At 38.2% G+C, this 144,179-nt stretch overlaps 2 protein-coding genes and 1 pseudogene across 2 annotated transcripts; 2 read left to right on the top strand and 1 right to left on the bottom strand.

Moving 5' to 3' along the window:
• Positions 1-14,642: 14,642 nt before the first annotated feature.
• Positions 14,643-16,270, top strand: LOC100358894 (RNA-binding motif protein, X chromosome). Its single transcript, XM_002717299.6, has one exon. It carries the CDS (start codon positions 14,796-14,798, stop codon positions 15,969-15,971), a length of 1,176 nt encoding a protein of 391 aa, XP_002717345.2. The 5' UTR covers positions 14,643-14,795; the 3' UTR covers positions 15,972-16,270.
• Positions 16,271-33,893: 17,623 nt separating this feature from the next.
• Positions 33,894-91,587, bottom strand: SAMSN1 (SAM domain, SH3 domain and nuclear localization signals 1). Its single transcript, XM_051859453.3, has 8 exons — positions 91,459-91,587; positions 71,807-71,878; positions 67,356-67,505; positions 62,621-62,750; positions 60,182-60,333; positions 57,929-58,135; positions 55,069-55,219; positions 33,894-34,769 (listed from the first exon to the last, which is right to left on the bottom strand). The coding sequence occupies exons 1-8, from the start codon at positions 91,513-91,515 to the stop codon at positions 34,567-34,569; spliced, it is 1,122 nt and encodes a 373-aa protein (XP_051715413.3). The 5' UTR covers positions 91,516-91,587; the 3' UTR covers positions 33,894-34,566.
• A 15,473-nt stretch (positions 91,588-107,060) lies between these two features.
• On the top strand, positions 107,061-107,420 carry LOC149126947 (NADH dehydrogenase [ubiquinone] 1 alpha subcomplex subunit 5 pseudogene; annotated as a pseudogene).
• The last annotated feature ends 36,759 nt before the right edge of the window (positions 107,421-144,179 follow it).

Here is a 144,179-nt window from a genome sequence, read left to right as displayed (position 1 = left end):
ATAAAATAGATCTTTATAGTTTATTTTTTTAATGAAACTATACTACTTCTTCCATTTTTTATAGTATTGTTGTATATAGAATTCTTGATTGTCAGTATTTTTTAGCACACTGAACAATTCATATCACTGTTATCCAGAATACATGCTTTCTAAAGAGAAGTTCCCATCACTCTGAGGAAATTTTGCACATGATGGGTGTTTCCTTTGCTGATTACAGGGTTCTCTGTTCTTTGATTTTGACAATTACCGTTAATTGTACCTTTGCATGTATCTCATTGAGTTTATTATATGTTGAGTTTATGAAGTTTCGGGAGTGTACAGATTAATATTTTTCATAACATTTTGGAAAATCTGATCCCTATCTCTTCAAATAGTCTTTCTACTCAGTCTCTCCTCTCCTCCTTGAGCTCCCCCGGCTGTGTAAATGATGAGGGTGTGTTGCAGGTCTCTGCGGCACTGCTTATTTTTTTGAAGATTTATTTTATTTGGGGTTGACATTGTGACCCAGCAGGTAAAGCTGCCACCTGCAATGCCAGCATCCATATGGACACCAGCTGGTGTCCTGACTTCTCCACTTCTGATCCAGCTCTCTGCTAATGGCCTGGGGAAGGCAGTAGAAGATGGATCCAAGTGCTTGGGCTCCTGCCACCCACACAAGAGACCCGGATGAAGCTCTTGGCTTCAGCCTGGCCCATTGCTGGCTGTTTGGCTATCTAGGGCAGTGAGCCAGCAGTTGGAAGATCTCTCTCTGTCTCTCTCTGTCTCCCTCCCTCCTTCCCTCCCTCCTCCTCTGTGTCTCTCTTTTTTCCTGTAAGTCTGACTTTCAAAATAAATAAATAAATAAATCTTTTAAAAATTCCAAATTCATTTTATTTACTTGAAAGTCGGAGTTACAGAGACAGGAGAGATTTAGATCATTTTTTTGTTTTTTGTTTTTTTCTTTTAGGGACTCACCCTTAATAATTTAAGTAGATTCAGATTCAATGATTATGCAATTTTAAAATCAGCTATTGGATCATTCTAGTATTTTTTTATTTTAGGTTTTACACACCTTTCAAATCACAATTTTCTATTTGTATAATAGTTTTTCTTTACTAATAGTCATTACTTAGTGAGACATAATACTTTTTTTAAAGATTCACTTATTTATTATTTGAAAGGTAGAGTTACAGAGAGGCAGAGGCAGAGAGAGAGAGAGAGAGGAAGAGAAAGAGAGAGAGAGGTTTTCCATCTGCTGGTTCACTCTCCAAATGGCCACAATGGCCAGAGCTGGGCTGTTCTGAAGCCACGCATCAGGAGCTTCCTCTAGGTCTCCCACACAGGTGCAGGGGCCCCAGCATTCGGGCCATCCTCTACTGCCTTCCAAGGCTATAGCAGAGAGCTGGCTTGTAAGTGGAGCAGCCAGGACCCGAACCAGTGCCTGGATGGAATGCCGATACTGCATGTGGGGGCCTCACCCACTACACCACAGCAGCAGCTCGGGGATATAATACTTTTGACCTCTTCAAAGACAATTTCTAATGATAGTATAGGGCATAATTTCCTCTTTATTTTCATGTCAAAGCTTCTTGTATCTTGAAAACTAGATTTTTTTTTAAACCAGACATATCCGGCTCTGGAAGTCAGCTCCCTCCTAGGTTTTTATTGCTGCTGCTTTGTGTTATTATTTTGTTGCTATGGATAATTGTTACTGAGTTTCCTGGACAAAGTCGGTAGAGTCTGAACTTTTTGTCATAAATATCTCAACATCTCTGTCAGTGAACTTAAGAATTCAGCTAATGATTTCATGGAAATTTGCTTTGTTTTAATTTGAGAGGCAGTCAGGCAGAGAAACAGAGGGATGGACAGGAAGGTCCTGTTTGCTAATTCATTCCCCAGTGCCCAAAATGGTTACGGGTGGGCCTTACTGAAACCAGGAACTGGAAACTCAAACCACATCTCCCAATTTAGTGGCAGGGACTAAACTACTTGAGCCATTTACCTTCCATAGTCTGCATTAGCAGGAGCTGGGATCAGCAGCCAGAGCTGGGATTCCAACAGATGTACTCTAGTTTGGGACATGGGCAGCTTGACCACTAGGCCAAATGCCCACCCTACATATACACCTTGTTCCATTTTTAGTTGATTTTTTATTGGGTGAGGAGTGTGTGTTTGTAAGTGGCTTTAAAGCTCCAGTATTCTACAGATGGATGTTTAGTTTCCCCAGCTCATTTATTAAAGAGACTCCTTTCTCTAATATTTGTTTTTGGTACTTTATCAAAGATCAGTTGGCTGTAGATATATAGATCAATTTCTGGGATCTATATTCCGTTCCATTGATCTGTGTTTCTGTTTTTTATGTCAGTACCATGCTGTTTTGCTTACAATACTTCTGTAGTATTGCTTCAGGTCTGGGATTTTGATGCTTCCTGCTTTGTTCATTTTGTTCAAGATGGCCTTGGCTATTCAAGATCTTTTGTACTTACATATACATTTTATGATTATTTTGTTTAGTTCAGTTTAGAATGATATTTTGATGAGGATTGTATTAAGTCTGTAAATTACTTTGGGTAATCTGAACATTTTAATTATATTAATTATTCCAATCCATGAACTGGGAAGCCATTCCATTTTTGTGTGTGTCTTCTTCAATTTATTTCATCAGTGTTTTTCATTTTCATTGTTGAGATCTTTCACATGTGTGGTTAAATTTACTCCAAGTTATTTCTGTTTTTTGAGGTTACTGTGAATGGGATTATTCTAATCATTTCTCTCTCAATGAGATTATTGGTGTAAGAAAATGCTATTGTTATTTTATGTTGATTTTATATCTGAGAATTGTGAATTTATTTATTAGTTCTAGTAATCTCTTAATGGAGTCTACATTTCTCCATATAGAGAATCATGTCATCCATAAACAGGAATAATGCGACATCCTCTTTTCCTTCATATATATGCCTTTTATTTCTTTCTCTGGCTAAAACTTCTTGCACTATGCTGAATAAAAGTGGTGAGAATGGACATCTTATCTGATTTTCTAGATCTCAGAGTAAATTCTTTCAACTTTTCACCATTTAATATGATGTTGATTCAATATGATGTTCATATGATGTTTAATATGATGATGGCGTTTCTTAAGCTGAGGTTTGTTCTTTCTATACCTAATTTTGTCAAGTTTTTCTTTTATTGTGAATGGATGGGAACATTTCAAAATATTGGAATGGGCAATTATTTTTTTAGATAAGCACAGGGGAAAAAAGCATAGGAAAAAAAACAAATGATATTATATTGAAGTAAAAAGTAGGTACATAGCAAAGCAAACAATCCATACAGCAGAGTGACAACTGACAGAGTGGGGGAAATATTTGCAAATTGTTCATCTGACAAATGGCTAATATGTAGAATATGTGAGAAGCAAAAAAAAAAAAAAACTCAACAACAACAATTGGAAGCAAACAATTCAATTAATGAATGGGCAAAGGATCTGAATTGTCATTTCTCAGAAGAAGAAATACAAATGATGAACAAATACATGAAAAATGCCCAGCACTACTAAGCAACCAGGAAATACAAATCAAAATCTCACTGAGGTATCATCTCCCTCTAGTTAGAATGTTTACTATCAAAAAACAAAAAAAAAAAAATGACAAATACTGGAGAAGATGTAGAGAAAAGGATCCTTTTATACATTCTTGGTATGAATGAAAATTAGTACATCCACTATGATGAACAGTATGGAAGGAGCTCAAAAAACTCAAAATAGGTGTACCATAAACCTAGCTGTGCAAGTTGGGGGTATATATTCAAAGATAATGAATCAGCATATGAAAAAGATACCTGCATTCTCATATTCATTAAGCATTATTCACAATAACCAAGATACAAAGTCTACCCAGAAAGCCATCAATTGATGAGTGGATAAAGGAAACATGGGGTATATATCACATTGAAATATTATTCAGTCATAAAAAATAAAATCCTGACATTTGTAACAAAATGAATGTAACTGGAGGTCATTAAGTTAAGTATATTAAACCAGACACAAAAAGACAAAAATTATGTTTTCACTCATATATGGAAGTTTGGAAAAATTTGGTTGATCTGAACTAGATTAAGGATTATTAGAGGTTGAAAAGAGGTGGGAGCAGATAGAGGGAGATAGGATAGCAGATACCAAAACACAATCAGAGAGAAGACACAGGTTTTAGTATTCCATAGCACAGAGGAAACACTACAGTTCACAGAAGTATATTTTGTACTGTGTAAAGAGCCAAGAGAGGAGCTGGTAATCTTCAACTATAAGGAAAACATAAAGAAATGGAAAAGCTACTTAGCTGGTTTGATTGATTGGTGTAGTGTATTTGTGTTGAAATATTGCACTGTACCAAAACAATTTGCAAGTATTCAGGCTAATTTTCTAAATTAAATAAGACTAGAAGAAAATACATAGTAAAATTGTATCATTCCATAATTTTTTTAAATAAAGAGGAGTGCATTTTTAAAATGTTGTATTCTCCCAGTGTTATTTAGATGTCTATTTTGGCCTCTATGCTTGACCCTTAATGGCTTGGATTTAGGATGAGAAAAGTGACCCTCCTCCCATGGTATAGGAAAGGGATATGATCTTAGATTAAGAAATTGTATCACTAAATCAATTCTCAATGAAACTGATAAATAATGACTGTGGTCAAGTTGAGATCTATATGAATCTGAGAAAACACATATTAAACCCACGTGCCACCATTCTGTTACTAGCTGTTAACACTGCAACCAAATTATTGGACCTATCGGAGCCTCATTTCTTCACTGAATGCTAATACTAATGATCCGAGTTTGTGGGTGGGTTGATTGGGATCTTGTCAGCTTGGCAGTAAGCAGGAGTCCCAGTCGGGCTCTTTCTTGCTGTATAGGGATTAGGAAAATAGCTATTTAATATCTCCATTTATCACCTATGAAGTAAAATGTTGGGTTATATAATCTCCATGTTCCCTTCCAGCTATAACCAAATGAGACACCAATCTGTTGGTTCAGTAAAATTCTGCAAGTTCTTTGTGATCTGGATACATACTTGGAGTAGGTCTGTGACTTAAACCATTCTGTAAAAGATAGCTTCCATTAAAACAGACATTCCAAAGTATTTACTTATAAATACATTTTAGAAGCTGCTCTGCCAAACTGACGAGCACTTTTAAATAGATAGGCTCATCCCAGGACATAGAACAGAGGGCTCATCAATGCATATTCTAGATCCTTTAGAAATGAGCTTTGTGGAGAGGCACAGCTTTGTGGAGAGGCACATCTGGCCTAAACCCAGATCCCAAAGAATGGGCTGTATGGTGGGAGCCCCTGAGTTGAGGGTTAAAAGAATTCTAAGTATTTACTACTGTCCCAGCTGCTAGTTTCAGGCGGTTGGGGAAACTTTGCAGCAGATAGGCACACAAAGCAGGGAGGCACGCTTGAGTTCCTAGCATGATCAGGTGAGAGGTAAAGAGGCAAAGCAAGAGTGAGTCATGGGAAAGGAGCCACAGAGCATAGAGAGACTGTGATTACATCAGGGACTCAGAGACACGGGAAAAGCGGCTGAGCTGGGCCACAGTGGCAAGAACAAGACAAACTGGATTTGTCTTCTCACAGACTGATTGCTTTTCCCCACTGGTGCTATCTTCTTGTTTCGTTAAATTCACTTGATGTATGTTGGTGAAATTTTATTTGGATAGATACAGTCAGTATATAGTTTCCTCTCCCATTCAGAACAAAAATTAAAGACTTAATCATTTTCTAATAGCAGGCTGATGCTTCAAAGATTAAGGCAGATACTCTTTCCATAGCACAGTGCTGTGACTGTAGGTCACAATAACATATATATATATATATATATATGAAAAGATTGATTTTATTTATTTGAAAGGCAGAATTACATGAGCCACAGAGCATATGTGTGTGTATGTGTGTGTGTGTGTGTGTGTGAGAGAGAGAGAGAGAGAGAGAATCTTCCATCCGCTGATTCACTCCCCAAATGTCCTCAGTGAAACACCATCCAGATCTGCCGTGTGGGTGGTAGGAGCCCAAGTACTTGGGCCATCTTCCACTGCTTTCCCAGCTGCATTAGCAGGGAACTGGATCAGAAGTGGAGCAACTGGGACAAAAACTGGTGTCCATAGGGGATACTAGTATTGCAGGCAGCAGCTTAACCTGCTATGCCACAATGCCAGCCCCAAACTATTATATATTTTATGAATTACTAGAAGAGAGAAATTCAGAGGCTCCAGAGATAAAGAAATGATCAGAGATAGAAATGCTAATTACCATGATTTGATCAGCACATACTGTATGTGTCTTGAAATATCATACTGCATTACATACATATATACTATTAAATGTTTATCAAAAATGAATGAAACTCTTAGAATGTGAAAAACATTCAAAATGTTATGGAAATATAACAGTAATTTAAAAATAGACAAAATGACTAGGAAATAAAACACTGAAAACCTGTATTGCATTCATTTCAATTGTGTTAAAAATCACTTTACACACATCTTCTAATACATCATGTCCTAAGGTTTAATTCTGTTTTCATTGTGAAAGAATTTCTATGTTGATTCTCTTTACTTTTCCAATTTATTCTCCCCAGGTGGCTGGCAACATAGATCTCAATTAAAATTTTTTTTTTTTGGACAGGAAGAGTTAGACAATGAGAGAGAGAGAGAGAGACAGAGACAGAGACAGAGACAGAGAGAAAGGTCTTCCTTTTCCATTGGTTCACCCCCCCAAATGGCCGCATTGCGGCCGGAGTACCGCGCTGATCCCAAGCCAGGAGCAAAGTGCTTCTCCTGGTCTCCCATGGGGTGCAGGGCCCAAGCACTTGGGCCATCCTCCACTGCACTCCTGGGCCACAGCAGAGATCTGAACTGGAAGAGGAGCAACTGGGACAGAATCCGGTGCCCAGACTGGGACTAGAACCCTGGGTGCCGGTGCCACAGGCAGAGGATTAGCCTATTGAGCTGCGGCGCTGGCCTCAATTTAAAATTAAAAACAAAAAAGGTGTTTGGGCAATTCTCCTTTTAAGGCTGTTACAATTCCACACTACTTCGTGAGATAACTGGCACTGTCCAGGGTGGGCTGGGAATCTCCCGTCTACACTGCTTTCCTGGAGGCTTTGCATGCTCTCAAAAACACTTTGCTTGTGTGCGCTGTTTGGCAATCAAGCATGGCTGACATGTTACTGGATGGCCTCTTGTCTAAGTGGCCTCTTTAGATGGGAGTGTGATCACTGGGGACATTTTAGGCAGCCAGACAGCACTGTTGCCTTGGAGATCTTCCTCAGCAACCTACAAATGACACTAACATGATGAAAGATTTCTCCAAAGACAGACATTTTCAATTAGCCAAATTACTCTAGCAGGGCATAGCTCAGGAAGATTGAAGGCAGAGTTAGTTCTGTGCCAGCCGAGAAGTCTGCTTTGCCAGTTGAAAGGCAAGCACATCCTGCCCCACCAGCTTGCAACGAATGCTTCTTGCAGTGCAGCAGATCTACCATGTATGTTTGATTTAAGGCCTTTGATTACCACACCTTTGTAATTATCATCAGGCAATGATAAGTCCTGGGGGGCTGGCGCCACGGCTCAGTTGGCTAATCCTCCGCCTACGGCGCCGGCACCCTGGGTTCTAGTCCCGGTCTGGGCACCAGATTCTGTCCTGGTTGCTCCTCTTTCAGTCCAGCTCTCTGCTGTGGCCCGGGAAGGCAGTGGAGGATGGCCCAAGTGCTTAGGTCCTGCACCCGCATGGGAGACCAGGAGGAAGCACCTGGCTCCTTGCTTCGGATCAGTGCAGCACCAGCCGCAGCGGCCATTTGGGGGGTGAACCAACGGCAAAGGAAGACCTTTCTCTCTGTCTCTCTCTGTATCTCTCTCTCACTGTGTAACTCTGCCTGTCAAAAAAAAAAAAAAAAAAAGATAAGTCCTGGGGAAAAAAATGAATCCTAAATTTGAGGATCCAGAATCCTAATCAAAGTATAGAGAATGGAATGAATCTTTCTTACTGGTATTTTACTTCTTATCACCCAGTTGGTCTTGATTTGGTTAAAACCATAGCATATAGTGTTGCCAATTTTGACTTATTTTTACTTTGCTAATCAAAATGTTGTTTTACAAAGCTCTGATGGTATTCAACACACCTTATAGGAAGAATGATTTTTCTTTAAGTTGGCTGGCAGGAATCCTGTATTTCATATGAAGCTGCAAGAAATATTTCTAAAACTTTCTCTCAGAAGCGTAGTGCTGTCACAATGATTCTAAATCACAGATGTTACATTATAGATATTTTTAATTTTTGTTGCTACTTAAGATCAATGGGAGATAAAGTATTGTGACTTTACTTTTTTTTTCCTGCGTAGAAGTCATAATGATATTTAGGAAACACACATTGAGAAGATTTGTAATGGTGAACGAAGTTGCTTTTTCTTGCCAAACCCTAACTTCAATCATTAACATTTTGGAAAATACCAAAGTTTTTCCAATGTCATGTGTTCCACCTATAGCAAAAAAGCATGGAATGAAGAAAAAAATGCTAGGGTTAATTCTAAGGATCTCAGTGAAATGTGAATTGCTCTTACTTGGAAACATGGCTGACAATGGATAAAAAGATGTCTTCCCCTCTCTAGGTCTCAGCTATCCCTACAATACGATGGCACTGGAAAAAGAGCCTCTCTTGGTCCCCTCTAATTTTGACATCTGATTCTATGAAGATGAGAGTACCACTCCCTTGAGGAATTAGAGGCATCCAAGTATCCAGTATATAATTTGGTAAGAACAGTTATTTATGAAACTTCTGTAACTAATGTTTAGGAACCCTCTTTCCTCCAAAATATCTTCCCTACCTATTTGGTATTATTGCAAATAATACAGATTTTGAAAATTTGAAATTAATAAGAGGATACATCAGTATCATTCCCAGGTTCATAAATCAGCATTAGGATGGGAATGGTTCCTTTTGGTTTGGGAATAGTGTAATTACTTACACATCTGTGTCTAATTAGCTCATTTAGCCTTTAATTCATGCCTACTTTTTATTATTGTATTACATATTCAGTTCTGACTTCCCAGCTAGATGGCAATGCTTTTCAGGTCTAAGGTCATATTTTGGAATTCTAACTTAGTATCTAACAGGTAGTCCCCAAATCAATCATTCCATAAGTTATCCATGAAGATTTCTCCTTTATTGGACAAAAAAGCCTTATAAAAATGTACAGGCTAGATGTTTCCTATTAATCACTGAAATGTAAATAATTTGTCGCAAAACTCAATGAGGGCCAGCGCCACGGCTCACTAGGCTAATCCTCTGCCTGCAGCGCCGGCACCCCGGGTTCTAGTCCTGGTTGGGGCGCTGGTTCTGTCCCGGTTGCTCCTCTTCCAGGCCAGCTCTCTGCTGTGACCCGAGAGTGCAGTGGAGGATGGCCCAGGTCCTTGGGCCCTGCACCTGCATGGGAGACTTGGAGGAAGCACCTGGCTTCTGGCTCCGGATTGGCGCAGTGCACCGGCCACAACGCGCCGGCCGTAGCGGTCACTTGGGGGGTGAACCAATGGAAAAAGGAAGACCTTTCTCTCTCTCTCTCTCTCTCTGTCTAACTCTGCCTGTCAAAAATAAATAAATAAATAAAATAAAATACAAAAAAACCTCAATGAAAATAGAATGTATAACTGAGTCATTTAGGTTAATATAGTGAAAGGAAATCCATTCTGATAGTGCGTCTGAATTTCTCTTTTGCTGACAATACTTCTACTAAGTTACATTGCATACAGTTAAATAGCTGCTTCTTCACGACTAGCTTATTCCATATATAATTTTCTACTAAGTATCTGTGTAGTGTCTTTCACTCTTTTAAAATTAGATCATGGAGAAAAACCATACAAAAATTGCACATTGGAAGCAAGAATATGTCATTTTAGAAGGCAAATATCCAAATCTCATAGCCTTTAAGGATGTGTTCCTCCCCTAACTCTGCAATTGCTTTACTCTACTGGTTTAGAACCATGACACTTCTTTTGCTAAAAGGTTAGGTTGCTATTCGCTGGTGTTTGTCCTGTCTTTCCAACTAGATTAAAGAAAGGATGAGAGAAAACACTATGTGTCTTATGTTTCTTTATTCCACACATCCGATGGAGTTTTATGTATCTAGAAAGCGTTCCATTAGTATTTTCTGGAAGGGGCAGTGCTGAATCACAACATGTTAACCTGCGGCCTGCTGTACTACTGAGCACCAGTTGGAGTCCTGGCTGCTATACTTCCAATCCAGATCCTTGCTAATGTGCCTGGGGAAGCAGGGGGAGATGGCCTAAGTACTTGAGCCCCTGCACCCATGTGGGAGACCTGGAAGAAATTACAGGCTTCTGGCTTTGCCTGGCACAGGCCTGGCTGTTGTGGCCATCTGAGGAGTGAACTAGTGGGTAGATGATCTCTGTCTCTCCTCTCTCTCTCTAATTCTACCTTTCAAAATAAATAAATAAATCTTTAAAAACTATTTTCTAGGGCAATAGATACCTTGTCTGTTGGAAGCTCACAATAAAATTAACAAATGTTATCTATTTCTGAAACTTTCTAATCCATGGAACAACCTTAATGCAGAAATAGGTATTTTGCTAGTATATTAAACTACACTAAATTGTGTTATCCAGTTTTTCAGTTATTGTCGGAAAGTTCAACCCAGGATATTAGGTAGGTGTTAGGACATTTCAAAATTTAAAATGAATGTAACGCATCTCAAATAACAAATTTATTAGATGACTAAATTTTTTCCTTTATAAAAATCGCAGTACATATTAACACATTAGGTACATTTAAAATTATTGAGCAAAGAAATTTTTATAAATAATAATGAATGTGATGTCTGATTCATACCAAGAAAACATAAGTTTTAAAAAGCCATTAAAGGGGCCAGCACTGTGGCGCAGTGGGTTAAAGTCCTGACCTGAAGCGCCGGCATCCCATATGGGTGCCAGTTCTAGTCCTGGCTGCTCCTCTTCCAATCCAACTCTCTGGTGTGGCCTGGGAAAGCAGTGGGAGATGGCCCAAGTCCTTGGTCCCTTCACCCACATAGGAGACCCCGAAGAAGCTCCTGGCTCCTGGCTTTGGATCGGTGCAACTCTGCCCTGTTGCAGCCATCTGGGGAGTGAACCAGCGGATGGAAGACCTCTCTCTCTGTCTCTGCCTCTCTCTCTAACTCTGTCTTTCAAATAAATAAAATAAATCTTACAAAAAACACCAGTAAAATTATATCCCCTTACATTGAAGGATTTTGGGGCTTTCTTGTAAGGAAAACCATCCTGGACCTCTCAAAGTACAGTAAATAAAACATTTATAGAGGTAATATAAATAGAAAAGGGCTATCCTAGATGAATCTATATAACTAAGGATCCCTGAAGTCCTTTTAAAGATTCAAAATGAAGAAGTAATTTCTCTCATTAAACTCCCTGGGTGTGAATATGATAGTTCAATATTTCATAAATATTTAATGAATTATCATTTCCTGCAGCTTATCCATGTTTGGACAATTGAAGCGTTGTTTGGAAGACGAGCCTATGTCTGGCTGTGAGGGAAGATGGCTGATGATGAATGCTTGACAATCTTCATCTTCAAGACATCTGAGTAAAAGAATTTCCTTGTTTTTCGGGATTCTTTATGACATAAACTTGAGAAAACCTGATGTAAGTGTTTTTTTTTTTATTTTTTAATTCCTCTATGTAATGTAGGCATTAGCATCCTTTTATATTCAGATAATCTGGATCTTAGATGCTTAATAACCTGAAGCACCTATGTGCTAAGACTAGGTCTCATCCCAGATCTCACATTCCGAAGTTCATGGGCTGTCCCAACATCATGCTGATTGCCTGGGCTGCAGAAAAAGTTATTTTTCATTTTACTATCTACTGTGTAGGTAGTTCTTTGCATACTGGTTCTGGCATTGTCTCACACAGGAGCTTCCAATAACTGCCAGTCACATGATGACAATTATGCTTGATTACACAGATCCAGTAAGTACTCAATTGGTTTTTCCCATAAATGCTAACATTCCACAGCCAAAGAGAAAAGAACACTTGCCATTTTCTAAGCACACTGGCCATCTCATCTTGTCCCTACAGAAAAAAAGGCAGGCTCAGGGATTCCTAGGACCAGTGTTGCCAGATTCTTAGTCTGAGTCCAGATTCTAAGATTTTCATTAAATACTGCCTTGAGTAATTTGAATTTCTGAAGTCTGCAAATCCTACTAGTAGATATATGAGGATTGGTGAAATTTGAGGGGATGCTTGGGAAAGGATCGTTGTTGCTATTGATCACTGTATGTATGATAATTCATTGCCATGGGTTTTGAAATCTTCAGATAATTCTGGAATCCTCCAATAGTATGTATGAAAAAGTGCATTAAAGTTTATAAATGTACACTATGATGAGAGTGTAAACTTTCCTACTGGTTAATGCAAAGCTGTTGACTGGCACATTGTTTGATAGTCCACTGTAAAGTGGGGCTCAGCACTTTCTCAAAAGGTTGTCCAATGTCCATATGTGTCAGAATGATCCAACAAGCTTGATAACTCCTCTCAGGCCAAATCCCTGCCTCAGATTATTATACTCTCTAAGACAATAAGATATAATCTGTGTGGCACTTCACTATAGGTGAAACAGCAACCCTGAATGGTTCTGTTCCATATTCAGGGTCTTCCCCTGGAAGCTCCAATTTCAGAGTACCTTACTTCCAGCCATGTAAGTAGAGAAGTGAGGGGAGCCCACGAAAGAATAAGGAAAACGCGGTGAGGTGAGATTGTGGATCTCAAAGGACATCTTATGGGACAGGTGTTATCTTTGGGCAGAACTGGTCACATGGACTCAATCAAATGCACAAAGACTGGGAATATGCCCAGGAGGCTAATACACACAGTTTGATGAACACATAGCATTTTCTCTGCCTCATAAGCTGTGTGATTAAGGCTGAGTAGAACAGGGAAAAGCAAAATCAAGTAAGCATGACAAACTTTGATTATAAAAGAATTTTAATTGGGACCCAAGAATGCTTTTATACTTGATACAGGCCTATGAAAGGAATATATTATTATAATTTAACTTTTAGGCAGATTGTTGTCATTTTGCTATATATACAGTGTAGTCTTTGGGAAAATTCATACACAATGTATTGATAAGGAATATCTGAAGCCAGGGCTGGCTTTATGGCCACAGAAAAACCATGGTTGTGCTCTCACAAAGATCACATAAGGTTTTGTGTTATGCTATTGCTGCCTTAAAATCCTTGATAATTCTGAACAGAAGATTCAGCAATGTATTGTGCATTAGACCTTTCTAAGCATTCTGACTACTTGCCATCAAGTAGCTGGTCCTAACTGAAACTCATGGCTTATCAGTGGCTAAAACTGGGGCTTCAAGGTTAAAATGAAAATAAAATCTTTATGATTCAATCCATGCTAATTGACCTTTTAAAGAGGTTACGACAGCAGAGCTTTCTTTGTGTGTGTGTGTGTGTGTGTGTGTGAAAGGGTGTGTGCATATGTGTGCCTGTGAGTATATGCCTATGTGGAAATGTGTATATTTTAGGGCAAAGTGTATTAGGAGCAATTTGCTTTAATTTATATTCATTGGGCACCATTCCATTGTTTATTGTTAGCTACTCATGTGAAGAGTTGTTGATGTGGATAGCATAAACATTTGTTTCAGATAAATGGGTGTTTCAGTTGGGTAAGTTTTAATTAAGTAACCTTTATTGTAGAAGTAGTTGCTTTTGAAACTGTAAGAAAACTTCCATAATTTACAAATTCTGTTCTCCAGAATATAAAGATGTTGAATATTGTCTGCACTATCCTTGAATACAATTCTCCCTATCAGTGTCTCAAATGTTTGACCACAAGAACAAAGAATACAAACCTTTACCGTGAAGCAGCTTAAATTCTGCTTCTACTACAAAATTTAGCTCCTGAATCTCACATATATGGACTCTGATTGCTGAAACTGGAAAGAAGGGAAACCAGTGTTTTTAACGTCCAGAATCATGTAGTTCTGAAATAATGTATTTGAAAATGCTGCTTCCACATGAGTTTCCTGTATCATCACTACAACATATTCCATGGGGATTTGTTTACATGCACGCCAAAGAAGAACCGTGAACTCTAGCTCCTTGAGACCAGCTGCTACGTCTCACTCTTGGAAGATCTACCAGGCGCTTGGAAGATGCTGAAGAAATATTTGATGAAGAAATGAAGGAATACATGTCACTTATCCTCTGAAACCCACAGTTACAGTTCTTATTTGTACATGTGTTGTATGAGTATGTTCAATCACCTCAATTTTTATTTCAACAGGACAGAACGCCCCTTCAATAAAATAGTGACATTATGATGACAGGAGTTAAGTGCACACTGTTTATAATCCTTCCCATACTTTTCATGTCCACGTAAGAGCATGCTTTTTTTCTACCCCTATCTAGACCATAGTTGCTATAGGATTAAATAACATAATGGAAATTTGAAATCTTCTTGCAGAACAAAAACACCCTGATTTTGGCTTTATTAAGAGTGAAAGCTTTCTTAAAGGCCTAAAGTATATATTTTGTCACCCATTTTTTGTCTTTTTCTAGTTTTGCCGACATTTTTAAAATTTACATTATAGGCTCGTTGCGCAGTAGTGCAGTCAGCTTCCCGGTTGTGGGCTCAGGCGTGCGGCTTTCACTCGTGTTGAGCTGCTGGGAATTCCTTGCCGGCGAGCTCGAAGGAGCTTACGACCGTCGTCACCCCTGCGATTCACTGGGGTAAAAAAAAATGGTTGAAGCAGATCGCCCAGGAAAGCTCTTCATTGGTGGGCTTAATACAGAAACAAATGAGAAAGCCCTTGAAGCAGTATTTGGCAAATATGGACGAATAGTGGAGGTACTCTTGATGAAAGACCGTGAAACCAACAAATCAAGAGGTTTTGCTTTTGTCACCTTTGAAAGCCCAGCAGATGCTAAGGATGCTGCCAGAGACATGAATGGAAAGTCCTTGGATGGGAAAGCCATCAAGGTGGAACAGGCTACCAAGCCATCATTTGAAAGTGGTAGGCGTGGACCACCTCCACCTCCACGAAGCAGAGGCCCACCAAGAGGTCTTCGGGGAGGAAGAGGAGGAAGTGGAGGAACTCGAGGACCTCCCTCACGTGGAGGGCACAGGGATGATGGTGGCTATTCCATGAATTTTAACATGAGTTCTTCCAGGGGACCGCTTCCAGTAAAAAGAGGACCACCACCACGAAGTGGGGGTCCTCCTCCTAAAAGATCAGCCCCTTCAGGACCAGTTCGCAGCAGCAGTGGAATGGGAGGAAGAGCCCCTGTATCACGTGGAAGAGACAGTTACGGAGGCCCACCTCGGAGGGAGCCCCTGCCTTCTCACAGAGATGTTTATTTGTCCCCAAGAGATGATGGATACTCTACTAAAGACAGCTATTCAAGCAGAGATTACCCGAGTTCTCGTGATACAAGAGATTATGCACCACCACCAAGAGACTATACCTACCGTGATTATGGTCATTCCAGTTCACGTGATGACTATCCATCAAGAGGCTATAGTGATAGAGATGGATATGGTCGTGATCGGGACTATTCAGATCATCCAAGTGGAGGTTCCTACCGAGATTCCTATGAGAGTTATGGTAACTCACGTAGTGCTCCACCTACACGAGGGCCCCCGCCATCTTATGGTGGAAGCAGTCGCTATGATGATTACAGCAGCTCACGTGACGGATATGGTGGAAGTCGAGACAGTTACTCAAGCAGCCGAAGTGATCTCTACTCAAGTGGTCGCGATCGGGTTGGCAGACAAGAAAGAGGGCTTCCTCCTTCTATGGAAAGGGGGTACCCTCCTCCACGTGATTCCTACAGCAGTTCAAGCCGCGGAGCACCAAGAGGTGGTGGCCGTGGAGGAAACCGATCTGATAGAGGGGGAGGCAGAAGCAGATACTAGAAACAAACAAAACTTTGGACCAAAATCCCTGTTCAAAGAAACAAACAAAGTGGAAACTATTCTGTCATAACTACCCAAGGACTACTAAAAGGAAAAATTGTGTTACTTTTTTTTTTAAGTTTCCTGTTAAGTTCCCCCTCCATAATTTTTATGTTCTTGTGAGGAAAAAAGTAAACCATGTTTAATTTTATTTGATTTTATGACATTGCTTTCAACAAGCAAATGTTAAATGTGTAAGACTTGACTTGTTGTATTAGTGTTGTAATTTTCCAAGTAAAAGTTTCCCTGAAAGGCCACAACCTATCTGATTTTTTTTTTCCCAGTAAATGAGGCAAGCAATTCTAAGACCTTCCACAAACATCTAGCCACCTAGTTATCCATTGATGTCCATTGAGAAATGACTCATTCTACCCATACCAACAAGCTAGCTATTAGAGGGTGGTTGGGGTATGCTACTCTTAGGATTTCAGGATTTCTTCAAACTGAAATCTCAAATGTTCTCAGTATGAAAAACCTGAGATCAGATGCCTATGTAAAGAAAGTGCTATTCACCCAGTAAACCCAAAGAAAGCAAATGGATAATGCTGGCCATATTTTGCCTTTCTGACATTTCCTTGGGAATCTGCAAGAACCTCCCCTTTCCCCTCCCCCAATAAGACCATTTAAGTGTGTGTTAAACAACTACAGAATACTAAATAAAAAGTTTGGCCAAAACCAACAACAAAAAAAAAAATTTACATTATAGTAAAAAGGCTTAACACTTCACCAAATAAAAAGTTTAACAAGTAAAAAAGCAAAAAAAAATAGTTTATTGGGAATGTAGACAATGGTTATAAATAAGAATCGAATGGAAAAAATGACCATTTCATCACATACAGTATATTTTAAAGTAACCATAGATCACTAAAACTCTAATATTATAGCATTCTTAACAATTGGTTTGACAGTAGAATATATATATATATATATATACACACAGCAATACTGCAGAAATACCCAGGCCTTCCCTTCCGGTCCCTCCCCTCCCCTCCCCTTTTCTTTTCTTTTTAAAAATTTTATCTCCCAAATATAAGGGAGAACATGTGCTATTTGTTGTTCTGGGCCCAGGTTATTTCATTCAACACAATGTCCTCCAATTATATCTGTTTTGCTGCAAATGGTAGAATTTTATTTATATATATATTTATATATTATATATAATTTTTATTTTAAAAAAATCAGTTGGCTGTATGTATATATGGTTTAATCTCTAGTGTCTTTATTCTCTTCCATTGATCTATGTATCAGTTTTAATGTCAGTACCAAACTGTTTTAAGTGTTAATTTTTCGAAGTTTTCTTTTAAATCAGGTATTGTGATGCTTCCAGCTTGATTTTTGTTGATCAGGATCACTTTGGCTATTTTGGGTCTTTTGTGTTTTTTAATGAATTTTAGGAATTTTTTCCTAATTATGTAAAGAATGTCACTATTATTTTGATGAGGTTTCATTGTAGATTGCTTTAGGTGGTGTAGACATTTTAATGATATTGCTGCAATATATGAACAAGGAATAGCTTTCCATTTTTTTGTGTGTGCTTGATTCTTTCTTTCATCAAAGATTGGTAATTTTCATTGTAGAGAACTTTCACTTCTTAGGTTAGATTTATTGTTGAATATTTGATTTTCTTTGTGTGTGATGTTGTGAATGGGATTTCTTTCTTGGTTTCTCTTTCAGTGAGTTCATCATTAGCATATAAAAAGCTACTGTTTTGCCTATGTTTATTTTGTAACCTGCAACTGAGCTGAACTAGTTCATCAATTCTTACAGCTTTTTGATGGAGTGTTTAGGTTTTTCCATGTGCAACATCATGTTAACTGCAAACATGGATAATAAGACTTCCTGTTTCCTATTTTGATGCCCTTTATTTCTTTCTCATCATTTATATTGCTCTTGCTAAATGTTCCAGTACTATATTGAATAAGAATGGAGAAAGTAGACAGTTCCAGATCTCAGGGGAAGTGCTTTGAGCTTTTCCCCATTATGATACTAGCTGTTGGTTTGTCATATATAGCCTCTATAATTTTGAGGAATTCTTATTCTATTCCTAATTTGTCCATAATTTTTATCATGAAGTGGTGTTCAACCTTATCAAATGCTCTCTCTGAATCTGTTGAGTTGACCATAAGTTTTTGTTCTTCATTCTATTGATGTTATTTATGATAATTAATGATTTGTGAATGCTAAACCACTCTTCAACTTCTGGGATAAATCCCATTTAATTGTCATATATGATCTTTTATGATGTAGTTTCAGATTGGATTTGCTGGTATTTTGTTTAAAATCTTTGCATCCATGTTCATTAAGGATACAGGTCAGTAGTTTTCTTTCCATGTCATGTCTTTGGGTTTGGTATCACAGTAACGCTGGCTTCATACAAAGAGTGTGGCAGAGAACCATCCTGTTCAATAGTTTGAATATTTTGAAAAATATTGGAGTTACTTCATTTTTTATTGTTTTTTAGAATTCAGTACTAAAATCATCAGGTCCTGTGTGGGGAGCAACTGGGACTAGACTAAGTTACTGGAATTAAGACTTATTCTATGCATCTGCTCTCCCACAATATGGCGCTGGGAGAGGAGTAAACAACTTTTACACAGCTGCCTCCAGTTCGACCAGTAACCTGCAGGAGCTGATCCTGCTCCTGATTGGAGGAGAGCAGCGTACTCGGCATGTGGGTAGCAGAGTTGGGATTGGTGGAAGAGGACTATAAAGGAGGAGAGAGAGACAACATACACCAGGAACATCTAAGGGGAACATCCGGATAACATCTGAGCAGCCCCCGAGAGAGCCGGCTGGCGGTGTGCCGCTCCCCCACGGAAGTGGGGAAAGTGGCAGGGGGAGCCGCCCTTCCACGGAGGTGGAAGGATCGGCAGCCAACCTGGGAAGGGCTGAGCAGACGAAAGAACAACGCAGGGTCCTGTGTCGTTCCTCCGTGAAGAGGGGGAGCGACAGTCCTGGACTTTTCCTTGATGGGAGACTTTTGATTATTGCTTCAATCCCATTGTTTTTCATGGATCTGTTTAGGCTGTCTATATCTTTGTGACTTAATCTTGGTAGGTTATACGTATCCAGGAGTTTATCCATTTCTTTGAGGTTTTCCAATATATTAACTTTCAATCTTTTTAAATTTGCTGATACTTGATTTGTGGCCTCATATGTTTTCTATCCTAGAGAAATGTTCCTTGTGCTGATGAGAAAAATGTGTATTCTGTAGCAAATGAATGAAATGTCCTATACATGTCTATTAGGTCCATTTGCCCAACAGTATGTTTCAACCTGAAAAATCTGTGCATTGATGAGATTGGTGTTGAAGTCATCAACTGTTTAGGTTTAACAGTATTTGCTGTATATATCTGAGAAGTATTGTGTTGGGTACATATATATACTTAGGATTATTATGTCTTCTTGCTGAATTGATCTTTTATAAAAATATCATGTCCTTCTTTTTCTCTTTTCATAGTTTTTTGATTTAAAGTCTGTTTTATGTTACATCAGTGTAGCTACTTCTGCTAGTTTTTGGTTTCTATTTGCCTGGTATATCTTTTTCTATCCCTTCACTTTAAGTCTATATATATATATATCTTGTTTGTGAAGTTGACTTTCTTGTAGGCAACATATAGTGGGGCTTCAGTTTTTTAATCCATTCAGCCAAACTAAGTCTTCTTGTTGGAGAGTTTAATCCATTTACATTCAAGGTTAGTATTGATAGTTAAGAAATAAGATCTGCCATTTGTTAATTGGACAATGATTCTACCAGCTCAGTTAGTGAATTCAGTGATTTCTGGTTTTTCTTGTTAAGTTGGTCTGATGGCAATAAATTCTTTGTTTTTATCTGGAAAATACTTTAGTTCTCCTTTGTTTTTAAATGATAGCTTCACTAGATACAATATTCTTGGTTGGAAGTGTATTTTTCCATTTAAGACCTGGAATATATCATCTCCCTCTCTTCTGAAGGCCACATTTTCTAATCTGTCTTTATTTGTCTTCGAATTGCCTTCGTTTCTCTGTATTTCAAGTATGCTTGGATGGCTGCATAGGGAGAAGCCACACTGATCTCAGTCACAGAGTGATACCAGAAAAACAAAGGAAGAAGCTCTTTTCCTGGGGTTCTGAAGGACAGAAAATGTCAGTGGAGAATGGACAAAACAGACCAGAGAGGCTGGCGCCGTGGCTCACTTGGTTAAGTGGCCATTTGGGGGGTGAACCAACAGAGGGAAGACCTTTCTCTCTGTCTCTCTCTCTCACTGTCTAACTCTGTCAAATAAAAAAAAATTATATATAAAAAAAGACCACAGACTCTGTGGAACAGTGAAAAGAGAGGACAGATATGCATCTGCAGGCCTCATGGTGCCAGCTACTGCTGTGTATACACAGCTGGTGCCTGGCTGGGAAGCACCATCTTCCCAGTCAAATTGAGAGGAGGCTGCCATACCCCACCACTAGCAGCTTTGACAGAAGGAGAATTCCTTAGTCCTAACCGGCTTTGAATATGCACCCAATTCTAGGGCATCTCACTATTTAAAAGAAATGTTAATGGAGACAAAGACTCCAGAATCATAGTAATTTGGGACTTCAACACCGTACTTTCATCAATGGACAGATCAACTAGATAGAAATTTAACAAGGAAACAACAGAGCTAATTGACACAATGGACCAAATGGATGTCACTGATATCTACAGCACTTTTCATCCCACAGTTGAAGAATGCACATTCTTCTCATCAGTGCATGACACTTTCTCTAAGATACACCTTATGCTAGGCCATAAAACAAGTCTCAGCAAATTAAAAAAAAAAAAGTCATAATCATACCTTGTGTCTTCTCTGACCACAAAGAAATGAAGCTGAAAAATAACAATTTAAGAAACCTGAGAACATAAGCAAACACTTGGTTACTGAATAACATGCTCCTGAATGAACATTGGGTCATAAAAGAAATAAAAAATTAGGGACTGGCACCGTGGCACAGTAGGTTAATCCTCCGCCTGTGGTGCCGGCATCCCATATGGGAGCCGGTTCTAGTCCTGGCTGTGCCTCTTCCAATCCAGCTCTCTGATATGGCCAGGGAAAGCAGTGGAGGATGGCCCTAGTCCTTGGGCCCCTGTACCCATGTGGGAGACCAGGAAGAAGCACCTGGCTTCTGGCTTTGGATTGGCTCAGCTCCAGCTGTTGCAGCCATTAGAGGAGTGAACCGACAGAAGGAAGATCTTTCTCTCTGTCTCTTCCTCTCACTGTCTGTAACTCTACCTCTCAAATAAAATAAACAAAATCTTAATAAATAATTCCTAGAAATGAATGAAGGTGACAACACAATATATTCAGAACTTATGGGATAGAGCCAACGCAGTATTTAGAGGCATGTTTATAGTAATTAGAGCTTACATGAAGAAATTGGAACAGCATCATATGAATGATCTAATAATGCATCTCAAGGACTTAGGAAAACAAGAACAAACCAAAGCCAAAATTAGTAGGAGGAAAGAAATACTGAATATTATAGAATAAAGAAAATTAAAACCAAAAAATGATTTAAAAAATCAGTGAAATTAAGAGCTATTTTTTGAAAAAGGAAAAACTGATAGGCTCTTTGCCAAATTAACCAAAAAAAAAAAAAGGAAGAATACCCAAATCAATTAACCCAGAGATGAAAAAAGAGATGTTGCAACAGATACCACTGAAGTAAAAAGAATCATCAGAAATTACTACAAATAGCTATATGCCAATAAATTGGAAAATCTAGAAGAAATGGATAGTTTTCTGAACAAATACAGTCTACCAAATTTGAATCATGAAGACAGAAAACCTAAGATGGAGATTGAATCAGCAATAAAGACTGCCCCCCCCGCCCCAAAAAGAAAAGTCTAGGACAGAATGAGTTCACTGATGAATTCTACCAAAGTTTTAAAGAACTAATTCCAAGCCTTTTCAAACTATTCTAAACACCTGAAAGAGAGGGAATCCTCCCAAACTCCTTTTATGAGGCCAAGCATCACCTTACTCCCCAAACCAGAAAAACATATAATAAGGAAGAGAACTATTAACAAATATCTCTTATGACCATAGATGCAAAAATCCTCAATAAAATGCTAGCTAGCTAATCAAACCCAACAATACTTCAGAAAGATCATTCACCTGGACCAAGTGAGATTTATCCCTGTGTTCAAGGATAGTTCAGCATTCACAAATCAATAAATGTGATACATGATATTAACAAATTGAATAATAAAATCCATATGTTATATCAATAGATGCAGAGAAAACATTTGATAAAATAGAAGATTCTTTCATGATGGAAACCATAAGCAAATTGGACATAAAATACATTTCTCAACACATTCAAGGCAATTTTGTATGACAAACTCACAACCAGCAACATATTGAATGGGGAACAGTTGGAAGCATTTCCACTAAGATCTAGACCCAGGCAAGGAGATTCACATTCACATTGCTATTCAGTATACTTCTGAAAGTTTTAGCCAGAGAAACTAAGCAAGAAGGAGAGAAACTATTTGCCAATAAAGGATTAATATCCAGAATATATATGGAACTCAAGAAACTCAACAATAACAAAACAAACAACCCAGCTAAAAAATGGACAAAGGACATGAACACGAGATTTTCAAAAGAGGAAATACAAATGGCCAACAAACACATAAAAAATGCTCAGGATCACTAGCCATCAGGGAAATGCAAATGAAAAGCACAATGAGATATCACCTCAGTGAATAGTTAGATGGTTACCTTTCAAAAATCAAAAAATAACAAATAATAGTTACGATGTGGAGAAAAAGTCCTGTAATACACTGTTGGTGGTCACATAATCTTGTATAATAATTACATAATACAGTATGGAATTTTTCAGAAACTAAAAATATATCTACCATAGGACCCAGTTATTCCACTCCTGGGACTATAGCCAAAGGAAATTAAAGCAGTGTGTTAAAGAATTACCTGCACTTCCATGTTTATAGATGCTCAATTCACACAAGCTAAAATATAGAATCAACCTAGATGCCCATCAACTTACTACTGGATAAAGAAAATGCCATACACACACACACACACACACACAAATATATATATATATATATACACACATGATAGGATACTCAGACAAAAAAAGAATGAAACCCAACATTTGTGACAACATGGATGCAACTGAAGATCATTAGGGTAAGTGCAATAAACCAGACACACACAAAAAAACATATTTTTTCTTATTTGTGGCAGTAACATGTATATAGAGAAAACAAAAAATTGTATGGATGTCAGATCATTTGGTATATAGTTATAAATAGGGTTTCACTGAATCGTACTATGCAGGTGAGAATATACTTTTACTTCACATATTATTAAAAAAGAAATGGAGTTGGTGAAATAGTGAGGACTCTTGGGGTTCCAGTAATGGTTTGTTCTTAATTTAAGTGTTGGTTTTGAGAGTGATCAGATGACAAAAAACACATTGATCTATACACTTAAGTGCATTTATTGGGGTGTATACTGTTTTAATAAGATTTTAAAAAAAAAACCACTACTTCTCTCTTTTTATGATTTCATTTAGGGTCCAATCACATAATCTGGGTAATTCCCTATCTTAAGATTCCAAACTCAATCACATCAGCAAAGACCCTTTACCCAAATCAAGTAAAATTTATGAGATTCCCTGATTTAGCGATTTTTGTCACTGGGGGCAATTATTCAGCCAAATAGTCGCTCTGTCCACTATTTGCATTATTGACTAAGTAGTGGGGTTTTAAGTGATGTATAATACTACAATTTTCTCCATGCTCACTGATGCAGGATTAAAGATTCTGTGTGATATGTGAGTGTTGGAGAACTATAAACTGAATAACACTCTACAGGAAAAGGTGCCAAAGAAGCAGGTCTTGGCAAGTAGGGCGCAGAGCAGGAGCTAGCTCATAACTTGGCGATAATACTTCACATAAATTAAAGTAATGTTAATTGTCTCCCTCAAAGCAAGGCCATTACGCAGCTTATTGCTCCTACCTTAAGAATTTATTTTGGTCTTTCTTGTGGTCCTACCTTTACAATGGTATTTTACTTTTTTACCCAGCGGGGATATAAACACCTCCCTGACAGATTTTTCTGATATATTTCATCTCTAAGTGTAACACGAGGAGGAAGTAACAGACCAAATGGGTCCCGACAAGCTCTGTTGCAGTCAAAGGCAAAGGGGCTTTAGCATGGCTTCAGCAGGTGGAGCTTCATTCTGAAACACAATGCCTCACAAATGCTGAAAAGGTGTGTGTGTCTACATCTCCTGGCCATGAACAACTTAGCTGTCCATGACCTTGCCACTGACCAGGGAGGGATTTTTTTATTTCACTTTCTTTCTTCATTGTACGGACATTTGACCATCATAACTTTGAAAGAGGTGTTTCCCTCCTTAAACACATCTTTATTAATCGCTGACTGTGTGTCAGATACTGTGTGCAAAGCCCTGGCTAATACAGTTCCTTTCTTTCATTCTCTGTTAATACCGTTCCAGGAAATTTGTAAGTTTCTCAAAATGTTGCAAAGTCCTGTGCTTAGCCATTTAAAACTGAGCCAAGGTCACAGAAGGACAGCTTAGTTGGAGGGGGGTGGAAAGGAAAAAATAAGAATGCTAAGAAGTTACATAAATGTCCTCTAGCTCATTCCTGGTTCTGAGGCCTAATGTACTGTAGCAATTCATCAGTCATTCTAATAGTCTTTTAACTTCTGTCAGAAAGCCTACTAAATGCTAACATCTTAAATGTTTAATATTCTAAAACATATTTTCATTAATCATGCAAATTATCTGGGCATCCATATTTTACAATAACCTCTTTTTAGATTAAGAGGCCTAAAGCTTTGTGTGTGAAAGACCCATGTTATTGAGTGATATTGTAGGTGAAATATAACTTAGAATTCATGAATTTTGGAAGAGAAAAGTTACTAGTATGATTTCAGTATTGATGAGCTATTTCATATATATTAACACTCTCCAAAAATACTATTTATTTATTTATTTTTTAATTTTTTGACAGGCAGAGTGGACAGTGAGAGAGAGAGACAGAGAGAAAGGTCTTCCTTTGCCGTTGGTTCACCCTCCAATGGCCACCGCGGCCGGCGCACCGCGCTGATCCGATGGCAGGAGCCAGGTGCTTCTCCTGGTCTCCCATGGGGTGCAGGGCCCAAGCACTTGGGCCATCCTCCACGGCACTCCTGGGTCACAGCAGAGAGCTGGCCTGGAAGAGGGGCAACCGGGACAGAATCCGGTGTGCCGGCGCCACAAGGCGGAGGATTAGCCTAGTGGAGCCGCGGCGCCGGCCCAAAAATACTATTAATATCAAATATTCCTGATTAAGTAGTAAGCAGCTAAAATGTGCACTTGCTCTGTTCTATTTTGTTACATAGTTGGTAGATGACTATTAAATGTGGGTATTTGTGCGTTGTCCTGGTAGAAACGACCTGATATTTCCAAGCAAAGTAATTATGGGTTTTGTTACTGGTAAGGAAGAGAATATGTGTTCCTTGCAGTTAGGTTGGTCTGAATTATTCCATGGAAATCTCCATGTGGGCACTGGCAGTCATCCCAATTCCAGGAATTCGTAGTCACTTGGAAGGAAAACAAACACACTGTGGATGTGGACCCTGTGGAACAAATGAAGAAGGAACTGAAAGGTAGAGGAGGGACAAGGGTGCATTTTGGTGTTGGTGCACATGCTTCACTCTTTTCTCTTTTGTTCTTGAAGCTCCACGATTGTCAGCAGGGATGGAGGCTGGTCATGAAAGAGAAATACCATACTGTAGAGGTTTACAGAAACCGTGTAAATAACTATCCTGGAGTCGCGCAGCAGTGCTCACCACACCTGAAAAGTCACCTAAGTAACTGGACTCTAAGAGATGGCGATCAGTGTAGCAGCCTGGTTCTCTACGAGAAACAGGTGAGACAATCGGGTTAGCACAATTCAAGGAAGACTTATTGACAAAGGGTGGGAGTGGGTGGGGTAGAAAGCACTGAGTTAGCGAGGCATTAATGAATGCTGGCTCGAAAGGGGGGCTGTAGCTCCAGCGTGGTGAGTGAAGGGTGGGCCTTGGGAAAGCAGTGATAACCAGATTCTGAAGGAAAGTGTCGTGCAAGACATCCCCTTCAGAGGACTTTGACTAAGGGGGACAGGCAGCAGAGAGTGGCCTCCCAGAGAACACGTGCCCAACCCTCCCCGCCCCCCCCCCCCCCCCCCCCGCCCCGCCAGGGTTCTGATAGGACTTCCCGCTCACAGAGCCCACACAAACCCTAAGGGCACGGATCCTCCATGGAGGCCACACAGCAAACCTCCCTGAGTGGATGGAGGGTGTCCCACGTGGACAGTGGGTTAGAGGGAGACACGGGGAGTGAGAAACCTGTCATTTTGGGGTGCATCCTTCTCCTTTGGTTATGCTACCAAAATCCACAACTGTCTTTTGAATGATGTTGTACTTTCTTGGAATTTAAAACTTTTTTAGCATTTAATATCTTTTATTTTTTGGTGGTATTTTTCAATATTTCTGGCAGCACTGCTGTTTCATCAGTACACTGACATAAACCTCCTTAGCCTCTGTGTAATCATGTATTTTTTAAAAAAAATTGATAGCCACAGTTCAATCTGTTCACTCTTTCCCCCATACAATCTCTCAGTACAGCAGTGTGCATTTCAGTGTTTGAAAGGAACACTCAAGACCTCACTGTTTCACATGGTTTGCCTTCTGATTATATTTCTCTAGTAAAATATTTAACCATTGCTTCCTGAGTGGTGGATTCTAAGGTGCAATAAAAACCTAAAGGGAAATATATTTGTTTTTACAGGGAGAGACAGCTTTTCTCCCAGAGCGTCTTCAGTGATTGCTGCGAGAAAGAATGAGAAAAGGTTTGAAGAATAAAGAGTTGCAGAAAACCAACTTACTGTCATACATAAGCCATGCAGCCCCCAGGCATAGTACTTATGTATCTCCTTTTGTTGAGTTCTCTATTTTTTATGAATATGAATATTGAGGAAAAAACTCCCATCTGCTCTCTTTTAGCTGATTCTATCACATTTCTGAGTTGTGCATCATTATGGAGCTTCAGAGAAAGATGATCATTTACATTGCATATGGATATAAAGAAGAGAAAGAGTTGATGAATTGCAAACAAGTATCATTTATATGGACAAAATGTGCCAGAAGTGCTTTTCACCCCATTTTACTCAGCAAATGGAATGATTCCTGCCCATTCCCTTGGCCTGGTGCCCGAGAACTCTGCGAAAAACAATCCTGTTAGCTTTATGGATCAGGTTCACACTCCTACCCTGTGGGGCAGTGGTGTTCTGCCATGTACCCCGAAGGTCAAAAGAGACCACTGAAAATACTAATGCCATTTTTTTTTACATTCTTGTCTCATGGCTTCTTAATTTATAATATACATCACACAGACCTACTGATATTCTGTTAGTCATTCAAATGTTGGAAGTTTGCAATGATGAAGAGGGAAGAATGAAAGCTCCAATGATAAGTTCAGCCTCTTTTTACACTCTGATTTTCCAGAACAGATCATTTGCCTGAATGCCTACAGGCTTGATAAATATACAAATGTCTATCTACATTTAGGGAGCCTTTCAAGGGGCTTCTCTATTTCTTATATCTTAATCAGCTTCTACCCCAAAAACACATAAGTGATTAGGGTCTAATATGTGTAGTAATAGCAATAGTAGCCCCCATTCTCTTATTTATTCCTTCATTAATGTAGATCCACGGATATACTCAATCATTCATTCTTCAAAAATGATTACTCCTATCAGGTGTCAAGCACAAAGAATCCAAGCTAAATACTGCAGAGCCCCCTGGCTAAATGGACCAGGAGTAAACAAAGAAATATTCTGTCACCACAGTAAGGTTTTCTCTCTGAGAATTCTGTTAAAGTGGCTGACTCTCTGTCGTTGCTTCTGCCAACACAATGGTCCTGACCTTTAGACAATTTACGTCCTAAGAAATAATTACTGTAAGTTCATGCCTTCATTATGGTAGTGCATGCACTGCTTTCTTTTTATGTTCAGAGATCAGTGGGTGAAAATGAAGGCGCAGACAGAATAAAGGGAGTGGTTTTTATGTACATACTATATGCTCTGCATTGAGTGCTTTATGCACATCTGTCGCTCCCCCTCTTTATGGAGGAACGACACCAAACCCTGCCTGGGCTTCATATCCGAGTCACGGCACCATTATGTCGCTCCCCGTCTTCGTGGAGGAACGACACAGGACCCTGCGTTGTTCTTTCGTCTGCTCGGCCCTTCCCGGGTTTGCTGCTGGTTCTTCCCGGGTTGGCTACTGTCCCTTCCACCTCCGTGGAAGGGCGGTTCCCCCTGCCACCTTCCCCACTTCCGCGGGGGAGCGGCACACCGCCGGCCGGCTCTCTCGGGGGCTGCACAGGTGTTCCTTCAGATAGATGTTCCCGGTGCATGTTGTCTCTCTCCTCCTTTATAGTCCTCTTCCACCAATCCCAACTCTGCTACCCACATGCCGAGTACGCTGCTCTCCTCCAATCAGGAGCAGGTCCTGCTGTTTATTGGTTGAACTGGAGGCAGCTGTGTAGAAGCTGTTACTCCCTTCTCAGCGCCATATTGTGGGAGAGCAGATGCATAGAATAAGTCTTAATTCCAGTAACTTAGTCTAGTCCGAGTTGCTCCCAGTTGCTCCCCACACACATCATCTCCTTAATTGACACCATTTTGTAGATTAAACTTAAGAAGGGAAGCAGTGGTTAACATGCCACTTGAGATGCCTGCATACCCTATCCGAGTGCCAAGATTCACGGCCTGACTCCACTTCCAATTCCAGCTTCCTGCTAATGTGTACACCCGGAGGCAGTGGATGATGGCTCAGGTGCTTGGCTTTCTACCACCCACATGGGAGACCTGGACTGAGTTTCAGGTTCCTGGAGTGAGTCTGGCCCAGGCTTGGCTGGTGTGGGCATTTGGAGAAGTAAGCCAGTAGATGAGAGCTCTTTCTTTCTCTCCTCTCTCTGTCTCACTCTCCCTTTCAAATAGATCAAAATAAATAAATAAAATTTAAAAATAATAAACCTTGAAGATAAATACCTACCCAGTGTTAAACAGTTCTCAAACCAGATGGTCAACTCCATGACCTCAGTGTAGGTATTCAGTTAAACAGTGAAGAAGATCAGAGCAATTCAGCAGTCAATTAGGAGGTAGCATAGAATTAGGCTAACTTCTTTCTTATTTCTGTAGCCAAAAAGCCCTAACCAAAATCAGAAGCTACTGTTCTTTCACCTGTAGTTAGTCCCTATTCATTCTCTGAACCTTCACATACTTTTAGCACAACTTCCCACTTTATGAAGAAGCACTTGAAATCGGCATGTAAATTACTCACACAATCTTTTTTGGTGGTGAAGATTTGGAAATGTGTGCGTGCGGACTGATGGACTACCTAAAATTTCTTCACCTTATTTTTCTCAGAACTCAGACTTGCAACGGAAGTTTCTCAACATGAAATGTCATCAATTTGGTCTCACTCAGGAAGTGACAAGGCAGCTGACTGAAACCTCACTGAGGTGGCTGTTGTCGAAAACCTGAGTGTCTTTAGCTGCCTATCATATTAGAAGTTTTTAAACCTATCTAATTTCTTTACTATGCTCTTGACAATTTAGTTCCTCAAAAAGGAAAAAAAAATACATCATGGTGAAATATAATCATGTTTATGTTAAAAAAATGGGAGAAAGCACAATTTAAAAGATATGATCTTTATTTTATAAGAAATATTTTATGAAGATTTTATTTATTTACCTAGAATAAAATTTCTCTAACCATGCCTAAGGTCACAACACATTTGAATTGGCAAATCTAGCAAATCTCTGGGATCAGATCATTTTTGCATACCAGGAAGGGTTCACAACTGTGTACAAACTAAAAGACTGACTTGGCTGTTTGCAGTGGGAAACTGGTGAAAATTATCTGGATCAAAGGACCTTACTGGCACAAGTGGTGGGTACCATGTATTGTTGAGTAAGTAAACAATCTCACTAGGTTTCAACCCAGAAACACAAAGTCAATATGATCATCAAGATGTCAATTCTCTAACTCACTCCCAGTCTTAAAGAGCTGAGAATCATGCCTGACTGGCAAGAAAAAGCAGCAAAATGCCCATTCCTTCAGCTTACTCCCAATCTTGGATGAGCTATATTTTTACCTTTCTATTCCACTTTACTCAGCTTTATATGGCCAAGAGAAATACCTATCTTCCGTCTGTGGATGCCCCTCTCCTGCACTGAGTAAGCTGAAGCTACAGCTGCAGATATCCAGCAGGTAAAGAGAAGACAGCAGCACTCAGGTAGCCTTGCACACAGAGTGTGTCCAGCGATGGGGCCTCTTCCTGGCAACTTGAACTTCCTGGTGTATCCACTTCCCTCCTATCTCCCCTCATTGCGGGAATCCGCACTCCACTTCTGCTTCAGTCTCCTCAAGGACTCTGAAGCACATCTACTCAAAAGCGATTCCTAAGTCCTGAGTGTGTACCCCAATTCTACATTTTTAAGACTACAATTCTGGCTTAGTTTGCTTGCAGGGGATTTCCATCACTGTATAATCAACTAGTTCATTAGTGGCGTCCCTACCCAAAAGTCCCTGGAACCTCCACAAACAAACAGCACTCTTTTGAGTATCCGGAGGCAACAAGTTGATTAAATTTTCCTCTTTTTTTTTTTTTAAGATTTTTATTTCTTTACTTGAAAGTCAGAGTTACACATAAAAAGAAGGAGAGGCAGAGAGAGAGAGAGAGAGGTCTTCCATCTGCTGGTTCACTCCCCAGATAGCCGCAACGGCTGGAGCTGCGCTGATCTGAAGCCAAGAGCCAGGAGCTCCCTCCAGGCCTCTCACAGGGGTGCAGGGGCCCAAGGACTTGAGCCATCCTCTACTGCTTTCCCAGGCCATAGCAGAGAGCTGGATCGGAAGTGGAGCAGCCGGGACTTGAACCCATGCCCATATGGGATGCCGGCACTGCACGTGCCGGCTTTATCCGCTATGCCACAGTGCTGACCCCTAAATTTTTCTTATTCTTAAATAATTCTGGTCCCTGGAAGTGTTCTGTGCAAGGAATTCCTAGAATACTCTCTCATGAGTTGTCGCCATAGCAACAGTGGGGCTGTAATGGAGGTCGTATCTTGGATGTTTGAAATTGAAACACATAGAATGGCAGATGTCCTAAACAGCACTCTGGCCTCAGAATCAGCCCTTAATGCATGTGGATCCGGCTGAAAAGCCCATGAGAGTATTTCTGGCATGGAAAGCCAAGTCACTCTGGAAAAAAAAAAAAAAAAAAAAAAAAAACAAATGAAAGATCTCCACGAGTGAGATCCCAGTGGAAAGAATGGGTCATCAAAGAAGGAGGTACCTTTCTCTGAAGGGAGGAGAGAACTTCCACTTTGACCATGGCCTTGTCTAAATATGATCAGAGTCGGTGAACTCAGGGGGCTTCCATAGCCTTGGCAGCTCATGAAAAGAGCCTAGGGTATTACTGATGCCATAAACAAGAGTGTCAATTTGTTAAGTCAACACCAGGAGTCACTGTGCACTTACTCCTCATGTAGGATCTCGTCCCTTAATGTGCTGTACATTGTGATTTAATGCTAAAACTAGTACTCAAATAGTATTTTTCACTTTGTGTTTCTATGTGGTTGCAAACTGTTGAAATCTTTACTTAATATATACTAAACTGATCTTCTGTATATAAGGAGAATTGAAAATCAATCTTGATGTGAATGGAAGGGGAGAGGGAGCGGGAAAGGGGAGGATTGCAGGTGGGAGGGAAGTTATAGAGGGGGAAAAGCCACTGTAATCCAAAAGCTGTACTTTGGAAATGTATATTCATTAAATAAAAGTTAAAAAAAATAAATTGGAACACCAGCGGCTGGCGCCGTGGCTCACTTGGTTAATCCTCTGCCTGTGGCACCGGCATCCCATATTGGTGCTGGGTTCTAGTCTTGGTTGCCTCTCTTCCAGTCCAGCTCTCTGCTGTGCCCGGGAGTGCAGTGGAGGATGGTCCAAGTGCTTGGGTGCCTGCACCCGCATGGGAGACCAGGAGGAAGCATCTGGCTCCTGGCTTCGGATCAGTGCAGCGCCAGCCGTAGCGGCCATTTGGGGAGTGAACTTCTGGAAGGAAGACCTTTCTCTCTGTCTCTCTCTCTCACTGTCTATTTCTCTACCTGTCAAATAAAAAAAATAAATTGAAACACCATTTCCTGCTGTGAAAGGGGAAGAACAGAGGTAGGCATGTGTGTTTGCCTGACCTGAGTATAGCAAATGGGATTAAATCTCATGGATCTGGAAAAATATACTAGAGATTAGTATATTTTTGGAAGGTATTTACCTATAGGCTGAGTATATTTTTGGAAGGTATTTACCTAGAGGCTGAGTAGATGGTTTAAATATGAAGATGAAATCTGTTATATGGGAAGTAATCATCACATTCAATACACTCCAGCAAACATTTCCTCTGTGGCAGGCACTATGTTAGGTATTAGTGATTAACAAGGATAAACAAAATAATCTCTATCATGTAGGTCACAGTCTTGTGCAAGGGCACTTGTCACACAAATAGATAAAGTATAACATGACAAGCACTATAATCAATGACTTGCATGTAACCATGAAAGAAGAAACAGAGCACCAATGGGAATCATGAAAGGCTTCCCGGTGTCTTTGGTGGTGAGTTTAGAGACAGAGAAGAGAGAGGATTACAATGCAGAAAATAGCAGCAGCTACTCCAGGAAAATAAATAACATACGAAAGGTTACAAAGGAAATTGTGAATTTGGGGAGCTGCAAGCAAACTGTAATGGCAAGAGTGTAGACTTGGATGTAGATGAGAGTGATACCATGCACCTGGTAGGCAAAAAATAACTGAGAAAGACCTTATACATCTTGGAAGAAAGTTTAGATGTTATATTAAAGACAATATCCATTAAAAAAAAAAAACTTGAGCACGGGGTGGGTATTGTGTTATAGCATGCAAAATCACCACTTGCAATGCCTGCATCCCATAGCACACCCCATATTGGATTGCCTGGATTTGAGACCTGCCTATGTTTCCAAACTAGCTTCCTGTTAATGTGCAGCCTGGGAAACAACAAATGATTGTTCAACTAGTGGGCCCTGAGTTCCTGGTTCCTGACTTTGGATTTGTCCAACTCTTCTTGTTGAGGGCATTTGGAAAGTGAACCAGCAGATGGAATCTCTCTCTCTCTCTCTCTCTCTCTCTCTCTCTGTGTGTGTGTGTGTGTGTGTCACTCTGCCTTTCAAATAAATCAATAAACATTAAAATTCTTCAAGTAGGGAAGTACTCGGTTTGATCTGAGGACTAGAAATATTTTTCTAGAGGCTGAGTAGAGGATGGATAGAAGGTAGAAGGTCAGGTGAAAGGCATTACAAATTGCACCCATGAGATCATGGCATCCCAAAGCAAGATGGCAACTGGGGAAGTGGGGAGAATACCATGAATATGAAAATACTGCTAGTGGTAGGATTATAGGACTCAATTACTTATTGGACCTGTATGAGGATATAAATGAGATGAAGCAAGAAATGATTTTCTGCTTTGATGACAGCTGATTAGAGCCTACTGGTAGAGAAGTTGGGAATTTTTAAAAAAGAGAGGTAAATTTGTAGAGAAAAGTAAGAACTTGGGTGTGTTAACTTGAAGTTTCTTAGGGGTATTTAAGAAATTATATTATGTAGATCTGGGGAGATGAGTAGAAGTTGAAGTCATTTTTGAAATCTCTAACACTAAAAAACATGAAAACTGACAATAAAAATTTGTATGAAAAATTTTCTCTAAAAATTTAAATATTTAAAGAACAGTAGCCTAGATAAACAATATACACAGAGTTCTTTTTATTATTTATGGTAAGGTATATTAAAATTAAAAATATTTACACTTCAAGACAATATATGCAACTGGAAAAACTGGAAACCAGTTTTTCTAAATAAAGAGTGACAATTAGCTATACTTTTATATTGGACAACAAAGTGAAAATTATCAACAAAAATATTTACTAAAACTCCATTATGGATAAGGATAAAATATCTCCAATATTAACCCACACTTTCCTGTAAGTACAAAAATGAGTACAGACATTATTTTGGACAGCTTAGTTCAACAGAAACACCTTCTACTACTATTCATTCAATAATAGATATCAATTCAAAACTGACAAGTATAAGAAAGTATGGGAGTTTTTTTTGCTTATTTTTATCATTTTGTACTTGTAAAATAAAACCAAATAAAGTATATGTCACATAATCAAAAGTTTGTACTATATTTTTCTAATACAGGTAAGTAAAATATTAACACATAGCATTAAACATAAATATACATTTTATTTACAGTAATTTGGAATGTTAGAGATGTAAACTCTTACTTACTTTCATTCATATAAAACAATTTGGTTTTAGATCGTAATTACCAATATTTCTCTTTCTCTCCTACTTGATCTTTTAGCAGAAGAGTTAAAATGGGATGCATCTGTAGACAAATTGCGAGAATGTATGTTCAGACACTTGGCTCTGAGATGCTAATCTTCTGGACCATGTCAGGCAGGTTTTCAGACTCCAGATCTTCCTTGCCATTATCTGAATTTCCTGATGAGATATAGCAACCAGAGTCCCTCGGGCAATTGTCTAACTGTGACTTATTTAAGGAAATGTCTGGGCTTGAGGATAGTGGCACGGAGTCATTTTCTTGCTCTTGAATAGCTGTAAATGGAAAAGAGGGCAGGAGTTAAGGCAAAGCCAAAAATAGTTTCATGCATTTACTCTTCACTTTTAAGCATTCTTCTATTTCAGCTGTCTACTCTTGACTTCATTAAATAGAAATTTCGTCAAGTGAAATATATAATTATTTATGATAAAAGAGATATTTTCCCCCTCAAATATCCAAGCCACTATTTTCTTAGAAGAAAAAAATTGCCATTCGTTATTCACTTGAAGTTTCATGGAATACATGTGAATTCCTATGACCAATATTAATTCTCATTTTATATTAATAATAAGTTGCTAGAGAAAGGAGATTGCGCCCACAGTGTGACTGATGTCTTGTCCAAATACTCCTTAAAATGTCATTTTTAAGCAACATGCTACTGAATGATTGAGTCACTGAAGAAATTAAAAATGAAATTAAAACTTTCTAGAAATAAATGGAAATGAAAGCACAACATAGTGAAACCTATGGGATACAGCAAAAGCAGTATTAAGAGAGAAGTTTGTACCATTAAATGCTTACATTAAAAAAATTTTCTCAAATAAAAGATTTAATGATACACCTTAAAGACTTAGAAAAATAAGAACAAACAAAACCCCACATCAGCAGTAGGCAAAAAATAATAAAGATCAGAGCATAATAAATGGAATTAAAACCAAAAATTGCAAAAAAAAATCAACAAAACAAAAGTTATATTTTGAGAAGATAAATACGATATATAAACCTCCGGCCAGATTAAGAAAAAAGAGAGAAACCTCAAATAAATAGAATTAGAGATGAAAAAGGAGATAGAACAACCTACACCACTGAAATACAAAGGATCATTGGACACTACTATGAAAAACTAGAAAATATGGAAGAAATGGATAAATTCCTGGATACATATAACCTATCAAGATTAGGTCAATAAGATATAGAAAACCTAATAGACCCAAAGCAATGAAATTGAAGCAGTAATCAAAAGTCTTCCATCAAGAAAAATTCTGGAACTTGATGGCTTTACTTCTAAATACTACAAAATATTTAAAGAGGAAAATAGTTCCTATACTCTTCAAACTTTAGCAAATATTGAACAAGATTGAACTCTTGCAAACCCTTTTTAAAAATTTTATTTACATTATAAAAGTTTCATGTATGTCATCTGTACAGATTTAGGAGCATAGTGATACTTCCCACCCTACCCTCCTCTGCCCATGCTCCAATCTTTCTTCTTCCTTCTTCTCCCATTCCCACTCTTAATTTTTACAAAGGCCAACTTTAAGTTTACTTAATCATCATAAGGTTAACCGTACACTAAATAAAAGAGTTCAACAAATAGTATGAAAAAAAAAAAAAACACTTTCTATGAGGCCAAAATCAGTCTGATTTTAAAACTAAACAAAGGGTCTTTATTACTGATTCAATTTCCATCTTGGTAATGGGTTTGTTTAGGTTTTCTATGTCTTCATGGCTCAGTTTAGGTAGACCGTAAGTTTTATCCAGAGCCATTAGGCAAGAAAAATAAATCAAAGGGATACAAAATGGGAAGGAAGAAGTCAAACTATCCCTCTTTGCAGACGATATGATTCTTTATTTAGGGGATCCAAAGAACTCCACCAAGAAACTATAGGAACTCACAGAAGAGTTTGGTAAAGTAGCAGGATATAAAATCAATACACATAAAATAATAGGCTTTGTATATACAGATAATGCCACAGCTGAGGAAGAATTTCTAAGATCAAACCCATTTACAATAGCAAGAAAAAAATAAAATATTTTGGAATAAGTTTAACCAAGGATGTCAATCTCAATGATGAGAATTACAAAATATTAAAGAAAGAAACAGAAGATACAAAAATAAAGGAAAAATCTCCCATGTTCATGGATTGGAGGAATCAATGTCATCAAAATGACAATTCTTCCAAAAGCAATTTACAAATTCAATGCGATACCAATGAAAATACAAAAAACATTCTTCTCAGATCCAGAAAAAAAATGATGCTGAAATTCATATGGAAACATAGGAGACCTCGAATAGCTAAAGCAATATTATACAACAAAAACAAAGCTGGAGGCATGACAATACCATATTTCAAGACATATTTCAAAGCAGTTATAATCAAAAGAGCATGGCACTGGTACAAAACAGTTGGATGGACCAATGGAACAGAATAGAAACACCAGAAATGAATCCAAGCATCTACAACCAACTTATATTTGACCAAGAAGCTAAAACCAATCCCTGGAGCAAGGATAGCCTCTCCAACAAATGGTGCTGGGAAAACTGGATTTCCAAATGCAGAAGTATGAAGCAGGACCACTACCTTACACCTTACCCAAAAATCCATCTAAAAGGATTAAAGACCTAAATCTATGACCTGATACTTTCAAATTATGAGTGAACATTGGGGAAACCCTGAAAGATATTGGAACAGGCAAAGAGTTCTTAGAAAACACCCCAGAGGCATAGGCAATCAAAGCCCAAAGTAACATACAGGATTACATCAAACTGAGAAGCTTCTGTACTGCAACTTACAGAATGGGAGAAATCATTTGCAAACTATGCAATTGATAAAGAATTAATGACCAGAATATAGAATGAGATCAAGAAATTCCACAACAAAACAACCAACCCAGTTAAGACATGGGCAAAGGAATTAAACATACATTTTTTTCAAAAGAGGAAATCCAAATGGCCAACAGACACATGAAAAAATGTTCAGGATCACTAGCCATCAGGGAAATGCAAATCAAAACCACAATGAGGTTTCACCTTACCCCAGTTAGAATGGCTTTCATAAAGAAATCAACAAACAACACATGCTGGCAAGGATTGGGGGAGGGGGGGAGACTACTCTAATCCTCTGTTGGTGAGAAGGCAAACTGGTAAAACCACTATGGAAGACAGTTTGGAGATACCTCAGAAATCTGAATATAGACAAACCAATGACTCAGCCATCCCACTCCTGGGAATTTACCCAAGGGAAATGGAATCAGCAAATAAAAGTGTTTTCTGCACTCCCATGTTTACAGAACTCAATTCACAATAGCTAAGACATGGATTCAACTTAAATGCCTGTCAGCTGAACACTGGATAAAAAAATTACGGGATATGTACTTTATGTAATACTACGTAGTGATAAAAAAATGAAATCCAGTCATTTGTAATAAATTAGATGAATCTGGAAAATATCACTTATTTCATTAGTGAAATAAGCCAGTCCCACAGGGACAAATACCATATGTTTTCTCTGATCTGTGATAACTAATATAGCACATACAGGAAATATGTAGAAGTTAAATTGACACTTTGAGAAGCAGTGATTTGCATAGCCCTTGTCATTACTATAGATGAACAGTTGTTTTTGTTTTCTTTATCTTGTTCATACTATTTATTAAACACTTTATTTAACATAGAGTTAAGCATATGTTTATAAAGACAATTGAAAGTAGATCTCAGTAAAAAAAAAAAAAGAGTGGGAATAAGAGAGGAGGAGGTTTGTAATGATAAGCTGTATAGTTCTGCATATATTCCTATGGACTTACTTCTAAGGGTACAATTTAAAAACTTGCCATGGGACCCCAAAACCCATTAAGCTAGGTGGTAAAAATGACATCTTAAATGTTAAACTGAAAATATTAAGTGTTAAAGTGATTATAAAGATATGATTAAGTGTTAAAGGGATCATATAAATAAGATCAAGTGTTTGGTAATAATAATAGACTGAATTAAAAAGGAGAGAACGTTCCAACATGGGAAGCAGTCCACACAGCAGATTCATAGAATGACAATCACTTTAAATAGCACTCTGGCCTCTGAATCAGCCCTTAAGGCATTCTGGTCTGGCTGAAAAGCCCATGAGAGTATTTCAGGCATGTAAAGCCAAGACATTGTGGCAAAAAAAAAGTCCTACATGAAGGATTTCTGTAACAGAGACCCCAATGGAAAGAAGTGGCCATCAAAGAAGGATATACTTTTCTCTGAAGGGAGGTGAGAACTTCCACTTTGTTTATGGCCTTGTCTAAATACTGACAGAGATTATGGATTCCAAAGGCTTCCACAGTCTTGGCAGCTCATGTCAAGAGCCTTGGTTGATCACTGGCATCATACATAAGAGTGTTAATTGTTAAATTAACAACATGAGTCACTGTGCACTTATTTCCCATGCAGGACTTCTGTCCTCAATGAGTTATAATGTGAGAATTAGCTGTAAAGTTGTTCTCAAACAGTTTTGTGTATGTGTGTGTGTGTATTTGTGCAAACTGTTGAAATCTTTACTTAGTATAGAGTTGATTTTCTGTGTATAAAGTTATTTGAAAATGAATCTTAATGGAGAATGGACTGGGAATTGGAGAAGGAGGAGGTTGGGTGGGAAGGCAGGTATGGTTGGAAGAATCACTATATTCCTAAAGTTATACCTATGAAATTTGTACTAATTAAGTAAAAGGTTTATTTGAGGAAAAAAAAAAAACTAAACAAAGGAGCAACACAGGGGCCAGCGCTGTGGTGCAGCAGGTTAACGCCCTGGCCTGAAGCACTGGCATCCCATATAGGCACCAGTTTGAAACCCAGCTACTCCACTTCCAATCTAGCTCTCTACTATGGCCTGGGAAAGCAATGGAAAATGGCCCAAATTCTTGGGCCCCTGCACCCACATGGGAGATCCAGAGGAAGATCTTGGCTCCTGACTTCAGATTGGTCCAGCTCTGGCCATTGAGCCAACTGGAGAGTGAACCATCTGATGGAAGCTCTCTCTCTCTCTCTCTACCTTGCCTCTCTCTGTGTAACTCCGACTTTCAAATAAGTAAATAAATCTTAAAAAAAGAAGCAACACAAAAAGAAAACTAGAGACCTGTATCTTTGATGAACATAGATGCAAAGATTTTCAACAAAATACTAGCAAACCAAATCCAAAGCTACATAAAAAAGATCATGCATCTCAACAAGTGGGATTTATCCCAGAGAAGCAAGAATGGTTCTGCATTCACAAATCAATAAATGTAATAAATGAAGAGCAAAACCCATATATTTTTATCAATAGATACTGAGAAAAAAATTGATCAGATTCAACACCCCTTCACAAATTAGATACAGAAGGAACATACCTCAAAATTATAAAGGATCTTTTAATTTACATAGGATGAATAAATTTCATATATTTCATATATATAGATTTAGGAGGAAAGTGATACTTCCTGCCCTACCCTCTTCCTACCAACCCTCCTCTGACTTCCTTTCTTATTCTTTCAATTGTTACAATGACATACTTTTAGTTTATTTTATAATTATAAGCTTAACCCTCCACTAAGTAAATAATTCAATAAATACTAATAGGGAAAAAAACACTGTTCCTCAACAGTAGAGACAAGGGCTTTAAGCAATAATCAAATCACGGAGTATCAGTTTCACTCATATACATTACATTATTTTGTACTGTATTAGTTACACATATCAGGGAAAACATATGATTTCATGTCTGGGGATTGGTTTATTTCACTATATGACAAACCAACATCTAATATTACCCAAAATGGGAAAAAGGTGAAAGCATTTCCCTTGAGTTGAGGATGTCAACTTTCACCACTGCTTTTCAATATAATACTGGAACTACTAGCAAGAGCAATTAGGGATTAGAAAGAAGTAAAGGGCATCAAAATTGGGAAAGAGGAAGTGAAATTATCCATGTTTGCAGGTGAAATGATGTTTTACCTGAAAAACCCTAAACAATCCACCAAAAAACTGTTAGAACTGATAAACTAATTCAGTAATGTTACATGTTACAAAATAAGCATACAAACATAGCTTTTTATACACAATAATAAACTCACTAAAAGATAAAGCATAAAATTAATTCACAATAACTATAAAAATTTAAATATTTAGGAATAAAGTTAACCAAAGAAGTTAAAGATCTCTATAGTGAAAATTATCAAACATTGGTGAAACAAATTGTTAAGGATACAAAAAATGGAAAGATATTCTTTCTCATGGATTAGAAGAATAAAAATCATTAAAATATCTATACTTCCTAAAGCAATCTATAGTTTCAATCTATAGTTTCAATGCAATCCCTATGAAAACACCAGTGACATTCTTTACAGAATTAGAAGGAACAATCATAAAATTCATACAAAATCACAGAAGATCTAGAATTGCCAAAGTTATGCTTAGAAAAAAAAGAAATCAAGTTGTATGCATCACAATACTGGACTTCAAAGTGTAATATACACTACGTCCCTCTTGAGAAGCTACCTTCTTCTGGAACCCTGTCTTGACTCCATCCCTTTTCAGCATGAAGCAGGCAGGATGTTCATCACCCAGTTCTCCTAACAGAAGTTAGGATCCATTCTTCTAGGGGAGGGAATGTGAGGAGTCAGATAGGTTAACAGGCAGTCAGGGTGGTTCTGGTGGAAACTGAGAGTGTAAAGTACTTTCTATCCCCTAAAAGTTACCTTTAGCAAGGTCAAAAGTGACTGCCCATTCCTTAGGAATTACCAATTATACCATGAGAATAGCAAAGGAATAGTGATTCCATCCTCCTGAACTCACAGTTTATTGTGAAAATTAGTTACTTATTCCACCCTTCTGGATGGTTTGTTGTTGTTGTTGTTTTTTAGATGATCAAGCCTGGCAGGGAAAATACGATTGGAAAGCAGGTCTTTTGATGGGTTTTGTCCCTACATTGTAACTGGAAGTCAAGCTGATAAGTTTTTTTTTTTTTCTTCCCAGAAATCATGCTTAAAAACCTCAGTACCATCAGCCCCTTTGGGTTTTACTTTAGGTAGAGGTTTAATCTACTATGCCACAGCCACAGCCATCATTGAGATTTTTTAGAAAGTGGAAATAGACTTGTTATATGAACCAGAAATCCCATTATTCAGGATATACCCAAAAAACATTACCACTTTGTTTCAAAGAAATAGTACCATGTTTATAGCAGCACTGTTCACAGTAGCCAATACATGGAATCAACAAAGATGTCCATCAAGAGATCAATGGATAAAAAAAAGTGGTATATACACACACAATAAATTATTATTTAGCTATAAAAAGAATGAAATTCTACCATATGCATCAAAATGGATGAAACTGAAGGGCATATCTTGTTGAGTAAAATAATCTTGACACAGGAAGACAAATACTGTATGATCTCCCTTATGTGTGGGAGCTAAAATTTAAAAAGAAAAAAATCAAAAAACAAAAAAGAAATACCTATGTTTATCAATATTCCTGTAAATATAGTTTTGTAAAACTTTTTTAATATCTTTGTTAAACTTATGGTTACCAATGTTATACTACTATAGTTTAAATGATCTGTGATTACTTTAAAATTTATTGTATATGGATAAAATGGTCATCTTTCCATTTGATGATTGTTTATATTCCTGGCCAAACTGATACTAAAGTAGGATCTTTTGGCTATTTATGGGTTGAACTCTTTATTTGGTGGAGAATTGAGCCCATGACTGTAGTGTAAATTAGAATATGTTATCTTAAAAAGTAGAACGAGAGAGAGAGACAGGAAGGAAGAAAGGAAGGAAAGAGGGATTAGAGAGAGAAAGAAAGAGAGAAAGAGAGAAAGAGAGAAAGAGAGAAAGAGAGAGAGAGAGAGAGAGAGAGAAAGAAAGAAAGAAAGAAAGAAAGAAGGAAGGAAGGAAGGAAGGAAGGAAGGAAGGAAGGAAGGAAGGAAGGAAGGAAAGGAGATAGAGGCAGAGGAGAAATGCAGGAAGGGAAAATCATTTTATAATTGCATCAATGAATTAGATTGTTTCTGTTAAAAACTAGTAACTGTAAATAAATAAATAGTAAAAACAAATAAAATTTTAAAACTAGAAAAAGACATTTGTGCAAGCCAATTCAATAGTGATCTTTGTGAACAATTCCAGAATTCTGATAATGTGCATTCATGAAGAAAAGATCACTAAGGCAACCATGTACAGTAAGACTCAGAATTACCTGGATTACTTGTAACTTACCTAGCAAAACTGTAAGTATCTAAGATTTTCCTGTCTACATTCATCATATTTAGACACAAGAGACCCTGTTGCTTTTAGAGAGCAAAACACCAAAATTTCCATTGAATCTGCCTTTTGAATAGTTTGTGTTCCACATCTTTGTAGTTTTGATCAACAATCATTTATGTACATATTACTAATTCTTTGTCTATAAAAGCAGTGCTCTATTCCACAGGCATGATCTTTTAGAAGAAAAATTCAATAATGGAGCTGTAACAAGAGATTTCTGTAAAGACCCTAAGCAGACTTAAAATTAATCTTCTCTAGATTCCTGTTAGCATCAGCTTCTTCTTTGTGTAAGCAAAATTTCTTTGCCTGACCTAACATCAGTAGACAGGTGCCTCTCTGCTTAATACTTCTGAGAAGGTATGGCTCTCTCTGCTGCCTCACAGCTGTGTTAGCGTGCTTTCCCCTTTCCCTCTAATCTCAGGGCTCTCCCACGCTACAGCCATTTGAGTAGTTCCATACTGGAAAAATTAAACACAAGCATTTAAGGTAGGAACAAAAACTCTGCCCCCACACACTTCAGGCCATCCCAGTGAGAACATGTAAATCTGAACTTCAAAATTTTGAGCAACTTGATATGTTATCCCTCTTAGTATTTTTTTTGTTTGTTCTACTTAATACCTTTGGTTGAATACTGTAATCAATACACAATTCTTCTTAAGTGCTGAAACTTAAATGAAAAGTGATCACTGTTAAATGTAAGAGTGGGAATAAGAGAGGGAAGAGATGTGCAATTCGGGACATGCTCAAGCTGACTTACCTCAAATGGTAGAATTAGGAACATACCAGGGGATTCCAATTCAATCCCATCAAGGTGGCATGTACCAATGCCATCTCACTAGTCCCAGTGATCAATTTCTGTTCACAATTGATCGTAATGATAGGACTAAGAACCAAAGGGATCACATAAACAAGAATAGTGTCTGCAAATACTAGCTGATAGAATCAAAAAGGGAGAGAATGATCCAACATGGGAAGTGAGATACACAGCAGACCCATAGAATGGCAGATGTCCTAAACAGCACTCTGGCCTCAGAATCAGCCCTTAAGGCATGCGGATCCGGCTGAAAAGCCCATGAGAGTATTTCAGGCATGGAAAGCCAAGACACTCTGGGGGAAAAAAAAAAAAAAAAAAAAACCACCTAAATGAAAGATCTCTGCGAGTGAGATCCCAGTGGAAAGAACGGGTCATCAAAGAAGGAGGTACCTTTCTCTGAAGGGAGGAGAGAACTTCCACTTTGACCATGGCCTTGTCTAAATATGATCAGAATCGGTGAACTCGGGGGGCTTCCATAGCCTTGGCAGCTCATGACAAGAGCCTAGGGTGATTACTGATGCCATAAACAAGAGTGTCAATTTGTTAAGTCAACACCAGGAGTCACTGTGCACTTACTCCTCATGTAGGATCTCGGCTCTTAATGTGCTGTACATTGAGATTTAATGCTATAACTAGTACTCAAACAGCATTTTTCACTTTATGTTTCTGTGTGGGAGCAAACTGTTGAAATCTTTACTTAATGTATGCTAAACTGATCTTCTGTATATAAAGAGAAACGAAAATGAATCTTGATGTGAATGGAAGGGGAGAGGGAGTGGGAAAGGGGAGGGTTGCAGGTGGGAGGGACGTTATGGGGGGAAGCCATTGTAATCCATAAGCTGTACTTTGTAAATTTATATTCATGAAATAAAAGTTTGAAAGCAAAAAAAAAAAATTAAAAAAAAATTTTGGGAAGGAGAAAATTGTATAAGTCTATTCAATAGGCTAGAACATGCTAATTAATTTATCTTTAGGAAATCCACTCTTTATCTTACTTATATATCTGCTTTTTTAAATGTCTTTTTCTGAGATCCAGATCTTGCCATTATTGATTATGCTTCACTGGGTATACAACTGTCATCAAACTTTCTCATCATCTCACTTGAGCCCTCCTGTCCCAAGGCACCATTGCATATAATGAATTAACTTCCTTTTAGACTATCTAGAATGGTACTCGTTAGGCATTGTCATGGGAGAGCTCAAAAAATTATCACTTCATAAATTTTCTGCGTTCTGTGGTTTAGATAAAGAACAGTGGTTCAGAGAAACTAAAAAAAAAATGACCAGAATTGTTTCTTAGTCTACCCGTCATTACAATGAATCATAGCACTTCTTTTAATCTTTCCCTCAAGGCTTTTATTTGCAACAGTAAACCACATTTATGCTATTTTTCTGAATCTTCTCCACATTTGTGGCAATTGTGTTCAACCGTGGATTTGAACATCGGGTATTCAAGAGTGGTGACGCTATAACTAGTTCTAGGTACGAGGGAGCTTCATTTTAATACCTCTTGTTATTTTTACATTTTAGCTACCTAGAAGCATTTTCTGTGTGTTAGTCATGGGTTTGGGGGCCTTACTTACTATTCTCTAGTTTTTATGAGTATCAGTCATTTACTCTTGTTTCCAAGCCCTTCTTTTATGGAAAGGCAGTACTGAAACGGGCCCTTATTCTCTGACGAATGGCATTCCGTCCTGCTTCATTTCTTCTATTTCACAGCCACTGAAATGAAATGAGCCAGCACTGTGTTCCATTACCCAAGTCTTTCTTGAAAAGGTCAGAAAAATGAGTGTTCCCATATGTATCCCTCCATATCAGCATTGATCACCACTGACCCCCTTGGTCATGAAGGTTGTGGGAGTAAGTCCATACTTCCCCAGCTTACATTTGGGCCTATTTCCTTGGTGCATAATTAACAGAACTGAACCACTTCTGATCGATACCCTTCACAAGACTTGGTATATTAAACCCTGTTTATTATCATTCCTCTGTTCCCTTTAGGTTGGGTCCCAAATTGGGGGCTTCCTACAAGAAAGAAACCTTAGGATGAAAGACCTCTGGTTTCCCAGATTAACCCTTTTTCTTTCAAAAATAGGTGTCTAGCTTCTTTTTGATCCATCGAAGCACTATACATCATCTCAAAGGGCAATTGAGGTAAACAGATAAATGAAAAACTGACTTCTTCAGAGAATATGGCATTGGTTAACATTAGCAATAAAAAATATATCTGCCTTTATTTCCTCTTGAGAAATGCTGCAGCACATTCTCTCAATGCTAGGAATCAGTTTGTTTCGAACATAGGTTACCTATGGTAGAAAGCTTTCCTTGGCAATTTTTATGGAAAAAGGAAACAGTTTCTCAGTATGGAAGTGAGGCAGCACAGTAATTCACAGAGCAGTGATAATTTGCTAAATGATTTCCTAGTGAAAGGAAAACATGAGTATGCCTCCTCAACTGCTTCCCACCAGGCTCGCAATAATCTCGGGCAGGTGATCGGCTGGATCCCCTCTACAGTAACTACACGAAGAAGAGACAGGGCGTTGTGTTAGGTTGTGGAGATGAAAGTTTTTGTGTTTGGAGGGTCAACATTTCCTCATCTCACTGCTTTTCATCATCACACTAATGACAGAAATTGGCAGAAACCTGGGTCCTGTGCTACAGTTCTTCCTGCTGAGAGGAAGAATTCACACTAATGCATCCACATTTTCTCCTAAGTCATTTAGTCCTTTCATGTGGCCATGAAACAAAGGCAAGCTAACAGGCCTACATAGAAATTGAAATCGTAACCTTCATCAGTTTTGTCCTGTGGCCCGATCGTTTGAGCTAACCAGGCAAGTAACACAGTGGAATAAAAAAAAAAAAAAGAAAACAGTTTCCCTCCAAAATTACAGACTTCCCATAGGATATCAGAATGTATCTTTTATACTAAAATATCTATAACATGTTAGAAAAATCAAACATAACTTACATATTACATACTTTTAATTATATAAAAAAGATACAGCCATAAATGTATTATTTACAATTAAAGTGTTCAAACTTTAGGGAGATTTTTCTCAGATTGTATACAGTGTTTATACTTAATTTTTAAAAAGTGAACACATTAAAATGGCATAATTTTTCAATAAAGTCCCTGAATGGTTTTCAAATATCGTTTAAAATTCTGAGTATATTGAAGAATTGTTAAGTAACTTGAACATGGGTCTCTCTCATGTTGCCAGCTAGCAGCAGGCATAACAGGAACTCTAGAAAGCAGCACAGTTTTGCACTGTTACATAATGAAGATAAAATACTAAAGCTAACAAGAATTATTTAGGAAAACTTTTATCTGGAAGGAATAATTTGAATATAAAATATTTCTTTTTCCTACCAAAATTGCTATGAAATTGTATGAAGCTCATGGATTAACATTTTGGGATAGTATCAATATTGAAAAACAGTGGTGGTTAAAACAGACAACTATTATAATTATTCAGAAAATAATAATATTGGAATTGTGCCATTTAATTCATTAAGTCTAGACCATCTCATTTATACTGAAAACAAGGAAAGCATTAGGGAAACCAAAGCAGATCCCTATTCTGGGAGAAAGTTCTCGTTGTTTAAGGACTCAGATTCACATATTAGAGAATTAATGATTCAGTTTAAAAAAAAAAAACTGATGTTTGCTTATTTTCCAGGTGTCTTTTACACAGTGCTTTCCTATGTTGACTTTACTGTCAGATTTGCCTTAGGTCTGGAGCCTGTTTCTTTGGACCAAAATAAAATAATGCAGCCTAGAGGCACGAGAGAATGCCTGGCTAAAGAAAGTGTTCAGTAAACATATCATGCTGTTCATAAATAAAACATTTAGCTTAATTGAGGGAAATAAGAGCTAGAAAATATTAACTATTTAACTTTGCAGGAATTTGCATGAAGCTATCTCTCACCTATATGGCTTACCCTTTTTCTTTAGCCTGGTCCCTTCTGCAAAGAGGAAATATCAAGGGTATACATCTTAGGAAGGCTCAAAATCCAAAATTCATCTTTTTAAGTTTTTTTTTTAATTGTGTGTTTATTTGAGAGAGAAAGAGAGTATGTACTCCAAACCACTGGTTTATTTCTCAAATGCCTACAATGGCTAACAATGAGGCAGACCAAAGCTGGGAGCCAGGAAATTAATGCAGGCCTCCCATTTGGGTGGCAGGAACCCAATTACTTGAGTTATCACGGCTGCCTCCAAGGGTCTATATCAACAGGAAGCTGGAGTCAGGGGATAGAACTGGGTGGCAAACCCACCTATTCCAATGTAGGTATGGGCATCTTACCCATCTGGCCAAACTCTCACCACCCCCCTTTTCCCTCCCTCCCTCCCTCCCTCCCTCCCTTCCTTCCTTCCTTCCTTCCTTCCTTCCTTCCTTCATTCCTTCCTTCCTTCCTTCCTTTTGTATATGAGACTCAGAGAATGACAGAAAGAGAGCTCTTATCTGCTAGTTAGCCATCCAAAGGCCTGCAATGGCCAGGACTGGACTGAGCCAAAGCCAAGAGCCAGGCATTCAATCTTGGTCTCCTGTATGGGTGGCAGGAACTCAGTTGAGTCATCACCAATGTTTCCCAGGATTTGTACTGGCAGGAGGCCAGAGTCAGAGCCAGGCACTGAGTGTTCCAACTGCTAAGCTAAACGGTCGTCCTCAACCTCATACTTTGAGTCACTCAATCTAAAATCTAGCCATTCTCCAGGTGATTGTGCTGTATTTATTAGTCCAGAAGCACTGTCATCAGTGGAGGAAAACACAACAGATAATATGCACACTGTCAGTTATTTCCGATTTCATCTTAAGCACCTCATATTACCTAAACACTTTCCTTTTCTAATTATAATGGATATTTGTATTCACTTTTTGGAAAATGTTACTTTCTAGAAAAATATTCTGCTCTTTGGAAAAATAACAAAAAATGAAAGGCAGAAATTTATTTGTGTAAAAAATTGATTGGTTGCTGCTGATCCATTGAGGCCATGAGTGAATGCATAGTAGAAATGACTCCCTGTTCGCACACACCTATCTTTGCAGCCTGGCATCATAACCTATCCCCTAATGAGATATCATTGGGAAATAAATCTTTTCCATTTACACTCACAGCAATCATCACTTCCGCCATGCTGCGGACTTCAGGAGGGGCACTGAGTCACAGTAACCGAGCACCAATGTGTGCAGCCCCATTACGCTGCTATTCTACCCAACCACACACACGCAGAAAGGCTTTGCTCCAACAAAATACTTATTCTCAGCTGAGGGATTTTCATTTTGAATTTTTTGATGATGTCCAAATGAGATAGAAAACTGTCATTATGTATTAAATGTGGCCTTGGGAAATCAATTCCATATTTCTTATAATTCATTAATTCTGTATACCTGATGATGGAATTAAGAACACGCCATCCCCAAAATATGCCATTTGGGCCCACTGACTATTTTGAGTTAGTGCCACTTGAAAACAGCAGTTGCAAGATCGCTCTGATCTTCCTCCTGCTTTCTAAAAGCAAGCGAAGAATTCCCATGTGAAAGATAGATGTTCTCTCTCTTCTAGAAGGAAAGTATCGTTTTTATAAAGGATATGGCCACATTTTTGTAACTATTTGTCTAATTTAATAAGTGTTCAAGTGCGAGTCTCTGAATCCTCATTTCCTTATAAAGCAGGAGAAATCTATACAGATCAACCATGTTAGAGTATATGTGAGGTGCAGGCAAGGCACTGGTTTTACGATCAGAAAAAAATTCTTGCATAACATTTGCCATTCCCTTCATCCTCTAGTCACCATGTATTCATTATATAAGCAGTTGCTACACATCCAGAGATGCAAAGCACAGGACATGGTAACTGAAGATTGCCATTGTTTGCCTTAGGTAATCCTTACAGAGCAATGTCTAGCACACAGTCAGCACCATCAGAGCACAAGTATGGAAGTGCTCTCTATGTACAGACATTACAAAGATCCTAAGGTAAACAGGATGAAAATTGGTGAACCTTTGTTACTAGGAATTGTTCTCTGCTGACAGCATAAAAATACTTATATTTCATTTTTATGTTATATAGGATAAGTCATATGTCATTAGTAAAATATTAGGAATGCATATGGGATATTGCTTCCATCTCTATGTCTCTGCTTTTCAAATAAAAAAAGACAAAAATAAATCTAAAGAAACTGAATTGCAGAAAGCAAAATAGCCATGACCAGAAACAGATATAAATACATAATTGTAAATACATAAAAATGCCAGAAGGTCTTCTTTATATATGTGGCCAGTTAATATATCTTTTCTTAAAAGCTGTACGTGTGTTGAATCTAGATTCAAATCATATGGCAAATGGGTTAGAAACCCCAGGTACACGTGTCAGGAGCTATGGCGCCAGGCTACCCTGGCACGCTGTTAGGCCAACTGCTGGACTGCTGCTTGGCAGAACTACAAATCTGCCTGCTGACAGCTCATGCTCCAGACTCCTGGCTGAGCCATGTCATTTGCCCTGTGTGGATTTGGGCAAGCAGACAGGCAAGAAGGCACAATTGGGAATGATTGAGCAGTGAGGGACTGCTGTGACCACAGCTGGTGCCAATGACCTGGCATACAACCCACCCTTCCCCTTCCTCCTCCTCTGGCACTGCAACTGGAGTTCGAAGGTACCTAAAATACATTGTATACAGATTCGGTAGTTTGATTATTCTGTTACTTAATTTTTGTTTCAGTTTCAAATTTAATTATCCCTACATTTGAGGGAAAGTAAGACAGTCCCTTCACTCATTGTCCCCAAGGACAGCAGTACACAGTCTTGTAGATATAAATGTTTCTAAACGTGGCAAAGAAGGAATAAAAGAAGAATAAAGAAAATATTTACTGTAAACAGTATTCAACTATCTTGTTATTCTACGCATTCACTTCTGAGTTAGGCAAGAGGGATTTGAAGTTGTGTTTATGGAACAACAAACATATACACACACATACTATTTTCTTTTTACTTGCTGGGAATACTTCCTCCCAGAGCAAACAAACCATTTTTAAATTCAAATGATACTGATTCTCTTATGATCACAACAAAAACTGATTCTGCTCTCCTGCTCCTTCAAGAGCTGAGTCTCACCCTAATTTTTTTTCCCCTGGAACTTTACCTAGATTCCCAGTTGAGGGAGCCAATGACCTCCTTCTGCTCAGCTCTCATGCAAGACAGGAGAAAATTCTGAATCTGTCTGGTCTTGTTGGGATTGTAGAACCCCCAATTCATTATCCCCCTCCAGAAGTAGCCCTGTGATCTGCTCGAACACTCCTCACCAATGCTTCTATCAGCTTGTCGGAGAAGCATCCTTATATCCTGTCCAGCAGTGACCTAAAAATTTTAATCTGGTTAATATTTACAAGGTCAAAGTGGGGACACTATCTGTCTTGGACTAAGAGGAAAGGAAAACTGCTTGCTGTAAATATTGTACTGTTGTGTTGTTCCCTGTCTCATCCTCCAAGCTCTTGGTGCCCCTGAACACATAAAAGGTTCCCATGAGAGTTGTGGTATTTCTAAATTATTTCAAAATTTTAGGTCATCCTCAAGATGTTGCCTGATTAGCTCAAGTTTTATACTGAATGATTAGCAAAGCAAAACTTTCCAAGTTCCCAAGCTGGAAAACAGCAAAACCCTAACCTAAGAATTGATTAAGCTTCCCCAACTTGACATTATTCTGTGGTTATAACAAAATGCATACATGAAGTCCTGGCAAATTTGCATAACCTATTCTTCAAAAAAATGCTGACTATTTCTAACCTATGATTGTGACATGCATTCAGTTCTAACATCTTAGTTTCCTATAACCAGATAGTCAAGGTCTTTATCATTCAATGTACATGAAGGTTGTGCATTTAATCTTCAGCATGGTTGTAGAAGATATGATTCACGGAGTAGAGAATAGATAAAAATAAGCATGCGGCAGCATGGTGCCAAATCATCAGAACTCACCATCTTATCAACAAATGGAAGTCATTCTTCTTTATTTCTTGAGCAAAGCAGTTTCATATAAGATAAATAGCTTTCAGTCAGCATAGCCTAACATGCAATATGCATCTTTTTGACATGTATATTCTCATACTACTTTAAACCCTAAGATTAAAATAAGGAAAAATCTCAGGCTTGGGTGTTGACAAGAAACACTTGTGGAATCTGCATTTTCCCCATTTTTCATCTCCTAGAAGTTATTGTGTATGAGTATGTATGTGTGTGTGCGTGTGTGTGTATGTGTGCGTGTTTGTACAGCACTGGCTATTATTAAGTGATCAACTTCTAGTGACCTTCGGGTATCATTTTCTAAAGTTTTATGTAAGGGAATAATTTTTGAGACCTGTCCTTTTAAGTATCAAGCATTGAAAGTCACCTCATGCTATGCAAATAATTGTGGTTTGTTTTCAGAGATCAGGATATAACGGAACAAGTTTCTAATAGACTTAGGAGATACATGAGCCTGAGATAGCCACTCAGATACGCCAGTTTTAATTTTCCCATCTTGCAAAGGAAAAGTTTAGGTCAAATCTTTTTTTTTAAGATTTATTTATTTGAAACTCAGAGTTACAGAGACAGGGGGAGTAAAAGGAAGAGAGAGATTGTCCATCTGCTGGTTCACTTCCCAGATAGCCACAATAGCCAGGGCTGGGTCATGCGAAAGCCAGGAGTCAAGAACTTCATCTGGGTCTCCCAGGTGGGTTGCAGGGACCCAACACTTGAGGTCATCTTCCCCCCACTTTTCTCAGCCATTAGCAGGGAGCTGGACCAGAAGTGGAGCAGCTGGGACATGAACAGGTGCCATATGGGATGCCGGTGTCTTAGGCAACATCACAATGCTGGCCCTGGGTCAGGTGATAATTAAAATATACCAGCACTCATATTATATCATCTATACATGGTCATTGTTTTGTTAGCATAGAAAACAGACAGGAGAAGAGGGAGGCAGTATGAAAAAAATCAAGTGGACACAAGCCTTTGGCCCTGGACCCGTGCGCCCTCTGGGGTCTTCAGCTGAACACTATTTTACCCCTGATGGCAATGGTTGCTGAGGCTTTGCCCCTTTCTCATCACAAACTTTGTGAGAGGCAGCTAGGGTGGCCTCTCACCCTTCAGGGAGCCGTGCTGTGGCCTGGTTTTTGTTCTTACTGAAATATTAAACTTCCACACTCCGAGAAGGAAAACTAAACTGAAGCCCTTGAGGAAACTAGTCAAAGAGCAGAAGGCCAGTTTTCCAATATTCATTGTTCTCATGTTTGCATGCAGAGAAGAGAGAATATAAGAGCTTTCGAGTCAACTTCCTTTGATTAACATCCCACCTCTGGGGCCATGCACTGAGGTACAGTGAGTTAAGTTGCTGCCTACACTAGCACCCCATAGGAGCACCAGTTTGAGTCCTGGCTTCTCTACTTCAGATCCAGTTCTCAGCTAATGTGCCTGAGAAGGCAGCAGCACATGACCCAAGTACTTGGGCCCTGCCACCCACATGGGAGACCCAGATGGAGTTCCAGGATCCTGGTTTCAGCCTGCTCCAACTCTGGCTCTTGCAACCACTTGGGGACGGTTGATTCATTCATTCTCTCTCTCTCTCTGCCTTTCAAAAAATAAAATAAATCTTAAAAAACGAATCCCTCCTTTGATACTGATCTAGCTATTTGATCTCTTCAAAATTCATCTCTGTGTTACTTCCTCATGTGTAAAATAGGCAAATGACCTGTATGTATTGTATGATAGAAGAAAAGCAATTATTTACAAACATTCCATGAATACTCACTGGTCTCTCTTCCTGTATTTCATGGTTGGATTAGTTTGGAAAGCATTGGCAATGACACTGAATAACATCAACACAAGAGATCTAAAGGAACTATTTCTTAGCCAAACATTGTTTAGTGAAATGACAAGATGTGAAAGAAACTCCATTTACCTGAAACATACTGCTACTTCTGTTTACAGTCATTAGTTTTGCTTTGGCTCATACTATTGAGTAAATTGGCTGTGTTTGGTCTCTGTCTGCTTCTTTGACCCCATCCTCCTCTTTTTATAATCTCCCAGCCCCCACAATTTTAAAGAAAACATATAAAATCGGGGCCAAATGATGAAATCATTTCTGCTGGTGTTGCTACTCATGCTTGTGAGCACTCATGGAAAAACGATGAAGATCTTTGTAAACACACGACAGCATAAAAGAATAGAGTATGGAAAAGTTTCTAAAAAAGTAAAGTGATTCCTACTAGATAAAAAGCCAGCGTATAGTCCATATATGCTAGGCACCAATTTGTGGCACGTTTATGACAGGATAGCCCACAAATGGACATTCAGGAAAGCTGGGTCCTAAGAGAGATTTCCTCTTTTCTGTTGCTTGTAGTGTTGGGAACAAGGTCATAACTTCACAGATACTGAGCTGGATTTCTAACTACAATTCACTAAGCGGGAGCTTAAATGAGTTACTTATGTTCTTGAGTTCTTATTATAATCTTAGGACAGTACTCTCCAATGTACAGAGCTGTGGGGAACACTAAACAAGATAATAAATCTAAAGACCATAGCCCAAAATGTCACTCAAAGGACATGTTCAGAAAAGGCAGTTAAAAGTGACTATTAACATTACATCTGAAAGAGGAGCATGGATTAGATTATTGAAAATCTTTTTGGTCTTTCAAATTAGACCACCCTTCCCCCCCCCCTCCCACCCCCGCCACCCGGTCCACTTCTTGTATTTTGCCTTACAAAACACTCCTTGCAGTCTTGGCACATCCTGAGCAAAGGTTTGGGGAGGCCTAAACAAATTTAGTTGGAAAGGTGTTCTGGATGAATAATGGCAGAAGTAAGAGCTATCTTATCTTTACAAACCTAGTTGGCGGACCTAGTATTGTGCCACAGATGAATCTGCATGTATCGTCCCACCTGCAGTTTATACTTACAAATACAGAGACCATCTCAGAAAACAAAAATTAGTGCTGAATATTTTTGCAAGCTATTGTATCATTTTGAAAGAGCACTACAAACACATATAAGATGTGACTATATGGTAATGAAATGAATTTTCCTGTGTGGTGAGAAGGCTCATTAGCTTACAGCCATGCTCTGTGTTGTTCTACAGAAGCCATGTGTGACATTTCTCACTAATGATTCAGGCTGTCACTAAATATTTGTCTCTAACTCCCTCAGTCTTTGGGAATGCAAGAATCCACTTGTGTGTAAATTAATAGCTTTGCAGAACCAAAATGAAGTACCCAAAAAAGTTCTTCCATTTTCTAGGAGTGCAATAAGGAAAACAGTTCCTATTCTTAATTATAGATTTGATCAGAGTTGTTGTTTCCAAATTTATATGAAAATTTGTTGTTTTTTAGAAAGAATATTTTATACTGTGTTCAGTAAACAATATTAAGATTTCGTTTTCAACGATTTTCCCGTTTCCATTAAACAGTGATTGTCCGTGAGGGAGAGGAGATGCGCACACTTACTTTCTTCATCAAGAAGATTTTCAGCAGCTGATAGGAACCTCATCCTGTCTTCCGAGCTTTCAATGTTTAATTCAATGAGATGACTCTCTTTTATATCCTTTAAATCTTCCAGGGTCTCATAGCCATTAAGCAAAAGTGTTGAAGTATATTCCTATAAGGGAGAAGAAATCTATATAAGATAGTCAGACTCCAATATTTTATTTTTAGTTCTCTTTAGACTTAAAGAAAGTGCAGAAATGCATGTGGAAATCAAAGGTGCCAAGAGAGCTTTTTTCATACTTATAAGCTTACCACATATGAACTAGAGGGTATTGAAGAGAGTATATTGTTTGAGCCTCATCTTTTGGAAGGACAAATGTAAAGAAGACATAATTACCTTTAGCAAGATAATGCTAAATCATAGGTCAATTAAATAGCTGGATTATTCATCCCATGTGGCATTTTTTCACTTCTCTGTTAAACTGACAGAGCTAGCATATCCTAAAGTCTGTCAATAAAATGTCTCTCAGAGTATATTAACAGTATTACTTATGCATCTACATCTCTTGTTTGATTGCAAGAACATTTATGTTATTATCTTCTTGGGGTATATTATAAAATGAATTTAAAACAGAAATTCAACCAAAAAAGTAGTTCACAATTTTGGTTGAAAATCAGTACATAAGTCTAAGGAATCCCAGCTTTTACAGGCTTTTATTAAACATAAAAAATACCGTAGTTGGTATTCTTTTCCCCAGCATGCATATTTTACCCATGTTTTGCATGTATCTATCTATCAGTATATGTAAACTTGACATATATAGACTTCTGATTTCAAAGTCTGTGTCCTCTGTACTTTCTAACTGTATAAAAATGCAAAGAGAAGTAGAATGCTTTTTCAACATCCTCAAAATTTCCTCCATTTCACTTGATCGTCATTTTAATATCTTTATTTTATTTACTAAAAATGAGTAAGAGGAAGTCTAGCATTTTTATGTAATCAGGAAAAACATATTATCAGGCTTTTGTTTTTTAACTAAAAAAAAAAAAAAAAAGGAAGGGAAGTAAGAGGAGTAACTACTCTTTTAAAAATAGTACATCCTAGAGAAACACTGCATTGTAACAGAGGACACCCAAATTCCCATTCTGACATAACCATCTGACTTCCAGTTCTCCAGTAAGTCACTTCACTCCTTCGGTCTTGATTATCTAACGAATCACAGAAGAAACAAGTGGTAGAGGCAGGATTCAGACTCGTACTTCCTCTGTAGAGTATCTCATTTGGGTTACACCAATAGTAATACAAGGGTACTTAAAAATGTTCACTGAGAATGGGGGTGAGTATTTGGTCTAGGGATTAAGATGCCAGTTGGGGCATCTGCATTCCATACTGGAGAGCCTGATTTCAAGTCCCAATTCCAGCTCTCCTCCCAATTCCAGCTTCCTACTCATATATGTCTTGGGGGATGGCAGATGATGGCCCAAGCAGTTGGATACATGTCTCCCATGTGGCAGACCTGGACTGATTTCCTGGCTCCTGGTTTCTGACTGATCCAGCCCTGGCTGTTGGCAGCAATTTACAAGTGATGGTTGTCTGCCTCCCTTACGGTCATGAAAAAAATAAAATAAAATAATGTTTGTGAAAAGTGGAATTTAAAGATGTTTACTTTGGTGCAAGGAAATTTTGAAATATATACATAATTTTTTTCAAAAAACACACTTCATATTATATATTTTCCATAAACTGTTCCTAAACCTTCATATTGGAAGGTTTAGGTATTGTGTCCACCAACAGGAACATACATACCTAACTCAGAGAACACAATGAAAGAAAGTTTAATTGACTATTGCCTTCATGCACTTTAAAAATCATCAAAATACTGCTGAGTTAATTTCAGAAATGGATTGCAAAGCCATAAATTGAGAGAGATTAAATATCTTATATGTACACACCATTTAACAAGGAAGATATTTCATAAAAATTTTGCTAATATACAAGAAAATAGTTGGAATTTAAATGTAGACAACACAGTTTCTTTAACACAACCATTGTGTTGTGGGGTTTAATAATCACTGCTTTCTAAAAAATAGCTTTTTTTTAAAGGTTTATGTTCAGTTATTTTCTCTCAACTTGATTTTTGATCTGTGCTCTACAGAAAATACAATTTTCTTTTCATTTTTCTTTCACTTTTCTGGACTTGACATTACCCTTTGTACTCTCTTTATCATTATCATCTAGATATTTTCTGTGGGCATTTTATTCTCTTAGGTATTTTTCATTTTTCACTGCACTTTCTCAACATTAATCTCTACTGTCACTGCTAAGTACCATTAGGGTTTAGTCCAAGGGATGTTATATCAAGGCCTGTCCTTGCATAATATAAGTAATAAAGGAGAAATAAGAGCTGTTCTAGGAAAACAGATTTTCATTTGCTGTAAGTCTTGTGTTTTTTTTTTCTTTCAATTTTTCATTTGTTTATTTGAGAGTCAAAAAAAGAGAGAGAGACAGAGAGAGGGAGAGAGAGCACCCATCTGCCAATCCACTCCCTAAATGCTTGTAGCAGCCAGGGAGTTGAAGCAAGAAACTGGGAACTCAATCCGGGTCTTCCATGTGGATGTCAGTGACCCAAGTATTTGAGCTGCCCTCTGCTGTCTCGCAGGGAACTCACCCACAAGAATCTGAAAGTAGGAGCAGGGGTGAGGTTCAAACTCAGGCACTTGTATAATGGATACTGGCTACCCAAGCAGCATCTTAACCACCAGGCCATACGCCTGCCTCCATGGCTGGTATTTCTAACAACACTGCAGAAGCAATGATCCACTCTCCTCCATTGTTTCATGCATACACCCCTCACACCAAACAAACCACAAGTTTTCTAACCTGAAGGTGAATCCTTTCTAAGAACTCTGGCAGAGTCTCGGGCTTCCCACTTCTACTCCTTCGGTGGGCCTTGATTTTCCTGGGGGCTTCTTCTTCTTCAGAGATGACATCCACATAAATAAATTTGAAGTTTCCCACCTTGTTGTTCAGCATTCCTGTCCACATCCCCATTGGTGTTTTGCAGATAATGTCTATGATGTCTCCCTTCTAGAGGCAAAGACATGTATAAATCCTATTTTAGAGAACTGTATGAAAATAAAGATAGGAAAAGCAGAATCCCTAGAAAACCAGGATAATGACAATATTGTACTAAAGCAGTTTGTAGATAACAGAAATAAATCTTAGTATTCATTTCTTTCCCAAATTGGTCATTTTTCTGTATTTATGTTTAAGAATTAAGGCTGCCAGTTGCAAGTTATGGTCAAGAGTAGAAAATCCCATGCGTATATTTCTTTATAAAGAAAATTGATTTCTAATGTCTACATTTAAGAGTAACATTGACTCCTTTGAGACATAACTTTCTACCCCAGAGAGGATTCTAATATTTTTGCCTCTTTGCCCTCAAACAAACCATTGATTCTGCAACTAAAAAACTGTTTCCTGCAGTTTGTGAATTTGGGTTCTTTCATCTAAAACAGAAACTTTGTGATGATAGAACTCAATGTGATTGACATATTTGATCTTTCTGACTTGTGCCTATTTGCCTGTCTGGCCCTGTGAGGTGTTACTCTAGGCCTCTCGGCATTTAATTATAGAAAATCAAATCCTAGGTTAGATGGCATCAGCTCAACAGACGAGCAAATTATCCAGAAACCCCAGGAAGTTTCTAGACATGATAGTCTTTCTCTGCATCCTTGCTATTATCATTTAAAGTTCAAATGTGTGACTTGCACTTCAGTCTCAAAGACTTGAACTTAGACCTTTGAGCATCTCATAGAAATGACTAAGGAAATTGCTGGGGTGAGCAATATTTTCCTCATCCTGTAGCTGAACTTATTCTGATGTGGTAGCACAGAAGGGGTAAAGAAAACAGCTGAGTCCTTTAAATGCGAAATAATTATATTAACATTCCACAACAGGGCATAAATATTACGAGTAGTCATTCAGGGTTGACCATATAGAAACAGTCATCATTTGAATCCTTTGTGGTATGACATTTTGTGATACTAAAAGGAATAAGTGAACATCTGTGAAATATTTTAGCATGAAGTCTTTCGCTATTTGTGCAGTCCCTCCCCTGAGTGTGAGCAGGACTGTGAAAATGACAGATTTCACATTCAGGCCTATGTTATCTTATATGACAGAAAGCCTTTTGTAAAGCTAATTAATACACCAAATTAATGGATGATGAGTTCATGAAAAGGGAGATGATCTGGATGCACCTTACTTAATCAGACAGAATCTCTGAAAGATTCTGAAGCATGGCTGAGCTTCTCTTCCACTTGACCCTGGAAGAACACAACGTCATGCTGTAGAGAGGGCCTTGCTGGCAGCTCTGAGGCTGAAAAGGCTTCCCCTGGATGCTCAGCAAGAAAGAAGGGGACTGAGTTCTGCCAGGAGCCCGGGAGTGTGGAAAAGGACTCAAGCCTCAGCGGGTCAAAGCCTGGCTGACAATGAGTTCAGCTTGAAGAGACTTTTAGGAAAGAAGTTAACTGAGCCATGGCTGGACTTATGTATGACAGACCATGAGATAATAACACATTGTTGGTGTTAGAAGCCTCTGAGCGTGGTAATTTGTCATTAATATTAGGAGATGAATACAGAGGATAAGAGTAGGTAGAATCAATTCAGGAGGGACATCATTGGGAGAAACACCTGTGGTTACTCTTGGCAACCACCTTAAAAATACCTGGAGTTGTCTGGCCCACTCTGTTTCTAAGACTTTGGAACTGCTGCGTCCTTCCATCTTCTCTCTTGTCTCTCTTTGGCTTCATTATGTTTACTTTAGCAAGTATCTGGAAGAGCTGGGGCCTTCCAGAACTCACGAAGCTTTCAGTTTCCAGAAAGAGGTACACAGTTCCTTCTCATCGTCCCCTGACTGAGCCTGTGCTATGTGCATCAGAGCAACTATTACTAATAGCCTGAACAGACAGGGCTCGCCCACTTCACCCTTCATGTTTTGTGTGAATTCTTGCTTTAGTTCTGCTGTTCAGAACAACAGACCCTCACTTCCCACGGCTTGTACTTCCTAAAACAGAGCATACAGCCAGCACTTGGTGAACCCTAGAGAAAGCAGAAAGGTGGCTCATTCACCTTGATTTTGAGGGAGTCGTTGTCATAGGGACTCGGCGTGAAGTCCGTGTGCACTCTGGCACGGCCACAGAATGGTCCCGAGTAGGGGCTATCATCGTCCAGTCGAAAGCTGTCGCGGTTACTTGTACCATCTGAACAGCTTGTTATTCCACCTGATGAAAGCACAGGTTAACAGTACTCATTGCAGGCCCCTAACAGTGAATCAGCCACTGGCCAAAGCCAAGCATCGATAAATAATGTGACACCGTGGATGCAGCTTCCAGAAGGAGTTCTAATTGTTGGATCCCTCCACCCACCTCCCAGTCACTCTTCATCAGTGAATTGTGTCCCCTAAGTCATTTCTGACTTTTCCTTGCCAATTTGGACACTCTCCCCAATCACTAAGCCAAACACCCTCACAATTGGGGCTCTATGACCCAATCTAGGACAATGTACTAAGCACTGGACACTTGCAAAGAGGGGAGAAGGTATAGATTTAAACCTGCATAAAAGAGATGATTACTTTCACATGTCTTGGAAACAATGAATGTGATAGTTTCACCTTTGTGCCCTGTTGTTCAGGAATGGCCAAAGCACCATACTACCAGGTTTCCTACAACTTATCAAAATTGTAGCCAGAATTCTCCCCCAGCATTCCTACTGTGCTCCAAAGGCCATTTTGAAGCAATATATCCTTGCATTAAAGGTGGCACTTATTTTTCCTGTGTGAGTGTGGGGCAGGGTGGAAGTGTATCCCAATGTCTGGAGTCCCAGGTAGAAATGATTTAAAACTAGGCTTTGAAAACAAAACCAAATCCTCGTTTTGTGGTCTTGTTCCTTTCTGATCTTAAACCTCAAGGGAAACAGTTGTGACAGTCAAAGGGACCACAATCTCCTCCCTTCCACGGCCACTCCAGAATGGAGCTTTTCATGACACATTCTAGTTAATAAAATTCTCCCTGCATTCTGCATCACAATTTAGAATCTTAAAACTACCAGTAGAAACGAATACTAATGAAATCTGAATTTAACACATTCAAAAATACATCCTGCAAATGTTTCTGCATAAGTTTTTTTCCCCCACAAAATAATTGTTCTACAGCCAATGGGAAAATAGATATAAAATTCAGGATATTTGAAACATCTGGTCTATGTGATCCATCTTCAAATAACAGAAGCAGTTGATTTCAAAGGAAATGGAAAATAAACTTTGCGAAATCATTTAAAAGGCTGGCAAAGATTCGGTGGATATATAATGATCTACACAGAAAAAGTCCTAAGGCACTCTGTAGTGTCAGTAATTTCATCTAAGTGTTGTAGCAAGTAATATGACTAAATCATAAATGAGGATACCTTCTTAGAAAGAAATCAAAGTTCATTAGAAAACGTGTGTTGGCCACTCGCTAATGAGATGCTAACAACAGGAGAAGCCGGGTGTGGGATGTATGGGTAGTTTCTACCTTCTGATTCCCTTCTGTCACCTAGTTGGTGACACTCCTACCTTTTTGTATTTACAAACTTCTTCACTCTTTACCCACTAATGCTGGCCAAGACTTACAAAGTAAATGCTGGAATTGATGAAAATGCCCTGCACTTTTCAGAGCACTTCAGGATGAAAGGAAAGTTGATAAAGGGAAAAGAGTTGCAGGGAGGGAAAAAAAGGGGGCACAGACAAAGGAGGGAGGTGGAAAGGAGAAAGAGGTTAAGAGAGAACAGGATTTTACTGAGCTATTTCTAGGAATTCCAAAATGCTTTTACTCAAGATTATGTTAGTTCTCCCAAACATACATTTTTAAAGATACAGATTTAATTATCTATGATTTTTTTGAGGCCCATTCCCAAGAGCCCTGTTGGCTTTAGAGACCAAAGCTTTAAAATAGTACCTAATTCTGCCGGTGCCGTGGCTCACTAGGCTAATCCTCCGCCTAGCGGCGCCGGCACACCGGGTTCTAGTCCCGGTCGGGGCGCCGGATTCTGTCCCGGTTGCCTCTCTTCCAGGCCAGCCCTCTGCTGTGGCCAGGGAGTGCAGTGGAGGATGGCCCAGGTGCTTGGGTCCTGCACCCCATGGGAGACCAGGAAAAGCACCTGGCTCCTGGCTCCTGCCATCGGATCAGCGCGGTGCGCCGGCCGCAGCGCGCCAGCCGCGGCGGCCATTGGAGGGTGAACCAACGGCAAAAGGAAGACCTTTCTCTCTGTCTCTCTCTCTCACTGTCCACTCTGCCTGTCAAAAAAAAAAAAATAGTACCTAATTCTGTCTGATGTATTATGTGTCCTTTAAAAAATAATAACAGCTCCATACAGATTCTATATACCCTATATTTTCACCATGTCTATTATCAAGTAGCTAGAACCTTATTGCTAATACAATAAATAATTCCCAAAAGGGCAAATATGTTGTTTTCAATTAATTTAACCCAGATTTCACATGGGATGTCTTGCCTCTGGATCATTTAGCCTTACTTGATGAGCTTCGGCCACTGTAAAGACTATCCAAGGAGTCACTGGCTTTGAGGGAGATCTTCTCTGTGTGAGTCCCGATCACAGGGTCACTGTTCCGATATGGCAGGGTATCCTCTCCGTCTTCCTCATCCTTTAGAAAAACATGTCAGAGCTTAAGTACAAGGAGCAGATTTCCATGGAGATATTCACTGTGTGCACTGACTGAACAAACAACTGATAGTTTAGGAATAAAATACATAGTAATACATCAGCATAAAATATGTGGTCATTCATCTTTAACTCAATTTCTAGTAAAACATTTTACCCTATACTTGGAAACCTTCCTTAGGACATTCTTTATTGTGGAATTCAACTGAAATCATAATGGCTGATCTTTGAGAATTGGGTTGACTATCATATAAAGACTATTTTATCAGAAATGTTATACTTATTGACATCTAGGCTTCATCTCTTAGAGCAGTTTTACTTCTTCATGTTCTCCTTATCGTCTATTTACCACCATTGCTAATCCTTTGAGATCTGATACTACAAGCTTAAACTCTGCACAGTTGTTTCATGTCAGTTATTTGCACCCTACCAGATCACCAGATATGAATAAAACATGCACACTTTGCAATTCTAAAGCAAAGCTTATCTAAGAAGCTTTACAAATCTCATAGCATGCTTGCCACCTAGTCAAGTGAAAAGCAAATCTTGCATAAAATTAGAAAAGACAGACAATTTTAAAACAAATTACATTTCCTTGAAAACATCTCAGATGTTTTCCATATTTTGATAGGTTGGACAAAGCCTATGAATTTCTTACTATCCATCAGAATGTAATTCAATATTCTTCATTTTTGCGCATTTCTAAACATTGATAAAACATCTGAATATCAGAATATGATATATACTCGGTTTGATTCCTGCTCTTATCCATTCCTTTATTCATCCATTCAGGCAATCACCACATATTTATAGAACACTTTCAAGTAGAAAACACTATTCTAGGAACTAGAGATATAATAATGGTCAACAAGATAACAGGGTCCTTGCTCTAATGAGTTCATCCTAATATGTTAGGCTATGTGTGTGTGTATGTAAATTATAATGTTTGGGAAGGTGTATGAAAACAAAAAAAAAAACAATAAATTCTATAATAGAAATAAACATGGGATATATGAGAGAATTAGCTACTAGACCCAGACTTGGAGAAGGTTGGCTAGTTTAGATGAACTAGTCTCCAGAGCTTTCTGTCATAGGTCCCTGTTCTGAACTGGGGAGCTGAACAATATGAAAATATAACTGATGTGAAGCTTTAGAGGTAGTTGTCCAAGCAGAAGGAACAACAGCAAAATAACTGAATTCAGAATTAGCTTGAGTTGTTTGGAGGAAACAGGGTAGCAAGAGAAAAGAGGGTGTTAAGTATGAATTTAGTCAGAGAAGTAAGTGGAGCCACCTTCTGAAGTGCATTTTAGACCATGTATTGCGGCCAGGGAAATGCACCACTCGGATCTCTTGCTGTAGGACCTTTCTTTACTACAGTACTACCCAGTGCCTCTCAGCATTCATCAGCATATTTGCATTGAAGTCCTCCTTCCTAACAATGACCAAAATACAGGGGGTGTTATCTGAAACTCTTCTAGTGGCCAACGGTTTCTCAGCACTGTATTGAAATCTGAGATTGTCCCTACCTGACCCTCTTTCTCTCTCCTTTTATGGATAAGAAACTTGCATACTGTCTAAAAAACTACCCTGCACATTTTATCTTCCTCTTCCTAATCCTTAACAGGAATTACCCCCAATAAGTGTTCGGTGTTTCTATCCCCTTCTTGAGTCTGCTTCTCAGAGGACTAGAATGAACAAACACACTATCATATGGAAATGATATGTAAAGGTATTATGAACTTTTAACCAGGGTAATGATATGCCCTTACTTCCATTTCTCATGTTTCTTTCTAGCTTTTATGTAGAGGATCGATTTTAACTGGGAAGCAGAAGGAAAAATGCAATTGGGTGTCTATTATGGCAATCTAGGTAAGAGAGTTTCGTTACTTGATCTAAAGCAGGGACAGTTTGCATGCAGAAATTAGGGATTCTAGATATGCACTGCAATAAAAACTAATGGGATATACTGATGAATCTGTGTGAAAAATGAGAGAAGAAGGACTTCAGAATATCCCTAGGGTATCTCTCTTTCGCTTTCTCACATCTAGAATTATGACAGTGTTGTCTACTCTAACTAGAAATACTGGACAGGAATTTACTTTTGGTAGAAGTGTGGAAAATCAATATTTCAGGTTTGGATATGTTAGTTTTCAGCTAATCCGCTGGATGCATAAGAGGTTTTATCATGTAAGCAATTGGTTCTATAAGTATAGCAGATAAGTGAAGACCTCACAGATATAATTATGTAAAATAAAGTCATAAGTCTGGATGAGGTCACTTAAGAGGAGAAAGTAGATTGAGTAGTGCATCTAAGATCATGCCTCACATGCTATTTAAAAGGCGTTGAATAAAAGCAAAGTCATGGCAAGAATTACCAGACGAATGCCAGAGAAAAGGGAATGTTCTACGCGTAAGGAGATCACCTGTGTCAAATACAATTGAAAAGTAAAATAAGCCCAAGGAAAAATCATCATTGGATTTAACAACACAGATGTCACAACTGTTTTTGTAGAGCACTGGGAACGGAATTTTTCCAGCAGTAGGTTAAAAAAGATGTATAAATCTAAAATAAGATGTATAAATCAATGGAATAGACTTGGGAGCACATAAATAAATCCAAATATTTGGGATCCATACATTTATGACCATATATTTATAGCCAATTGATTTCCAACCAGCATGCTGAGATGATACAATGGTCAAGTACAGTCTTTTTAATGAATGGTATTGGGACAGCTGGATACACTCATAGCAGAGAATGAAGTTGGACACCTTTCACAAACCATTTAGTAAAATTAATTCAAAACAAATCATATCCCAAAAATTAAGAGCTAAGACCATAAAACTTCAAAGAAAACATCAAAGTAAACCTTCAAGACCTGGGGTTGGGCAATAATTTCCTAGATACGGTACCAAAAACACAGGTAACAAAAGAAAAAAATAGATAAATTAGATTACAAGAAAATTATAAATATTTCTGCTGTAAATAATACTACCAAGAACGTGAAAATAAAAATGAGTTATAGATCTCATCAAAGACTTATCAGAATACACTTTTTTTAAGAGGTTCATTTATTTGAAAAGCAGAGTTACAGAGAGGCAGAGAGAGAGAGAGGGAGAGAAAGAGAGAGAGAGAGAGAGAGAGAGAGAGAGAGAGAGAAGGAGAGAGGTATTCTATCTGCTGGATCACTCCCCAGATGGCCGCAACAGCCAGAGATGCACCGCTTCAAAGCCAGGAGCCAGGAGCTTCTTCCAGGTCTCCCACATGGGTGCAAGGAGCCAAGACTTAGGCCATCTTCTACTGCTTTCCCAGGCCATAGCAGAGAGTTGGATTGGAAGCAGAGCAGCTGAGACACAAACCAGCACCCATATGGGACGCTGGAAATGTAGGCAGTGGCTTTACCCGCTATGCCATTGTGCTGGCCTCTCAGAATACACTTTTGAAATATATATAAAAAACATTGAAACTCAACAACAAGATGACATAAACTCAATTAAAAATGGGCAAAGGATTTGAATAAGCATTCTTGAAATAGATGTACAAATGGTTGATGAGCATGTAAAAATATTCTCAACATCATTAGTCATCAGGAAAATCTACTTCAAGACAACAATGAGATTCCACTTCACACCCGCTAGGACGGCTAGCACTAAAAAGACAGGCAAGACGTGGAAAAATCTGAACCCGAATTCACTGCTGGTGGTAAAGTGATGCAGCTGCTTTGGAAAATTGAACATAGAGGTATCATCTCTCCAAGAGAAATGTAAATAGGGTGATTACTGATGCCATAAGCAAGAGTGTCAATTTGTTAAGTCAAAAACAGGAGTCACTGTGCACTTACTCCTCATGTAGGATCTTTGTCCTCAGTGTGCTGTACATTGAGATTTAATGCTATAACTAGTACTCAAACAGCATTTTTCACTTTATGTTTCTGTGTGGGAGCAAACTGTTGAAATCTTTACTTAATGTATGCTAAACTGATCTTCTGTATATAAAGAGAGTTGAAAATGAATCTTGATGTGAATGGAAGGGGAGAGGGAGTGGGAAAGGGGAGGGTTGCGGGTGGGAGGGATGTTATGGGGGGGAAGCCATTGTAATCCATAAGCTGTACTTTGGAAATTTATATTCATTAAATAAAAGTTAAAAAAAAGAGAAATGTAAATAGATTTCCACGAATTTTGACATGCATGCAAATTTTTACAAGATTATTCATAATAGACAAAAGGTAGTAACAACCTAAATGTACATCAGTTGATGAATGGGTAAATAAAATGTACTTTACCTATGAAATAGGCTACTATTTGTCAATAAAAAGGAAATGACGTGCTGATGCTACCACACAAATGACATATGGTACTACCTGTGCTAGGTGTGTGATCATCCTGTGCTGTAGTTTCTTACGTAAAATGGGAAAATAATACTTTCTTCCACCCAACTTCTGGCATGATGACAGAGGGAGAATGTGTATGTCTAAGTACTGTTTAAAGCACTGGTTACTTCAACGGCTCTCTAGAAAAGGAATCTGTTGGATATTATAAGAAAAAAACTTAACAAAATAAATACAAATGATTAAAATAGTCAACTTACTTTTTCCTCAGAAAGGACTTTGATGTACTTTTTAGCAACTTTTTTCTTCATTGTCCATGAAATTGTCCTCATTTTTTTACCCAAACCCCCTCCATTAGTTGAAGTTCTATTTTGTTCACCACTTTCATTTATAGGTTCCCCTTCATGTGTCTGGGGTAGGGTTGTTTGCAAAAGAAAAAAAATAAAGCAATAAAAAACAATGATCAGAAAACACTGTTAGAGAGAAGATTCCAAGTTTATGGATGTCCTAGACATTCAGTGCAACAGCCTTCAATATTTCAAACAACTTAAATGTAACACACATCTGTGAAGTTACCAAGCCTAGTAACCTGTGGTACAAACTCAGAAAGTAAGACTTGTGATACTGAAGTCTCTGAGCGTCACATCCGAAATTCTTCTAGACGTTCTGGGCTACTTTTAATAGTCACACTGAAGAACCACTTTTGTCCATCTTGTTTCGGAGATGAACAAGAGAGAAGTAAAATCAGGTATAATACATGATGATATCTACATAGATGGGAAATATTTTATTGGAGAAAGGCATCTGTTAGCACTAAAAAGGCACTAACATATCCCCTTGCTTCCAATAGAATGTGAGATGTTTATGGCTACTTTTGAGTGTTGGAATTAATAAAATTAACTGAGAAATTGAAATTTTGGCAGGTGAGTATACATGCACATTTCCCACATTTTTAAGCAACATTAAACACAAACTAGTTCTATCCATTAGTAAAGATATCACCTGCTGTACTTACGAAACCTCTTATTTGTTAGGCTAATATCTCCCATGTAAATCAGAATAAAATACAGTGTTCAACCTAGAAGGTTCTTATGGTATAAAATAATTGGATCTAATTTAATTAATATGAGGTATTATTATGTAATAAAAATTGGATGTTATAGAGAATCAATATTAAATAAAATTTCCCTACCACACATCCCTAGCTACCTCTGGGATCTTCTTTTCTCACTATACCAGTGGTTCTCAAAATATGGTGCCCAAACCAACGGCAACAACAGCACTTGAGGACAATTTGTATCTTAAGTGATTCTGAGACCCCTTTAAATTTGAAAACAACTGTAATAAGGCATCACCACTCTAGCCCCCTTGCTGTCTCTTTGTTAGATTATCACCAAGATTTGTACTTGCTTTGGTTATTTGGCTTCCCCTAGATATCCGTAAATCCCATCCTTACATTGTTCAGGTCTTAGCTCACCGTCATGTAAAATAATAGAAATTTTCTCTTGACCCCATTTCCCATGTGTCTAGACTTCTTTCATGTTCATCCTGATTAAGAGCCTCTTCAAAGCAATCAACATTATCTGACAATATATCTGTCTGTTCATTTGATTACCATCTGGATCTCCCATCAGAACGCATCCTCCAAGAGACTAGGGACTTTTTTTTGTTCTTCTGAGCTTCTAGAACAGGGCCAGTCACAAAACTGGCACTCAGTATTTTTTAAATAAATGAAACTTCATCCATAGAGTTTTGCAGTGATTTTTTTTTCTTGGAAGACATATTTGGGTTAACACATCCTTAGTACTTCAGATGTGTGAGAAATGAGCCTGAAGGGCCATCTGGTTTAACACTGCTCACCATTCCTGATAGGTGAACAGCCAGATTTTCCCTGAATATAAAAAATGATGGGAAACTTCTCTTTAGCGAACTTGTAAGATTTTAATATGGAAGTTTAGCCACATAGTTAATATCATTATTAATCAATATTATGTTTTGTCTCATATCTTACCCCAAATTGCCTATGATAAATATGAATGGACAGCCAATTTAAGCCCTCATTGCACTTTATTAATTTCTACATTCAAGGTTATAAAGGCAAAGACTCTTTGCTTAATTCAAAAGCCCTGAATAAAATATAATTTGGAAGCACGTTAAAATTTTAGAGTTAGCCTTTTTCTTTTCTCTTCTCTCAAACTTTCTCGGTTGTCGTGGTAAAGTTATTTTTCTGACTACGATAAATAAGAATGTATATTGCTTTATTAAATTTGATATTATCTTTGCCATTATCTAAGTGTCAATTAAGGAGTAGGAATATTTTCCTACTCCTATTTTTTTTATCATTATTAACAGAGGGTTCAAAGGAATGATGTCTACAGATTTTGAATTTTAACATTTTTCTATGTTGCTCTCAATAGCCTGAGTCACATTTCTAGTGATATAGTTATTTGGGGTGGTGACTGTCTCCACCTCTAGACTCTGGCTTTGTGAAGTAAGAATTTTTCACCCATTGTTACAACCACACTTCCAGAGTACCTAATGGAAATCCTGTCATAGGGTGGATGTTTGTTGAATGAATGACAAATGAATGCTACATTTTTAAAAAATGTGCAAACGACTTTATTAGCCCTAAGCTTTCTTAAATTACTAGGCTAGCTGTCACAAAACGAACCTGAATGAAACTGACCTGCTTTCATAGGTTAACTCCAGAGTTACAAACTAAATGTCAGTAGAAAGCAACTGTGTATGATTATGGAGAGTTAAACATTTAAAGTTCTTTCTCTCCTATCCCTCATCCCCTCTGAGTGTGCAAGTAAAACACTTTATTACTTAAAATTATGTAAATGTTGATAGACCATATGGTTATAATAAACTCATTCAGAAGCATATATAAATATATAGACGAGCAAAAAGAGATAATATAAATTGATAAAGGGAATATATTACATATACATACATCTACACAGATATAATAAAGGAAATATTTATAAACTAATAATAAATGTCATTTTTTTTTTTTTGACAGGCAGAGTGGACAGTGAGAGAGAGAGACAGAGAGAAAGGTCTTCCTTTGCCGTTGGTTCACCCTCCAATGGCCGCCGCGGCCAGCGCGATGCGGCCGGCGCACCGCGCTGATCCGATGGCAGGAGCCAGGAGCCAGGTGCTTTTCCTGGTCTCCCATGGGGTGCAGGGCCCAAGCACCTGGGCCATCCTCCACTGCACTCCCGGGCCACAGCAGAGGGCTGGCCTGGAAGAGGGGCAACCGGGACAGAATCCGGCGCCCCGACCGGGACTAGAACCCGGTGTGCCGGCACCGCTAGGCGGAGGATTAGCCTAGTGAGCCGCGGCGCCGGCCCAATGTCATTTTATTTTCATTGCTTTTGTCCAGTATATCCATTACTGAAATTAAAATATTTTAAATATTATAGGTAGATATATCTAAAGATAAACATAAGATTTAACACCTACAGAGGCTAAAAAGACACCATTATCTAACTGAATCAAGTTCAGTGATAAACAAGTACAGCATTTTCAGGTTTCTCAATATACATTTCTCCTCTGTACTATTTTAAATAACTGCTGTACCTCTCATGTGACTTAACACAAGTGTCCCCTGCTTAGTTAGCAAAACAGAATGGCATACTGGAGTTAGTGAAGAGGTTGAGTTGTGCCTTTGTCATTTATTAACTCTAATTCAGTTTCACTCAATGAAGCAAGCATATTTCTTCAACATAGAAATACAAATAGTTCCTATGGCTCAGGTAGGCAACTTTATTTTTTTTTTTAAGATTTATTTACTTATTGGAGAGGCAAAGCTACAAAGAGAGAGAAGGAGATACATAAGGGTCTTCTATCTACTGGTTCACCACCCAAATGGCCACAACAGCTGTAGCTGGGCAGATCCAAAGCCAGGAGCCAGGAGCCAGGAGCTTCTTCTGGGTCTCCTACATGGCTGCAGGGGCCCAAGCACTTGGACCATCTTCCACTGCTTTCCCAGGCCATCAACAGGGAGATGTGTCGGAAGTGGAACAGCTGGGACTTGAACAAGCACCTACACGGGATGCCGGCGCGGCAGGCAGAGGCTTAACTCACTAAGCCATAGTGTTGGTCCCTAAGCAAAGTATTTAACATTGTGCTTGCTTCATGGTAAGTGATCAATTAAACATTGATATTATTGATATTATTATTATACAAACTTAATTTTATGGGAAGATCTTCTTAAGCTACTTCTAAAGTGTTCATGGCAAACGCAAGTGCAATGACTACCAATGAGACATTGCAGTGTTTGTTGAAGCCTAGGAGATTCAGTAGCCATATTCTTTCCTTAACACATTTATAAATAAGTCACTCCATCATTTCCTAATTTCTAGCAACTGCACCTAGTGTAAAATTATATACTACGTACACAGGCATTGTTTAATGGTATAAATACTCACGCAATTTTGAATTGCTGTTGCTTTGAATTGTAACTATTGTTTGAAGTTCATGATCTACCTTTCCAAACAAGTTTCCTGTTCAGCTTCTTGTTTTTTTCACTCCCAGCATGATACAAGTTACTAATAATTGTTTTTTCATTTATCACCAAAATAGTTGCAAGGCTATGATTTGAATATGTATTCATTTTTCTTATTGTACTTTTAAAAGTGATACTGTATTCATAAGGTTCTTAATGTGTTTGCATGGCATTCATAGACAAGAATAAAATACTAACCTCAGTTGAATTATTTGGCTTTGATACAGAATTATGCCGGAAACGATCAAAATTCCCAAAACTGCTGCTACGCTATAATATAGAAAAAGAAAAAAAAAGAAATGAAACTTAAGGTTTGTGATTTTAATTGCTAAAAATAGTAAGTACATTAGATTTTTGTTTCATAATCAGCATTGTTTGCAAATACAATCTTTAAAAAATCTCATGTCTGGACTATGCACAAGCATTGAAGATATAAACATTATTAACATTTTTATATTCACAGTTGATAAAATATCTTTTACAGTGTTAATCCCCTTGGAGAAAATCTTTGTTTAACTAGTTTTAGTTTGTGGTATTACTTCTTCTTTTGGTATTATTAGTTAAAGAAATCATGGTGAGTGTTCAAATTAACAGATTGATGCTATTTTATTATTATGTAAACTTAACTTTACAGGAAGTTTTTCTTAAATTGAATTTAAATTGGTCATTGCTTAATGTACACGTATCAATTTCCAATGAAATTTTCAGAGACAATTCTTATCTGAGCCTTCTTGAAATGAGATAACCTCTGGTTTATTTCCAGGAATTAATGCAGGTAGTCCTAACCAACCATCCAAAAAATGAATAACAACTACAACAAAACAAACAGCAAGCATCTGGGCAGAATCCCCATTATGCCTTATAAAGATCAAGTTTGTTAAAAAAATAATGAACACAAATGGATTTCCTCTTATTAACTTGATAATCTGAGATTCTCTCCTGGTTGTCAGTAGGGAATGCACACAACTAGACATTAAAAATTGAAATCAAGGGCCGGCGCCGTGGCTCAATAGGTTAATCCTCCACCTTGCGGCGCCGGCACACCGGGTTCTAGTCCCGGTCGGGGCGCCGGATTCTGTCCCGGTTGCCCCTCTTCCAGGCCAGCTCTCTGCTATGGCCAGGGAGTGCAGTGGAGGATGGCCCAGGTGCTTGGGCCCTGCACCCCATGGGAGACCAGGAAAAGCACCTGGATCCTGGCTCCTGCCATCGGATCAGCGCGGTGCGCCGGCTGCAGCGGCGGCCATTGGAGGGTGAACCAACGGCAAGGGAAGACCTTTCTCTCTGTCTCTCTCTCTCACTGTCCACTCTGCCTGTCAAAAAAAAAAAAAATAAAAAATAAAAAAAAAAAAAAATTGAAATCAACTTAGGCATGCACAGTGTATGATTGTGAATAAAACTGAAATTTACCACACTTAACATGGAATTACAATGAGAATTCTGGGTCAGTTTCATTCACTGGTTTTGAGAAAAGCTCAAAATGTTAATAGAAGACTGTCCCCTTGGATATTTTTGCTTATAAAGCTAAATTATTATTCTTACACAATTCATTCTAAGCAGATCATTATAAGTAACTTCTAATATGCTACAAAGCAAACGATTCTCTTAAATATAATTTCAAAATTCTTTGGCCACTGAGTCAAGAAAAGATATTTCTTCACCATATTTAATTTTATACTTTCTTTGGGAAGTGAATACCCCCTGTGTTTTTTGTGTATTCATAAATCTCAAGAATAGTCTTAGCTAAAAGGACATACTTCAAGCTTCATATTTCTTATTCCAAATGTATCATGTTTTAAAAATAAGCTTGTGCTACTGAAATTAACCTAGTAATTTGAAAAATTCAGAACAGAAGTCAGTAATCTGTCAGATCTTGTTTTGTGCTTTCAGAACTCACAGCCCCTTACAGTTGAAGTCCGTTTCAAAGACTCCCAGGCCTTAGAAGCACTCCTGCACCCATGTCTTCCCAGAAGCTATCTTAAAGCTCCTAGCTTCCCTATTAAATGAGCTGAAATAAAAAGATCCTGACATGTGAGAAGGGTTTAGCCTGATAGACGTGTGACATAGGGTATGGCCCCCAAGGACTGTGGCCCTGTTAGACACAATTAACGCCTTGGGCTGACTTGGCGCCCCTGCTGAACAAGGCCTTCAGCTTGTGGCAAGAGAAGAGGAAGAGAAGTGCTGAAACAGAGAAGCAGACTGGAAAATATCAGGTCTTTTCGTCTAGTGACTTCCCAGAACATTAATCACTGCACCTTGCCCAGTAAACATCTCCGTGAGGCCATCGTTGCTCCAGGGATGACAGAGTGGAATTCAGCATATTACGGTCCTCTTCCCGACAATCCGAACACAGGGAAATCTGTTCCTCTTGTATGTTTTTAACATGTTCTTATAACTGACTAGAGCCTGTGCCTAGGTCAGTTTTGTAGCCTATATCCAACCTGCCCACTGCACACTGAATATTAATGAGGATTACAGTGTGATTTGCACTACTGGATAATGAGAATAGATTCGCTTCAGTATTTCTCTGCACTATCATCTTCCATTAAATAATCAATAGTTACCATCTTTTAAAATTAATTCTCCCCCATTATATCAATAAAGAAATGCAGATTCAGTTGCAGCGGTTTAAGGATATAGGACTATTACTTTGAGCTTTGTCAGTCATCTCTTTGCTAATCACTCAACAGCTTATAAGACATAGGAATGTATCAATCCATGCCAAGACACCCTTAAAAAGCAAATGGAAGTATTTAAAAGGACAATTAAAAATTTCATTATTCTCTGGTCTAAAAGTTAGTGACTTTTTTGAGATGTGTTCAAAATGTATGGGTTATGGATTATGATGAAAAGGGGCTAATGTCTAGTATGAAGTGTGGACAATGAGCAAATTTATAATATCTACTCCTGTCAAGTTTTCTAACGTAAATGTGAATCATGTGGAAGCAAAGCCTGCTTCCTAGATAATAGCCCTTAATAAGTTAGAATGTGTTTGAAGATTGATAATTTTCCATTTTATAATCCTGATTGGACTTACCAAATATTATCTTATAGCAGAAGCCCTGATCAACACAGAATTATTATATAAACAAATAGCTATCAATAGGAATTTTAGCTTAAATTAAAATGGTTATATATATATATATATTTGACAGGCAGAGTTAGACAGTAAGAGAGAGAGAAACAGAGAGCAAGGTCTTCCTTCCATTGGTTCACCCCACAAATGGCCGCTATGGCTGGCGCACTGCACCGATCTGAAGCCAGGAGCCAGGTGCTTCCTCCTGGTCTCCCATGCGGGTGCAGGGCCCAAGCACTTGTACCATCCTCCACTGTACTCCCGGGCCACAGCAGAGAGCTGGACTGGAAGAGGAGCAACCGGGACAGAATCCGGCGCCCCAATGGGGACTAGAACCCCGGGTGCTGGTGCCGCAGGTGCAGGATTAGCCAAGAAAGCCGCAGGATTAGCCAAGTAAGCCGCAGCGCCGGCTGGTAATATATATTTTAAATAATTGTTTGTTGACAGATTGTATTCTTTCTTTATACCTTGTATAAATATATATATAGTCCTTATTTGTGCAGTTAGAAATGGACTTGTAAAGTGGCACACCAATAACAGAGAAACCTGAAAATATCTACAAATATTACATATACATTTTCCCCTTGTCCTAGCAATTCCACTTCTAGATGTCTGTATCAGACATATACTTGGATATGAATTGATTTACATACCCATATTCATTGTAACACTTTTATGGTATCACAAATCTGTAAACCTCAATGTTTATTTAGAGGGTACTGAATGGGTAATACATGATCAATCTACACAATGGAAATTTGTATCTAAAAAGATAAAAATGCGTTTTTGTAATGCAAATGGAATGATTTTGTATATAGTGTAAATGAAAAAGCAACATGGACAACAATGTACATAGTAGCCACCATTTCTAAGTGTACAACTATGTGTATTTTAATACAGGCAGGTAAATATTGTTTTCCCTCCTAGAGATATAAAGCAAAATAAACAAAGAGAAGATGACAGGAAAGAAAAAAGACTTCCCAGAATACACCCTGCTTTGTATATTTGATGTCTAAACCATGTAAATATTTCACATATATATAAATAAAATGAAATCAAAATATGAAATGGTCCCTAAAAAATCAAAATCAAAATTAATGAACATAATTCCATATGGAATTGGTGGCTTGAGAGATGTTATTTTAAGTTTATTAAAAACACAGTAAGTTGACTGTCAATACATAGTAGGATATATCCCAAGAACAAACAATGACAAGTTAAATATTAACTTGTTCAGTAATCATATTATTATTAATTATGTATATACACATGATATGACAATGAAATTAAGTAATGATGTTAATGATATTGGAATCAAGATTTTCAGTATATGATGAAAGCAATTTAAAATATAACATCAAATGCTTAAATAAAGCCATGCAATCTCAAAGCTCAATTGAAAACATCAATAAGAATTCATGATATATATTCTGTTAAAAATATGTGTCTACTGAAATGATCTGGAACAATGACAAACAGAGTATCATGACACTCCTGGTACCAATAGTAGATGTGAAACACATTTGTACTGAAACGCATCAGGTCTCCACTGAGGCTTGGGACAGGAAATAAAAAAATGTGCACAGAAATAATGTCATATCATTAAATAATAAGCTTTGAAAACAACTCGGAGACCCTATTGAAAATATTCTCACTGGAGTATATTCTCACTGGAGTATATATATTTATGATCTCATACTTTTATTAAGGAATCAATTTGTCAAAATATCATAATAGTTTTTAGGCCATAGTTATTTGGATATATAGGCAGTGAAGGATATAATAAAGTTTTGTTTTCTAAATTCATTTCAGCACAACTTTCTGATGAAAAGGTCCATCTGCAATTCCCATGATGCAAATCACCTTCTTTGACACAGTCTACTAGGCTTCTACAAAAATAATGCTAAGTACCACTCAGTCGTTTGAACACGTGTGTATGTGTGTTACCACACAACGCAAGGAAGAATGTAAGAATTTGAGGGTTCTCTTTTATTCATCATACCCTTTTCCTTTTGTTTGACAGCTGTCATTACTAGAGTGCCTTTTCATGATGTGCAGTTGGCAAGGTTCTTAGAAATAATCTAATCCTTCTCAATGAGGTTGATGTTGTAGGAAGCAGGACTTGCAAAGAAAACAAAAGTCCTCTTTGAATATTCTCCACTGATGCACTCTCATACAAATCATATTATTAGAGAGTTTTGATGCTTTTTTTTTTCAAAGAAATTTGCTGTCTGAGCAGAAACAAAAGTGGAAAAATTAGCTCAACAGAAAGAATGGAACTAACTAGTTTTGCTAGGACAATGAGCAGCCTGCAATGACCACCGTGAAAGAGAACTAGGACATATCTTTTTAAAAATGTGAATCAACCTTATGACCAAAACCAGAAGAACTTGACCTTTATTTTTTTTAACTTTTGAGGTCTTCAAATAAAATCTCATTTTTAGGATGACTTAATATTTTGGATAAGGCACTGGTGGAAAAATTTCACAGTTTATTTCAAAGAAAAAATTTGCATATATGAGTCAGACATCTGCAGTATTTTGAAATGTACTGGCAAGTTTAAAATTACACACACTTTGCCAGTGAGTTCTCACATCTTCTAAATATTGCACATATAATGTTGGTTAGTAATACACTCTTGAAGATCAGAGTTCTGTTTCAGAACACACTTGTATATATATTCATTTATAATCAAATGCTAAATCTCAATAAACATGTCAGCCTTTATCCAAAAAGCATTCGAGGATTTAATTGTTCTCACTACTTCAGGTGCTGAGTCCTTTTTGAAGAGCATGAAACAAATGTGATTCACCTAAAATAATCTGTGAGGATTGCCTCAGTGTCAAATCATTTCACTGTCATGTGGTGCCAACAAAAGCTGGTTGTGTGGTATGTCAGGGGACCGACTGCTAGAAGACTCCCAGAACTGTAAAACCTTGCCTTCAGTGCTGCACTTGACCTTGGATAAAGGCAGACCAAAGCTCCAACATGTATCAGTTCTCTAAATATTTTGAAGACACATCTGAACTCAAAGAACAAAAGTAGTCTTCATCTGTCTGGTTCAGTGTCTTTTCTGTCAGTATCAAAATATCTAAAAGATAGTACAGATTCTGACTTCATCATAGGTTTTTCTTTTTAAATTTTGTCAGCATTTCTGCACCAAAGCTTTGTTTTCAGGAGTTGATATGCCACTAAAATGGTTTCTGCAAATTAAAATGGTCTCAAAGAGGACTCAAAGGGAGGGAAGAAACTAAAAGAGGAAACAATACAGAATGATCCCATAACCTGGAAACCTGGTTATTCAAATGAGCTTATTAAATGTAACAAAACAAATCTTACAAGTAAAAAAGGCTCAAATGTTTAAAATGATCAATGATACCTCTGCATACATTAAATACAACTTTATCTCTTTACTTCCTTTGCATCCACAGACTGAAAGTCATACTACACTTTCAGAAACTGAATAGAAGTTATGAGACTGTATTTTAGTCAAGATTATGTCTTAAGTAACATTTTAATATATCTTAAATATCTTTTTCAAGTAGAAAAGCATAATGTGGCAGAAGTTCAGTCACTTGATATCACCAGTTCTTTAAAATCTTGCCGAATAAAGATAAATAAAAATCTTTTAAAAATATGATCATGGTCACACTACCCTGAACTGCTTAACTTCTTGTTTTCACTAGTGTAAAAGCTTCCAGAGAGTGGGACTGGGAATGGGAGAGGGAGGAGGAGGAGGGGTGGGAGGGCCGGAATGGTGGGAAAAATCACTATATTCCTAAAGTTGTACTTATGAAATGTGTAAGTTTGTATTCCTTAAATACAAGGTTTCTTTGGGGGGAAAAACCTTCTATTTGACCCCCTCACTCCTATATTATTGTTTTATTGCCTACTTCCTATTCATTCTTTCTCTCTTTCTTAGCTATTGAATTCATAAGCAAGTACACAAAACGGTTCCTCATTATCCTTATGGAATATGTATTATGCCACCACTCCCTGCAAATCTTTACAAATTTCTCCAGGGTCCCATTTTTACAGCTGCTCTAGCCCATAGTCACTCTCTGCTTGGGTTTGGCCTGGAAGGCAGGTGTGTCAACAAGAGGACTTCTGTGCACATGTCCTGGTGACCGTGGGTATAGGTTTTGGTTCTACCACCTGCACTGTTGGGGACTTATATTTGCTCACCGCTCTTTAGGGAGTCTGGACACAGAATGCAAACTGTAATGCACCATAAAAACATACCCCCCAGCCTCCACATCTATTCAATTCAATTATGCAAATATTTATTGTAAGTATTTTTTCATTACATACACTCAAACATATGCCAATTCCTGAGCCAATGCAATAACTGTCAGCTCTTACCCCCAAAGTCTTACCTCTCTAATCATCTAACATCACACTTCTAGATTAACCTCTCTAAAGCACCAAGTCTCATATTGCATTCTCCTTCTCAAAATGTAAAGCTTGCATCATTGTGATGGTTATTGCAAGCTTACTGTGTACCAAGTACTGTGCAATGCCATGTACTTTTAATATCTTTAAATAAGCATAACCTGAAAGTAAGAATTAATGTTGTAGTTTAGAGATGAGAACTGAAGTTCAGACTGTTTAAGTAACTCTTCTTCAGTCAATAAAATAAAGCTTAAATTCAGTTTGTGGCACATTGTTGATGTCCACGGTATCAGGCAATGCCAGTCAATCTGATTTAGCAGAACTTCTGACACTTCTTGCAGACCAGCATGGACTCATCCGTATATGTCTCTAAGCTGTTGCTCACACTGTTTTGCTTTCAAAGAATGTTAGTCCATTCTTCAGGGTCAGGATCAAGTGCTACCTTCCATCCTCACTTCTCTGTGAAACTATTTGCTGATGCCAATTAAGTGTGTGTTGAATGCCCCTCCCCTAAATGCTATAGCACCTCCAAGGAAAAATCCTACGGTTGGGAGGCTTGGGGAAAAGCATAGTAGCTGACATGATTCACATTACTCTTCAAGTTCAATGTCAAAATTATACATTTCATGGTTAGTAAAAAAAAAAAAAGATTATAATTTAATCACATTGCAATCGATGAAGATAACTTTCTAATGTTTAATGAAAGATCATAGGCTTTGTGTTATGTAGTTCAGAGTAAACACGCTGCAGCTTCTATGGCTAAATTTTGTACTGGGGATAAAGGCTGTATGAATAAGAGAAGAATCTATGCTAGAGTAATGTGTACTCTGTTGGTGTCCTTTACTAAATAATTTCACATCATGAGAATTAAACAGAGCCATAGTCAAGTAAAAGGTATGCAACTCTATAGAAGCAATTCCTATAAGCAGACTCTATACACAAAATAAATGAAATTACAATATATAGTAAATGTCACATTGGAAATTTATATTTATTTAGTTACAAATACTTGTTTGTACTATTTCATACATTAATGTCATTTTATGTTCATATGCACATACCTATATCATTTATAGTTAGTCTACAGAATGACCAATTGAAATGATCACAGATTTTTTAAGTGAAATTAGCTGAAATCAATACAATTTCAATTGGCTTAGCCATCTTAAAAAATCAGTTGAAGGAGCTTACTTGTATAGTTTTTAACTGAAACTCTCCTTAGAAATCAAAAATTAAAAAATGTTGATTGCTAAAAGTATCAAAAAGCAACAAAATGGTGGTACAACACATTATACAAGTATGTAAAAAGGGTAACTTAGATGACAAAATTGCATCTGGTATCTGATATGACTCTCTTCCACACTTTCAAGGGAGTGAGTGAAAGAAATACAGTTGCTAGTGAACATAATAAATTTCTAGTCACTAGAAAAGTGTTTCGTATTTGGTACAGATATATTACACGAGGATTTTCCATTGTCTCATTGTCTGGACGAACTATGACTCTAAACCAAAATTGACAAGAAATTTTCAATACTTGCTCTGGAATGGATGAAAGTTCCATGGAGAGCATTGTTCAGAAAGATTTTGAAGTCACCTTCAGGCTTAGCCTTAGAGATTTACCATGTCTACAATAATTCCAGAACATAATGGATATTTGGGGGAAGGTGGTAAGAGAGGAATGAGCAACTATATACAGTATATATTTCATGCATTTGCCACCCCCACTCAAAGATAAGTAGCTTCGGGGCCAGCTTTGTGGCACAGCAGGCAAAGCCACTACCTGTGACACTGGCATCTCATATGGACACCAGTTACTGTCCCGGCTGCTCCACTTCCCATCCAGCTCCCTGCTCATGGTCTGGGAAAGCTGTGGAGGATGGTCCAAGTGCTTGGGCCCCTGCACTCATGTGGGAGACTCCTGGCTTCAGCCTGGCCCAGCTCTGGCTGTTGTGGCCATCTAGGGAGTGAAGCAGCAGATGGAAGATTCTCTCTCTTTCCCTCTCTCTCCATTAGTCTGCCTTTCAAATAAATAAACAATTCTAAAAAAAAAAAAAGCTTACTTGAGCATATTTCACATTACTGATGCTGTTTTCTAGGCACCTTAAAACAGGCAAGACAATACCAAGAATGGATGATTTAAGTTTCCAGTTACAATTATCATTTTTATATAAATGTAGAAATTAACTTTCCATTGAATATTTGATTTTTCATATTTATTAACAAATATTAAGTGATATTTAAATGGTCACATTATATCAACTACAGTAATCCTATAAGCTTCAAAAACAAACAATTCTGCATAAATGATGCTCTTGTGTAGGATATGGCTAAAGCAGAAAAAGGTAATATTGATGCTTATGAGAAAAGAAGCCAAATATTATTCAGAAGAATATAATTGAAACACTGATGACAACACGTCTTACTACATTAACTATAATCTTATCCATCAGCTTTTTTTTAAGATTTTATTTATTTATTTGACAGGTAGAGTTACAGACAGTGAGAGAGAGAGAGAGAGAGAGACAGAGAGAGAGGTCTTTCTTCCATTGGTTCACTCCCCAAATGGCCGCAATGGCCGGAGCTGCGCCGATCCGAAGCCAGGAGCCAGGTGTCTCCTCCTGGTCTCCCATGTGGGTGCAGGGGCCCAAGGACCCAGGCCATCCTCTGCTGCTTTCCCAGGCCATAGCAGACAGCCAGACTGGAAGAGGAGCAACTGGGACTAGAACCAGCGCCCATATAGGATACCGGTGCTGCAGGCGGAGGATTAATCTAGCACACCACTGCACCAGCCCCAGCCATCAGTTTTCTTAACAAGCGCCTAGTTCACCTATTTGTAACACCCATTAATGGAATTTTATCATATGTATTTTATATGTTATTATTAACCCAATAGGCAAAGTTGTACAGGATAAAAGACAAACTATGTCTAATCAGTTTATCACCAATGGTGTTAAAAAAAAAAAAAAAACAAAACAAAACAAGAGTAATGCAAGTATTGATCATAGTAGCTAAAGCTCTCCTTAGGATATACACATATACACATCCAGTGTTGAAGTGCCTAGGTTCAGGTCTCTTCTCCACTTCTGATTCCAGCTACCTTCTAATTTATACCCTGAGAGGCAGCAGGAGATGGATCAAGCGGGTGCATCCCTCTCACCCATATGGGAGTGAGTTTTAAGTTCTTGGTGTTAGCCTGATCCAGCACTGGCTGTTGTAGGTATATGTGGCATGGAGCAATGGGTAGAAGATCTCTGACCCTGTCTCTCTCCTTTTCAAATAAAATGAAAGTGCATAAATAAAAATTTATAAGATCATTAAACAAAAATCATTGAAAAAATCAAGTAACATTATCAGCTAAGTTCAATTGAATGATACTGCTCATGATTTTGATGCTAGCCTTTTCTTCTTTTCAATAATCAAAGAGAGAAAGAATTTTGAAAATTTTTCATTAAGTAACACAATGGAAGAATAGATAGTGATTTTTTTTCACATTTTAAATACTTGAATACGTTGACTCAAACATTAGGTCTCCGAAAGTGTATCTAACAAATTTCCCAGTCACATGTTAATATCACTGCGTCCTATCATTCCAGTTTTAAAAATAAAATTATCTCTAAGGGGCCAAGTCTAAAGTACCCATTACTTTGAAATCATGATTAAATAAAGGTGTGAAAATTAATATGGAAAATAGATCCATTAATAAACTTTCCCATCATGTTCTCTGGAACAAAAACTCCCTGTAACTGTCATTAGTCTTACATACCCTCTGCATCCCCTTGGTCCCTGGGGATGGAAGAACCTTGTTTTAAAGGTCTCCCTAAGGCATATTTTAGTCATACAGTGATCTCCTTGAACACAAGTAACGACAAACAATAAGCTAATTCTCAAAAAGTTGTTTTTGAGTCATTTTTACTACTTTTAAATGAGTGTGTTTGATGCATGATTTTGGTCGCCCTGATTAATGGTCACCGCCAGCCCAGCTTCTGGGGTTGTAAAGTTTCTGTGAGCTTCCCTCCAGCAGAGCCCGGCCATTAATCCAGTAGCATATGTCAGCTCAGCAGAGCAAGGTCACTCTTCTGCTTCAAGGGGAACCTTTTTAGAAATAATAAAACTGACAGAAAGTTCTTTTTTGCATGCTTTATGCTACCTGAGGTTGAGTGCTGCAGTTAATATCATAAAGCTTATAAACATTCCCACCGCAGGCAGCACCACTGCCACTGCTCTTAGGAATTTAAACGTTTTTTTCTTAGTGAGAACAGACGTGTTTATGTGGGGCAAATATATGATATGTAAACGCAAACAGGCAAAGAATGGGTGGGAAAAATTGTAGTAAGTTCATGTGAGGATATTTGGAAGTGATGATTTGAGTCTACACTTCCTTCATTGTCAGTTACATTTATTTCCCTTTCAAAAAACTTGGATTTGGCCAAAGGAATATTTTCATATATTAGGAGGTTAATAGTGGTGTTGAAATATAATAACTATGGTATGAACTTAGTTTTTGATAAACTTTTGACCTACAATGTAATGTCCAACGAGTATAGCACATTTGTCTTTGAAAGAACTGCATTTTTAAAGTTTCCTTGCTAATGACTTATATACTGAAATATTCATAATCTTAATACAATTTCAATTTTATAGATGTTCTATGTTAAGTAACTCAAACCAATAATCAACAAACAAAAGAAAAATGATGGCTATGTGACAACCAACAATAGAAAGAAAATATAAACATTAAAATGAATATGTTTAATTGTATAGTATGTTGATTTTATTTAATTTTTAAAAATCATTTGAATCACCAAACTAGGTAAAGTATTGAGGAAAAATACTCCAAAAGTTCAATTTGCTCTCTTAAACCAATTAGCTATACTGGTACCTCATCTCTATTATCAAATAAGATGTGATAGAAGGTCAATGTATCTCGAATCTTATTCCTAGAATTTCAGCTGCAAATGTTATGAAAAACATAGAAAAGAAACTTCCTATTTACTTCTTTTTTTTTTTTTTTTATGTAGAGCTTCTTCTGCAAGAGAGGCCAGTTGTCAGCTCAGGCCAGTCATTTCAGGAAGTCAATATTTCGATCAGATCTCTATTCCCAATGTTAGTCTCACTTGCAGAAGTACAGAATCTTCATTTCATGGAAATAAACAACCTCAGGGCGACTGACTGATAAAGCAAACTGATAAGATACCAAGAATGGCAATACCCAGTCTTCATTTGCTGTGATAAATTCATCTGTCAAGAAGAATGCTTATTCCTGTTGACTGATCAAATAATTATCTCCCTTGGAAGAAGCAAGCACTACATGAGGCTCCAGATCATTGCTGGAAGTTTGATTAATGTAGTGGAATCATAATAAAGTCAACGAGGTAGTATCAGCCCTAGAGACCACAGCGATTGCGATAGCCTGGTCTGTACCTCTCACCCATGTGAACAAGTCTGCTGAGCCAGGTGGGATTTTGCTTAAGCTACTGTTCATTGTTCTGCTGACACCAGGGCAAATGTCAACTCTCCCATCCGCTTACGGGCTCCTTGCAGAGCACCTTCCTTTTGCTAAGCTCTTTGATCCCTTCAGCCAGATTACAGTACGGTGATTACTGTTCTGTTTCACTACCTCCAATTCTAGAAACAGGTACTTTATTTAGATGTTGGTGTTGCTCAGATCCTTATCAGTGACCCATTTACAAACTATCTTCTGAAGCAAGTTACTTCTATAAATGACTAGTATTACCCATTAGTCATCCCACATGCATTGTAAGTATGCTGAGAAATCACTACGATTGTGTGTACTAGAAATGGTTTTTTGGAGGAAGCCAACGTGTAATAGAGAGTACACGAAGAATGAAACTTAGACAAACTGGGAGAAATTCTTGAATTCGCAACATAAATCCCAGATGTGCAATGAGGAATAAGACATACCCTCGGATCATGATGGTGATCTAGCTGGGAGGACACAGTTTGGTACACTGGCAACAGGAAGAGTGGAGGCATGAAACAAGTAGTATAAAATTAGAAGATGGAGAGAATAAGCCTGTAGTATAGGCTGGTAAAATTACATGTGGTAATTAACTGAATTTTCTCTCATTAACCCTATGGTACATGTTTTAATATTCCCCCCCTTTCAGGTCTACCACCCTGAGGTTCAAAAGATGTTTAATCAACTGTTCCAAGTCCCCTGGATTGGAAATAGGAAAACATGACCCTCAAAACTTCTTTCTGACTTTAGTTCTTGTTGCCCCTCGTATGTTGGATGGTCCCCAAGTACGCTGCTTTTGCATAATTTGTGGAGACTTTCTTGAAGGTTTCTAGTCCAGTTTGGTATTCAAACAGATAGGATTTCATGTGTTGGAAAAAATATGCAAATGCATCCTAGACTAAGGGATGGAAGATATGGGGGGGGGGGGTGTCAAAGCATCAGGAACATGGGCTTCCCTACACCATCTAATCCAGATTTGGTAGTTGGACCAAATACAAGCAGTTTTATAAAATATGTCAGATCATTCTAACATAGCACTCCTCAATGGGGTAGAACAGATGTTTTATCTTCATTGGATGGGAGCCTAGTGGGATGTAGCAGAGGTGTAACTGGATGGGAGAAGGCAGAATAAGAAAAAAGACTGGAGAAAGTAGATAAAAGGGAGGCACTGCAGTGAAGATTTCAGGTCAGATTTGGGGCTGGAAGCCTTTGGGCATGTGGCAACTGGAACTAGAGAGGGAACTGGGGTAACTGAAAGGAAGGAATTAAAGAAAATCAAATCCTCATTTTCGATGAGTAGGAGATCATGGACTAAGTTACAAGCTGAATGAGCTGTCAAAATCATGTGATGGAACTCTAACCTCCAGCACCTCAGAACATGACTTTATTTGCAAATAAGGCCTTTCAAAAGATAATTAAGTTAAACATGCAGCCACTAGGATGAACCCCAACCCAGTTCTGCTGGTGTCCTAATACAATGATTCTAAGACCCCAAAATGGATACACCAGAGGCGAGTATGCAGAGGCAGAATCAGCAAGTAGACAACTACGTGCAAGCTGAAGACAGGCACTGAGCAGATCATGGCCCTCAGAGGAAACCAGCCCTGACAGCGTTTTTATCTTTGCCTCCCAACTTCTGCAAATGTGAGAAAATACATTTTTGTTTACCTTCCAATTTCCAGAAATGTGGGAACATACGTTTATGCTGTGTAAGCCATCCAGTCTGTGGTATTTTGTTACAGCATCTCTAGCAAACTTGCTTGACCACAAGTAATGATCTATTAATAAATTTTAACTTAGTGAAAACTTCCAAAGCTCTTCCCATGGATGGGGGGAAAGGAGTTAACTGCAGTAATGAATGACTCTGGCTAAGCAAGAATAACTTCATCTACCACCAAAGAGCGCTTAAGAACTTGTACCGTTATCAATCAATTCTCAATGGATGACTGATTAGCTAAGAAACTAATATGAATGTTTTGTTTCTAAGAGTTCACCAAAGTCCTCAAATCTAGAAAGGAGGAGGAATGAATCAGTTTGGTAATGTTAAATTTGGAAATGTACGTAGTGTAGTACAGATTTTACTCCACTTTCTAAAAATGCACACAATTTTCTAGGAAAAGGGAGTCATTTAGCTGCAAAAGCAAGATAAGGGGAGATTCAGGAGATAAGGGATGGTTAAAGTTATTTTTTAACCAATCTGGCACATTGATAGTCCAAAGAGCCACTTCATACTCTTTCTATAGGGTATAATGTATAAATTTCCAATCCGAAGAGAAGCAACTCTTCCACCATTCTCTGCCATTTATCTCTTGCCATTCAGCATACTGCTGGACACTTTTCAAGTATAGTCAACTGTTTGGCCCTAAACCTTTTAATTCTTGCTTGGGATAAACTTGAGTACCTACCCATTCATATTCTATAAAGCCCTAGAAAAGAGAAAAGAATCAGGTAGTGATGATGAGGGGAAGGACAGACTTCAAAAAAGGTAACTGACCCAGAAATCTCAAATCAGTTTCTTGTTACTAGTTAGGATACCTTGGGCAAAATATTTCACATCTAATGGATGTCTTTGTTTCCTGTAAACAGAAGAAAAAATTAATGCCTATCTAAGAGATGTGGAGAAGATTACATAAAATAGTAGACAGAAATCCCTTTTGCAAGTGCTTGGCTTCAAGTTAAGCATCAGTGCATGTGAGAACTTCTCTTACCTGGTAAGATAAGAGTTAAAATATATCTTAACGGTTTTGATACAAAAAACAATGAAGAAAGCTCTTTAATGCCACAACTATGTGTCATCCTTGTCTAGGAGCATAAATTTGCACAGCGGGCAGTGCAGTGAAAACAGCGCATAATCAACTCATCACCTCTCATCATTGCTAGGATCAAATGCAAATGGAAAAGACTGCCACTTCAGTCATTGCTAGTGAAAATTAGCATCTGTGACACTAATGGTGTCTCATTTAGTATGCACTTTAGATTAAAAAGAATGGGAGAAAAAAAAGCTATTTCAAGAACTGCCATTATTTGAATGTTTCCCTTTAAAATGATGGTGGTACATGAATCTCTTAGAGTAAAAAAAAAAATACTAAGTTAAAATTTATTAATAGATCATTACTTGTGGTCAAGCAAAGGTCAAGTTGTTCTAATCATAGTCACCAAGTTTCATTTTTTAGGTCTATTCATCTGTATTTTCAAAATTTCTAAAATTCTCTAACCTGGAACAATGGTCTACTTTTATGTAACAGTAAGCTTCCCTTGGTATTCATGCATAACATTTGGTATATTGGAATTATTGTTAAAATACATCTTTAAAAAGAATTAGTTGTATTTACACACATGCACACATACTTCACTATATACATTCCAGGAAATTGTTACCAAAAATAATGAAGGCACAAGCACTAGTAATATTCCATACTTGAACTGGTATGTAGTTAGTATACAGAGTAGAATCAAGAAGCTTCACTCATTTTATTTTGTATTGTATTGTATTTTTTGACAGGCAGAGTTAGACAGTGAGAGAGACAGACAGACAGAAAGGTCTTCCTTCCATTGGTTCACCCCCAAAATGGCTGCTACGGCCGGCGCGCTGAGACGATCTGAAGCCAGGAGTCAGGTGCTTCCTCCTGGTCTCCCATGCGGGTGCAGGGCCCAAGCACTTGGGCCATCCTCCACTGCCTTCCCGGGCCACAGCAGAGAGCTGGCCTGGAAGAGGGGCAACCAGGACAGAATCCAGCTTCCCCAACAGGGACTAGAACCCGGTGTGCTGGCACCGCAGGCGGAGGATTAGCCTAGTGAGCCGTGGTGCCAGCCTCACTCATTTTATACATATTTATTGAATGTCTTCTACATGGAAGATATTATTCTAGATGCAAAGGAAGATATATGGTTTTACTTACTTCAATATTAGGGATTTTTTTTAACAATTTGAATATCTAAGTATGAGTAAATTTTTTTTAATTTATTAGATGTACTTCCTGCATTTCGTTTCATTTACTCTTTCTTTACTTTCCAAAGTAAAGAGGCTTTTAATAATATGGTTTGCCTAGTATCCTTAATTTTTGGCTGACAAGACAAAAATAGAAATTATACATACTGTTCTATTATTTTTTAATAATGTCAGTATGATCATACAAGGTAACTTCCAATTGAAGGAATTGAAAGAGTTTGTACAAAGATTTTTGAAATTCAGCCAAACTTTTTTCATAGTATTTATTCTAATGAAGATTTTGAAGACCCATATCCATAGATTTTGAAGATTTTTTGCAACAAAATAAGCTTCTTTCAGAATTTCACTTTCCATGAACTTCTCGAAGTGTTCTAGCATGTCATATCACACAGTTTTCTTTTTCTTTTCTATCTTTTTTTTTTTTTTTTTTTTTTTTTTTTTTAGCAGTAAGCATGCTACCTAAGTTTAATGAAAAGAAGTAACAAAGAGAGTACACTTGAAAGGCCAGCAGGCCTCTCAGTAGAGTGGAAAGCCTAGTCTGTAGTCAAACTGGAGATTTTATGGATGTGGGTCTAATTTTTCACCAATATATCCTAGTGCTAGGTAAGTAACCTTCTAGCTGTCTTAGAAACTTCATTTGTGAAATTAAATAAGAGTGATCATCTCACAGAGGTGTTAAAAATATTAATTAAATGAGTATACAATAGAAATCAAAGATCAATTACTGTATGTTATACTAAAGAATGCTTTTAACCTTCTCATATCTCCAGGACCTACTTGAAAATACTAATAATAATGTCCTCCATTTATTTCCTTTTCAAATGAAAAGTTCTATTGTTTGTATTGAGGTAACATGATGCTTTTGAATGAGTACTAGGTAACCTGACACAGAAACATGGGACTTAATATGAACTAGATAATTATATTTCCCTCAACTTTTAAATGTTGTCACTTTTTATTTATTTTAACATTTACAATGGAAAACAAACAGGTACCAGGAATTTTGAGAACAGAGTACAAGCCCCTACGTTTCCTCCAGGAGATGAAGGGATTTCCAATTCTCATCCTATTGCCATTTTTGTAGTGATGTTCATAGTATACATCTCTGCCATCCCCAATGAATTCCACTCTCTATTCATAAATTATGCAAAGAAAATTACTGAGCAAAGAAATATAAACCAAGATGAAAGAGGAGTTTTTCTAATATACAATTCCAATAATTGGAAAACTATCATTTCTATATTAAACAGAAAGAAACCAGTTGAAAGCAAATATGTGAAAACACACCAGTGTACACACAGTCACATATTTCTCTAAATTCAAATAGAATGAAGCCATTTCTCTAAATATAGTGGAAAATTCATAAAACAAAAGTGAGTATGTTTCAACTGTGAATATTTTCTCTGATATATTTTGTTCCCAGATGTGTATTTTATCAAGTATGTTTTTAATTTCATGAGTAAATAAGTCAATAAAATAAACAATACTGTACTCACATTACAGTAACTCCTGTTAAGTCAAAAATGCAATGCTACATTCAAAGCATCATGCTTAAAATAGTTTAATGACATAAAGATGACAGTATCTCACTATATAACATAGTCTGCATTGTTTTTCTAACTTTAACTTTTAAATACTTCAAGGAAAACCACTGTTTCTTATAGTTTTGTGATGTCCTCACAATGTATTCTTGTCAACCGAATAATTTGTTGACTTTAGTCAAGTAAGTTTTATACCAAATTTTCTTAAATGGAAGCAAAAGTGCTTTTTGTACTCTTTAAAGACTGTTATTGTGAATTTTTATTGTATTAGGAGAAAAGACAGAAGTCATATCTTACCAGCTGTATTTTTAACTAAAGATACTAGTCTGTCCTTTATCAGATCCTTGTTGTCAGAAAGAATTAATATTGAAACTCATTTATGCTCAATTTCCAAAGATTGCAAATCATTTTCAGTTTCTTTCAGACAAGTATCATGGAATCTTCCAAACATTTTAAAAATATTGAACACTCTTCAATGACACATTAATTCAGAAGGTCAGAATCAATCCCCAAACCTTTTATCTAAAAGCAGGTGCCCAACAAATAAAGACCAAAAATGGACAATAAATCAATCCCTTAAAAAGACTTCTGGAATTCGCTATTATTTATCTCAAAAACACATTAAAATTTTATTTACCTAAGAAAATCAAGAAATATAGAAACATTGAGGAAATTTCTGATACCAGTATTTCATAAATAATTTCTTTTATGTGACTAATGATCTAATTTGCAGTTCTACAACAGAATCTAATCAGTGTTATACCATGATCGACTTTTTTTAAAAAGCGATGAATTCTGTCAAGACAAGGAACAGAATACTGTCCCATATATTACCAGTTTCTCAAATTTGTATGGCATTTTGCTGCTTCTCAAAACATAGCTCAATCTTCCTTCTAGTACATTTTCAAGGGAGAAAGTAGGAAAAATATATCCCTATACCAAAGGATGTTTTAATATTCAAAAATTACAAAGATATTTTTAACAAAAATATTTCTACTTTATGACTTTATCATAACTAAATGTATTATATAGAACTAAACTCTTAACAGATAAATTTCAAACAGACATACATTAACAAGTTCATAGTCATTAAGAATATACACAAAGATTTCATTATATCAATCTCTCTAATAGAGATCACCAAATTGATTTCCATGAAGTTTGGCAATCTGAACTCAAATTTCAGTTCCAGAAGTAAGTGAACAAATATGCCCTTGGAGACAAAAGTTACAGAGTGTAATTTTTACATCTTGCTTTGCAATTTCATTTCTTCCATATTTGCTACCGATCACAACAGTGATCACAATAAGTGTGTGTGTATGTGTGTGTATGTGTTTGTGTGTGTGCAGTTGTTTGTTTTCCATTAAATAGGTCTGGTTTTCTTTGATTCTGTATGGGATTATGAGATTACCTTACCTTCGGTTTTTGATGCTTTTCCTTCTCTGAAACATTGGATGGTTTTCTCTTCAGCATTTTGAATTCAGACTACTCCTAGTGAGCGCGCTTTCGGTTGTTAGAGAAACAACTGAAAACCGTCAGCAGTGTGCAGTCTGTGATGCACAGCATCAGATAAGTTTGAGCCCAGTGACCTGCCACTTCCTCCTCTGGTCAGGATATGACTTCACCATCTAGAAGGGTAAAGGAGGCTTTTTTTTTTTTTTTAACGTAATTCTGTGGTAACTCTTCATTGCTCTGTCCCTGCCATACTGTCTGAGATACGTTTCCAAATCTCACACTCAGACAGGCCTGCAGTTAGTATAAGGGCCACACAATTTCAAAACACAGCTCATTTTTTTTCAATTTTTATTAAAAAATGGGAATTGCCACACATTCTATGTGTAAAGGGAAGAGAATATCTGAGGCAATACATGAAATAAAACTCGAGGTGTTGACTTTTTATCATTTAAAAAAGAGGAAGACAGTACTCAGTGTAGTCAGTTTTACATTTCTAAATAAATATTTTTAGAAGCTAAAATAAGCCAGATTTTAAAGAGTATGAATCCTACTGAAATCATGCATGCAAATACTAAAAATAGCATATGGAAGACATTCATTCTAAATATAGACAAGAAGGTTACTTCAAAAGTAGACTATGCACATTATAATTTTAAAACATTTTGCCAAATTGGAAAGCCCTGATTTAATAAAGAAATCAATTAACAGAACCCACAATTAACCAGATGTCTTTCTGCTACAAACTATAATGTCACGTACTGATAATTGCTGTTCCAGCGATGACCTCATGAACCAATGGTCCCTTTAAGTGAAGTATCCCGAGTATTTATTTAATAGGCTTGGGATACAGCTAAAATGACTTAGAAAGACATTTTTCATCAAACCCAAGGTTTTTATTGTGTCAAAACCAAGCTACCCAAAAGTAAAAACAAAAGTTCAAGCTTTCCTGTGAAATGGGGATTTATCCAAAGGGAGACTGGCAGATTATTTGAAAATCTGTTTCTATTCAAACAGACTTAAGAAAATTAACCTAGATTTTTGTTCTAAATCCATGGTTCAAAGGCCGTTCTACCATATTTTTAATCAGTAGTTTGTCTAATTAGAAATAAACTAGTCTATTTCTCAATCTTCCCTCATACTTCTACATTCCTCTTCCTGATGTCAATTCTGGTGTTCAAATCCCACTACTTCATTTAACAAATATTAAATTGAATGCATATTATGTGCTAGTTGACAATATATCAAGCCAATTGACCACAAATACAAAATGCACATACACAAAAAAATACACAAATACAAAAAAATGTTATTTTTGTTTTATACTAGAAAGGAATATACTAGCCAAGGTTATGGTAAATATATTTTTTTCTATCAGATATTAAAAGAATTATATTTTGTAGAGTTATAAGACTGGTACTTTCAAAATACTGACACAGAGGATAACAATGGAAAAACTTGGAACACAGTGGATGGTTCATTCCTTAGTGATAAGCTTGCATTCAGACTTTTTGTTTGGGCTTAACACAGTAGCCTTGAGGCCAGGATTGTGACATAGTGGGTTAAGCCATCACCTGTGATGTCAGCATCTGATATGGGTGTCAGTTCATGTCTTGGCTGCTCTGCATCCCATCCAGCTTCCTGTTAATGGCCTGGGAAAACTGCCACCTATGTGGGAGACAGGATGAAGCTCCTGGCTCCTGGCTTTGGCTTGGCCCAATCCCAGCCTTTGTGGCCATCTGGGGAATGAACCAGCAGATGGAAGATTGTCTCTCTCTCACTCTCTCTCTCTCCTTTTCTCTCTCTCTCTCCTTTTCTCTCTCTCTCTCTCTCCCTCCCTCTCTCTGTGTTAACTCTGATTTTCAAATAAATAAATAAATAAATCTTTTAAAAATACAGTTGCCTATTTTTAAAAATTATTATTAATTGGAAAGGGAGAGAGACAGCAAAATCCCACTTACTGGTTCATTCTCCAAATGCCCTCAACATTCAGGAATGGGCTGGGACCAAAGGCAGGAACAGGGAAGTCAATCCAGGTGTCCCACACCTCCCACAATAGGTGGCAGGATCCCAATTCCCTAAGACATTACTGCTTCCTCCCAAGGATCTGCTTTTAACAGAAAGCTCAAGTCAGGAGCAAGAACTGGGTATCACACGCAGGTACCCTGATATAGAATGCAGGTGCCTTAACCAACATGGTGACCACTAACTATATCACATTTCCCAGAAAATATTTTATTCCATCTCTTAAGTAACTGAAAGTCATAAAAATATATATTTCTAAGCTGAAACACTTGTACTCTCTGTACCTCTGGTTTTTTCATCTATGACTTGAAATTTAATTCAGTTGTGGACTTCAGCCAATAAAACAGGAATGATTATGCTTGTGTTTATTTCATGATAAATTTGTGTTGATAATGAAAGAAAATACCAAGAAAAGTGTCTACTTATTACGGATCCTTCATTTCAGTAATGCTGTATGTCAACAAAATACTTGAGTATCCTAAAGGGGGATGAGATTTCAAACAACTATTTTCGAGGTGATATTTTCCATAGTTCTATTTCTACTACAATTGTAACTAAAGAACAGAGAATACCCGTATTCTTGGTGTCCATGGTTGGACTGAAGGAAGTTTTAAAAGTGTTACACTCAAACAATTTTTATAAAATCTTGGTTTGTGATCTCTGGAAATTATATCATCATTAGCACTATAAGAAATATTTAAAATGTAAATTAAAATGAATAGTTTCCTTCAAAGTTACATACCCTAGGACTGATTTTCCAATGTGCCTTGTACTCAAGAAAACGAGAATTACAGAACAGATCAGAGGATTAAAAAACAGATACGACATTTGACATCCTAGTACAATGCAATCTTGTTAAACTCCTTGATCCACAAAAAACAGCTCAGATAACAAGGTGGTTAGTATTTTTTTTCTGTACTAACTTCTACTTGTTTGTGGGATTCTAAGGACATTGAGATATTTGGTAAGTGATGCAGAATGATCCAGCAAGTTAAAAAGTCAAAGGCAGACAGTGCAAGGAAGGAGTAGAGAGCGAGTATTGGGCACACATAACCACCAATCATGAATAAACCAGCAGGCCACATGTTGCTTAAGACGGGTTCTGAAACCAGGAAATTGCAAAAGCACAATATCTCCGTGCTCTTTACACATTACCTTAACAGCCTTGTAACCCAGGCAAGATGAAACAGGGCTGGCACTTTGTGGCATACCTATCTATTACTCTCTCTGCGTCACGAAGGTTGAGTCAAAATTTTAACGAAATTGCACACAAATGACAGAGATTGAAATGTGCTTTATGGGAAAGTGAAGTGAGCCATAAAAGAAAAATTTTAGCAACACAACATATATAGGGAAGTTCACTAAGTTCATGAAAAAAATGAAATTAAAGATGAGTTTACTTGGGTGCTCCAAATTTTTGAAATTCATGCATAGGTTTTTCTTTCTTTTTTTAAAATTTATTTTATTTATTTGAAAAACAGAGTTATATAGAGAGAGGGAGAGGGATAGAGAGAGAGACAGAGATGGAGGGAGAGAGGGAGGGAGAGAGGGAGAGAGAGAGAGAGAGAGAGATGGAGGGAGAGAGGGAGAGAGAGGTCTCCCATCTGCTGGTTCACTCCTCAAAAAGGGCTGGGTCAGACCAAAGCCAGGAGCCAGGAGCTTCTTCTGGGTCTGCCATGTGGGTTCAGGGGCCCAGGGACTGGGCCATCCTCCTCTGCTTTCCCAGGCACATTAGCACAGAGCTGGACTGACAGTGGAGCAGCAAGGACTTAAGCTGTCGCCCATATGAGATGCAGGTGTCGCAGGGAGCAGCTTTACCGGCTCCGGCACAACGCCAGTCCTGCATAGTTTTTTTCATAGTACTCATTTTCATGATTTTTTAAGACTCCTCAAAAAAAATTCACAAACTAATCATCTTTTAATTATATTTTCTACAAACTTTTTGAATCCCTGGGTATTTATTTGGAAAGTTGCAAAAACATGATTTATCGAATTCAAATCCTAAGTCTCAGAAAGGCGGAGCTCACGGCAAATTCTGATAACCTTGATTCTGAGGCACTGATTGCTTGAGAACTTCCATCTACAAGTCTTTACATCTACCATCAAGTGGAATAACAAATCTGAAGTAATGCTTTCATTAATCTTAGTCTACATTTTATTATACAGTATTTACGTGTATTCGGTGGCTCAAGGGGGCTAAACCAAACGTTTAAAATGATCTAGGTTCTCTGTCATTGTCTTAATGGTTAACCCTTCTCCAAAATGTGGACTGACTTACAGTCAATCTTACACCTCCACATACTGCTGAACACCCAGTGTCAAGAACTATTTTAGTAACAATAGCCTAAAATACTCCTGACAATTCATCGAATGTGTTGTTGGAGAAGAAAAGCACAGAAATGGTTTCTAAGAACTTGTAAATAAAGCAAATAAGGTTATTATCATGGAGCCCAGCTCTGAAATAATTATTGATTGTAAGATAGAATAGTCATCTCATAGAAGAATGGATTGTACTCCATTCAAATCTGCAGAATTGATAAAGAAAAGGAGTCAATTGTAAAAACAAATGAACCATGATAATTCCACTCTTTTTTCTGGCCTCTCCTAACAGGCTTCTCTACAGTGGGAAAGGGAAAATGTTTAGAAAGTTCAGTAAAAAATACTGGGCCAGTTGATGGCTTTGTGGAAGTGGAGATCCCCTGCTATATCACTCAAACCCTACACATGGAAACTCAGGATTTCCCGAAGCAAACAGACATAAATATAGACAACTGACGTTCTATTCAGTTCCCTTTTCAGTAATTCAGATGATGATTTGAAAGCCATATGCAGAGATACGCTACTTTAGTTATCTTGCTTGTTCTTATCTGGTAAACAAAGCATTTCTTAGGGTTGGGGGATTTATAGAGGAATGAGGGGAAGGATATTCCCTCATGCTTACTGAAGGCGAGAGGGGAGGGGAGACAGTACCTTCCCTGTGGACCTTTACATTTCGTAGCTCTGAAGTTATTTCCCCATGTTGTCTCAGCAGTCTCTATTCACAGATCCTTCTCTGTAAGGGACTCACCTACTTTCCCAGCTCTGGAAGGCCTTTCTAGTATTTTTTTAATTAATTTATTTTTTTAGGAATGCAAATTTCATAAGTACAACTTTTGGAATATAGTGATTTTTCCCTCTATATCCACCCTCCCACAGATACTCCCACCCCTCCTCCTCCTCCTCCCTTTTCAGTCCCATTCTCCATTAAGATTCATTCTCAACTTTATACACAGAAGACCAACTCCATACTAAGTAAAGATTTCAACAATTTGCACACACACACATACAAAAACTGTTTGAGAACTAGTTTTACAGTTAACTCTCATAATACAACTCATTGAGGACAGAGGTACTGCATGGGGAGTTTGTGTACAGTGACTCATGTGTTAACAATTAACACTCTTTACATATGATGTCAGTGACCATTCAAGGCTCTTGACATGAACTGCCAAGTCTATGGAAGGCTTTTGAATCCACAAACTCCATCAGTACTTAGACAAGGCCATCAGCAAATTGGAAGTTTTCTCCTCCCTTTAGATAAAAGTACATCTTTCTTTGATGGCCACTTCTTTCTGCTGGGATCTCACTTGCAGAGATCCTTTATGTAGAACATTTTTTGGCAAAAATATTCTAATATCTTACTGGTTAAAAATGCTCTCAGTCTCAAACTTCCACTTTGACTATGACCTTGTCTAAATATGATCAGAGTTGGTGAACTCAAAAGGCTTCCATAGCCTTGGCGACTCATGACAAGAGCCTAGGGTGATTACTGATGCCAAAAACAAGAGTGTCAATTTGTTAAGTCAACAACAGGAGTCACTGTGCACTTACTCCTCATGTAGGATCTCTGTCCTTAATGTGCTGTACATTGTGATTTAATGCTATAACTAGTACTCAAACAGCATTTTTCACTTTGTGTTTCTATGTGGGTGCAAACTGTTGAAATCTGTACTTAATATATGCTAAACTGATCGTCTGTATATAAAGAGAATTGAAAATGAATCTTGATGTGAATGGAAGGGGGGAGGGAGAGGGAAAGGGGAGGGTTGCGGGTGGGAGGGAAGTTATGGGGAGGGGAGCCATTGTAATCCATAAGCTGTACTTTGGAAATTTATATTCATTAAATAAAAGTTAAAAAAAATTCTCTCAGTCTCCTCCCAGCTTCTCCTGGCAACCTGCTTCAGCAAATGATGAACTCCACCTGCAAAGGAGAAGTTTGGAGTAGAAGAAAAATTCTGAATCTATGAGCAGGGACTGGTGACAAGATGGGGGCCACGGAGGTTTGTTTTTCCCACAGAGCCCAAAGCAAAGTATGTCTATCACAAAGATTAATTTTCTTCCAAGGGTCTGTATCATCTACTTGAGGAATTAGTATCCAAGATATCATATATCCATATGATATGGTGCCTTGTCTGAGTTTCACTGCAGAGTTCCTATATATTCACTAACAGTAATGGAGTAATGTCCAAACCACTTGTCCTAAATGATTGGGAAAGCAGGGCTGAATCTCAATTTATTGTTTCTTGCATAGATAAAGAACACAAGTGAATATTGGCAGTGCCCCCTTTATGTGGGTGGGTTAAAGAATAAGAGAACCTCAGTAGAGTTGGAGTATCAGTTCATCTGACAATAGATATCACTGTGTGGAGATGGACACATTCAACAATTTTAGCTGGATTTCAGTAAAAAAAAAAAAATGCATTTAACTACCTTCCTTTGTCTCTATTTTTAACCTTTAGAAGTTAATAATGATTTAGCTTATTCTAATGAGGGTTAAACTCCTTGGGTTGGTATTTCTACAGAAGAATTAACATTCACATGGATGCTGAGTCCCTGAAGCTCTGTGATTGCCATTTCTCATAAATTTTAGAATGGCCATGGTGATTAGAATATGTTCACAAGAATCTACCCTTTCTGTGCTCAAAATACTGTGTTTCTGAGAGATGGTTGCTGCTGGGCAAGTCATGGATATTTTGAGAAGTTTCTTAGATCCTGATATAGCAACACTATTTCCTCCTTCGAATTTCTAAGGAGGTAAGGCAGCATTTTCTTGGTTGTACAAGAAATGAGAGCAGAGAATTGAAGCAAATGAAAAGAAACAATGATCTAAGATGAGTAAGGAGCCCAAACATACAGCATGCAACTGTCTTGAAAGAGAGAAAGAATTTCTTAGGTTGCTTCAAGGCATGAAAAAAAAATGCTTGAAAATGCAATGTAAGAGAAGATTGAGCAAAACAAAAAGTAAGGGAGGACCAGTTCATAAGTGACCAAAAAAATTAGGTAAGTTATTACTTGCATGATTATTATGTAAACAATGTTATTTTTAGCTGAATCAAACAGTGTTGGGTCCTTTATGGTTCCTATGTGGTCCATAGCTAAAATTAATAATTTCATTTTTTTGTGGCTGTCTCCCTTTGCATTGTTGTTAATATTTCCCAAAATAAATGCTCTAACAAATCTGTCAAGTGATTTGGGTTTTTTTTAATGCTGTTTATTTATTTATTCATCTACTTAAAAACCAGAATCTACCATTTGCTCTGATGCCCTAGGAAATTATTTGGCCTTTGCATAAGATTGCATAATAGTAATATGCTGAAAGACATTGTTACAGCTATTAATGAGACACTATTATAAAGTTAGTAGAAAAAGGCCTGATGCATACCAAACACGGAAAATAACTAAATAAGCACATGAATATGTTCTCATCTCGCTGAGATTATTATCACTTTTAGAATTTTTCTCCTGTTCCTTTCATTGTCTTTGTTTCATTCTAATTTCATTCTTTTTTTTTTTTTATTTCTCTCTTTCCTCTTTGAAGCTGTAATCAAACTCCTAGTGATTGCTGACTGTCGATTCATTACTTATACTACAAAAATCCCATCTGGAAACTATGTGTAAGTGGGTGGGTTTGTCAGGTGATCAGGCAGTGGGGCAGCCCTTCCGTTGGAAGATCCACACATGGCAGTTTCTAGAACCATTTGAGCATTGCACGTAAGACTCTTCCCTTATAGCCTGCAGGTGCTGAGGCTTTGGGGGCCCTGAGGTGCACACCAGCTCATTGTACTGGAAGTGCTGAGACTACCCCTTGCGATAATCGTCCATTCGCCTTTCATCCTCTGAGACATCAGCTGACGTCTTTTCTCCAGTCCTTCCTCCACAATTCGTTGATTCTGCAGGTTTAGTAAATCTCATCCACGATATTGAAGGAACATTTAGTTTGGCCAACTAAATTTGTATTGTCTGGCATCTCTCTTCCTTCACTCTGTCCTTTAAAACCTTTGCTTATCTTCATTTTACTTTGCAAACTCAGAGTTACAGAAAACATGTAACTAATTACGTGAAATTGATCCCTGTCACCACCACCTACCTTTACCTTACAATTTTTGAGATTGGCATAGGACATGACTGCTGACGTGGGATAGAGAGAAGAGGATGTACACATGAAGCTTTTCCATGGAAGTCCATTCTAATAATAAGTGATTGTGCTCTCGCCACAATTTCATATTCTTCTCATAAGCACAGAAATATAAATAGTATCCTGTGAAATATCCTGTCGAACACTTTCTCTATTCACTATTTATGGACAGTATAAAAATAACAATCAAAATTTCATGTTTTAAAAAAATCATCAAAATAATTTTAAGGTAAAGATATAACTCAGTACAACCTGCATCTGACCTCACCCGACTGAAAAGAAATTCTATGTCCAGTACAACGCCACAGAACATACTGAATTAAATTTTGCATACTTTTTTTTTATTAACTTAAGTCTGAATATAGTGTACTTCATTTGTGGTATTCCAATTACCTGCAAATTCACATGTCACTTCCCAGAAGCAAAAGAGGAAGGCAGATTGTACTGATCAATAGACCATGATTTCCTGTCTGTATCTTCTGAAGAAAATGTAATTAGAGAAGAATTGCCAAGGAGATATATTTGAGCTTCCTTTCCTTAGAAAAGCTATTCTGAAACAGGAAGACCAAGATCATTTCTACTTCCTATCTGCTTCTCTCATAAGAATAATTTATAGCAGATTCAAGAGTGACAAGGATATTTTTCCAACTTTATCATTTGAACTGTGTTAATACTGTAAAGCTATAGGAAATGGTAATAGGATAGTCTATTTATTAAAATAATCAAAACCTCTGGATGATCTCAAGGCCTCAACTGTGACTACTCTATAATTGCCAGATAAAATATGTGAATATCAGTTTAATTGCAAATGAATAAAATAGAATTCTGGTGGGTATTTTTAATGTAAAAGTATTGACCACGGCAAAATCAAATTTAATGATGGCATATATAGGCATACGTGTGTGCACATAAGTTACACGCATATATACAGGTGAGGTGTATATGTGCGTGTACACACATCTTAGGACAAGCTTTATTTCAATGGAAATTCACCTGTTCCTTTTAACAAGAAAGGTAACATCAGAGTTTCTTGGAAGACTGAGTCTAACATACCTAGCCATAGGCTGCCCTACCAGACTCAACATGCACAAAGTGAGGCTTTTACATGTACCACAAAGCCACCATGAAGCAGGGTTCAGGGAACTCTTCTACATTCAAATTTTAAAGCATTTGTATGTGTCATTTCTGGGAAGCAAAAAAAAAAAAAAAAAAAAAAAAATCAAGTGATCATTTACAGGATTTTATAAGTACTCATATGTTACCTGCAACTCAGTTCTGATTTTCTCTCTAATAAGAACACCTTTCTACAACTTTTGCAGTCATGCTTGAGAGAAATGAAAGAAAATTATGTTTTTTTAATTTTCATCCACCAAATAGTATGAGGAATCAAATAGCCAAGCTGACTGCTATGCCCAGTAGACCAAGAGAACAAACTGATTCACTGAAAACCCATACCTAATTTAAGAGAAGCAGATTGTCCCTTCCAGGGCAAGGAATTCTAGCTGCTTGAAGTGTCCCCTCCGTCCCACAGCCGTCCGCCGAGAAAACCTGGCTGGGGTCTGCATGTCCTGGTGCTACACATCCACTGGGGCCTTGCTGTGAGAAGAACAGGGGGACTTGGGAGGACTGGTGTAGATGTGAACGCAGACAAATTACAGTAATTGAGTTCAACATCTGCCCTCGCTGACTCTCGGTTCCCACATTGGTAAAAGGGGAAAATCATATTGCCTCTTGGGACTATTATTGGAATTAAAGGATAATGTACCTAAAATACATGACACAAATAGGTCTTAACAAATGCTAATTCCATCCCCTCTCTTTTTAGAAGCATGAAATCCCTAGGCATTCAAACCCCACCCTTATTCTAGGATGCGGTCACACTTCCTGATACCATGTTCAACCTCTGATTTCCAAAACCTGTACTTAGGTCATTGCTACTTTAATCTGCTGTCCTCTCATTGTCACATGCTACAATGACATTTGAATATGCTCTTTATCCCCATCTATCAGCTGGGGGAAATTTCTACAGGGGAACTCAGTTCTGCTTTCACTTAGATTGGGCGATAGGCATTTTCTGTGTGTGATAACATTTTTAATTTACTTTAAAATCACAGGCTTAGTCCTCCACTAAATAAAAGAGTCCAACAAGGAAAAAGCAGACAGATCCCTCTTCTGCCAGGAATATAAAGGCTATAAATAACAATCAAATCCCATGATGTTAACTTCACTGTATACCTTAAGTTTTGTTTGCTTTTTTTTTTTTTTTTTTTTTTTTTTGGTACTCTATGTATTAGCTACCACAAATCAAAGAAAACATGTGGTTTTTGTCTTTTGGGGCCTGGTTGACTTCACTAAGCATAATGGTCTCTAGCTACATTCATTTTTGGTTCAAAAGGCAGAATTTCATTCTTTTTTAGCACAGAAAATCAATTTCGTAGTCTTTTCCAAGCCCATAAAAGCCTGAACATGTCTACCCTTGCCCACCTATCCCACTCCTCTCCTTCCTTTCTCTGCTCTGCTCATGCTGGACCTCTCTCTCTGCCAGTCAGTTCTCTTCTGTCCTGGGCTCTGCTCAAGTGCTTCCTTCTGCTTGAAGTGCTGTCCCCTTCGTTTTGACATCCTTAAGGCATCGGTCTTCATGTCTCCTCCACAGAGGGGGCCTTCTTAAATACATTAGAGGTGCTTGGTAGGTTTGCTCTTTGACTAGCTTTGTTGATTGGTGGGTTGGTTTTGGTTACCTGAGAAGTAGAAGCCAAGTCTGCAGCAAACACCAGCACAGAGAAGAGCTCAGAAAGTGTTTGCCGAATGGATCATAAACTCAACTTCACAAGTGTACACTTCTGGTCACTTCCTTGGATTGACAAGCACCAGGATTAAAATCTTAGACTCCATAACTTCCAAGAGAAAAAAGGATTATAGCAGGTAGGATAAACAGCTATTAGAAAACAGCAAAAATTTATGAAAATTTGAAAGTACACAAACTACAAAATAATTTAAAATATGCTTTCTCCCTTAAAAATCCATAAAATGTATAAAAATACCTTCCAAATGATAATAATTATCTATCATTGATATAATATTTTTCCCAAATCAATACATTTTAACATAATTTTTATATTAATAGCTTTAACATGATGTACTCCCTCTGGTTTTATGCATATGGGAAACCGATTATTTGAATTTTCTTTTCTACCAACTTAGCTCCTGATTCCACAACTTCAAATTCTGAACCCACAAGCTTTCATGCAAAAGTATTCACTGAGATAAATGAAAGTATCTCCTGGGTCACTGAAAGGAATTATATTGGTACCATTTCAGCTAAGACGCTGGCCATATAATTCTAAGAATATTAGAGTTTGATTTGATTGTGCCAACTTTTGTTGTGGTGGTGATATTTTAGAAAACTGACAGTTTCACTTCAAAAGAAAAAAGTTTTCTTTATAAGATAATAAATGCTCAAGGGGAAAAACACAGACTTCTATTTTTCTAGTTCATGGTGCAAACAGAAAGTCTGTCATATGGTTCATGCAAAGTCAATTTCTGAATTTCTGAATTTCAGCCATCAAAGGTCATCCCCTCTGAGAGCAATCAGTGCGTGAATACCTTGTCATATCACCACCTTGGAAACTACAGACATCTGTTGTTGGTCTTTCAGCCAGTGCAGCCGGGTCACCTGCTCAGGAATTCTAACACATCTAGGCTCCTTTCCTATGGATGACCAATGCTTTGCAATGGTGAGAACCACCTGGCAGAATCCCTCCTTTAAGCAGACAGAGATAAGACTGGTGTCCATAAAGAAAAGGGAAACTTGGACAGCCACATGCACAATAGGAAGGATGAAGAAATGCAGAGTGGGAGCTGGGCGTGTGAAGACAGAAGCAAGGCTTGGAGTTAGGCCACCACAGATCAAGGAACACCCGTGGCTACCATAAATTGGGAGTGAGAAAGGATTCTCCCCTTGAAGCTTTAAAGAAATTATGGCCTTGCCAACCCCTTGATTTTGGACTAGCAGCCTCCAGAATTGTGAGACAATAATATCCTTTAAGCCAATCAGCTTATGTCTACCATAAGAAATAAATACACTATGAGAAATCGTATTGATTCAAATGTAATGAGAGTATACATTTGTATGGGTTGGGGAGCTATTGAAGAACTGTTGCTGAATTAAGACAGCAGCATGATTACATTTGTATGTTCGATAAAATGCACTGGCTGAAGTGGAGCACACGTTAGAGATAATATAAGGAGAGAAGAAGTACCTTTTCGACAATTTGCAAAATTTCCAAAGCTTGTTAACTCCTATATTTCTTCAATATCTCCTAATAAGTGAAGCAAGTAGAGATAAAGACTCCATTCTCATTCTCTTAGTTCAGCCCAAAGTGTTATATTAGAGCTCTCCTGTCTGCGTAAGCTTCCATGGATAAAGAAAGGACGTTCTTTCAAAGAAAATCCTGTCAAACCCTCTCATTTAGTGATGGGAATATTCTTCTTTTTTTTTTTTTTGAGTCTTTTTTTTTTTTTTTTGACAGGCAGAGTGGACAGTGAGAGAGAGAGACAGAGAGAAAGGTCTTCCTTTGCCGTTGGTTCACCCTCCAATGGCCGCCACGGCCGGCATGCTGCGGCCAGCGCACCGCGCTGATCCGATGGCAGGAGCCAGGAGCCAGGAGCCAGGTGCTTTTCCTGGTCTCCCATGGGGTGCAGGGCCCAAGCACTTGGGCCATCCTCCACTGCACTCCCTGGCCACAGCAGAGAGCTGGCCTGGAAGAGGGGCAACCGGGACAGAATCCGGCGCCCCGACCGGGACTAGAACCCGGTGTGCCGGCACCGCTAGGCGGAGGATTAGCCTAGTGAGCCGTGGCACCGGCTGGGAATGTTCTAATCAAAAAATGGCAGTGCCAATACTATGACATGGACCCTTAAAATTATTTTGATATTGATATTTTAATCTTGATAAAAAGATAATGCAGTTGAAAATGCATACTCTAGAAATAATATTAGTTTTCCAGCAGCAAGTCACTTGAGTTACCAGAATTGTTCTCCTTGATCTTTATCCTATAGGAGGAACTTACTTACAACCATATCTTGAAAGGTTTATTCTTATGCATGTAAAATCTTAATATCAATATTTAGGATACCAGAGGACAGCTGTTATATCCATTAGGCGTATTTCCTCCAAATGTCATGGACTATGTGACAATTGGTAGCTTTGATGAAAGCAAAGGACTTATTTTCTAATTTGCATAAGTGGCATTCAAACCTATGATGCTCCTAGGGCTATGTACTCTTTGGTTATTTCCAATTTTGAATAGTTTAATTAGATCCCATTATAAATACTGAAGACTTGAGTATGGTTTCAGTATTTCAAGCAACAGGAATTCACACACACAGACATACACACTTTAAAAATGGTGTATCTTTACAAAAGTGACAGAATTCCCCTGAGAGCAAGAAGTCACTGTTAAAGCATTCTGATTCACATTTATAATTTTATCATAACTTCCTGAGACACATGTTGTACTTGCACATATGAGTAAATAGTTTAATGAATATAAGGCATGCATCAATATATTTCATTTTGCTTACTGGAATACCTTAAGTAACAAAGTACTATTAAAACATTAATTTTATGACACAACAAAAACATAAAGCATGTGTTTCTAATTGAACTCTTTAAGGAGAAATTTAGCATGATCTCCCTCTATTTTATATTTTGAATATATCACGTTTATAAATTAATGATCTTATATAGCTTAGATTCTTTCAAATAGGTAAATATTTTATATATGCAATATAGTATTCAGATGTGTCATTTGCAATGATAAGTAAAATCACAAAATTTATGAGAGAAAGACTCAGAGAAAAGATAAAGAAAGCAAGTTAGCTGAATGTGGCACTGGGCCTAGAACCCAAGTAGCCATTTGTGGTACGAATGTTGTACTATAGGGTAGTCAGGAGACCTTCTCCCAGGGAGAAAGCTTTGGGCTTACTGAATCTTTAAAAAAAAAGGTATTTTATAAGAAAAAGGAAGTGTTAAACAGTATTGATAATGGTTTTTTACCATGCAAATGGCATGTACTCAAGAAAAGAACAGACATAAAATATTTGGGAGGAGCTTACTCTCTGGAACTGACATTGGTCTCAGTGTCAATAGTAGTAGAGTTGCATAAATAGGAAAAGAATGTTTAAGGATTTAGGCACAATTAATAGTAGATAAAATGAATCTCAAATATGTTATAACTACATGAATTGGCAAAGTTGAGTGTGCTTACTGTTGGTATTCATTAAGTTTTTTCATTATCTATTAACAAAGCCATTTTTTTGTTCCCTGGTATGTTCCTAGTACTGGAAAATACCTCTTTTTAAAATAGTCTTTTTACATGCACTACATGAATTTTACAGGGAGTCATATATAGTTCTGAACTCACGCAGCTGATTTCAAATCAAGTCATCAGCTGCTTCTTGAGATTCAAGGGGATATTTTGCAGGGGGAGGCCAAGAAGAAAAATGAAGTTTAAAGAGGGTCACTTAAAATCAACCTGAGGGGCTGGCACTGTGGCCTGCCCAGGGAAGCTGCCTCCTGTGACGCCAGTATCCCATGGTTTGAGTCCCAGCTGCTCTACTTCCAACCCAACTCCCCGATAATGGCCTGGGAAAAGCAGCAGAAGAGGGCCTATGTCCATGGGCCCTTGCCACTCAGACCAGAGATTGAAGAAGTTCCTGGCTTCCGGTTTCAGCCAGGCCCAGCCCTGCAGATGAAGCTGTCTGAGGTGTGAACTAGCGGATGGATGATTTTCTTTCTCTCTCTCTCTGTTACCCTGACTTTCAAATAAATGAATCTTAAAAAATAACATGAGAAGGGAAATTGTAGCATGCACAAGTTTACAAGACAGCTCACAGCTTCAAAGGGATGGAAAAGCAACTGGAGAAGTAATTGAAATGAGTAGGGGTGGGGTGGGGGGAACAAAAGGAACACGCCAGGGAGCATGAAGAGCCAAGAAGGAGAGAAGCACATTTGGGGTGGTTTTCATCATACAAAAGTCCTCAGTGTGTTCTGGGCTCCTCAGGACAGCCACGGGGGCTGCAGAGGATGAACACTGGCCCTGTGGGATTGGCTGTATGTGACAGGCCACACGAGAGGCTAAGAAGATTGGACACAAAGCTCCGTGATGGTCTGGAACAGACGCGGCGAAGCGCAGCATACAGAAAATACACAGAGCAGGTTACAAGTCAGAAGCTGAGTGTGGTGAAAGTGGAATCAGGCATTAAAAAGTTACAAGACCAACTCTGGGATGGTCAAATAGAAGAGCTGATTCTTCAGGCTGAAGAGGACCTAAGTCTGGCCAGACAAATGATGCAGTGGCAACAAGGGGAGCTGCGAGCACAAGACCCTCCCGCCAACCTGCGGAAATGGCAAGATAATCATCATTATGTGATGTTGATTGATTGATGGGAAATTGATGTAATGAAACGTTCTGTTATTTTTAAAAATATTTCCATTCTTATAATCAAGAAAATTGATACAGGATGTATTTAGCAGACTACTAAAATCAGTTATTATACTAACAGAGCCTTGTGAATGAGTTTTTGACTTGCAACGTATTTACCCAAATATTTCAAAGATGGTACTTTTTTGAACTTAGAGGTTGTGGGCAGATTTGAAAGTTAATTGGAGGGCCGGCGCTGCGGCTCACTAGGCTAATCCTCCGTCTTGCTGTGCCGGCACACCGGGTTCTAGTCCCAGCTGAGGCGCCGGATTCTGTCCCGGTTGCCCCTCTTCCAGGCCAGCCCTCTGCAGTGGCCAGGGAGTGCAGTGGAGGATGGCCCAAGTACTTGGGCCCTGCACCCCATGGGAGACCAGGATAAGTACCTGGCTCCTGCCTTCGGATCAGCGTGGTGCGCCGGCCACAGCAGCCATTGGAGGGTGAACCAACGGCAAAGGAAGACCTTTCTCTCTGTCTCTCTCTCTCACTGTCCACTCTGCCTGTCAAAAAAAAAAAAAAAAAAAAAGAAAGTTAATTGGAAAAATTCCCGTTAGTCTTCAGTACAGAGGCCATAATCAAAAGGTTTCAGTAAAGTAGCTTCAGTAAAATCCTCAATACATCATTTAATTTTTTTGTTATCCAGAAAAGTCTGGAGGAAAGATACTTAGTTATTATTGTGTAAACCAATTTTCAGGTCACTGATAGAAGTAAAGCCATAGGAGTGAATACGTTTAATTGTGAGAAAACAGTAATATTTGGTTGTAAAATAGTATATTGTGGTTAATCTGTTCATCTGTTTAGTTGTGATCTGATGTTTATAAAATAAAATATAAATATATAAATATATTGATTACCACATGAAAGAAGTCCTCCCAGGTGTATGGATAACTACTCATTCTCTATGGATAATGTTGGTACTAACAAGAGGAGCCATGCAGGGAAGTGTAGAAACAGAGTTAAAGGTCCCAAGCAAATGAGTGAGCTACAAAAGTCCACTCCCTTTACACATGAAGCTATAGCTGCCTCGCTGGTTTGGAAACAAGGCCTTCCAAAACACATATTTGCTTTCTTTCAACACCATCCTGGGCTACAATCTCATATAGCAGTCTTCCAAAAGTGCATGATAGATATACGTTGTGAAAGCAAGCAGTATGCATGGATTTCAAATGGTTTTTTAGCACCAAAATAAACTTACTTCTGAAGTCATTTTCCATACACCTTTTGAAGTACCATTACAGAGGGAAGAGAGCCAAGCACTGCCACATAAAATATATCTCATGCTATCCCCTAAACATGGGTCATCTCCATCAAAACTCATACTAAGGCTTCATCCTGCACTGCGAAATTGTTGAGAAGTGGCGCCTGTGGGAGGCGGTGGAGCCCTCATGAATGGATTCTTGCCCTTCTTGCATAAGTGAGCTCTCCCCTTGCACGACAACAATAGGTCACTGTGACTCTGGGTTTTTACAACGGGAATCCACCCACCATGTCCGCTCCTTCCCACACACCCATTTTCCGTTCTCTTTTTTCCACTGGGAGGTGACTGTCTCCAGAAGCCAAGCAGATGCCGGCACCATGCTTTTGCGCTTGCCAGTCCCCAGAATCTTTAACCAAAATAAACCTCTTTTCTTTATAAATTATCAGCTCAGGTATTTTGTTGTCACAACACAAAGTGAACGAAGGCATTTTACCACTCTAACAACAGACCCTGGATGAAGGCTATATTTTTCTCATGGCATAGAAGTGACCAAGGACCACAGGCAGTATGACCATGTGTGGCATGTGTTCTAAATTGAAACTCAACATCTCTTCCTTGAGTCCAATAATCTTAGGGGGAGGTAGGGAGAAGGTTGTGGTGCAGTTGGTTAAGCTGCTACAAGGAAGCAGCAGAGGAAACTGCAAGGGCTTGAGTCCCTGCCGCTCAGGAGGGAGGCCTGGATGAAGCTCCTGGCTCCTGGCTTCAGCCTGGTCCAATACTGCTATTGCAGTCATTTGGGGAGTGAACAAATGGTAGTAATGGTTGGAAGAGTCTCTCTCTCTCTCTCTCTCTCTCTCTCTCTCTCTGCCTTTGAAATACATAAATAAATAAATAATTCTTCAAGGAGAAAAAGCTAGTGGTCTTTCCCTTGTGATAGGCTGCATAAATTTTTAAACATCAGAGTGAATTGAGTGCTAGCCACACTGAAAAATGAAGAGATTCTCTCCAGATACAGAAGTTTAAAATTTTAGGTAATTATTTGGTATGCTTAAGAAGGTAAACCACTGTACTTAATCTCTTTGCTAATGGGATGGGTGGGGCATATGCTAGGCAATGAAAGGAACAGGAAAATACTACCGATTGTATATATCCAATTACAAACTAGAGGACTTCAAAAAATTCACAAAAAGATGGAACTGAAACATAATGTAGGGGCCAGCGCTGTGGCGTAATTAGTAAAGATACTGCCTGCAATGCCAGCATCCCATATGGGCTCCAGTTCAACTCCTGGCTGCTCCACTTCCGATCCAGCTCTCTGCTAATGTGCCTGGGAAAGCAGTGCAGATGGCTCAGGTACTTAGGTCCCTGCACCCACGTGCTCCTGGCTCCTGGCTCCTGGATTTGGTCTGGCCCAGTCCTGCCCATTGCAGCCATTTAAGGAGTGAACTAGCAGATAAAAGAACTCTGTCTCCCTTTCTCTGTTTCTTGCAAATAAATAAAATAAATCTTTCAAAAAAATGTGAATTTTCCAGGAACATTTTAAAGCACTGCAGTCTATACTATCTTTCTAGCTAGCTGTGTTTTATTACTATGTTAGGTTCAAACAAAATCTTACCTTTCTAACAAATTGCCCAGATACAAAGACCAAGTTTATGCTCTGATTGACAACTCATTGGCAATGACCATATTTGCACTGCAGTTCCTTTGGTTCAATTTAAACACATTTTCTTTTAGTCAAGGGAAACTCTTCTCCTTATCTGAACTGAATTAATGCACAATAAATATAGCTTTCAAATTTACTAATTGCATTGAGTGAGGATATCCAAGAGTTGCATGACTGTCAGGAAAAGCATATTACAGAAGCTAAGCACTCAGTTTCAAAAACCTTTTAACATAAGCATTTCAGAATCATTAGTTTTGTTCCCATTTAACACCAGTGATTTTCAATTTCCACAATTCTATTCTGACATTTAAAGGAATACTTTTTTAATAAAAATAACTAATACATCCTCTACAACTACCATAGTATAATGCCACCTAAAAGTTACTGTTTTTTTTTTTTTTACAAAGATTATGGCAAAGAAGGTTGGTAATGGTAATGAAACTTGTTTGCATTTCTTTTTGAGGTATGTTAGTGTTATCCATTACAAAGAAACACCACAGCATGATCTCTTTCAAATCTATCAGCACACCTCAATCATTTTAGAATTTAGAGACTGTAACCAAACAATACAGGAAACTCTTAGTCAACTAAATGGGCTTCATTATTAGCAAACAGGGCATTTCTTTGACCCTGGGACAGATGGGATGACTTTCACTCCTGGGGATTGGGTTGAATGCTGTGCTAGGGGCCTTAGGCCAGGCTGCAGTGGTATTGACAGAGGGCTTCATAGCTTCTAGAGCCATGGGAAGGCAATGCACCAAATCTCCATGACAGGGAGGAGTTGTCAGAAGAGAGGATTGAAAGTGACAGTGGTGAAAATGGAAGAGTTACCCATAAATTGGAGGACAGTGCAACAGTTTATCAGGTAAATGGTTTTTAAGCAAGTTTGGATGTTAAGCTTGAAAAAAAAAATGACCTACTTAGGAAAAGCAGCTTCTGCACAGATACCAAAAAAAATTATGATTATGTTACAATCACAGGAGATATTTGTATTCAGAAACATTTTGTAAAATCTGGAAGGGATGTGGTGAGTAGCTTGGTAGTTTGTTGTGCACTTTGGGGATTTTTCTACTCCATGGTTTATAAAAAGTCCCAAAGACTCTCTGATGGGATTTTTAACCAGCTCAGTTGGAAAGCACAAAACTACTCTGGGGATTTATCAGCTGCACCCACTGGAGGCTTTGTGCACTTTTTCAGTTAAACATAAAGGTCATAAGTATGGAACATTACCAAGGGTCACTCAGTGCACACCTGGTGTCCTTTTCCTTTTGTGTTCTCTGTGTGACATCCCTACAGGGCTGTGTCTGACAAGAATGGAATTCAGAAGACCTTGACCGAAATCCCAGTTTAGCTACTTGACCTTGGACAACTTCCTCAATCCTTGTAGCCCTGTGACCTCATTTGGAAAACTGAACTACCTACTTTAGAGACTCCTTGTGCCTTTTAGGTTTAATGTGAAAACAATATACATATGAGAGATTCTCAAAAAGGCTTCTTGGCTAGGTGGAGGTGAAACTGAAAAATAAGGAAATAATGAAATGATGAATTGCATTCCTGTCTTCAGAGGTTATTAAACTCTGGTGAGCTTGTAAAAGAGCATCCATCGTGGCAATTCTGATTCAGTGAGTCTGGAGGAGGCAAGCATTAGCAATGTTTTGGGTGATTCTGACGTAGTTGGTTCATGGAATCGTACATTTAGAAATACAGCTTTAGAATATAATGTTCCAGCGAAATTGTGAAACAGAGATTGTTTTACTTGGAATCATCAGATGTGCGGCAATTCTTTCTCCCAATGTCACTTTTCTCCCTCAAACCTTCAAGTTTATAAAGACCTCTTACTCTGAACTAGAATTAAGTCTCCTAAGCCTACCTCGTAAACAGAACTATATCAATATTTCACATCTGTGCAGCACTGAGTTCTTGGAAGTGTACAAGGGCAAAGGGAAAACACTACACACTATTTTCTGCCTGATTATCTTAAAATTGGGCACTCAAACATGTTCACCATTTTGCCTTGTAGGGTGCTGAGTCCGGTAATATTTTCATGGAAAAATTGTTCTCCTCAGATGACTTAATATATTCCATAACTAATATGTATTCCTCTATGAAGTCCATTCCAGAAAATTTACTCATGGAAAGATCCACATGGTCCTATAGTGCTATCCATTAATTTTACAGCTAAAGAAAGCATAGCTAATACCAATGGACTGCCCTTCAATCCAGAAAATTCACAGAGGAAGGTGATTCCCCAATGCAAGGTAGCCTGATTGAGAACTAACTGTATGCTTAGCAAGATTCTCCACTGAACCAACCTGTGCTCTCCAGTGTGAGGAAGGAAGCCAACATCTTAAATCATAGTAGTAATCCCTTCATGTAAATAAATGCAGGGCACTCAAGTTAACATCCTTTAGCATATTGTATACATGCCATAGGAAAGCAGCATCACAAACTCATTTCACTAAGTCATACATTCCTTCAGTGAAACAAAGTTGCCCAGAGTTCTTTTTACTTCAGGTATTGAAAATTCAGCATTAATGCCATTTTATTATGAAGTAGATGAAGTTTGTAACTGTAAAGCTGTATAGTTCTGCATACATTCCTACAGACTTACTTCTAAGGGTACAGTTTAAAAACTTGCCATGGGACCCCAAAGCTGGGTGGTAAAAACAGCATTTGAAGTGTTAAAGTGATCACATAGATAGGATTAAGTGTCTTGTAATAATGGATAAAATTAAAAAAGGAGTGATGGTCCAACATGGGAAGCAGTCCATACTGCAGACTCATAAAAGACAATCGCTTTAAGTAGCACTCTGACCTCAGAATCAGCACTTGAGGCACTCTGGTCTGGCTGAGAAACCCATGAGAGCGTTTCAGGCATAGAAAGCTAAGACACTGGCAAAAAATGTCCTACATGAAGGACTTCTGTGGATGAGACCCCAGTGGAAAGAAGTGGTCATCAAAGAAGGCGGTACTTTTATCTGAAGGGAAGAAAGAACTTCCACTTCGGCTATGGCCTTGTCTAAATACTGACAGAGTTGTTGGATTCAAAAGGGCTTCCATAGCCTAGGTAGCTCTTGTCAAGAGCCTCGAGTAATCACTGATGTCATACATAAGAGTGTTAATTGTTAATTAACAACAGGAGTCACTATGCACTAACTTCCTATGCAGGACCTCTGTCCTTAAAGGGTTGTATTATGATAGTTAACAATAAAACTTGCTCTCGAAGATTTATTTCATTTCATTTTAGTGTATTAAGTGGAAGATAATCTTTTTTTTTTTTTTTTTTTTTTTTTTTTTTTTTTTTTTTTTACAGGCAGAGTGGACAGTGAGAGAGAGAGACAGAGAGAAAGGTCTTCCTTTTCCATTGGTTCACCCTCCAATGGCTGCTGCAGCCAGCCCGCTGCAGCTGGCACACTGCACTGATCCGAAGCCAGGAGCCAGGTGCTTCTCCTGGTCTCCCATGCGGGTGCAGGGCCCAAGCACTTGGGCCATCCTCCACTGCACTCCCGGGCCACAGCAGAGAGCTGGACCGGAAGAAGAGCAACCAGGACAGAATCTGGCACCCCGACAGGGACTAGAATGCGGGGTGCTGGCACCGCAGGCGGAGGATTAGCCTATTAAGCCACAGCACCGGCCAAGTGGAAGATATTCTTATGTCTCATAAGTTTGTTATACCTAAGTGTCCAACTCCATTGCTTGTTTTCTTAGGTGCTTCCTTAATTAATGATAAAACTCATTCTCAAGGACTTACTTTCTTCTAATGTATTAAGTGGAGGCTATTCTTATGTCTCATAAGTTATGGTTATGTCTAAGTGCTCACAAAAGATGTATCAGTCTTGGGTGCTTCTTTAAAGTTAATTAAGTTTCTAAAAAAAAAAAGTGAAATTAACTTTGAGATGCAATGACTTTGAACAGCCCTGTCTCTACTGTTGAGGAACACTTTTTTGTGTGTGTGTGCAAAATGTTGAACCCTTTACTTAGTACAGAGTTGGTCTTCTGTGTATAAAGTTAATTGAAAATGGATCTTAGTGGAGGCTGGGACAGGGAATGGGAGAGAGAGGAGGAGGAGGGGTGGGAGTGTGGGTGGGAGGGCAGGTATGGTGGGAAGAATCACTATATTCCTAAAGTTGTACTTATGAAATAAAAAAAATTACTTATGGGGGCTGGCACTGTGGCATAGTGGGTGGAGCCTCTGCTTGCAGTGCTGGCATTCCATGTGAACGCTGGTTCCGGTTCTAGCAGCTCTACTTCTGATCCAGCTCCCTGCTAATATGCCTGGGAAGGTAGCAGAGGATGGCCCAAGTGCTTGGCACCATGCACCCACAAGGTGGACCCAGAGGAAGCTTCAGTCTCCTGGCTTTGGATTGGACTAGCTCTGGCCATTGAGGCCACTGGATGCAATGGATGGAAGGTCTATTCTCTCTCTCTTTTTATCTGTCTTTCAAATAAATAAATACATCTTTAAAAAAGACAATTTAAAAATGTATATTTATTTGTTTGAAATGCAGAGTTGGAGAGGGAAGGGAGAGAGAGAGGAGAGAGGGAGGTCTTACATCCACTGGTTCACTACCAGGAAGTGGCCAGGGCTGGGATGGGCTAAAATTGGGAGCCTGGAACTCCTCCTGGGCTCCCACATGGTTGGCAGGAGCCTGGAGACTTGGGCCATCTTGTACTGCTTTCCCAGGCACACTACAGAAAGTGGAACAGCCAACGTCCATGTGGCCTGCTGTGCCACAGTGCCAGCCTCTAAACTTTGTTATTAATTCTGTATTAAGCGGATTCCTTTGAACTTTCTATATACAACGGGCTGTTATCTAGAAATAGAGATTATTTTTCAAACTGAATTTTTAAAAAGATAGATTTATTTATTTAATTATTTATGTATTTTAAAGGCAGTTATATATCGAGAGACAGAGAGAAAAGGAGATCTTCCATCCACTGGTTCATTTCCTAAACAGTCACAATGGTTGGGGCTGGGCTAAGCTAGGAGCCAAGAACTCCATCCAGGTCTCCCCTGTGGATGGCAGGGAGCCAGGTACTTGGACCACCTCCTACAGCCTTTCCAGGTGCGTCAGCAGGGAGCTGGATCAGAAGCAGAGCAGCCAGGACTCAAACCAGCGCTCATAAGGGATGCCAGCGTCGCAGGCAGAGAGGTTAACCTGTCGTACCACAACACTGATGTTTACCCAACTTAGATGTTTTTTATTTTATTTTCTTTCCTAGCTGTCCGTGCTAGAAGATCCAGTCCAATGTTGAATAAAATTGTTGACAGAAAAAAAAAAAATTCTGACAGAAAAAAAAAAGTTTCCTCGGAGATTCTCTAGGCAGGTATTTGGTTGAGCAGTTAAGACACCAGGTGAGTTTCTCTCCTCTATATCAGGGTGCCAGGGTTCAACTTTTGGCTCTGTTCTTAATTCCAGCTTCTGAAAATCGCATGCCCTGGGGAGCAACAGGCAATGGCTCAGTAGCTGGGTTCCTGCAGCCCTTGGGGGAGACCTATATTGAGTTCCCAGCTCCTGGCTTCAGTCCAGAAGAGTCTTGCCTTTGTGGGCATTTGGGGAGTGAACCAGAGATGGCAGTTTTCTCTCTTTCTACATCTCTCTGCATCTCAAACAAATAGAATATTTTTTAAAAAAATATTTTAAATATTTTATTTTAAAATAAATGTGAGAGCTCCTCTCTCACTTTCCATAACACAATAAATACATGAATTCTGGGTAACTGCTGCTTCAGATTATTTCCCTGTTTTGCTCCCACATATACAAACATTTACAACTGAGAATATTTTAAATCTGAATCCTCATCCATTTCTTTGATAGATTCTGCTTGCACTTTACAGAGTTTGTGCTCTTAACCCGAGCCCACACACCAGCAATGCTCCATAGAATCCTCGCCTCAAATTCTCTGCTGTAATCCTATAATGCTTTGAAAGTTATTGATTCTGCAAGTGTGAATAATTATCTTATCAACAAATAGCATACATGAAAAAGGGAACTGGCCAAAGAAACCCAAAGAATATTGTTTTAACTGGAAGTTGTACCATTAACTGCCACTACTACTATGGTATTCCTGTTATGGCTTTTTGCGATATATTTATCACTGTGTGGGAACAGTTTAATCTACTCCACACAGAGAGCAGTAGGAGCTCTCAGTGGCCTCAAAATATGATGGCCCTTGCCACAAATAACTGATCTAAATTTCTTGCAGGTGGCAGGTCTAACTTTTTTTTCTAAAAGGAAATAACCCTTCTCTAAAAGTCAAATTTGTTTTTAAAGCTGTGGTGTCTTTAACCACTTCTTTTTCCAGTTTTTCAGTTGACACCTTGTCATGACCTACGGTGGGTTGCATCAATCATTCTGGGTTCTTGCAGAAAATATGTTGTGGTGGTTGACGATCACATGCAAGAAACTAAGTGCCCTTTGCGGGTGACTGCGCAGGTACCTCTGATTTCTTGCCAGATCATTCAGAATGCCGCAAATCCATTAAATCTCTCCACAGGGAGGAAAAAAATTCCCGCATCCTAGAGAGAGAATTTATGAGTTCATTTCAATCACCACAAATGAAAACAAGCCTTAATATGCATTAGGGATTTTACAGCTACCATATGCATTATCTGTTCAGAAGCACATCTGAAAGGCCAATTTTCCTTGGAAACTCCAAGCCACTTTTTGTAGAAACAATGGCCTATGTCCAAGAGGAATCAGTGGAGGCGAATGGAAATGATTCTTCCATTAAACCACAGTGGTCACTCTGAGCTCCTGGGTTTTAAAAATTAAAGACTAGGTTTGGAATGTGCAATCATGCTACTGTTTCACTTCTCTGCTGCTTTCTGTTACCAAAGGTTCTAAAGTGAATGAAGCTTATTGGTTGACATCATAAAAGATGTCTTGAGGCCGGCGCCGGGGCTCAATAGGCTAATCCTCCACCTAGCGGCACCGGCACACCAGGTTCTAGTCCTGGTTGAGGCGCCGGATTCTGTCCCGGTTGCCCTCTTCCAGGCCAGCTCTCTGCTGTGGCCCGGGAGTGCAGTGGAGGATGGCCCAAGTGCTTGGGCCCTGCACCCCATGGGAGACCAGGAGAAGCACCTGGCTCCTGCCTTTGGATCAGCGCCGTGCGCCGGCCGCAGCGTGCCAGCCATGGCGGCCACTGGAGGGTGAACCAACGGCTAAAGGAAGACCTTTCTCTCTGTCTCTCTCTCTCAATATCCACTATGCCTGTAAAAAAAAAAAAAAAAAAAAAAAAAAAAGAAAAAAAAAAGTCTTGCAATTTATATATCATTCAGTTGAAGAAATGTATGCATTGTTTGAGACATAAGCCTATGAGCTAGGGAGTTTTTCGTGGGTCTCCAATTTTTTACCACCTTTGGTCAATCGCCATTATCTTTCATTATTTTTTCCCTTCCAAACTATTCTCTCATTGTATGCAGAATGACTTTGTCAAATTCCAACTTAAGCATGTCATTTCACACCCTCAACAAACAAGGAGCACAAAAACTCATCCTTGGCTTACAATACTTTTTCATAGCTTCTCATTGCTTTTAGGGGACGAAAAACAAAACTTAGGTAACCAATAAGGTTGTATCAGCTTTCTCGGGCTTGTGTTTTTTTTTAAAAAAAAGTTTTATTTATTTATTTGAGGGGTAGAGTTACAGACAGAGGGAGGGATAGACAGAGAGAAAGTTCTTTCACCTACTGGTTCGCTACCCAAATGGCCCCAACAGCCAATCCAAAGCCAGGAGCCAGGAGCTTGTTCCGGGCCTCCCATGCAGGTGCAGGAACCCAAGCACTTGGGCCATCTTCTGCTGCTTTCTCAGGCCACAGGCAGAAAGCTGTATTGGAAGAGGAGCAGGCAGGACTTGAACCGGTGCCCATATGGGACGCTACGATGCAGGCAGAGGTTTAGCCTAATACGCCACAGTATGGCCCCTTGGCCTTGTTTTATCACATCATCTTGCCTTCTCTCTCTTTGCCATTTGACCATTACTGACTCTCTTAATTTTGGATGAGTTAACTCCTACTCTTCATCACATTTGAACTCAATCATCATTTCCAGTGTAAGCATTTCCCAACTCCTTGATTAGGTCAAGTCTGCCAGAACAGTCCCTGAGAGAACCAATTAGCAATCATAGCTCTTATCAAAGCTGCCATTTCGGAAAGCTGCTGTTTATTTGATTATTTCTATTTTTGCCTCTCAGTAGACTATGAGGTCTACAATGTCACTTGCTATCCAACATTTCATGTTCCTTGTTTGGAACAATGCATATATTCCAAACCAAAGTGTTGGGTAAATCAATGGATAAATGGATACTTTATTTTAAGGCTTCTTGTGCCCTTCCTAAAACTCCCTTCTGTGAGTGAAATGTGGGCTTCAGGTTAGATTGGACTTGAGGTAAGCTGCAAAAAGGCCATATTTCTAATCCCATTATTCATCATCATGGTTGTATTTAATAGTAGGAACTATGAGATACATAAAGATCTTACACTGAATATTCATAAGGGTTTTTAGAGTGAATTCAACTCCTTGCTTTACAATTTCTGAGGAAGGAGAGGAACATGAATTCTTGCCTTCATTTTTCATTCTTTTCTGAAAATGATGGTTATGCCTGAGAGTTATATTCTGACTTTGAAATAAAATCTCTTGAAATGTATATGCAATGTGGCTGGGATAAAATATATGAGAGAAGTTTTAAAAAGCTAAAATCATCTTACATATTCAAGACACTGTTAATACAGCGATAATTTAGGAGGTCAGAAAAGGATAATAGTGAGCCCAGCACACACACGCGCGTCTATCTTCCTTCAGCCTGCATGCCCCCAGAGACTCACAGGGAACTCCCAGAAATCTACAAGCCAGGTCTCACCCGACTCATGGTACATTTGAACAAGATTGTTCTGGATTCTTTATTTCCAGAAAGAAACTGATAAAACTATATGAAATAATCTTAAAAAGTAGTGAAAAGGTTAATGTACATTCATTGCAACATTATCTCATATGATACAGAATTGCTAAGAATTGTTGATGTTGACTTCCTAATGGCAGGTCTGTGTCTTAGCCATTTTTGGCCTCCAATGCTCAGGACATACCTGATAAAGCATAGACATTATGCTTCTGTTCACTGGAAGAAAGATAATTATAAATTGCAAATTTAGTAACACTTGTCATTGAAAATAACAACTCTTTTTAAATTAAGTTCCAACAGTGTTGTGATGTATAGCTAAATACTTTACCTACATTATCAAGGTTCATTCTTATAAGAAAGCCACAGGAAATCTTCATTCTTTCCAAATAGTATGTAAGAAACTGAAATTTAGAGAAATCAAGTAACTTAGCAGTCACACATACAGAAGTGATAAAACTGAAGTTGAAGGCCAGGCTTCTCAGTTGTAACACTCATGGGTTTCCACCATGGGCTGCTTGTTTTTTACTGCCGTGTTTATCTGTCTGTTGAAAAACTTAAAGACAAGTTACTGATAGGGAATGTCTGGACTAAATGTTAGGAGGTTATGTGAAGCAGAAGTTCTGTCGGCACCTGCAGCCGGATCTCAAATAATTCACTTAATCTTCATGTGCCCCAATTTCTTCATCTGTAGTATGCCAATAATGTTTTGCCTAATTTATAGAGCATTAGGATAAATCTGAGAAAAGTTACAGTGCACCTTCAGGACAAGGGCTCTTTTTAGTAAGCTATTAACCCCCTGCCTTGAATAAGTGTGTTTATATGCATCATTTCATTTTTACACTGCAAGTTAGGAACTGGTGTTGCCAGTTTTACAAATGAGAAAACTAAGGTTAAGCTACTTACGCAATCTCAAAAGTCACCAAGCCACTACCCTTGCAGAAAATGTTTGAACTCTCAGATTTTGTCTTAAAAATATTTTTGCCACCACCTACTATTACATTGCATAAGTTAGTTCCTTAACTTCTTTGCACTTTTTATTTCTGCTATGAAAGCAGGGATAGTAGGAGGCTGGAGCTGTGGCATAGTAGGTTAAGCTTCCATCTGCAGTGCCAGTATCCCATACGGACACTGGTTCAAGTCCTAGCTGCTCTTCTTCTGATCCAGCTCTCTGCTTGTGGCCTTCCCTGGGAAGGCAGTGGAAGACAGCCCAAGTCCTTGGGCCCCTGCACCCATGTGGGAGATCCAGAAGAAGCTCCTGGATCCTAACTTTGGATTGGTTCAGCTCCAGCCGTTGCAGCCATTTGAGGAATGAAACAGCGGATAGAAGATCTTTCTTTCTATGTCTCCCACTCTCACTTCCTGTAACTCTGCCTCTCAAATAAATAAATATTTTTAAAAAAATAAATAAAAAATAAAATGGGTTAATAATATCACTTTACTGAATCACAATTCCATTAAAGAGAACAGGAAATATAGTCAAGGGCTGAGACCTAAGTGCATGGAGGAAAGAGTTGCACCTATCAGTTCACATCATCAAAACAAACTCAAAGTCATGGACCACCTAAGGGGGCACTGTGTGTGTGTGCGTGTGTGTGTGTGTGTGTGTGTGTGTCTACAGTGGATTATAGTGGCAAAAGCTGATATCACACTCTAGCCTAGCATTCTTAATACAGCGTAGCTCCAGATCTTCTGCTTCTTACTACAAACTTAAACAACAATTCACCAACCCATTTTTCAAAGTGGAGATGAGTCCTCTGGACTGTAATAAAGAAAAACTTAGAGTTTTTTTTTTTTTTTTTTTGACAGGCAGAGTGGACAGTGAGAGAGAGAGACAGAGAGAAAGGTCTTCCTTTGCTGTTGGTTCACCCTCCAATGGCCGCCGCGGCCAGCGTGCTGTGGCCGGCGCACCGCGCTGATCCGATGGCAGGAGCCAGGATCCAGGTGCTTCTCCTGGTCTCCCATGGGGTGCAGGGCCCAAGCACCTGGGCCATCCTCCACTGCACTCCCTGGCCATAGCAGAGAGCTGGCCTGGAAGAGGGGCAACCGGGACAGAATCCGGCGCCCCAACCGGGACTAGAACCCGGTGTGCCGGCGCCGCAAGGTGGAGGATTAGCCTAGTGAGCCGCGGCGCCGGCCCCAAGAGAGATTTTTTTAAAGAAGGCTTTCTTTGGGTGCCGGGAGCCTTAGAAACTGCCAAAAAGGAAAATGTAGACATTTTGGTTCATGAAGACTTTTTAGGACCCTATGTGAACTCACTGCAGAGTTACTCGTTCTGTCATGTTGCTTGAGTTACAGCTGATGCATCTAGACTTGAGGAGAGAGGAAGTAGTAGGGACAGAGGAAGTGTAGTCAATCAGAGGGGAAAAAACCCTGAACCTAAAATAGCTTATGTAAAGAAAGAGAATGGAGACACAAGGTTAAGAAGGGGTTATGTGGAGAGTAAGAAATGAGCTGCTTTGAAGAGGCAGAAAGCAACCTCTACGTACTCATCTCTTTAGGCACAAGGAACTCACCCTCCTCGGTGTATTCCCCTAGTCCAACTGTTGAAGACTAAAGTGGCCTTAAAGTTCTCCTTCATTCTCCACCGAGGAGGCAGAAGCCCTTGGGCATTAAGCAACTTGACCCAAGAGATCCGACAGGAACAGAGCTGAGCTCATGGCTGACTTTTGAATTTGGCCTGGGCTTTTGGGAATGCATGGCACAACCTCAGACACACTTCGCCACACGTGCAAGCTACTTTAGTGGCTTTAGCTGACTTAGCAGTATTTGAACTATGAACTTATACTTTTTTGTCACAGGAATAAAAAAGTGGCAAACCTCAGAGTGCTCATCAAGGCTTTTAATACTCAGACTTCTGTCCTCCCAAAGGTTCATGCTCAGTTTTGGTGATTCACTTAATTCTTTTGAATCGTGCAAGAGAGTTATGCTGTAATAGGGAACTTCAGTTTCTCCATAGCCAATGGGCATAATTAGGCTCCTTTCAGACTGACACTCATTGTCTTCCTCCTCATTTTCCAGGAGTCAATTGAAGCAATGCTAGGTTTCTTGTGGGAAGCCAAGATGCAGTTATAATCGAATACCATGCATCCTATTTCATATTATGGAAACTATTCTAAAAGACAAATATTTTATGATGGCTTTTGAAAGATTTTGTTATGGAGAGTACCAATTCTCCTTATATTGATGCGCTTGAGTAAACAGAGTGAAAAACACAGCTAGAGAAAATGGCAAAACTCTTCGGATAATTCACAAGGAAAAGAGTCTTGTTTTTACAACAGTTCCAGCACTATGCCACAGGTCTATTATTCTCATTATTATGCATGAGGGTTCTGTAATTAGGAAAAAAAACAAACATCAACTCAAATAATTAGATTGCTTTGAGTGCTACATTGCTGTGCCTTGAAAGTCTAATTTAATAATAGCTCTATTTATCTTGGACTCCTAGAAAAATATGCTTACAGAGCAATTACAATTTTTCCTTTAAACTTTATTTTTATTATAAAAGACTTTACTAGGGAAGACATTTGAAAATTTTACACACATTACAGTCTACTCTTCTCAAACTCAACCTAAGGAATTTCCATAAACCTGACAACTTCTACTACTATAAGAGCTCATATTTTAAGTGTTTCTTCTATAAACTATTTTTTGATGTAAAATATGTTTATGGGTCTGGCCAAATTTTTTCCAGCCTTAGTTTATATTCAACTATTGTGATGTGTTTTCCATTCTAGGAAAAATTTTTACTCAATGAATTATGATAATTTGTTCTTCTTTTTTCCTTTTAATAACAGCCCATAAACTGTCCTTACAACCATGAGATGGCACATTGCCCACCTCTTCTGTATCCCTGACCAACACATACTACTAAGCTTGCAAGTTCTTAGACGAAGTGACTTGGGAGTCACTTGACATGAATTTGTTAAATGAGTGAATGGATGAGTGAGTGAATAAACCCTTACAGATTTTTCTGTATTCAGATTTTTCTCTTGGATAAATGTAGGTTCCCCTTCCATCAAACATTATATTGCTATAATTAAAATTTGTCATATAAAATATTTGTAATTAATCATGTGTCCTTGTTCATTAGAGAACCACAATTATTTCTAAAATCTAGATTCTCAAATTCATCCATTTCATTGTAGGCTGTAGTGAATATAGATATCCTTGGTAATTTTGTATCATCATTTTCCTTTCAAAATTCTCAATCCAGGATATCCTTTACTATGAATTCCTTTTCACTGGTTGTCCAAATCTATTTGTTGAAACATTTTCTCTTTCCACCCTATAATAATTCCAACATAAGTTAAGTTTAAGCTGTTCCAACAAATGATCTTTCTTGTCTTAAAATTGAAACACAAAGATATTAAGAAATTTAACATGATGGTTGATAGCCTCCCTTTGCAGGGGTAGGAAGATGTGGGAGCATTTTAGTACAGCTTATTACTTACTGGCCCTCATCACTGGAGAAACAGAGGCCTTATCGTGGGAGCCTAGCCTTGCTAACATGCAAGGAAAATGGGAACAGAGTGTGTGAAATTGGTTGTGTCCTTTTATCTAAATCATGTCCCCCCTTACTCTCTTTTTACTGATCCTCTCCATCTTAGTTCTTTTTCACATAATTTTTTTTCTTCAAAGTGCATGCCATGGGTTTTTTTTCTCAATCACCTTTTTAAACTTCAGTGCCATTCAGCAAACAAGAAGAGAATAAATACAGGCTAATACGGGGAAATAGTAAAAAGATAAGAAGTAGGAAAAACAGTTGTGCTAGGTAAGAAGGTAGTATTCATTTTGTCTGCGACAAAGAACGTGTGTGAGAGACTGGGAGGATCTGCTTAGAAGGCAGACTAGGTGGGGATGGTCTTTTGGCCCGGTGGTTGTAACATCAGCTGGGCCTTCTGTGTTCCATACGGGAGTACCTGCATTTGAGTTCTGTCTGCTTCCTATTAATGCACATCCTGGGGGGCAGTAGGTGATGGCTCAAGTGGTTGGGTCCTTGCCAATCATGCAGGAGACCCAGACTGGGTTCCCAGTTTCAGTCCCAGCTGTTTCAGAATTTGGGGGAGTAAACCAGTAGATGGGAACACATCTCTCTCCTCTCTCTCTCTCTCTCTCTCTTTCTCTCTCAACACCAGGGAGCTGTACATTGTTAGATTTGATAATCAGGATTATCAGTCAGGTAGGATTTGTCAGACTAGTCAATAAGTTAGTTTGTTAATAGTACCTTATGTCAACTGAAGGGAAAGAGACAGTTCACAGGTGCTGGAAGAGAGTGCCAACATGCATAACAGAAAGACAAAGAAAGCACAAAGGGCTCGTGCTGGCTCTGTCACCTCAATCCCACTGACCACTAGTTTTCCTGGGCAGTGCTAAAACTCTTACACTACTTAGCAGTCAGACTGCATACCCCAACTTTGGCATGTTGATAATTACAATGCACTGCTCCCCATCTGCACTGAAAGATTGTTAAATCTTTTGCTCCTTTGCTTCTTGGTTAGCATTAGCACACATCCTGTTCCTCCCACTGAAACAGTTGCACAAAGAATTTTTCCATTATCCACACTTTCCTTTTGGCACCATTTTGATGAGTTGGTGTCATATTGCAGCAAGACTTTTTTATCTTTTTTTCTTAGATGCTGTTAAGTGGGGCCTTGATGATTTTCTCATCTTGGGATGTTGTATGTAAACACTCATTTGTCTTTGATTTGTGTTATGTGAGTCTGTCACTTACTATTAACATTTTTCTATCTATCCTACCTTTGATTATTCTCAATGTAGGTCTCCCTTTTGTCCTTTCAGGCTGTTGATTTTGCTTCTTCTTCAAAGATTTTGTTACTGTTACTTTTTGAACATATCACTCAATTTTATAAAATATCTCAAAATAATTTAGACATCTTAGGGGAGAAGATAATTTTTGCTCCCTTTTTCCTGTTTGGATTTTCACTCATTAATATTATAATATGTGTATACTTCCTACAAATCTGAAAATACGTTGCTTATCATCACAATATTACATTAAGAGATAGTTTCAATTCCTTTGCAACATATGCTTTTTTCTTACCTTGATGCTCTGCCAAGCTTGTAGCTCACATTCATTCTTTTCCCTCTTTTTGTTAAGAAGTTTCAAGCTCTTAGCATGCAGGGCATCGCGAGTACCCTTCAGTCACTCTTTTTGTAAACTGATTCTAAACACTTAGCTTCAAAATTATTTTTGGCCACCTCCATTGTTACCTTTCTCAAGATGAATCTAAAATCTCCTCTCAAAGCACTTAGCTCAGATATTATTAAATATCCACATTCTTAATTTCTCCCTTTACGTTTCTCTGGTAGAGTAAACACTTTTATAAATCTGATCTTCCACCTCTCTCAATTTATGTCAATTCCATAATCATACATCTTTCCCTATTCCCCAAGTCCCCCAGACCTAACAAACAACTCAACTGCACATTAAATCTCTATGTCTTATTCTGCTGTTGACTTCTGGGAAGGACCCTTCACAAAGAACACATTTCCCTGTCTGATTTAGTTGGCTTATGGTATCTCAATTCAATAAAGTGCTGCTTTCCACTCTGGCTTCTTTGATTTGGGTATAAATGTTACCTATTAAGACCGAATCATGGTACCACTTCATTTAATCTTCTTAATATCCCAGACTGGCAGATAATGATAAGATTGCTTTACAACTGGATATTTGGGGGTATGCAAAGAGTCACTCTCAGGGAAGGGAAGCAAAGGAGTAAGGACTAAAACCAACGTACAGAATCAGAATTAATGGGAGAAAGAAGGTAAAAAAAGTGAAGAGTTCGCTCCTGCACACTCCGCTGGTCATACTGCAGGGGGTTTAACTCATTGGTACTAACTCTGAGAGTGCAAGTCTGCTATGGGCTGAGCACAGCACCATGCCTCGGTGAATCAGGACTTCCTGCATGGCTAGTCAATGTCGTTCATCTCAGAACTCTGATCTGATTTAGGACCAGACACACTGGAATCTACTTTGTCCGAAATTTCTCAAGTCAAGGAGAATCGACCGTCCTTGTGGATTAGATTCATTTCTTGTGAAATGACGAGCTCCATCATATCTGCATATACGATACAGTTTTTTTTTAAAAATATGGTCACACTTTACCCTTTAAAATTGGAAAAAATGTCACCTCTGAGCACCTGTCATTAATAGTAACGCTCATTTCAGAAGAACATCTTTTCCCTTAACCCTATGTGCCTTCCTCTGCAATGTCTATAGAATGGAAGTCAAATAACACCCCTCCCCAAAAGAAAACCTTCGAAATTACTGAAGGAAAAAATACTGCCTATGCTAAAATCAAATGATATTTTTCACTTATTATTGTAAAATATATTTGTAGAATATAAAATAATAATTTGCACTCATCCAGCTTCTTTCCTTCTAGTGACTCAAATCCCAGAGTATAAGTGCTCTCATTAAGTTTACCAAACCAATTTAACTCTAACACGCTCTCGAACCTTCTCTCCAAACCCGCTGAGGCTTTCCTGTCACAAACGCTGAACATTATCATCTGAAATTCTGAGTAGGCTACAGGTGTTTGACCTTCCACTGATAAAACTCATTTAATCAGTTATATACTAAAATAGACAAAGCTACCTAACTAAAGAAAAAGAAACACATGACTATTGTGTATTTCCCTAAATTTACACACACATTCACAAGCCTTCACATGCACACAGTAACTGATTTTATGTACAACTGGATTAATTAGACTGAGAAAAGGTTTGGTGATCAGAACAATCAGAAAAATTAGATTATATGTTATCTAGAAATATGGAACAAATTCCACTGGTATTTGAAACCCATGCATTTAGACAATAATGCTTCTGAAATATTGAATGAATGTCCTTTGCATTCTAGGGACTATGGAGAACACAAAGATAAGTTACTTAGAGGAATTAAGCAAATGCATCACTAATTACAGCACACAATATAGTTTGGTAAGCTCCATGAAGACAGGGAAGTGAATATATTGCTTAGCTCTGTATTCCCACTGCCTAATACTGTGACGGTATATATATCAATATATATAATATTGTGACTCTATATACAATAATGTAACTATATATAATATTTTGACTATATATAATATTGCGAATATATGTATCAGATGCAAATATGCATTTAAGGAGTACATAATGAAAAATAATGCCTTCAATCATCTAGAAGCTCAAAGGGAGTAGATATTGCTTCTATTGTATGTGATTCAACAAGGCTTTGAAGCTAGGGCTCTGGGTTGCAGAAGCCATTGTGCCACACAAAGATGCAGGCAGAGAAGAGCAGGGCAGCTGTTAGGAGAAAATCCTTCAGGGTGGCAGTCCAGTATAGGAAACACATAAAGAAAAAGCAGTGAGTAGAAAAGGTTGAAAAGATTAGATTGAGGCCGGACTGCTGAAATCCAGGAATGCCAAACGAAGGAGGCCAAATTTTATTCTGGAAGGAAGCACTGAATATATCAGATTAGAATTATATTCACTAGCTTTCTTGCTTGTCAAGTAGTCAACTTCCTTTCCCTTACTTCTGAATCTGTCCAAGTTGTCAGAAGTGGGTCCTAATTACATTGCCAGCTACTCTCTAAGAAGATGCTCCAAGAGGAAGCCTGCAAGGTCCAGGTTCCCCAGAGAGAAGAGGGCTGGCAAGCTGGAGAAACATTCTCCAAGATATTAATGGAGGGCAGTTTCACTAGCTCCAAGTCTGTTCACAGATACTGTAATATTTAACATGCTACTCTTTAGCTTTTGTTATCAAAGACTCAATACATTAATTTTAAAAGATAAAAAGTACTCCAAGAGAGATTGAAAATCTTCAGAGGCCTCTAATGCATGCTAAAATATAGCCCCTGTCTAATGGGAGATTATTTTTAGAGCAAAATAGCAAAGAGCAGGCTTCCTGGACATACAGTTGTTCCATTCATTCACTGTATACACAAATGGCCATGTGCTATAGAGAAATTATAAAACAAGCTGCAACTTAAAGGACTCTACTAAAGTTGAAATGAAGTTAGACATTTCAAGGTCTTGAAGGAGTTATTATGCTCAATTGAAACATCTCAAATATCTCACAAGGTTCATGGTACCCTTTCTATTTTACAGTACAGAAAATGAGGATTAAACAGTGTAAAAAAATTTTCCATAGCAAAAAAGTAGCAGAACAAATGATCCAAATTCAAATTTGTATGAGTTCGTGGTCCATTCTTTCTCTTGCACCATTTAGTTTAGAATTTAGCTTAGTACATAGAAAACTCTATAAGACATGAGCATTGGGTAAAAAAGCAAGACATCCAGTGTGATAATTTGTAAGTTCTGGATCTTGGCTCCAGCTCTTGTTAGCAATCTGCTTCCTATCTGTCACTAACATTTGCTCTGCCTCAGTTTCTTGAAATGTAAAACAGATGGGAAATCATACTAGATTATCAAAACCTTTACTTTTAGGGTTGCTGTGAGATTTAATTAATGATAATTATTGTAACGTTCTTAGGAGAGTGGCAAGCCCAAAGACAAGACTCATTAAAATTAGTTTTTAACTGTCAATTACACTTCATTACAATAGGAATAATTTAGACAATTCAGCACTCATTTTCTTGACCTGAACCAACATTCAAAGCCTTCCTTCAATTAAAAAAAAAATCTGTAGAATATCATGCAGTAGTTTATTCGTATACCAAGGAATACATCCAGTATAATCTAGGTAAAAGTCACTGGTGCTACTCTGGTTTTTGGCAAGAATTCTAGCTGGTAATTTTCCTGAAACTGATATACTTGACTGATTCCCGCCATTTGTTATCTGTTTCTTTCCTGCCAGTACAAGATATGATGATACATTTCTGTAGTTTCCAAACTTACCCATGAATGGAGAAGATCCACATCCGTGAAAGAAGACTTGAGATGTGAGTGGTGAGTACACAATGAGCAATCACCCCAGGTTCCAACTTGGGCCAGTTGGAAATCAACGCAAGTCCAGAGTGGGTTTTCTGGCAAAGGCTTCCAGCTGTTCCACATCTGGATGTCACTTTCATAGTGAGATAACATATCTTCCAAGAGGTGTCCATGTGTAGTGCTGGATCTTTTCAGTGATGCAGAAAAAGAATCCTGTCTAATCATTAATTCTTTCTTCCCCTTTGTACTAACATTACTCACTTTCTTTTCTTGGGGTTTTGTTAATCTCACACAAGAGATCAATGTGTCATCTTCATCTTCTACATAACAAAGAAAAATAAATTAAATGTTAAGACTGCCTAATAATTCTTTGCATGTGGGAATTCTGAACACTATATTTTTATATACTAAAGGTGAATGAATAGCAGGATAAACCATAGGTCATTCAATTTTACAAAATAATTTTAATAGCATTAATTAAAGAGTAAATGATTTTGTTACAAGAAATTTTTTGTTTTGAAAAACTCATATTTGTTTCAACTTTTTGAAACCATGTTATTGGCTAGAGTAGAATGGAAGTCACATGCAAATAAGCATCCTAAAAGACACTCAAAAAATTACAACTTAAAAAAAATCTCATATCTTATAATCATAATATTATGTACTTTTATTCTTAAATATTTTTAATTTTTTTGAGGCCATGTATTTTAGGGAGCATCCTAAAGAAGCACATGAAAGTCTGCCCTCCTCAAAAGAGTGAAATCTCACTGGAGATGGACTACAATCCTACCGACATTTTATAATTTTCTATTTTCATATCAATCTGCAAATGGATTTATACATGCAGTGTATCTCATTGTGAAGTATTTTGGAAAAGCAAGAATAGACTGAGAAAGATAAATTAAAAAGCATATCTTTAATACCATAAAGTGGACTAGTGAGATCTATATTTACCCAACGTGGTGAAGGGTCTAATCAAATTTCAGGCATAGCACTTTATAAAACAGCTACTGAAAACACAAATATATATCGCCAATGGTAAACTGCTCTATATTATTGGATTTCTTTACACTCAAATGTTTAACTGATATAAACAAAAGATATGATTAATAGGACATTATTGTAAATTACTAACAAATTAAACTGCAAGTCATAGGTATATCAATTTGCTGCACTCACATCAAGATTAAAAATATCATTTTCTATGCCCAAGCAATGGAAACAGAGGGCATTTCTGATCCTTATTTTCTGGCACAACCTCATCTTTCACTCTCTGTCCCGCTCTATCAGACTCAATCCTGGCCCTGAAGGGAAAGAGAAATGGGGCTAGGCACAGGAACAGGACGAAATGCAAATTCGGGAATAGGAAAAGGGTATCTGTTTCAAAATAACTTGGCAATTAAAAAAAAAAACTTAGCATTTAATGAGTATTTTAAAATATTATCAAGATGGACTTTGTTAATTTATGCTTCCCCAGTTCTCCCTCAAAGAAATTTTAGTTGCAGATGGAACTCTTACTTACGGAGACTTATTAGTGTCGGTTTCACTTCATCCGAATTCTGTTCCCTGGATTTCTTGGTCCAAACCAGTTTCTGTAGTCGCTTTAATGTTCCCATTGATTCCACGAGGTCACCATCTGATTTTATCATCTAGCACAAACATCGCTCAAGGTAAACACAAATTATTCTTCACAAAACATTAGATACAAAATCCGTCAAGATCACAAATGTGAGAAAATTCATCTTGGGACCTTAAAACCCGAATGTAAGCAATAATTTGAAGGCACAACACATTTGGGGGGGTGGGGGTTCGAAATGCAAAACTTGTTACAGCTGGCCAGTCACACCCCAAAGCAGGGTGGTTATGTACCATGTTTGTCCTATTCCCTTCCAGCTGCAGCAAAATGCTTCAAAATCAGAGCCATCTCGAAATTACCGACCTCTGCCCAGCGTGCAATCATGGAAAGGAGCGGGAGCTTTGCCGCGTAATGTAGATGGAACAAGAATGTAAAGTCAACACTTGTGAGGATTAATGGGAAAAGCCAATAGCAGAAAACACAGAATTTAAATCTTCTTCCTTTAAAAGTTCTGGGAAAAATAGCATTTTTGTTTCAAGTGTGAAAGTTTTTCAATAATATTCATATACCTTTATTAGGCAGCCTCTTCCTTTCTAAATGAGTGAAACAAAATACAGCCACAGCATACTGCGTGATGTTTTAGTACACCATTGTCACTGTGTACCATAGCAAAATAGAGGTAAACAGAGATCTCACGGTTAACTGATGCCTCTTAAGGTTTCTTTAAAAATATAAAAATATTGGGGCTGGCACTGTGATATAGCAAGTAAAGCTGCCACCTGCGGTGCCAGTATCCCATATGTGTGCCAGTTCAAGTCCCAGCTGCTCCACTTCCGATCCAGCTCTCTGCTATGGCCTAGGAAAGCAGTAGAAGATGGCCCAAGTCCTTGGGCCCCTGCACCCATGTTGGAGACCTGGAGGAAGCTCCTGGCTCCTGCCTTCTGATTGGCACAGCTCCAGCCATTGCAGCAACCTGGGGAGTGAACCAGCAGATGGAAGACCTCTTTCTCTCTCTGCCTCTCCTCTCTCTAACTCTTTCAAGTAAATAAATAAATCTTTTATATATATATATATATATATTACACTAGTTTAGCATTGACGAATTTGTATTTACACTGCTTTTATTTATCATTTTTGGCATATATCATATTTGACAAACTTCAGAAGATTTTAAAACTTTATACTTTGTGTGCCTAGTTTTGTATGAATTGGTAAACTAGTTGCATTCTTTTGCCTTAACCAGATGTGAAGTAATATATAGAGGACCATTTCATTTTCACTCAAATAGCCTGGACTCAGAAGTATTTCTTTCCCTGCTTTTGTCACTTTCTTTCCATTCAACAGCCAATAAGTGATATCCAAGCAGAAACTGGAATTTTCAGAAAGCCAACTATTTGCCTCCTCATTAATGTCTGAAAGAGACATAGTTCTAATAGTGCTTCCCAGGGCTTTGAGAGAAATTATCAGCCTAAAAAATGTTTGGAAGTAAAGGACCTCTGGTGTGCAAACATTTCCAATCTTTAACATTCAGCTTTTATTTCTGTTCCTTAAGAGTGACTTGAGCAACCAATATAAACTCGTTGTTCTGGCTCTGCATAATAGCACCTAAGTAGGAAACGTGACATTTTGTCAGAGTAAGCCATATTCGTTTGCAATAAATAAAAGAGAAAATGTTGAAATCATTTTAATCTTTCACGGAAACTGTGATGAGACAGTGTCAGAGATGCAAAAAATCTTCCCTCTCTTTCCAAAAGTCAACCAATTTCTGTTGCCATTTATCTTTTTAATTATTTTCGCAGCATTGCTTTTTGATGCTTCCTGTTACTCGGTTTTACAGACCCCTTAGAAATCACAAAGAGCTATTTTCTAATCCTTAGCCCCTTGGAGAAATAATAAGCTGACATTGCACAACCATTTGTCCTCTGCTGTGTCTCTTGCCTCACAGCAACCTCCTGGTAGAGCCAACGCCTAATTGCTCTATTGAAATACTGGCATAGAAAAATAGCCTGTTCTCTCTCCTTTCTTCAAGAAAAAGACTTCCACTTGATTTGAATAAGGGTGTTATATACCAAAGAAACGGAACTTCATTAATGATTTATCTCTAGGAAAAACAGGGACATTTGGAAGGAGTCTGAAGTCATATTAGTGAAATATCATCGTCCAGAGCATTTAAAACAAAACTGACCCTACATTACTTTGCTTATACTCTATTGTACCTTTTTTGAAAGGCAGATAGAGTTTCCACCTGCTGGTTTATTCCCCAAATGTCCACAATGATTGCAATCAGGATAGGCCAAAGCAGGGAGCCAGAAATTCAGTCTTATTCTCTACATGGATGGCAGGAACCTAATCTCTCCAGCCATCTCCATAACATTAGCAGGAAACTGGAGTCCGGGTCTGGACTCAGGAATTGAAACCAGACACTTCAATTTTGGATTTTGGTGTCTTAACCATTAGTCCACAACTCTCTCATATTCTTTTTGTTTATTTATTAAAAGGCAAAGAAAAAGAGAAAGAAAGGCAGAGACAGAGACAGATATAGAGAGATCTTCCATCTGTTAATTCACTCCACAAATGTTTATGACAGCCGAAGATGGGCCAGGCCAAAGTCAAGAGACCAAGAACTCAATCCTGGTTTCATACATGGTTGGCAGGGCCCCAAGTGCTTTGAATCGTCACTTGCCAACTCCAGAGATATACATTAGCAGGACTTTGGAAGCAGAAGCACAATTGGGATTCAAATCCAGGCATTCCAATATGCGATATGAGTATTCCAGTATTGATAGCTGCTATGCCAAATGCCCATGTCCTGTTGTGCCTTTTTAATGTACAATATTGTTAATTTTTAAAAAATCTTTATTAACTCACTCATCTTTGGGTTACCAGACATTGCCTATTGTATTTCATTCATTTTTTTAAAATCCTGTGCACCTAAGATAGTGCATGGCTTAATAAATGTTTGCTGAATATAAATGCACTTCTAATTTTATTCATATATTTTATATATAATTTTACATACAAAATTTTGATATTGAACTGGCCACTTTCTAATAGCTAGGTAATTGTGGATAACCTCTTCTTGCTATTAGGTACTATATATCTGAAGGTTGAAAGTTAGAGTTAGTATTATTATAAGAGATAGAGAATCAATAAGACTACTCATTAAGGATAAATCCTCTAGAATATTTTCAAAATGAAAACCTTATTCATATCAATCTCATCTGTTATCATATAATATTTTACTGGATGTGGCTGAAATTATAATGATGTGCCTTTATTTTCCAGGTGTATTCTGAGAAGACTGATCTGCAAATTAATATTTGCATTCAATCAATAAATAAACTTTTGTTGAGTACCTATTATATGCCAAGCCCTATTCCACATTCTGGGATATTACATTAAGCAGGTGAGATGAGATCATTGCTTTCAGAGTTTGCACTCTACAGAAAGGTGATAGACCATAAAGCAATAACCAAGTATATAAGCAAGAGGATGTGAGGTAAGAAGTGCTAGGCTGGCGCTGGGTATTGGCACATTAATTAAGATGCCATTCTGGGGGGCTAGTGCTGTAGCACAGTAGGTTAAGCCTCTGCCTGCAGGGACAACAACCCATATGAGTGCCAGCTCATGTCCCAGCTGCTCCATTTCTGATATAGCTTCTTACTAATGACCTGGGAAAGCAGCAGAAGGTGGCCCAGGTGCATGGGCCCCTGCACCCACATGGGAGACCCAGATAAAACCCTGGCTCCTGGCTTTGGATTGGCCCAACTGCTGCCATTGCAGCCATGTGGGGAGTGAATCAGCAGATGGAAGACCTCACTCTCTCCATTGTAACTCTGCCTCTCAAATAAATAAACCTTTTTTAAAAATGCCATTTTGGGATTCCCTTATCTCATAACAGAATGCCTGGGTTCCAGTCCTGGTTCTACTTCCAATTCCAGCAGGTGACGTCTCAAGCTGTTGAGTCTTATTGCTCACTGGGGAGACCTGGATTGAATTATCAACGCTTGGCTTCTGCCTGTGCCAGCCTCAGCCCAGTGTTGTGTGAACCAGCAGATGAGAGATTTCTCTTTCTCTCTCTCTCTCTCTTGTATCTTTGCTTTTTAAAATATATTTTTAAGTGCTAAGAATTAGTATGTGACAATAATGGAAAGGTTTTACTACTTTATGTACTTAGTATAGGCTTCTATGGAGGTTTTTTAAATTTTTTAAAATTTATTTATTTGACATGTGGAGTGACAGAGAAAGATATAGAAAGAGATTTTCCATCTTCTGGTTCACTCCCTCAAATGGCCACACCAGATGGCATTAGGCTGAAGCCAGGAGCAGGGAATTCCATCTAGATTGCCAATGTGGCTGGCAGGAACTCAACTTCTTGAGTCTTCATCCACTGATTTCCAAGTTCATTGGCAGGGAACTGGATCAGATACAGAGTAGCTGGGACTTGAACTGACACTCCCATATAGAATGCGAGCATCCTAGGTTGGGGCTTTACCCACTGCTGCAATACTGGTCCCTCAAGAGATACTAAAACTGAGGTCTGAATAATATGAGGGAGCCAAACAAGTGAAGATTTTTAGCTGATTCTGGATTGAGCACCCAGATTAAGATTTTTTTGAATGACAGAAAAAGGCCAGTTAGAGAATACGGGAAAGAAAAGTTCTACAAGAGGACACAGTTTGTGCAAAGTTTTTTTTTTTTTTTTTTTTTTTTTTGACAGGCAGAGTTAGTGAGAGAGAGAGACAGAGAGAAAGGTCTTTCTTTTCCTTTGGTTCACCCCCCAAATGGCCACTACAGCCAGTGTGCTACACCGATCCGAAGCCAGAAGCCAAGTGCTTCCTCCTGGTTTCCCATGTGGGTGCAGGGCCCAAGCACTTGGGCCATCCTCCACTGCCTTCCCAGGCCATAGCAGAGAGCTGGACTGGAAGAGGAGCAACCAGGACAGAATTCAGCACCCCAACCGGGACTAAAACCCGGGGTGCTGGCGCTGCAGGCGGAGGATTAGCCAAGTGAGCTGCGGCGTCGGCCGCAAAGGTTCTAAAGCTAGAATTCCTAGAATAATTCTTTCCATGACCGGGGGAGAAGGACATGAAGTGAAGTATGAAATGAAGCCAAACATTAACAGGGGTCCCTCCAGGAAGATTCTGTAGAGCAGGTTGAAGAGTACGTACTATCTAATCAGGGGAGTACTACAACTCTGTATTTTCATTCGTCTTCTGTCTGTTCAGCTTTTATCATCTTCTTTTCCAATGGACCAATGGACTTTTTTTTTTTTTTTTTTTTTTTGGACAGGCAGAGTGGACAGTGAGAGAGAGAGAGACAGAGAGAAAGGTCTTCCTTTGCCGTTGGTTCACTCTCCAATGGCTGCCGCAGCCAGCACACTGCGGCCGGCACACTGCGCTGATCTGAAGCCAGGAGCCAGGTGTTTCCTCCTGGTCTCCCATGGGGTGCAGGGCCCAAGCACTTTGGCCATCCTCCACTGCACTCCCTGGCCACAGCAGAGAGCTGGCCTGGAAGAGGGGCAACCGGGACAGAATCCGGCGCCCCGACCGGGACTAGAACCCGGTATGCCAGCGCCGCAAGGTGGAGGATTAGCCTAGTGAGCCGGCCCCAATGGACTCTTTCCAATAGCATTCAAACATGCTTTGAGTTTATTCATTTCTAAATCACCACTTCTTGTTTTACTATCTTTCCTGCCAGACATGACCTCCAAAAAGTCATGTATTTATGCCTCCTCTAATTTCCTGTCAATTCACCCCACCTCATCTACTCATCAACCAGCTTTTGTCTCCCCTCTCCCATCCACATTGCTTTTGTGATCCAATAAACCATTCATTTACAACCTGATATTCAGCAGTGTTGACCCTAATGACCTTTTAGAAATACTTTGCTTTCTTCATTTTGGTGGCACCATTGTTTTGGTGCTTTTGTTTATTTGTTCATTCCTTCTCTAACTCTGTATGCTGACACCCTCCTTTGCTTTAAATAAATGCTCCAACTACTTTAGCTCTGATCATTTGGTCAATATCATCATCATGCTTGTCGCATGTGCATGCAATGCATTCACACATGTATGCACACATGATTTTGAATGCCCTGTACGTGTATATGATGACGACTCCCAGTTTCTTTCTTTCTCTGGGCTTTTCCTCAGAGATTCAGACTCACATGTCTAGCCATTTATTTAAAGTGGTTTAGAAACATGATCAAGACTGATCTCTAGACATCGCCCTTAAACATGACCCTTATCCAACCTTCTTCAAGACTGTGAATGCCATCTTCACCCATCCAATTGGACATTCCATACATCAGTGGTCTATTCTTATTCTACCTCCAAACTGTTTTTTGAATCTGGTTCATTTTTTCCATCTCCATTGTTACCACTCTAATTTTCTGTAATTGAGACTATTGTCAAGTCTCTAATTTATTTTTCTTTTCACGTTCTGTATTTCTTCCTGTCCTTTTTGAAAGTTATAACTCTCCATCAAAATGGTAATTATATATGAATGTAAATATGTTTCCTATTTCTGCATTCACTACTATGTACATGGTATATCTTTTATATGTTAAAATCTATAAATGTAATATTTTAGTTCATTTTGTTCACATTTCCTTCTTTAAATAATGTAAAAATTTGCTAGAAATGCTAGGTTAAATACATTTCATTTTCTGACACTTTGCTTTACTATTAGTATTATAGAATAATTTTTGGCAAATGGTATCAATGAATTATTGAACTGGATTAGTTCTGTAATCATATTTTACAAGCTGGATGGGAATTATTGGACATCTAGTCAACCAGTCCATTTAAAAAATGAGAAAACCCAGAAAGGGTAAGTGGCTTACCCAAAGAAAGATAATTTATTAATAATAGAGTTAGAATTAGAATCAAGTGCTCTGACATTTAATCCAGTGTTCATTTGTTCTTATAGGAGTTTTAGAAATCTCCACAATTACTGCTTTTCTTATATTGACAGCCAAATTAAGATCAACAAACATGGGGTTTTATTTGTAATTTAAATATAGTTTTTCAGTAAAGAGATAAGGATAACGAGGATACTTTCAGATATATAGACCTACAACTTAAAAACATTGTGTATATTAAATTATATGTGTTTGTCAAATATTTCCTAAAAGGGCATTTAAATCTCTTCTGATTAGATTCCTTTCTTACAGAGGAGAAATAATAGCATTCCAAGAGAGTATGTGAGTTCAAATCATCTATTTGTCAGAATTAGGACCCTTCCTTCACTAATGATAAGGAAGCTGGAAAAGCGTGACAAAACTTAAGTTAAAAAAAAATCCCCTTGTTATTTCTTTTGTTTTTAATTTATGATTTAGAAAAAATTTCTCTCTAATGTCATCTTTAACAAATATTCAAACAGAAAATCCTGATCGCTTGATTTCTATATTACACAATTTTGTCAACAGAAGAAGTGGAGCTTTAAAAAAAATGAATATTTTTGTTTATTTTTAAAGGCCAGTCATAATGAAGACCCTGAAATAACGCTTCAGGTAGTTTCATGTGCTTCATGCTGATGATATTCCCCAAAGCTTCCCAGTCCTATGGCTCTTCTCTTGCTATTAAAATGTCCTAATCATGGGTTGGCATTGTAGCTCAGTAGGTAAAGCCATCACCTTCAAATACCAGCATCCTATAAGGATAGCAGTTTGACTCCTGGCTGTTCCACTTCTGATCCAGCTCCCTGATAATGCTCCTGGGAAAGAAGCAGAGGGCAGCCCAAGTACTTGGGCCCCTGCATTCATGTGAGAGACCAGGAAGAAGCTACTGGCTCCTGGCTTTGACCTAGCTCAGCCTCAGCCATTGCAACAATTTGGAGAGTAAACGAGCAGATAGAAGATCAATCTCTCTTTCTTTCTCTCTGCCCCTCTCTCTATAAGTCTGTTTTTCAAATAAACAAAATAAATCTTTTAAAAAATTTTCCCCCAGTATGCATAGCTTTAGAAACTATTTTTATGCTCACAATATCTCAAATGAAAACTCAAAATGTAAATGTGTATAAAATCATAAACACCACTGAAGTGGATTTTTCCTTCATTATATATTCTTTATTTCTAAGATTTCTACATTAAAATGTATTACTTTTATAATTGGGGAGATGCTGTAATTTAAAAAATGTATTTAGAATGCAATTTTCAATAATGAAATATGTCAACAAACACAGAACTATCCAATTTTTCTACTTTGAATTTGTTCCCAGTCACTTGAAACCAAAGGTAGCTAGTGATTGAATACAAAAAAAAAGCCATTTGTATGACAAAAACAAAAATAAAGAAAGAATTAAATGGTGAATATTAAACCTCCAAACTCATATCTCCATTCATCACAAAAATGATGAATCTCTATTCATGACCCAAAACGTACTTTTAAAAGATAATTAGAAAAGTCACAATGATAAATTAACACTTACTTACTCAATGAACAATAATAAAACCAAAAAGATTATGAACTGGAATCGATCAATGGAAACACATGAAAACAAACATATTCCATTCCAAAGGTTTGTTTTATTTCTTTCTTATAACTACAAAAACTAAAAAGACAATGTAAAAATCATTCATTTATTCAAACAAAATACTGGTTGAAGAAATAATTACAGGTGGTGGGAAAACTGTCAGGTTGATATTAGATATTCACATATGACTATAATTACAAAAATTGTTATTTTTTCCATGATAGAAACACATTAAACTAAGATAGGATGAGCACTTAAAATAGAAATAGACACAGTAAGAAAAGTCATGGAATGAATAATGAAATCCCAATATGCTTTATGAGCCATTTACTTAGTCATTCTATATGCATTTACTGAGCATCTACTCTGTGAGAGATGCAAAACAGATTGAGACATTTTGTATGGGAGTGATCTTCATTACTTAATTTCAGTGCTAACAAAAATAGCTATCGGTTTCACTGTTTCTTTGTTCCACTAGGTGAGCTTTTTGGGGCTCCAGCATTGTTTTGTGTATCTCAGTGCCTTCTCTTAGTGTAAATATATTTCAACTAAACTGTTGGCCAAAAAGATACCTGGAAGAAGATGCTAATGGCTATCCTAGGCAAAGCACAAATAAATTCTGATGTTTATCCCCAGAAAAGAAGTATTTCATCACTTGGGGTTGGGGGAGTGAAATGTGCTGAGCTAGAGGATTCGCGGGATTTGAACAAGGAGGCAGAGCAGTTTACCATCTCTAACAAAGTTTATGTAGCTTTCTATCCTGCTATGTACACACAGATTACTTGTTCAAGTCCTATCACAAGTTTCAATCTTATTCTCCTTTCTCTCAGGCAGTTTTTGAGGTGTTTAGTCCTGGTCTTAGAACAATGTGCCCTTCTGGGAATACAGGAAGGAAAGGGATATTTCGGAAGCCCTACAAGCTCCATTTTCCATGGCAAAAGGAAGTTGCAACTGCATGGCCATCTCTACAGACTTCTGTAGAGGGAGCCAAGACTGCTCTTTGCTCATTGACCCCCAGGTTGAGGTCAGTCCTTTAATATGGTGACACTGTCAACCCAGCTGAAAGCTGACAAGAATATACAAATCAGAAATGCAAATGGGGGCTATGCTAGTTTAAGGGAAAAAGTCACAGATGCAACATTTTCTTTGCTTCCTGCTCTGAAAATCTGAAGAAGTTTCTAGAACTGTTCATAAGAACATGTTTCTTTTTCGGTACACGCCAGCCAAAAAATGTGGATAATAGAAAACTTGAGAGCCACTATATAAATTAATTAGTTTTTGTTTGGTATCTATTAGGTTCCTAGCAATAGGAAGAACTGTGGGTACTGGAAATGACGTTAAAGAGCAACTTTTCTTTTTATAAATTACAATATAATTTACAGTACTGAAAAATAAGACATATCAGGAAAACTTTTAAGAATCAGCCTGGTCTACTGATAGAAGTCGGTTCTGCTTTGATGCCCTGCTCTGTGACTAGCCATGTGAATTTGAGCAAGTCACTTCACATCTTTGCATCTCAGCCTGTATGTCTAAAAAATAAGGAGTGGATCCTAGGAATCAGTTGCTCCTCAAATAAGCTTAGAGACATTAGATAAGTATCCTCTTCTGTTACTTTAGATACTCTCCTGAACATAACAAAAGTATAAAGGGAAAAAATGAGAATGAGCTATTCTTAATCAAAACTATTGGTTTTTAAAGAAATCTCTACCCTAACCCCTAACGTAAAAAATGAAGAATTGGGGCCAGAATGGTGGCACAATGCTTTAACCCACTGCTTGTGACACCAACATTCCATATCGGAGGGCTGATTAGAGTCCTGGCTGGTCCACTTCCAATCCAGATTCACACAGATGCACATGAGAAGACAAGGGTACACAGCCCAAGTAGTTGGACTCCAGCCACTCACGTGTGAGACCAGGATGGAGTTTCTGGCCCCCTGGCTCCTGGTTTCAGCCTGGCTGTTGTGGCCATTTAAGGAGTGAGCCAGTAGATGGAAGACCTCTCTTTCTGTCTTTGTCTCTTTGTCATTATGCCTTTTAAATAAATAAATAAACATATCTTTTTAAAAAAATGATGAAATTGAGACACAGAAATGTAAATATAGTGGCATAAGAATACAGCCAGTGGTATCTCTGGGCCTCTTGATCCCGTTTTCTTTTATTTTTTTTTTGTTTTATTTATTATTATTTATGTATTTGAGAGAGAGAGGTTGAGAGAGCCACAAGCACACACACATACACACACACACAGAGAGAGAGAGAGAGAGAGAAGGAGAGAATATCTCACCTACTGGTTCACTTTCCAAATGCCTGTAATGGTTGACAGTAGGCCAGGGCCAAAATCAGGAGCCTAGAACTCAAAGTCTTCCATGTGAGTAACAGGAACCCAATTGCTAGAGCCACCACCATTGCCTCTCTGCATCTATATTAGCAGGAAGCTGGAGTCAGTAGTCAGAACTAGGAATCAAACCCAGGACTTCAATGTGGGATCCAGATGTCTTAATACTAGTCTAAATACCTTCTCCTCTTGCATCGATTTCATTTTTTAAGGAGCTATTTTATTTATTTGAAAGGAAGAATTACTGAGAGAGGAAGTGACAGGGAAAGATAGAGAGAAAGAATGATCTTCTATCCTCTGGAAAGCCAGGAGCCAGGAACCTTATCTGGGTCTCCCACATGGGTGCAGGGGCCTAAGGACATGGGCCATCTTCCACTGCTTTTGAAGGTACATTAGCAAGGAGCTGGATTGGAAGTGGAGCAGCTGGGACTGGAACCAGTGCCCATGTGGGATGCTGGCATTACAGTTTGTGGCTTAACCTGTTACGCCACAATGCCAGCTCCCTGCATCTAGTTCTAATTAAAATATTTTCTAGTCCACCTAAATATATAGTTTTATCTTCATCATTGATTTTTTCTTTCTCCTCTCATCTCTTTGATATTTAACTAGTTATTAAAAACTCAAAAAGCATAAAAAGTAGGGCAGAGTTCAATAATATTTCAGGGAACAGAAGTCATATTTAAATAGTACCTTTCCATCACCCCTTCTTACCTAGCAGACTTATCATCATTTAGACAAAAAAAAAAAAAGACTACAGTTGAGAAGAAAACTGTTATAGTAGAAACTTGGATGTTAATAACATGTCAATTATCTTGGGGGAGAGAGGGCTATGAATAAAGATGTTTTGAAACTATTCTATTCATTCCTACATAAAGAAACATGATTTGTTGAAGGTAGTTATTTGGCACAAAATCTGTATTACAAATACATTTTGGGGAACAATAATCAAATCAGTAACACAATTTAGCTTGCAGTGTTCCCTCAATCCTTTTGGAACAAGAACTATAAATAGGACTTCCAGTCTATTCAAGTCCATAATGCTATAATTCTTGTACATGAATGGCCTGGAAATTTGCCAGACCTTCTAAAACATGTCCTTTCTGTGAACCTGTTTAGCAACGTCTCAACAAGCAAGAAAGCCAGTTGATATGATGTGAGGATTTTAATATCATAAGAGAGACTTGGCACACAAAGAACATATCCTTTTTAATGCTACAAAATCTTCCCTATCATAGGAGGAATTGCTAAACTTTAGGGAAAAACATTTTACATAACCACCTGTCCTTTGAAGGACTTGCTTTATTTTTTTTTTTTAGGTCAGAAAACTTCCTGATAAGGACAAACCTTGCTTTACATTCCACCTGGTAGCTGAAACTAAGGTAGTAAAGAACCATAGAAAACAGTGTTTATTAAAATTATGGGAAACGGAAAACTCACTTAAATAAGAATATCTGGGGGGGGCGGATTTCTCACCTCTTCCTCTGCAGGAGGGTTAATGTGTCTTTGATGGCGAGATGGATTCCAACATTCTGATGTCACTCTCTTTTGCATAAGGAAAGGAAAAGAAGACAAACAAGACAACCGATGTTAACATTTTACACAAAGGAAAGCTCCCAAAATAATTAGGAAGGGAATCATTGTCTATCTGTTGTCTCAATTATACTAATTATCCTTTATCAAAATACTCATAGAAGGATGAGTGTTTCATCAGTGGTTTCATTTGCATATGCATACATACAAAGACGAATACAGAATATTTGAGCCTAAATATATAATGTGGTTACCTACATATATGTGTATTTATACATACATGGAAACAGATAAACATATGTACATACATGGCATGTGAATATATATACATTAGAATCACTCCTGATGCCTCACTTACTACAATCTCAAGCCATGGTCTAACATCCAGAAGAGGGTTGGTGTACAAAGAGTTTGAATCAGGAAATGGTTTTATGAAGCAGTCCACTATGTAATCTCTTGGTGTTCTACAGTATTGGGTATATAACACACATCCACTTTTGGAAATCTTACATTGTTTAAATTCAAACCAAATACACATTTGGAATATTCTGAGTCACAGTGATGTGGTAATGATTAGACAGATCGTGAGCTGGAAGCCCCACCTCCTTCGTTTTGTGTTGTCATGTTCATCTATATGTCAATCAGAGGACCCATCCCTGAGAAGTACCTCCTCTTACCTGGGACATGGAGGTGGTACCACATAAACACTTCCATTTTTTTTAAGCACATGAAAAGCTAGGGAGAATAGAAGCTCTCTCCTCCATGTGGACTCATTCTTTGGCCCCATTCTCCCTAAATAAAGCCCTAATGGGTCTGTGAATTTTCCTCACTTTGTAAATAAAGTTTATCATACTGCATCCCATGTTTGGGCCTATATTTAGAATTCTTCCATATGCAAAAGGCGAGAACCTGGAAAATTAGTTTAGGCCCTAACCCACCCAGCCCATAACAACAGCATTTTTTAATTATATTTTGTACTTGTCAGTGTAAGGTTCTTACTGTATGATTCTTGCTGTCAGCTTCCACTTCTTTTGAAAAATTCACATACATGGTATCAAACACAGTTTCTACTTAGGGCAGCTCTAAAAGGTAGCAAAGGATATGTGATAGAGTTTACGGTAAGAGACGAGGGTACTTTAGCCTGACTG

This window comes from Oryctolagus cuniculus, chromosome 4 (genome assembly GCF_051225735.1).
Source record: "Oryctolagus cuniculus isolate XC-2025 breed Fujian yellow rabbit chromosome 4, ASM5122573v1, whole genome shotgun sequence".
In the NCBI taxonomy this organism is placed as follows: domain Eukaryota; kingdom Metazoa; phylum Chordata; class Mammalia; order Lagomorpha; family Leporidae; genus Oryctolagus; species Oryctolagus cuniculus.
Note: the sequence above shows the minus strand (reverse complement) of the source record. Positions and strands in the feature narration are given on the sequence as shown.

Excerpts from the sequence above, each read along its gene's own strand:
- LOC100358894 (XM_002717299.6), top strand. The coding sequence starts at position 14,796 with ATGGTTGAAGCAGATCGCCCAGGAAAGCTCTTCATTGGTGGGCTTAAT.
- SAMSN1 (XM_051859453.3), bottom strand. The coding sequence starts at position 91,515 with ATGCTGAAGAGAAAACCATCCAATGTTTCAGAGAAGGAAAAGCATCAA. Across the intron at positions 67,506-71,806 it reads AGCCAAATAATTCAACTGAG|ACACATGAAGGGGAACCTAT; the intron begins GTTAGTATTTTA and ends ACCCTACCCCAG. Across the intron at positions 60,334-62,620 it reads CAGTGGCCGAAGCTCATCAA|GTGGAATAACAAGCTGTTCA; the intron begins GTAAGGCTAAAT and ends TGCTTTCATCAG.